Raw genomic sequence first — 116205 nt, 5'->3', positions numbered from 1 at the left:
AAATTGCTTTCAAGCAAGGACGGGCAACGCTTCGGCCCTCCAGCTGTTGCAAAACTACAATTCCCATCATGCCTGGACAGCCAAAGCTTCGCTTTGGCTGTCCAGGCATGATGGGAATTGTAGTTTTGCAATAGCTGGAAGCTTTGGCTGATGGGAATTGTAGTTTTGCAACAGCTGGAGGGCCAAAGTGTTGCCCGTCCTTGAGTAAAATGGTCATCGATACCCACATAATGGAGTTCCAACGTTCAGCATGCCAGAATATATTTCATTTATGTAACAGGAGATGCTTTATGTAGGGGAGCGCGTTGTCCGAGCATTCACCTTTCAACGCTATGGGCGGTGTAACAGAAAATGGAACAAACCGAAGACTAAAAAGGATTGCATACATAATGAAGATTCCCTCCGCACCTCCTACTGACCAGCGACATACTGGCTCGGTTACAAAGTGGGATGTATATAAACCTGTATGGCTAAAACCCTTTCCACGTCCGTCCGCAGCCTCTCGGAGCTCAGACGCCGGAGGCCGATCTCTGGTGCGATCGCACGTTCTTGCGTTGAGGATCCGTGTGCAGCTTAATAAAATAAATCTACAAGAGGCGGTCGGGTGACAATCATTCCATCTTGGATACCATTCCACGGATATCCCTCATGCCATGGACCCTCTTTGCGCACACATTCAGTGCATCAGCTCTTGTTTTATATTTTTTTTTTGGTTTCCAGACCCTGCCAGAGTGGCCCTTTTAACATAGTCATTGGCCCCTAGGCCCCACAGAGTGGGCGAATTTTGGTTTATGGAGTGCAGCTCTTTAGGCCAACTTCATGGAAGAGAGAGGTGTAGAACTCGGGCTCGAGCTGTCTGTTCCTGTACTTGTTGACTATGTCTGTGATTTTCTGCTTTCGCCGCACGTACGGCGTGTTGTAGGAGTCGCTTTCCAACCTTTTTCTTCTGCAGATGTTGATGACTGTTTGTCTTACTAAAAACCCTAAGAGTTAAAATAAATAAATTATTAATTATAATTATAATAAAAATTTGGGCTGTAGGTAAAAGGCTTGGAGCGAACTTGACAATAGTTTGGCAACATTCATCCAAACCTGAACACTCCGCATTTCACTCCAGGGGGCGGGAAAAGTTGAGTGCCGCCCTAGGGAGTGCTGGAAAAATTGCATACCGCAAAAAACCATATCCATGTTTTCCTGGCATCCAACTTCTCCAGTCAAATGCTGAATGTCTGGGTTTGGATGAACATTGTCGAACCCAAACTTTCAGCAAGTTCGCTCAGCTCTATCGCAGACAAGTTTTTATTACTGCTCTTAAGGCCTTACAAGACATACTGTATTCACCAACCCACTCCTACAAACCGCTGGTATCTTCCCATTGATGAGAGTAAGTCCTTCCTGGTGGCGTCTTAAAATGCACTCAGTGCTTTGGTTAGGGGGAGGGGGAAAAAGAAAAAAAAAAATCTTTGAATCTGCCGCAACCGAGTCAATGTGGCGTGGCCTAGAGTGTCTCTGCCCTAGGCCTGCAATGCCTCTCCTTTCTTCCTCCTCGCCCTCCTCATTATAAGAAACACCCCTGGGCAGGATTTCTCCTATTCATCACATGGTCTAAACATGTGCCTTAAAGATCCGAAGCGGCACATGTACACTATTTAGACAGACACCCTTGGCCTTGCCACATTGACTCGGCTGCTGCAGATTAAAAGATTATTTATTACCCTAACCAAGGCACTGGATGCATTTTAAAAGACATGACCAGGAAGGACTTACTCTCATCAAACGGAAAGTATCAGCAGTGGGGGTGGGTGCTTTTGGATACAGTATCGCTTTAAAGTTACAGCCATAAGCCATAGGCTGTACCGTTAATGAAGTGTTGAATGCTCAGGTTCGGACGAAGTTCGCTCAACTCTATTCTTTATACTTACCAAGTGCTCTTCTGCTAACCACCATTCCATCCACCAATGGGATAACCATATTGAATTTTCCAGAAGTTCCATGTACTTTTACACGGAACAATCCTGTGTACAGGGGGTGTATGAATATTACAGGAACCTCCTTCTCAGGCATGCTGTTCCTACAGGATAGAAGGCTATGTAAGATGTCTGCCATGATTTAGGTAGAAGACCGAACGCTCACAACCAGTCTGTGTATTACCTGATGGAGGTGCTGCTGTTTGTTGTAGTCTCCATCCCAGTACTGGTCTCTGCTGTTAGTTCTGATAGTGGGAAGTTTTCTTGGGGGGGACACATAGAGGATACAGTTATTACTTAACGATGGACAGGATCAAGAACATTTCCACTTATTGTTGCTATGACAGAAGCATGGAGAATATAAAAGTGGAGTAATATCTACTACAACTGAAGGGTGGCAAAAATATCAATCATGCCCTTTGAAGGGGCACACCAGAGGAATAAAATGTGCTTTTAAATGAACTGGTGTCAAAGTTATACAGATTTGTAAATTACTTCTATTTAAAAATCTCCAGTCTTCCAGTACTTATCAGCTGCTGTATGTCCTGTAGGAAGTGGTGTATTCTTTCCAGTCTGACACAGTGCTCTCTGCTGCCACCTCTGTCCATGTCAGGAACTGCCCAGAGCAGGAGGTTTTCTATGGGGATTTGCTCCTGCTCTGGGCAGTTCCTGACATGGACAGAGGTGGCAGCAGAGAGCACTGTGTCAGCCTGGAAAAGAATACCACCACTTCCTGCAGGACATACAGCAGCTGATGTGTGAAGTTCCAGTGCCGTGAACAGAGATGAAATGTAATACCACACACAACCTGAGGACAGGGGTGGCGCTGTTATTGCAAGAAAGAAGCTGTGTTTTTTCTAATCTAATCCAAAATCTTTTTGGACATTTTAACACTACAATTTCTTTTTCCTATGGTCAATTTCCCCTGTAATGGTGCACGACATATTAGCTCATGTAACAGGGGAAATACAACCTACTGACACTCACTGCAAAGCTGGTCTGGTTCTATGAAGAGTCATCAGCTGATTGCAGATACTATGATCACTAGGACAGGAATCTTTATGGCTCCTGCTGAGCTGTGTGACCGCTATCTATATGCAGTGGGGACAGTAATAAACCATCCCAGCCTCCTCTCTGGAGGGCCTGGTGGTTGCGGACAGCCGTCTCTCCCCTCCTGCAGCAGCACAATATCTGTGACACTGCAAACTCTGCAAGGGCATTCAGCAACGTCTTTGTGGACTGACGGGAGGGCTAAACGCAATGGAAGGAGGACAAGTAGTAAAAGTATAAAACAACAAAAAAAAAATTAATAGGCAAAAATTATTTTAAGCAGCGATGGTCAAAAAAATAAATAAAAAAAAAATGACAGACAAAATAAAGGCTATAAAGTATACCCAAGTCATCATACTGCTCCAGCCAGACAACGGCCACCTTGGTTTCTGGTCCCAGAGGGGGAACCGTTCGCCCATGTGGAGTTTTCCTCGTCCTGGACGTGGGACTGAGCTGAGGAAGCAAAACAATAAAGCCACAGGTTATAAAGCAGATTTCTATATGTACCTGCCTAAAATTGTCCTAAAAATGCTCAATCCAGAAACACCCTGGTAGGTTTTTCCTCCTGTTAATTAGTTCTCCTTACTTCAGCAACCAACTTGCCTACACCCTGGTGCTAAAGCCAAAGTGCAGGTCACATGGATCGACTGCGCCAACACAACTGGTAAAGGGAACCAATCAGGGAACATTGCACAGACGGGTCTCCTATCAGGTCTGCTGGGGTTGCTGGCTCTGTAGCTTCATGTCCCAGCAAAACGCTAATACCATGGGTGAAACGGGCCATGACTAGTCGCACTCCCTGCCTCTCAGCGAGCTCTGCGGGGGGGGGGGGGGGGGGGACTGACAGGCAAAAAGACAAGGTACAGAAAACTTTGCTGGTATATCAATTCCATAGAGTGTTTTACCTGGACAAAAAGCTATGGAGCCAGCAGCCCCTGGGTGTATGAGGACCTTTGTCCCCTTTCCACAAGTAAGCTTGGCCAAGCCCAGAGAACTTGTATGTGGGGAAGGGAAGCTAACACCAGTCGCCCAGAGTAGTGCAGCGTACGGACAGCTTTACAGTGTGATGGGTTAGCTCATTCATTCTCAGATATGAAAGTGAATAAAGATCTTACCCTTTGTGTAGAATTCAGGCCCTCTGTATGGTTAGGGAACAGTTCCAGTGTCAGCGGCTGCTTCAGTATTCCCGGCAGAAGATCCATGTTGGAATCACTTTCCTGCTCGGATACATTACTTTCTGAAGTGTCCGCTGTACGGAAGAAACAGAATGGTAACAGGGTCAATGATACGTCATTGAGGATCGATCAGCGTCAGCAAACACCATGCACCAGGACTTACTCTGAGTCTCCACTGCTGATGGTACAACAAAAGCGATTTCCGTCAAGGCATCAGCGTAATACAGCACTTTCTTCTCTCCGTTGAATATACTTCCTCCAGTATCCTCCGCAGTCACCGCTTCTTCTAGAAAAAAGAGATAAAAATGGAAAACAACTATAAGAGGATTTTTTACTCACCGTAAAATCTCTTTCTCGTAGTCTTCATTGGGGGACACAGATACCATGGGTATAGGCTGCTGCCACTAGGAGGCGCTGACACTAAGAGAAACAAAGGAAGTGACTCCTCCTGAGCAGGATATACCCGCCCACAGGCACTGAGCTAAACCAGTTTGTACAAGAGCAGTAGGAGAAGTCAAGAACAGGTAAAGTAGGAATAACACCAAAAACGGAGAAAACTACCATACCGAGGAAAAACCCCAAAAGAAAATGGGTGGGTGCTGTGTCCCCCAATGAAGACTACGAGAAAGAGATTTTACGGTGAGTAAAAAATCCTCTTTTCTCGTGCGTCTTATTGGGGGACACAGATACCATGGGACGTCCAAAAGCAGTCCATGGGGTGGGAAAGATAACCGCTAGACAAGAGCGCTTGGTGAGAAGGCACAGAATAGCACCAACACAACCATCAACTAGGAATAGAGCAAGGGATGATGCTGAATGCATCAGAGAAAACCCCTACAGGTCCGCAGCAAAGGAAAAAATGTCTAGTCCCTGGAGCAACGTGCTGCACGGCAGACAGAGTGGGTTGTGTCCGTCCTGGAAGCCAGCAACATGATGTAACATCGAGTCCAACAGAACTAGTAGGCTAGATGTGGGGAAAAAAAGCAGACGCCCAGCCAAGTGGGCGATCACAGGCGGCAGGGACTTACTCTGAGGTAGAACAGAATAAAAGGCAAATACAACCATGACGGGAGAGACTGGAAAATGTTTCATGGCACATAGAGGTCTAAGGCGTCAAATAAAGGAGAGAGAGAGGACTGAGCGTCTCTCATAGAAGGTGCCACATGAGATGCAGGAGAAGCTGCGTCCTTGACTATGGAGCTGGGAAGAATGGCCAGGCTGAAAGCTCCATAGGCCTAGGAGTACAGTCTTCACTGAGAAGACAAAACTTGAGCACAAGAGAAGCCATGGCCTATGACATGAGTTATCCCATCTGAGAAACACATGTTAATAAGAAGAATCAAGCTGTCCAAGCATAATGCAGTCCAGGGAAGGAAGGAGCTGGAGGAAGGAAAAACAACATCAGAATCTTGAGTAAGTTGTCCTGGAAGGAGTACAGTAGTACCTGGTACCCCGCAGTGCCCGGCAGAAAAGAGGAGCAGAGGAAAGCCGGTAAGCCGGGGAAAAAACAACTCCATGGGCTGTTAAAGCCTTAGAAAGGAGGTCGATCATATAAAACACTCCGCTCCAAGGAAGGCCTAGAGGTACTCGAGAGCAAGGAGTCCCAGAAGAAAACTGTCGAGGGAGGTCAAGGTAAGGCTGATGGGCATGGGAGTTGTCACAGGACAATGGGCACAACAGGTAATACATAGACTAGAGTCCATATGTAAACTAGATCCAGAAACCAACGCCTCAAAGGGTGAGCAGAGACGTTGCTTTGTAAGAGCAGAACAGCAAATGTAAGTCCTGCCAGAATGGGCCAGTGAACAACCCTGTTTCCAAGGAGAGGAAACCCTTAAAGAGTCACTGTCGTATTTTTTTTTTTTGCAGAAATCAATAGTCCAGGCGATTTTAAGAAACTTTGTAATTGGGTTTATTAGCCAAATCTGCCATTATCTGCATGTAAAAAGCCTTTTCCCTGGTCCCCCCCTCCTTCCTCTTTTTCATCCACTCTGAAAAATCTGAAAATTGTGACTTGTTGCAGGAGACGTCCCCTGTCTGTTCTAGGGAGAGGGGAGGGGGGAGGAGGAAGGAGGGAGTTAGTCGGCAGCAGAAAGCAGATAACAGAGGATTACAGGCACGGAGCTGGGTGACAGCTGTAATCCGAGCTCAGACAGGTCACTGGTGATGGTCAGAACAGATAACGGGTGAGGGATTTGTAGATTAACTCTTTGTTGTCCTGTTTTGGTCTTTTCTTTAGCTCTCTCCATAGGAGAACAATAAAGACAGGGGGGAGAGCTTCAAACTGCTTTTTCATGATAAAAATGCATTTTTCGGATAATAAACCCAATTACAAAGTTTCTTAAAATCGCCTGGACTATTGATTTCTGCAAAAAAAAAATTCACGACAGTGACACTTTAAGGGATTAAGTTCTCAAGGAATCCACATGGGAGACAACATAAGGGAGGGGGATGGCCAGTCAACAACAAGACCAAGGACAAGGAATTCAAGCAGGAGTGCTCATAGAGGCCAGTGAGGGTCAGAAACCCACACCTGCCTGTCGGAAGCTATTACGGAATAGCAGTCCTCAGGAGGATACTTATACTAAATATTCCATCCTCCTGGAGGAGGGAAGGGCTGCTTGAAGATTTTCTGACTGAGTGGTAAAAACCAAACCCAGGATGGGGGGGTCATGCACAACAGTGCATTAAGCCAGGGAGAAGGAGTAATGGTGTAAGCGGGAGCACTGCAAAACCCTGAACTGAGAGCAATGCTTCATAGTCCATATGGCCAAGCAAGGACACCTGGAGAAGCTAGACCACGAAGAGACCATACACCTATGCTTAGGACGGTAGAGAAACAGTGCAGGCAGTAAACAGGAAATCCTCACCCTGTGAGACTGCAGCTGCCTAAGAGAGAAGACTAAATACTTGCCATGTTGGCCATAGGCAGATGCAGAAGGAGAAGTCCTAAAGTAGCACTGTGATAGACATGTAGGCAATTGATGTCCTACATACACCAGGGGTAGAAGAAACCCTTTACTGTTTTACCTGAGGAGCAGAGAGGCCTCACTTCATCCAGATCAAAGAGGGGACGGCCTAAGCAATTCAAGCCATACTACTGGGGAACAGCCAGCGAGACAAATGCCAGAACATGGTAGTTATGCCCAGACAAAGGACAGAAGAACTACCCTGACAGTACCAGGATGAAAGTGACCGGATCTGTATGCTGCCGGCCACTCAGAGGACCAGAGTATGAGAGTCCAACAGTCCAGGGGCAGGTAAAGCGAGGGGTTCTGTACCTCGTGTAGTGGGACACGTAGCAGGATGCTTGGGCTTTAGAAAGGATACAGCCCAAGAGGAATACAACAAGGTTACGCTGCCTGAGAGCAGGTAATGAGACTTGTTAGTGGAAACATATAGAAGACAACATGGTGTAGTAACAAGTTACCCTATGATGATCCCCTGAAGTGACAGGCACAGATCATGGAAGTCCTACGAGGATGAAAGGTAACATACAGGGTAACACGAGCAGAGTAGCTGCAAGCAGTAAGTAACAGAGGACCAGCATTCAAGAGATACAAATACCTGGACTGGAAACAGGTAATGTGCCTGGTCAGACCTGTAAACAGAAGCCTACAGTGTGTGCCCTGGGAGCAGGGAAGAGATCAGGACTGTGTCCCTATGTAAATGAGGACTGGATACGAGAACTGCCCAGCATCACCAGGATAGTGAGCAAACCTGAAGGTGGTGTATTACATCGTGTAACAGAATACCACAATCTGCGCACACCGAACTACAGGTAATGTAGTTGGAGCCATATCATGCAGCAGAGGGCAGAGGTCTGAATAACCTTGTACCACCACCTGGGAGGGGGTAACATGTCCAGTTCTATGTCTGTGACATCATGTAGTAAAGGAATCTATGTCATGAAGATGAGAGGCAGGTCTGAAGCACCGCCCGCTAATGGGTGATGTGAGTGACAGGACTGGAAGCTCTGAGTAACACCGGAACAACGACTGGCAATGGGTGATGAGTCTGGTCCCATAACCTGTCTAACAAACCATGTAGCAGACGGTTCTGTTGTGAGAGCACAGGAACACAGCATAGTAATAGGTAATGTGTCTGGTTCCATGTCCTGCTTGCGACATCATTTAGCAAAGGATTCTGCCTCAAGAACACAGTAGTCCCCTTAGGAACGGTAATGTGTCTGGTCTCATGTCCTGCTTGTGAAACCATGTAGCAGAGGGTTCTGCTCAGAGATAGTTTGTCAACGAGTAACGTGTCTGGTTCCATGTACATACCGTGACACTGTGTAGCAGAGGGTTCTGCTCAGAGCACAGATACACTGTCTGGAAACAGGTAACGTGTCTGGTTCCGTGTACTTACCATGATACTGTGTAGCAGAGAGTTCTGCTCAGAGCACAGATACACTGTCTGGAAACAGGTAACGTGTCTGGTTCTGTGTACTTACCATGACACTGTGTAGCAGAGGGTTCTGCTCAGAGCACAGATACACTGTCTGGAAACAGGTAACGTGTCTGGTTCTGTGTACTTACCATGACACTGTGTAGCAGAGGGTTCTGCTCAGAGCACAGATACACTGTCTGGAAACAGGTAACGTGTCTGGTTCCGTGTACTTACCGTGACACTGTGTAGCAGAGGGTTCTGCTCAGAACACAGATACACTGTTTGGAAACAGGTAACATGTCTGGTTCCGTGTCCTGCTCGTGACACCGTGTAGCAGAGGGTTCTGCTCAGAGCACAGATACACCACCTGGATAGCGGGTAACGTGTCTGATTCCATGTACTTCTCGTGACACCATGTAGCAGAGGGTTCTCAGAGCACAGATACGCCACCTGATAGCGGGTAATGTGTCTGGTTCCATGAACATCTCGTGACACCATGTAGCAGAGGGTTCTGCTCAGAGCACAGATACACCGCCTGGATAGCGGGTAACGTGTCTGGTTCCATGAACTTCTCGTGACACCATGTAGCAGAGGGTTCTGCTCAGAGCACAGATACACCACCTGGATAGCGGGTAACGTGTCTGGTTCCATGAACTTCTCGTGACACCATGTAGCAGAGGGTTCTGCTCAGAGCACAGATACACCACCTGGATAGCGGGTAACGTGTCTGGTTCCATGTACTTCTCGTGACACCATGTAGCAGAGGGTTCTCAGAGCACAGATACGCCACCTGATAGCGGGTAATGTGTCTGGTTCCATGAACATCTCGTGACACCATGTAGCAGAGGGTTCTCAGAGCACAGATACGCCACCTGATAGCGGGTAATGTGTCTGGTTCCATGAACATCTCGTGACACCATGTAGCAGAGGGTTCTGCTCAGAGCACAGATACACCGCCTGGATAGCGGGTAACGTGTCTGGTTCCATGAACTTCTCGTGACACCGTGTAGCAGAGGATCTCACTGAGGGCACAGAAACACTGTATGGTGATGGGGAATATGTCTGTGCGTATGTGGTTGGAGGGGAACCAGAGTGTCTGTATATAAGTATTAATGTAATCTTATATATATAAAATCTGACACAGAGGGGTCAACCAGCACCAAAAATGCTGGATCTGCAGACCAAGGGTTGCTGGAACATTATATGGAACATTGGCCATAATAAAACATGATGCAAGCCATTCTCATATATGTAATGGTGTAATGACCACTTCCACCAGTAGGTGGCAGGAGAGATGCATCAAGTGTCCCAAGCTGCTGGAATAGAAGGGTAGTGTGTGTGGTAGCTCCATCAGGAGACCTCACACACACACACACATGGCAGGGGGAGGGGGAAGCAGCATCCCTCAGTGCAGGCTCTGGAGAGAGCCAAAAGGGGGAATGCCACGGTCCGCGCTGCACCCGAAAGGGGGCGGGGCCTACCGGGAGGGGGCGGAGCATCTTACTGTGAAGGCTCCACCGAGAGCCACAGGTAAGATTAAGGTGGGATGCTGAGGCCCACCCGACTCCCGAAGGGGGCGGGGCCTGCCGGGAGGGGGCGGAGCATTCCAGTGCAGGCTCCACAGTTAAGAAAAAAGGCGCAATTCTCCGGGCCGCGCGGCACCCGGAAGGGGCAGGGCTTACCTGAGAAGGCGGGGCATCCTCAGAGCAGGCTCCAGTGAGAGCCAAACATAATGAGAAGTAATGAAGAGGGCCGCGCAGCGCCCGAAAAGGGGCGGGGCATATCAGGAGGGGGCGGAGGTAGCCCTGTGTGTACTCTGGAGAGCCACAATATAGGGAAAAAAGGGCAGGATGCCGCGGCACCCGGTAAGGGGCGGGGCTTAGGAAAAAGGGGCGGAGCATCCTTTAGTATGGTCTCTAGAGCCACATGAAAAGGAAAAGTGCGGGAAGCTGCGGCCTGCGCAGCACTCAGTCAGGGGAGGAACATCCCTCACAGTGGCACCCAGAGAGAGAGACACTAATAAAAATAAAATGGTGGAGAGGGCTGGCCTGCTACCGACTGAGGGGAGAGGAGTATCTGCCTGGGGAGGGCTGCAAGTGACTGGAGAGGGAGAGCTGCCTATGTGGAGTAAAATGGCGGCCTGGGAGGGAGGGCAGGGGGAATATACTCACCTATATAGGAGCACATACTCACCATTGTCGTCTTCAGCCGGTGGGTGCCTCACCTTAACGCGCCAAGCTTTGGGGGGCGAGGCGGGAAGGGGCTGTGCGGATACAGAGTCCGCAGAAAGGCGACCAGACTGATCTGGGGCCCTGGTGTCACGTTGCCGGCCGGTGGCGACCGAGGGGTGACAGCCCATTTACATTTATGGTCTGTTCCCTGGTCGCATAGTGGGGGGATCAGGGTGAGTTTTAGATAACCCACCGTGCCCAACAATCCATAGGACCTAGAAGGAAAAAGAAGAACCAACTAACTAAACATAAAGGAAGAAACTGGTCTGGAGAACCCAGACCTGTGTCTGCCTCCTACTGACACTAAGCTAAACTGGTTTAGCTCAGTGCCTGTGGGCGGGTATATCCTGCTCAGGAGGAGTCACTTCCTTTGTTTCTCTTAGTGTCAGCGCCTCCTAGTGGCAGCAGCCTATACCCATGGTATCTGTGTCCCCCAATAAGACGCACGAGAAATATTATTTACTTGTATTGAAAAATCTCTAGCCATCCAGTACTTATCAGCTGCTGTAGGTCCTGCAGGAAGTGGTGTATTCTTTCCAGTCGGACACAGCGCTCTCTGCTGCCACCTCTGTCCATGTCAGGAACTGTTCAGAGCAAGAGAGGTTTCCTATGGGGATTTGCTGCTCCTCTGGACAGTTTCTTATACGGACAGAGGTGGCAGCAGAGAGCACTGTGTTAGCCCATAAAGAAAATTCTACTTCCTGCAGGACATAGAGCAGCTGATAAGTCCTGGAAGACTTAAGATTATTCTCCCCTATACCGTATAGACCCATCTCCTTGATACCACCCACTGCATATTTGAGGAGAACCTAAGGGGGGTTCATACACATTATCCAAACAGAAAGGGACAAACACAATACATAGGCTAGGGTTATTGAATTTAGTAGCTTTTTTTTTATGCAGAAATCAATAGTCCAGGCGATTTTAAGAAACTTTGTAATTGGGTTTATTAGGCAAATATGCCATTATCTGCATTCAAAAAGACTTTCCCCAGGTCCCCCCAGCAGTCGCAAGCAGAGAGCAGAGAACATAGGATTACACAGGGGGGGAGCTGTGTGAAAGCCGGTATTCAGAGGTCAGAGAGATCAGTGCTGATAGCCCGGTGATGTAGCTATAGATTAACTCTTTGTTGTCCTGTTGTGGTGCCTCATCTCCCTCCACCCCTCCCCTCTCCATAGAGAACCATGAAGACAGGGGGGAGAGCTTCAAACTGCTTTTTCATGATAAAAATGCATTTTTCAGCTAATAAACCCAATTATAAAGTTTCTTAAAATCACCTGTACTATTGATTCCTGCAAGCAAAAAAAAAAAATAATCAAACAGTGACACTATAACATATTAAAATAAGCAAGTGATCCCACACATACCATGACCTTGTTCATTGTCTCCAATGCAATTAATCGACCAACTCGTGGACACGTGTCCCGTCCAACCTGGATGCGTCCCGACATCGACCGGCCAGCCCAGAGAAAGCAAGAACTCCAAGAAGTGTGGCTGAACATTACTAGAAGACTCTACATTCTTCAGGATCTGAAAAGTATAGGCACTGATCAATAACACACGGACTACTGGGGTATGTCCTGCACCATATGTCCTGCACCATAGAGCGGCTCTCGTAATGCTTCTCTTACCTCCTGACTTGTTTTTTGGCCAGCCTTCACGTAGAAAATAAAAACTGTATCAAAGGGGCGACAGGGCAGCAGATCCAGGTATCCAATATCATCAAAGAATCCAGGGATGTGAGAGTCAAGTGCAATAAGGTGCGGAGGTAGACGGCTATTGGCTGGCTCCTGCAGAGAAGACATTACAATCGCCATAATGTTAATGTGGGGGCTGGTCACACTTTATTAGCATCGGAACTAGACAAATAGTCCTGTAGCTGTATATCCTGAATGGTTCTCACTTACTTTCAGTGCTTCAAGAGAGAGGAATCCAAAATGGGACAAGAGCAGGCGTGCAGTCTGGAACTCCTGCGCCGGAGGGGGAGGCTTACATTCCGTTACCGGATCGGGGTAACTTTTCTTCTTAGACTCCTCCTCCTTCATGTGATCCAGTCCAACTTCATAGGCAATCTGCTTGGCCATTCCAAGCTTTAACTTTTCATGCCTCATCTCCAACTAAAAAAAAGAAAAGAGTTTCCCCATCAAATGTGTGTGTGTGTGTGTATATATATATATATAATATATATATACACACATACATACATATACACACACGTTTCCCTATGGCTATAGTCCTAGTCCCAGTACTAGAGAGTTGAGATGTGCCGCCATATGGTGCCACTGCAGAGTAGCCATCCCCTATAGTCAATGTTCATGGTGGGAAATCCTCTGTAAATACGCCATCTTACTATATATAGCATAGGGTATTCTGGGCAAAACTTACTGGTGAGCGATCCACAGCTGTTCGGTGCCAGAAGACACAGAGTTTGTCTCTTATAGTGTAGAAGTGGTGACCTGTAACTGCAGCTCGGCTCCTATTTACTTGAATGGGACCTGAGTCGCAGTCATACATCACAACCGCTACACAATGAATGGACAAAAACTCTGTGCAGAGTGGTGCCAAACAGCTGTGGATAGCTCACCAGTAAGTTTTGGCTGGAATACCCCTTTAAATGGCTTATCCATTCTTACAAAATAAATTCATAAAAAAAATAAAATAAAAATTAATTATAATATATATATATTTATTATTATTATTATTATTATTATTAATAATAATATAATAGATTAAAAGGGGTACTCCAGAGAAAAAAAAAGTAAGAAAAGTAAATTTCAAGTCTTCCAGCACTTAGCAGCTGGTGTATGTCCTGCAGGAAGTGGTGTATTCTCTCCAATCTGACACAGTGCTCTCTACTGCCACCTCTGTCCATGTCAGGAACTGTCCAGAGCAGCAGCAAATCCCCATAGAAAACCTCTCCTGCTCTGGACAGTTCCTGACATGGACAGAGGTGGCAGCAGAGAGCACTGTGTCAGATTGGAGAGAATACACTACTTCCTGCAGGACATACAGTAGTTGAAAAGTACTGGAAGAATGGAGATTTTTAAATAGAAGCAAATTAGAAATCTATATAACTTTGTGACACTGGTTGATTTAGAACAATTTTTCTTACAGCAGACTACCCCTTTAATATGAGAGAGAGAGAGAGAGAGAGAGAGAGAGAGAGAGAGAGAGAGAGAGAGAGAGAGATGAGACTCCTGAGATCAGTTGATTGATGGCCCCCACAGAATTCTATAAACTCCCAACCACTGACCTTGGTACAAGCCCTGAAAGAGAGGAGTCTCTGCACTTTAGCTGTCGCACATTACAGATCTTCAGAGAAACGGCCTTACCTCTTCTGTAACAATTTCATGCAGGTCAGGAATACTAAGATCGGCCTTGACAAAAGGAATCTTATCCACCTCTTCGGGAAATGGACGATGCTTTACATTGTATTTAATTCCCACATCGTTCTTAGGCTCGGGCCTGGCTTCAGGAATGAACATCTGTAAACAGAAGGCAAAGCTGAACAACCTGGTGGCTACATCATAATTTATAGTGCAGATTACCATCCCTTTTTATTTAAAGGGGTTATCCAGGGGAAAAAAAAAAAAGTTTCTTTCAAATTAACTGATGTCAAAGTTATACAGATTTTTAAATTACTTCTATTTAAAAATCTTCAGTCTTTCAGTACTTATCAGCTGCTGTATGTCCTGCAGGAAGTGGTGTATTCTTTCCAGTCTGACACAGTGCTCTCTGCTGCCATCTCTGTCCATGCCAGGAACTGCCCAGAGCAGGAGAGGTTTTCTATGGAAATCTACTCCTTCTCTGGACAGTTCCTGACATGGACAGAGGTGGCAGCAGAGAGCACTGTGACAGACCGGAAAGAATACACCACTTCCTGCAGGACATAAAGCAGCTGATAAGTACTGGAAGACTGGAGATTTTTAAATAGAAGTAATTTACAAATCTGTATAACTTTCTGAAAGCAATTGATTTGAAAGAAAAAAAAAAATGTTGGCGTACCCCTTTAAGCCAAGGGTAGAATAGGTAATCACAACATATGATTGTCAACTAACTTTTACCCCTAAGCTAGCCTTGCACATTATATAAGGTTAGGCTGCAGTTACAGATTTCAGCAGGACTGCTCGGCCATCTAATCTGCATGGTGGACTCTTCCCTCAATAACAGATGTGTAGGTAGAGACAGATTGGGTATGTTATATTTCCACTGCCCTATCCTTTCATTCTTGGGTGAGTGTCTAGAAGCTTTGTAACCTTTTTCCACTGAGGACACATACGCGCCTGGCTGACTATTATACAGCATTGTGGACTAAGATTGCAATTTCTATACATGGTTTACAAATACTCACTCTCTGATTGGCTCTTGCTGCTCGTGGTAGGTGGCAGAGCTGCATGGCCCAAGCATGGCGGCCTGACATGCCTCTGATCAGTACAGTGATGGACGGACTCGGATTGCCTAGAGAGTAGAAGAAGTTTCATGTCAATATCAGTTGCCGACCTGTCAGCTCAACTCTCGCTCCCCCCCCCCTCCCGCTGCCTAAGTGGGAGGGGCTTAAATTGTTCAGGCTGCCCATTAAAGTCCACGGCAGACTGCTGACACCGCTCATATTACATGGCACAATACTGAGAGGGAGGTGAGTGCCGACCTGTCAGCTCAACTCTCGCTCCCCCCTCCCGCTGCCTAAGTGGGAGGGGCTTAAATTGTTCAGGCTGCCCATTAAAGTCCACGGCAGACTGCTGACACCGCTCATATTACATGGAGTGACATGCAGCAGACCCCTGCTGACATGACTAGGCTCTTTCACTATATAAAAGACCACGATCAGCCAACACTGTGCATGTCGGCCTTTTAACATGTCCTATTACACCAAATGATTATCGTCAAGAACGGGCAAGTAAGGCTGATAATCATTTTGTGTAATAGGGCCTTTAACCATACCAATAACACAATAAAACCCTTACTCTGCTCATTCCCCAGCGGCTGCTCCAGCATGGCCAGTATAACGCTGTTATCGAGCACAAAGTATCGGAAGCTGTGCTTGCCGACGGTAGGCAATCGGGAGTAAGTGATCAGTGTTGTCTCATTCACTAGACTGCATGGTGAAGCAGGGCCGCTCGGCGGTGGGAATGCCCCAACGAGCTGCATAATACTGGAATAAAAAACAAACAAAAAAGCCATTGTGAATATCTGGTACTTATCTTACAGATCAATCCAAAAGCGGTAAGCCACATCCATATGAAAGAAGAAGTTAAAAAAAAAAAAAAAAAAAAAGTTGCATGCATGATAAGACTACACAGGTGTTTGTAGTCTGTTACCATGGAAACTGCCGTAGTTTTATTTTTTTGCAGAAATCAATAGTACAGACGATTTTAAGAAACTTTGTAATTGGGTTTATTAGGCAAATATAACATTATCTGCATTAAAAAACCTTTCCCCAGGTCCCCCCCACCTCCTCTCTCTCATCCACTGCTCATTATAAGGAAATCTCAGCTTTTTTTTACATCAGTCGAGCCCTGTGTAACCTATGGAGAAGGGAGGGGGGGAGGAGAGAGATTACTGGCAGCAGAGAGCAGAGAACAAAGGATTACACAGTGGGACCTGTGTGAAAGCCGGTATTCAGAGGTCGGTGTTGACTGTCAAAGGAGATAGCCCGGAGATGTAGCTGTAAATTAACTCTTTGTTGTCCTATTTTGGTGCCTGATCTCCCTCCACCCCTCCCCTCTCCATAAGAGAACCATGAAGACAGGGGGGAGAGCTTCAAACTGCTTTTTCATGATAAAAATGCATTTTTCGGCTAATAAACCCAATTTTCTTAAAAATGCCTGTACTGTTGATTTGTTGAAAAAAAAATTTTTTATGACAGTGACACTTTAACATAAAAGATATACAAAGTTTTACACTTTTCCCTTTAGGGGCACTAGAACACCAATAATACATGGCGATGGCAGGATGAGCTGTGCCGAATAAAAAAAATCTTCCATCTGGAATAGTATTTAGCTGTTGTGATATCATTAATTTTAGCCGTGCGCTGTCAGGTGGAATATCACATTATTCTGGCTGGTACGAGATTATCATTATCTAGTCTATGATGGGAATTTGATTTAGGTGTAATGATAGAAGACATCGGCTTTGGGCCTGTGCTCAGCAGTGGATTATGAGCAGGATTCATTACCAGGTTAATGTGGCTTCTGCGGCATCCTTCACCCTCATAGAGGCCGGGTTGTGCTCTTTGTCCGCTTTAAAACGCACTTCTTGCTGCTCTGGGTTTTTGGATTTGCTGCCAGATATTCCCAGCTCCACAATCTCAAGCACCTCTTTTAGGCAGTCCTGGAAAGAATATACACATGGTTACAGACAGAAGTTGGTGATTATGCATGTGATCAAACCACAGTGCAGGACAGGTGATGCCAATCAGCGCTGCACTGTATTGGGTGTTAAAGGGGTACATCAGCAATTGTTTTCTTTCAAATCAACTGTTGTAAAGTTATATAGAATTGTAGATTTCTTCTATTTAAAAGTCTCCAGTCTTCCAGTACTTATCAGCTGCTGTATGTCCTGCAGGAAGTGGTGAATTCTTTCCAGGCTGGAGAGCAAGAGAGGTTTTCTTTTCAATCTTTATTTATTGAAGTTTTTTTTAGTTTTTACAACAATACTTTAGGGAATACAGAGAGAAAAGAGGGGAGGGGAAAGGGATTGGGACCCCATTATAAATTCAGTTCAAAACTGTACATGCTATAATACATAATGTACATGTAAGTTACAGAGTCATAACAGTCTTTTTAGATATAAAATATAGAGAGGGTCTTAGGCGAGAGGGAGGGAGGGAGAGTTGTATAGGAAACAGAGGAGAAGAGAGGGAAGTGGGGGGGGGGGGGGGGGAGGGAGAGAGGGAAGTGAGGGGGGGTGGGGGGAGGGAGAGGGGGAAGGGAGAGGGAGTCCTGCGTCCCACCATATCAAAGACTCAAGAACAAATGTAAATGTAAAAGTAAAATATCCATATACAGATATGTATTGTATATTATAAAACATACTACCTAGGATTGGTTATGTTTCAATAGAGCTATCCAAGGACCCCACACCCCACAGGCATCATGTGAGAAGTTCTGCCAACTAATAATTTCCTCCAGCCTCCGGGCATCCTCCACCCTTTCAATCCAATGAGATATTGATGGGGGGGGGGGTCGGTAGACCTCCAATGGAGTGGGATAAGCATTTTGGCTACAGCCACCAAGTGGGTAATAAGAGAACGTTTATTCGGACAGAGAGAAGGGGTTGGCGCCCATAAGAGTACATATGGGATAGTGAACCTAGCAGGAGAGGTTTTCTATGAGGATTTGCTGCTGCTCTGAACAGTTCCTGACATGGACAGAGGTGGCAGCAGAGAGCACTGTGTCAGACTGGAAAGAATACACCACTTCCTGCAGGACATACAGTAGCTGATAAGTATTGGAAGACTTCTGACTACACAACCTGTTTTTTAGGAAACACACAGACCCATTTTTTCATCTTCACACCTTTATAGTAAAGGTCCCCCATACACTTTACTGTTGGCTGAATCCACCTCATGCAGCTGGCTCGGTCATAATTACAAAGTGTATGGATCTCTCCTGTCAGTGGAAATAGGGGTCAAGTGTGATGGACAAACCACCATTAGACCCCTTTGTTCTGGGAGAGATAAATTGCAGCCAGAGCTAAACCCTCCCCTCCCTATAGAGCAGGGATGAGGAACCTTCGGCCCTCCAGCTGTTACAAAACTACAACTCTCATCATGCCTGGACATTGTAGTTTTGCAGCCGCTGGGGGGCCGAAGGTTTCTCATCCCTGCTATAAAGAATGGAGGATTGCTTGGCCTTGCTGAACGTTCCTGTGTATGGGGAAGGACATTATGGATAACTGAGATGATCTATAGGAGAAAGTGTTATATGTCACCTTTTCGTTTAGCATATCTGGATGCTCAGTGAGCCAGACGCACAGGCACTGGAAGGCAGCGACAATCATGGAGTGCAGGTCTCTGGAGTGGTGCGGAGCCGGGCGGGAGCACTGGTACACAATATATGTACACACAGAACTCACAGCCCTCTTCCTGTCTGAGGAGTCAATGCCGACCTTTACCTGGCAGAAAGAAGAAGGCATATGTTAGGGCCCTATTCCACGGGACGATTATTGTGTCACAGCTATTGAAGCTGGTCAGGAGTTAGGGCCCTATTCCACCGGACCATTATCGTTCGCATAATTGTTAACAATTAACGATCTCAAATGACCGCTATAGCAAAAGACCTGAAAACGTTCACTCATTTCCATGGAACGATAATCGTTACTTATGATCGTATTTGCGATCGTTTTTTCTTGGCTATTGCGTTCGTATCTACTGCGAACGACGTCTTATTCCATGCGAACGAGCAACGATTAAAATAGGTCCAGGTCTTATAAAGCGATCACAGATTTATCGTTCGGTCGTTAATCGTTAACTGCATTTCAAGCGAACGATTATCGTTTAGATTCAAACGATTTAACGATAATCTGAACGATAATCGTCCGGTGGAATAGGGCCCTAAGGCTGAGTCTGATCAGCTTTGCCTATTACAGGCATATTGTATAGCAGTGCAGATCAGCACTGCAATGCGATATGCCTGTAAACAGGCAATTGTACAGTAAAGTCCCCATGGTGGGAAAATGAAATTGTTAAAAAAAAAAACACATAAAAAATATCAATAAATAAAAAATAAAAAATCACCTATAATCCCCATAGCCCCCAATACAATAATAAATGTTGAAAAAAAAATTTAAAATAAAAAATACACACATTTAGTATCACCGCGTGCGTAATGACGCTGGCAATAAATTTATTACATAATTAAACCTATATGGTGACCACAGAAAATTAAATGAGAAAAATGCTAATTGTGATTTCTTTCATGAAAAAGTTGCATTTTTCACAAAAATTTTTTTGCATATCGGCCAAAATTTACCACTAACCTAAAGTACAATATGTCACAAAAAAAACTCTCTCAGAATCAGAAAGAAAAGTTATAGAATCACGTAGCTATAACCGCATAGAGTGAGACAGGTTTGGTCCTGAAGGCCAAAATCAGTCCAGTCCTGAAGGGGTTAAAGGAGCTGTGCCATCTTGTACTGTTAATTCCTTTAACCCACAGGGGTCAGTTAGTCATTCTTGAAGCTGCTCTGTCCTGTCACCGACGCCAGGACAAGGGGAGTGCGGCCACAAGAGGGGAAGAGAAGATGAGACGCTGGACCCAGGTGAGTATAAGTTTTTATTTTTTATGGTATATGCTATATGGGAGGGGGAGCACGGGGGGGGGGGTTATATAACTGGGGTAGCACACAGCAGGGGTGCTACATACTACTGGGGGAGCGCACAGGGGGGCTATATATTACTGGGGGGGCTATATACTACTGGGGGAGCCCACAGGGGACCTATATACTACTGGGGGAGAGCACAGGGGGGGGGGGGCTATATACTACTGGGGGAGCACATGGGGGGCTTATATGCTTCTGGGGGAGCACACAGGGGTCTATACACTACTGGGGGAGCGCAACACGTTTACTAATGATGTTCAGCTTGGACCTTCACCCGACAATAGACCCCGGTAAGTGGACCTTCACTAAAAGTTGTTGAGTACCCCTGCTATAGCCTATCCCAGAGGTATACAACCTTCAAAAACAATAGAACTAGACTATATAGGAAGCATATCCCACATAAGTACTTCTGGTAGATGGATTATATTCTCATATAATCAAACTAACATCTAAGATAATGTCCAATACACTGAAAAACTGAATGTTCTTACATGCACCCAGATTACTCCTTACATTAGAAGATAGAAGACGTAGATGTACTGACCTTGGCGAGCCCAGACAGTAGCTCCAGGGCAGCCAGCGAGATGCTCATGTCTGGCCTCCACTGCGAGTTGAGTCTCTGAGTCACCAAGTGGATGCTGCGCATGAGCAGACCGGCCGCTGTATCTGTATGAAGAGCTAGGATGTAACCGCAGAACCAATGCAAAGCGGGGGAGGGAAAACAACCGCTCATTAGTAACGGGAAGCGGACAGCCCAGGAGCAGGGCGCAGCCACAGGACACAAAGACAAGTAACACTGGGCGCCAATAGTAGCTCCACTCCCTTATATGATCATTACGTGGCACGCACACACATACAAGTGTTAATATAATCAGTCCACAGTCAGGTCAGAGGTCATGTTAATTCACAGCGCAAAGAACTAAACAGGTGAGAACGTAATGTTAATCCTACAAAGCGTCAATGTAACGCCTTACAGTTTATCACCTGGCTAAAGGGCCACTCTGGAGGAAAATTAAATAAAATCACCCGGCGTCAGAAAGTTTTATAGATGCCCAATTTACTTTTATTTAAAAACTTACAGTACTTATCAGCAGCTGTATGTCCTAAAGGAAGTGGTGTATTCCTTCCAGTCTGACACAGTGCTCTCTGCTGCCATCTTTGTCCATGTCAGGAACTGTGCAGTTTGATGGGGATTTGCTACTGCTCTGGACAGTTCCTGACATGGACAGAGGTGGCAGCAAAGAGCATTGTGTCAGACTGGAAAGAATACATCACTTCCTGCAGGACATACAGCAGATGATAAGTACTGGTAGACATGAGATTTTTTAAATAGAAGTAAGTTACAAATCAATATAACTTTCAGAAACCAGTTAATTTTTTTTAACCAGTTCCCTCCCTACACTCTCTGCAGGGTTGCCAGACATACACCGATAAGTAGGAAGCCTTATGGTTGTGCACACAGCACTCGATGAACACTGCGTATATAGTCATCAGGATGGCAGGGACTGTAATAACCCATTCTGGCTTCCATTTGGGGTGGTTCTATAAGGATATTCGGGAACGCCCCTGCAGAGCCATGTGTGGACCGCCCAGGTCTATGGCTGTCACTGCATCATCTTACATCGTTCTTTGCTTTGCTGTCAATTAACATTAGCATGTTCAATGATGGAGATCCATGCAACATCCATTCCCATAACATACAGGAAGAACCAATGGATTACACAGTGTTGTACATCGTTGACCTGTCATTGTTAGTTGTGAATTTTTATCTGAGAGGTATAGTGCGGATTGGGTGTAATGAGAAGTAAATGGTTTACAATAGAGAGAGCTGGCTGGAGGGGTACCTGGATATCCTAGGGGAAAAACAGTAAAGAGAACCAGGGTTATTTAATCCTTTCAGGGTTTCCCTAATGTCAGCAATAACCAATAAGAACCCTTTAAATCCCTTGGTCATGTATTAAAGAGAACTTGTAATAATACCTCGGGATAGGCCATCGATAGCCGACCATAGGGACAGAGCCATACTGTTTGCAGCTCTATCCCATTCAAGAGACTGAGCTGCTGCTCTTGCTGGAGTGTGACGGTCCAATCAATCGTCAGGGTGTCAGCAGTCTGACGGCCTATCCCAATGAGCAGTCATTTATAGTGTCTCAGAATCCCTCTAAATAGAGGCACCTAGAAGATGCAAATAGGCACTAAAACAATTATACTTAAAGTGTAACTTGCTGCAGGGGTGTGCATATATCAGTACTGTCAGTTTCCAATAGCCTGATTCACAAGCTGTATGCAGGTACCATTAGGCCGCATTCTGCACGGAACACGGACGTGGAATGCATGTAACAGACTTCTCCCCTGTGATAAGATGCTGGGAGCGGGGGAACTGTACAGATATGAGCCGTGTGACTGATTCATTACAGCGCCGCGCATATGCATACAGTTCCCCCGCTCCCAGCATCTTATCACAGATGCTGCCCGGGCGGGGGGAGAAGTCCGGTACATGCATTTCACATACGTGTGTGAATGCAGGCTTACACTATAGATCCCAAAAAATAAATAAAAAATTATATATATATATATATATATATATATATATATATATATATATATATATATATATATATATATATGTGTTTATCTGCAGGGAACAGTATCACAGAGGCAGGTGAGACACTGCCCTGCCCTACTCTGAGACCTGCCGCTTCCGCCTTCTCCGAGTAGGTGATGGAGGGATGATGGAGGGCTGGTCTCAGGTGATGGAGGGATAATGGAGGGCTGGTCTCAGGTAATGGAGGGCTGGTCTCAGGTGATGGAGGGATAATGGAGGGCTGGTCTCAGGTGATGGAGGGCTGGTCTCAGACAGATCCCCACAATTCAAGATTTTTTTTTTTTTGCGCTAACATGCTGCATTAGATCCACAAAGTAAAGGTAACTATGTAAAGCTTGTGAAATAGGTTACTGGAAAGTGACAGCACTGATATATGCACATCACTGGTGTCCATTCCCCTTAAAAGTGCCAAGGTCTGTTAAATGGGTACTTTTTTTTCCAGATCAACTGGTGTCAGAGAGTTATATAGATATGTAATGTACTTCTATTTAAAAAGCTCCAGTCTTCCAGTACTTGTCAGCTGCTGTATGTCCTGCAGGAAGTGGTGTATTATTTTCAGTCTGACAGTGCTCTCTGCTGCCACCTCTGTCCGTGTCAGGAACTGTCCAAAACAGTAGCAAATCCCTATAGAAAACCTCTACTGCTCTGGACAGAGGTGGCAGATGAGAGCGCTGTGTCAGACAGGAAAGAATACACCACTTCCTGCAGGACATACAGCAGCTGACAAGTACTGGAAGACTGGAGATTTTTTTTACATAGAAGTAAATTACAAATCTCTGTCATTTTCTGGCACCAGTTGATTTGAAAGAAAACAAAGGTGCTGAGGTCGGTTAATGGTTTTCATCCACGCAATTCTGATAGTGGGGCTGTCCAGCAACTCAAAGACTAACTAATGGGGCTGTATGCACTCATTTAACCCTTTGCGACCAGCTAATAAATGCCTGGTTTGAACGTGAACCTGCCTTATTGCAGGTGTGACTACACGTAGGGGATGGCTAGTGACAGGCAGGGAAAATAAAGCAACTCTACATAGGCATTATGCTATAGATGCCACACAAAAGGCTAAAGTCAGTAACTCATGACAGGTGCTAGCTGTGGTCACAGTACATGACAAGTACTCCTAAGCATATGCTTACCATGGAGCAAAGAACCAATTTACAGACGGGACATCAAACAAAGCGTATACACAGCACTGGAAGCAACACATGACAATGCACACATGCCACATTACTGCCAATGGAGGCCTAAGATCATGCAAACCCCAGGCTTCCCTCAGTTCTGTGCTGACAGGTATAAAGGTAACTAGGGTCGGGAGTTAAAGGTAAAACTAAAAGGTTAATGATCTTCTCTCATTTAATCAGAATGTAAAAGAAAACACAATTGCTTTCTTCCACAAACAGCGCCACATCCTTCCACTGGTTGTGACTAGAATTACAGGTCAGCATCTTTAAAGGGGTACTCTGGATTTTTTTTTTCTTTCAAATCAACTGGTGTCAGAAAGTTATAAAAGATTTGTTAATGACTTTTATTTAAAAATCTCAAGTCTTCCAGTACTTATTGGCTGCTGTACGTGCTGCAGGAAGTGGTGTATTATTTCAGTCTGACACAGTGCTCTCTGCTGCCACCTCTGTCCATGGGATTTGCTACTGCTCTGGACAGTTCCTGACATGGACAGAGGTGGCAGCAGAGAGCACCGTGTCAGATTGGAAAGAATACACCACTTCCTGTAGGACATACAGTAGCTAATAAGTACTGGAAGACTGGAGATTTTTTAATGGAAGTAAATTACAAATCTCTATAACTTTCCGACACCGGTTGATTTGAAAGAAATGTGGAGTGCCCCTTTAAAGTGAATAAAGCTGAGCTGCAATACCAGGGACAGATGTTGCTCTGCCTTTGTAGTTTCCCAGTTCAGTACAACCCCTTCATATACTAGGTAATTACTATTACTTAAAGTGGAAATGCAGATGCTGCAACTGCAAGTCATGCTATTTGCTGTCTGCAGAACATGTGCGGTCATGCTGTTACACTGGGGCTTGTCTCTTCTTACCGTAGTCCCGCAGCAGTGCCTGAGCCGGCCTCTCACTGTCCGGAGTAGTGGGCTCAGTGCTGCCTCCGCTGGCCGTGCTGATGCCACTGTTTGTTCGGCTGTGACTCTTCATCACGTTATTCTCAATCTACATTGTACACAGAGTTATAGACACAATTGTATAGAATTAAACAAACACTTTTCAATATATCTCAGTAAAAGTTAGATACAGGTCAAAGTGGTATCCAAGCTGGTGAATGTATCACCTATCCACCGGATAGATGACAAATAGTAGATATGTAGAGATTGGAGCCTGACTGATCACCAGAAAGGACACTGCCGCCCATTCACCCCATCTGCAAGACCCGGATGAGCTCAGGCGCTCCATTTAAAGGAGGGACGGCGAATCTTTGGCTCTCCAGCTGTTGGAAAACTACAACTCCCGTCATGCCTGGACAGCTAGAGACTGTCCATGCATGATGGGAATTGTAGTTTTGCAACAGCCGGAGAGCCAAAAGGTTCACAATATCCGATTAAAAGGGAATGTACCATCAGGTACATCGCCTTGAGGTTTTTACATGAATGGATCGGCGCTGACGCAGGGATGCCAGCAGCGTGGTCCTTTTTTCTGAAATCGCTGCCTGGTTCCTGCAAACGGTGCCGGTCTATTCCCAGGTGCTGGCCCGGCACGAAGCAGTGGGGGCAGGCCCACCGGCCAGCAGTGTGACAAAACCCCCTCCCCTCTGTGATGCGGCTCCATTGATTCTAACGGAGTTGCTTTACAGAGAGGAGGGGAGATTGTCACACTGCTGGGCGTTCGGGAATAGACTGGCACCATGCGCAGGAACCGGAAGGCGGTTCAAAAAGAGGACCATGGCACCGGAATCCCCGCTCCAGCGCCGATCCATTCATGTAACAACCCCAAAGCCATGTAAACTAATGGTACATTCACTTTAAATGTCAAAGCATCTGAATAAAGAGGATAGGCCCAAGGCTGTAGCTGCACTTTTTTCAGGCACTTTTAGCCATACTGGGGAAATAGGAGACTTGTTATGGTGGTCAGTGGGGAGTGGGCTGATCTAGCTTTCTGGTATTAAAGGAGAAGTCCGGCGAAAATTTTTTTTAAAGTATTGTATTGCCCCCCCCCCCCCCCCCCAAAGTTATACAAATCACCAATATACACTTATTACGGAAAATGCTTACAAAGTGCTTTTTTTCCCTGCACTTACTACTGCATCAAGGCTTCACTTCCTGGATAACATGGTGATGTCACGTCCTGGATAACATGGTGATGTCACGTCCTGGATAACATGGTGATGTCACGTCCTGGATAACATGGTGATGTCACGTCCTGGATAACATGGTGATGTCACGTCCTGGATAACATGGTGATGTCACGTCCTGGATAACATGGTGATGTCACGTCCTGGATAACATGGTGATGTCACGTCCTGGATAACATGGTGATGTCACGTCCTGGATAACATGGTGATGTCACAACCCGACTCCTAGAACTTTGTGGGCTATGGTTGCTGGAAAGGGTGATGATGGCAGTGCCCTGTGTCCCTCAGTGTCCACCTGCCATCATCCTCTCCAGCAGCCACAGCCCGCACAGCTCTGGGAGTCGGGTCGTGACATCACCATGTTATCCAGGAAGTGACATCACCATGTTATCCAGGAAGTGAAATCACCATTTTATTCAGGAAGTGAAGCCTTGATGCAGTAGTAAGTGCAGGGAAAAAGCACTTTATAAGCATTTCCTGTTACAAGTGTATATTGGTGATTTGTATAACTTTTAGGGGGCAATATAATACTAAAATAAAAAATTATGCTGGACATCTCCTTTAATAATAGTAAAAGAGCATTGCATTGACGATTGGGACAAAAACCAAATCCTGTAAGCATGTTTAGTCTGCTTTATACACTCCACGTTACAATCTAAAAAGGATGTAACTAAAGCAATCTTACCGTCTCCACCTGGTTTCCCGTAGCTTCTAAAAACGCAGAGTCTTGGACAATGTTAAGCATTGCACCTGAAACACAAACGTCACCTATTTGTAGATCTGTGCCTATGTGCAGTATGGAAACTTAACTGTATGCTCTGAATTAACTAGAGCAGGGGTAGGAAACCTTGGCTCCTCAGCTGGTGCAAAACTACAACTCCCATTATGCTAAAGCTTTGGCATGATGGGAGTTGTAGTTTTGCAACAGCTGGAGAGCCCTACCCTGTTCCCTACCCTGGAATTCGAGGACTGTCCAGAATTTCTTCCAAAAGCAATGATGTGAATGGGGCTGGGCTGCTATACCATACAACCTGGGGACAGGTGTTAAACTACTTCTTCTAATCCCTTACCTAGATGGTAAAGTCAGTATCTGACAGCTGCAGATCCCTGTGGTCACTAAATGGTAGATTATATGGCTAGCAGCTAATATCCAGAGTAACCACCGTGCGCAGTACAGACCAGCAGATAGGCTGGGAGCGGCTCAATAAGGTCCTGGTAAGTGTCACAGGTATCTGGAGCCATGGTGACTGCAGGGCATCCCACACCTGGAGGGTGACAGTCCACCCTCATGCACTTTTGTAGCAGATGTTCACTTCACATCTATGGCATGTGGCAATGTTCCCCTGAACCAGAGCGCTCTGCATTTGACTTCCAGTGGCTGAAGAAGTTGGATGCAGCTCTAGGGAGTCCTGGAAAACATGGATACAGCCATAGGCCGGCAACTAACTTCTCCAGTCGCTGGGGTCAAATGCTGACTGTTCGGATGAAAGTTGCTGAACCAGAATTTTCGGCAACTTTGCTCATTAATAGTTAGGATTCAGTTTCTTATATCTAGTAAACAAAGAACCACTATATACCTACAGTCATGAAGAATGGTTTTCCGCTCAAATGTTTTACCCAAAATAAGAATGTACAAAATTTTCTACGTTGAGAAAAAACAAACAAAAAAAACCACCTACCTAGAATCATCTGTGTGTTGTTGGGATCGGTCTCCGTCTGTAACGCTCTAATGAGGATATTAACAAGTCTCAGTTTCAGCGACAGGAAGGTAACCGGCTTGTCGCTGCCAGTGTCGTCATTGCTAAACTTTCCTTCCAATAAGACCTGGAGACGGGAGGGGAAACGTTAATCATGCAGAATCATGCAGTGGATAGACGTGAGCAAAGACCGAAATACTCCACCTCTGACTTTACAAGTCCAAAGTGGTGCGGCAAAGGCAGCAGTGAGAGCAGGATATGGATGCTGGACCTTCTCAGCTCGGTGGGGTTTACATAGCTCTTGAACTTGGACAGCTCCCTGCAATACAAAACATGCAACAATCCAATGCAGAGAGTGTAAAAAAGTTAGATTTATCAAATAAGGCAATGTGAGAGCTCTACAGCAGGGATGGCAACCACTCCCGGGACCTTCTACGCTCTATGGCTGGTCATGGGCAAGTTATAAGCATAATATAGATGCATTTGTGTCCATGTTAGGGCCATAAGTCCCGGCCTATAAACAGGTCTGATGACCTGGAAACGAGTATGAAACCAGCCAAGGATTTCCCCCTATCATGACATATTGAGGGATTATCCTTTACACTGTGTACCATAGAGAGGAGCTTCTCTGCCTGGGTAAATAATGAAGACAACCTCAGACTCAGAATTGCAATAGCTAATCTGCTGATCAATGAGAACCCTAGAGGGTTCAAGGGCTTTACTAACCTTGAAGGCCTACCCTAACCCTAGACCTTAAATATTAAGATGGATTTTTACCCCTTAAAGAGGTCTCCCGGGAAAATGAGGAGGTGTAGTATAACAATGAAGGATGGCATACTTACCTCCACTCAGCCCTGCAGCTGTCAGATCTTCCAATCTGCGCATTTGGGTTGTTCCTCCTCCTGATGTCCCGCTCCCCGCTCAGCCAGTCACAAAGCTGAACAGAGGAGGGGGACCTTACGCCGGTAAGAATAGGGCAGCAAAGCAGACCAGAAGATCTGAGAGCTGGGAGAGGTAAGTATGCAGTCATTGACTGTTTTAAAGGGATACCTCGGGCGGGAGGCCTTTTTTCAGTATCGCCGAGCAAGGGGTTGATGGAAGCAATGACGTCCCCTTACCTCCCTAGCTGCAGCGATGAGGCCCGCTTCACGCTGCTCCGGTCCTCAGCCGCTTCCTGCTCTGAGATGGAGCTTGAGATGTGACGTCTCAGGCCTGCTCAGCCATTCAGCAGCAGAGGCAGCACCCTGCTACAGCTGCTGAATGGCTGACCTCACATCTCAGGGCTTGTCTGAGACCAAGAAGTGGTGGGAGACCAGGGGAGCGGAGGAGCACAATGCGGGCCCCAGCGCTGTAGGCAGGGAGGGAAGTGCTTTCAACCACACCCTCCCGCTGAAAAAAAAAAAAAAGACGACCTGCCCGGAATACCCCTTTAAGTTAGATTATTAATATCAGATTTTTGACGTCTGAATCCCAGTCGGCTGACTAAAGGGGCCACAGATCTTCATTGTTTATCAATCACAGAGCCATACATTCTCTAGGAGCATTGCCAGGTACCAGGTTCGCTCACTAGGAGTAGTAGGGGGGTGTCTGGTAAACAATGAAAAGGCTGCAGTGCCCTTCATCCAGGTGATAGGCGGGGGTCTCATAAGTTATCCGATAATGACGGTCCAGCTCTGATCAGCTCTACACATTATATACATATAGAATTTGAGCATTTGAAAAAAAAATAAAAAAATTTAAAAGGTCCTAAAAAAACAAACCTGTCTGGTAAAATAATTTCCAGCGCGGAAATGAAATACGGAACCACCACATTAATCCCTTTCAGATCACAGCAGAAGAGCGGAGGAGAGTTCAGGATGATGCTGGCAAGAACTGGATGGCAGATGAAGTCGCCTATCTGTAAACCTTGGACAAGAACCATATAAAACCTAAAAAAAAAAAAAAGAACAAAAACTTGATAAACCATCAGGCTGATGAATCAAAGTCTCATCATTTCTAAAGTGTCCACAGAAAACCAGACCGGTTTATTTTCCTTAAAGGGGTACTCCGGAGGGGGGGGGGGGGGGGGGGTCGCACTTTTTTGATGGACCGGGGAGATGGTGGCTGAGGAAAAAGACGTCCACTCACCTCCCCGTTTCCAGAGGTGGGTCCCGCGGCGCTCTGGTCCCCGGCCGCTTCCTGGTGTCTGACGCCGCCCGAGACGCTACGTCTCAGGTCCGCTCAGCCACTCAGTGAAGCAGGCGGGATCTGTGTCAAGTCCGCTCAGATCCCGCCTCCTTCACTGAAAGGCTGAGCGGACCTGAGACGTAGCGTCTCGGGCGGCGTCAGACACCAGGAAGCGGCCGGGAACAGGAACGCCGCGGGAATCAACCGGGGAGGTGAGTGGACGTCTTTTTCCTCAGCCACCCCCTCCCCGATCCCATCAAAAAAGTGCCCCCCCCCCCAAGTACCCCTTTAAAAACAAAACAAGACAAAAAACTACTGTCTTACAAAAATAGCGGCACCAGCGCCAATTCGACTCCATTCGCTTCAATGGAGCTGAGCCGCAAGCCCCACACCCAAACTGACAGGAATGTGCTTGTTCTGGAACACTTCGCAGCTTTTTTAGGCTGTTTTATGTGTTAAAAAAAGACTACTACAGCATATTACCTGGAGAGATAGGCCGATAATATTTCCTCCCCAGTCTTCTTGCTGCAGAAAATCCTACACAGGGTCCCACAAGCTTCGGCCCGTCCTGCCTCATAGTTTTCCGGGAATTCATTTGCATCAAAGACGGTGCTTGACCCCATAGTGTCTGTGGATAACTGGGAACCTTTGCGCCGTAACTCCACAGTGGCCTGGGTGGCTATCGCTGTAGAGAACGAGGAGAGAGTGTCTGATGAACTGCTGCTACATACAGTATACGCTCAGGCTCATGGGAAATAAGGACACAAAGATTCAACAAAATGACGAAATAAGGTTACTACCCCCCAAATAGAAACCACGTATATAGCCATGTACGTATTGTATCTGCCCAAACATACATATAGTCTCAGCTCTATGACTAAACAAAAGGTAAGACAACAAAGAAGCAGTTGTACAGTATCCGACCGAGGCTGCTCACTATGGAGACACTGGGTATATAGACTGGGCTCTAATATGGGAGGCAATGCGCCTGTGCTCTGTCAGGGTTGCTTTCATATAAGGCAGTCAGGTAGGGAGGCTGTCACGGGCTGCCTCTATAATGCGCCGCAGCAATTGCGTGCTGAGATGATGGATCAATGCATTACATAGGAATTGCATTGATCTCTATGAGCAATCAAGGTATGGCTCATGGAATTCCCCAAGGGGGACTACAAACGTGTGTACATTTAAAAAATAAAAATAAAAAAATTAAGCATTAAATAAATCCATCCCATAATAAAAGTGTAAATCCCTCCGCCTTCTACTATTTTTCAAATAAAACGTAAAATGAAAAAATAATAAACATATTTGGTAGCCACTCTCCATTCCAGAGGGGTGGGACTTGAGGAGGGCTGAAGTACTCACAAAGGTACTTCCTTATCTGGACAATTAAAGGACAGCACTTACGCCCCTCTGCTATGCCATGACATGGTGCTGATTTAAGTGCGCTGGGCTAAACAGGCTGGCACAGTGCTGTGGTATAAGTTACACAGTTAAATTCTACAGATAGGAGGAGAGAGGGGTTTCTGATGCACTGGTTCTGCGTAAGGAGAGATGAGAGGGAAGCCTTGATCTACCTTTAAGGGACAGTGTAAATCTTCTGTGGCAGGCAGACCAGCTCACAGACTGCGGGTACACAGCCCAGGCATTCCCTGCAGGAAACCAACAGTGACCACTTAGGTTACGTGCACACTACGGAATGGCCAAGGAAAACCCGTAGTGCATTCTGTAGCTCGCACCCGCTTACAGACTGTGGCGGGCGTGCGCGTCTCTGCCCGTGTCACAGACTCTATTCTATGCACTGCCGGATTCCTTTGTCCGTCCAAAGAATAAACGTGTTCATTCTTTGGACGGACGACGGAATCCACCCATTCATAGAATGGAGGTTGACACGTCATCATTTTAAATATTTTTGCACATACAATCATTTATCAAACGTATCTCCTACTCCTGATATGCTGCTCTTTCCCTCCCATTGTTGACAGCTTGTTCTCTAGGTTACCGACCACCACTATAACTATATATACACATACCAGCCAGACCACTGGTTGTAGAGCAGAGCAGTGATCTGTAGACTACACAACGACATGTCAGCAATGGGAGGGAAAGAGCCGCACCAGGAGGAGGAGACAAGTTTGATAAATGTTTGCATTAGCAAAAATATATAACTTGACGGGTCCACGAACTATAACTATATTGGCTGAGATGGGATTAGCTCTTTAAAGTGACCTGGTCACCAGTGCAGCTTACACATGGGAAAATACCCAATCACAAATAGTAGGGGTTCCCACTGCTGCAGGTACCATGAAGGCAGACCACGCCACTGCTACGGGGCCCGTAGGCAAACACTGGCATCTGGCCCTTCTGAGCACTCACAGATAAATGCTGCGGCGCTTTGACTGAAAGAGCAAGAATCCATTGGCTTTCCGCCTTGCCAGTCTCTCGTGTGGCCGGAGGCAGCACTGCATCGCCAGCCACAAGAGGCTGCTCTCTGTCGCAGCTCCCTGGTACACGAGTGATGTTACATGTGTGCTTCAGAGCTGGGAGTAAGGAGGAGCGCTGGGCCAGGTGAGTACGTGTATGAGGGGGGCGTACAGTTTTACGTTATGGGGCCCCATGAATCCTAGCTAAGTCTCTGCTGTTATCATCTGTTATTGCAGGGAGACAAGAGGGTGACCAATGGGTGTCTGATTCTATTGACACTAGATATCCTCCAACCCAGATATACGGATATAGAATAGGACAGCAAGTAATGCAGACTGTACAGACAAATAGTCAGCATGCAGCACTTATTGCATTAAAAACACCATCCTATAGATTCACCAGACAGAGGAGATGGCATCACTATGATGGGTGGGATGTGACCTCTGGGGTCACCCACAGATTGCTAAAATGAAGAGTACCCAGCACTGTCCCTCTGTCTTAGCTCTCAGTACAGGGGACAGTACTGTACTGTTCTCTCCCCTCAAAAATGCATGTAAGGGCCCTATTACACAGAACGATCAAAAGCCGAATCGGCCCTATCCGGCCGATTATCGCTTCGTGTAATAAACACAACGATCAGCTGATGACAACGATCATCGGCTGATTGTTGATATAGGTTTGAAACTAATTGTCGGGCGCCGATTGCGCATCGCTACGTGTAATAGACGATTTCAAAACTGTATATATTACCTATCCAGGCTGCAGGGCTTCACTTGCACTCTGCTTCTGGCCGGGTCCCGCACGCTGCAGCTTCAGAGCGGCCTGTCTGAGCTGACAGGCCGCTCAGCCAATCACAGGTCGGACCGCCGTGGCCAGTGATCGGCTGAGCGGCCTGTAAGCTGAGACAGGCCGCTCTATAGCTGCAGCGCGCGGGACCTGGGAGAAGCAGAGTGCAAGAGGAGCCCTGCAGCATGGATAGGTAATGTATAGAGTTTAGGCAAGGGCTGCAAGGACATTGGTAACGATGTCCATGCAGCCCTTGTTAAACGATTATCGGGCCGTGTAATAGGCCCAGTAAACGAGCGCCGATCTAGCAGATCGGCACTCGTTTACAGTTAATATCGGGCCCCCATCGGCCCGTGTAATAGGACCCGCATTGTTGGTGGACCGTGCTGTAGGGACGGGGCTTCACAGCCGTGGTTTCCCATATCTCTGTTTACATTTGTGTCTTAGGCCCTACCCCCTCTGCAGCGTCATCAGAAGAAGCATAGCCCTCACCAACCTAGAGGCATAGCCCCCACCCTCTTAGTGACAGCCGGAGCAAAGGGGGCAGGGCCTATGCCTCTAGGTCCGCACATTCTGATGAAGCTGTGGAGGGGGTGGGGTCTACAACGTTTATGTGGGTGGAGATATGGGGCACCACAGCCGTTAAGCCCCACCCCTATGGCACTGTCCACCAACAATAACATGTAATTTTGAGGGCAGAGACCACAAAGAAAGCCTTTACACGCTGAGATATGAAATGTCCAGAATATAAGCTTAAGAAGGGTGCTGAGAACTCCTTCTATAGAAAGGGGGTGACAACATTGCTTTAATATTGCACCCCAAAAAGTGTGGACCCCCCCCCCATTCATCATAATATCAATATTCCACGGCTTTATGAAATGGGAATACCCCTTTATATTTCACTTTCATGAACATACAAGAAGCTAGTAAGGATTTATATAGACAGCATTCCCCTAATACTTCTATGCAGGGAATGCGGTGGTGGGAGAGAACTGGTAGATACTAGAGGCTACATTCAGGATGAACAGCAGGAAGCTCCTGACCTTGGTGCGTGTATTTCTGGTGCCGAGTGTCAGGACAATGTCACATCGTACTTAACAGACGGAGATAAGCATTGGGCCGTGTTAGACAACAAGACCTCATCATGCCTGCCCCCTGTGAAAATAACCTCTCTAGAGGACATAGCCGATGTAATGACCATAACCAAGGATAATCCAAATATATTCTATTACATCAGAGGTCTAAAACCTGTGCCTCTCCAGCTGGAGAAAAAACTACAGCTCCCAGCATGCCCAGTGGCATAGTCTTGCCATAAAATGAACACCAAGGGTTTGACCGCTTGGATGTCTGCAGACACCAAGAACAAAGGGATAGGTGCCCCTCTGGCTTTTCCCTACCCCCCAGATGGTGGACGTTGTAATACACTCTGACACTTAGAAGAATGTAGCCTGCTGACATGACCTTATAGCGCACAGGGTGCTGAGGATGAAGAGAAGATTTTTACCTTCATCCTCAGGGCCTTTCCCATGATATTAGAAGTTTATTTCCTATGCTAATAAGGCATTTTGGTGCACCATGGGCGGGGTTGTCTCCCCCAGTACACCAACCAGCTCCAGCGGGGTGGGGCGGCCAGAGTGAATTAGTGCGCCGAGAGTGGTAGCTCCACCCCCAGTGCACACAACTGCCTAATTCGCATATGGAATAAACTGCTAATATCACGGGACAGCACTGAAGATGATGGTAAAAAAAACTTCCCTTCATCCTCAGCCCCTGTGCACTACAGGAGAAACAAATCGCTGATATCAGGGAGACCAGCCAAACGATAACACTGCCGGCTGCCGGCTACAGTGCTCAATGCAGTGAAATCCTAGGTGCATTGCCCCCTGGGAAACACGAATATGCAAAGGAAGAGCCCATGGAGCCTCATTAAAGAGGCAGGACTAGCCAGATATCCCTCCGGGAAGGACCCAGCCAAGGGGTGGCTCCTGTAAGGAAACCACCAAATTAAGTGGCCCCATAAGTCAATGCAATGAGAAGGGAAAAACCAAGACTAGGCATCCATCCACACACAGCTGTTTCGGGGTGTTGCCCCCTCATCAAAGTGGAGCAGGATTCTGGCTAAGTGGGAGCAATGCCTAGTAGAGCCATAAGAGAAACAGATCGCTGATCTCAGGGAGACCAACCAAACGATAAAACCGCCGGCTGCTAGTGAAAGCGCTTGATGCAGTGAAATCCTTGATTTGTTTCTCTTATGGCTCTACTAGGCATTGCTCCCACCTAGCCAGAATCCTGCTCCACACTGATGAGGGGCAACACAGCGAAACACCCCTTGGCTGTGTCCTTCCCGGAGGGATATCTGGCTAGTCCCGTGTTTCGAGACTCTATGATGAGGCTCCACGGGCTCTTCTTTTGCATGTGCACTATAGGGACATATAAGCAGGTTAGATTCTTCTAACCTACTGATATTTTTCCTTTAATGGGCGGCCAAGTACGCTAAAGAGTCTCTAGTCGCCACTGGCTGTTTCATCATTACAGCTTATGGTGTCTAACGGAGGGCGGTCTTAAGTAAGGAATGCCCATCTATGATGTCTATTTACTGTTACTTATTTCTTTAAGCAATTGGTGGGGGTCTGACATCTGTGACCTTGACCAATCACAAATATGGGGGGTTCTGAGTGCCCGTCAGAGAATGGAGTAGCAGTATCCACACTGAACTACAACTTCACTTACACACACACACACTATGGGACTGGTCAAGATAGCCAGGCGTCGTATTCCACTAAAGTTTTAGTCCCCACCCCACTTGATTGATAGATCTCCCTGGTATGATTATAGGCATAAATCTATCAGTCAAGCTGTTAGGGCAGGGGTGAAGCTGTGAGAGACCATCTAAAGTTGGCAGCAGTGAGCATTGTGTCAAACTGGAAAGAATACACCACTTCCCACAGGACATACAGCAGCTAATAAGTACTGGTAGACTGGAGATTTTTTAATGGAAGTAATTTACAAATTCTTTTTCCAAACTCTCCCCCCCCCCTCTGGAGCACCCCTTTAAGATGAATTTTAACTCCAACTAGATTTACATTACAATTCATTGTAGGGAAAGCCGCTTTTATAAAGGGGGGAGGGGAGAGAACAAAATGTACAATTAAAATCACGTAATATATTAAGAAACAAGAGCCTCCGAATATCCAGCCAGATCATGCAGATATTACCCAGAGCACACAGAAATCTTATTCTACTCCCCCCCCCCCATATCACACAAAGAACATGCTTCCCGGGATCATGAACAAATCTTTATGCCTTTTTTTCCCATGAGCCACTGCTGCAAGTTACACCAACAAACTACACTGAAATATCTAATAAAAGAAATAAAAAATATATCTATATAAAATACATGCACAAATATCAAAACAGTACATTCAGAAAGAATAAAACTAAACAAAGGCGAAATGGAAAAAAAAAAAAAAAAAAAAAAACCTTGGTTAGTGCAAAATCCTTGACTTATGGATATGAATGAAATAATGGGGAAGATTGAAACCAGGTTTGTTCCACTCTGTGCTAACAATCGTTCCCATTCAGGCTGATAATACGGAAGGAATGAAACATTTCTCCCCACAGTGCGACATAGAATGATGAGGAAAAAATCAAAAGAGAGAAACAAAAAAAAAAAAAAAAAAAAAAAAAAAGAAGAAAAGCGACAAGACCACAAAGTATGTTAGGAAGAAACGAAAGAATGCGAGCGGTTATGAGGAAGGAGAGAGAGAGAAACCGGATGATTGCAATTGAGGAGAAGCTACAGATTCCTACTTACAAGATTTATAAGAAAGGAGAATTTGGATAAAAGATGCTGCAAGATAACAGAAATAAAATGGAAAGAAATCAAAGGACAGAAGTAGTTACAAGAGAGTACTTTAAAATATGGCAAAAAGTTCAATTCAAAAGGAAAGGGTTTTTTCTTCTTTTTTTTTTAAAGTTTGTCTAAAAATAAAAAATAAAAAGGGGGAGGGGAGAGAAAATCAGATGAGGGGGGAGGGGGGGGGGGATCGTGTAACAGTGAGGTGTGAGTCTGGAAAACATTGTGTAACAACAATGGGGAAATAATTACAGGATGGATGATGGTGTCACTCAATAGTGTTTGACTGATCCAATGAAATGAATTGGACCCGGCCCAGCCATATCCACACACGTCAGGAGCCCCCGTACTACAACGCTGAAGGTCGCTGCCAGATGCATAAACATGGCCGCAGAGTGTCCTGTATGTGTACTGACTATATACTATACACAGGCTAAGGGTGTCTCGAGGGTGCTCATGAATATATTTTCAGGACTGGCAATATCTAAGGTGGATTTTAGGATGCACTATCCCAGCGACTGGCCGATAAACGAGCGATGTGGATTGTCCATTAGCGGACACTGGGGATGTGTTTTTTGTTTTACAGAAATCTGCTTACATGGTCATTCTGATTAAAGGGATGGCACTCAGTTTCTTCCCTTTTTTTTAGCTTGATGGGAATGTAACAGATGTGGATATTGTTTAGTGTGAATGCCCGACCCTGGACACCTTTTTTTTTAACCCCTTCCGGACCGGGCTAATTTTCATTTTTGCGCTTTCGTTTTTCCCTCCTTGAGCATAAAAGGCCACAGCACTTGCATTTTTACACCTACAGACCCACATGAGCCCTTATTTTTTGCGTCACTAATTGTACTTTGCAATGGCAGACTTAATTTTTGCATAAAATATGCTGCAAAACCAGAGAAAAATTATAAGCGCGGCGAAATTGCAAAATTGGGGGGGGTTGCGCTTCGTTTTTACGCCATGTGTCCAATGGGAAAACCGCGCGGCCCCGCTCTGAAAGAACCGCGCGGCTCCCTTGTGTGTGAACAAGTTAAAGGGAACCTGTCACCCCCCGTGCCGGGGTGACAGGCTCCCGACCCCCTGCTACAGCCCCCTATACTCACCTGATCCTGCCGGGTCCCGCTTCTGGATCCGGTCGGGTCACGGAGATATCAGCCGCTGCAGCCCGGCGTGCGCGCTGAGAGATGAGTCCAACGCTCATAGAGAATGACGGAGAGTCCAGCGCTCCGTCATTCTCTATGAGTGTTGGACTCATCTCTCAGCGCGCGTGCCGGGCTGCAGTGGCTATGATCTCCGTGACCCGACCGGATCCAGAAGCGGGACCCAGTGGGATCAGGTGAGTATAGGGGGCTGTACAGGTTCCCTTTAAAAGGGTACTCTGGCCTTTTAACATTTTTTTGTGCTTTGTGAGGACGTTCCCATGGCAACTTGAACTTCCAGCGTCAGCTTGATCTGCACATGAAGATCACCTAAGCAAGGTGACAGGTACACTTTACTCCGGCCCTTTAAAAAATTTTTATATGTTGCTGCCTTGGAAGAACAAACCAAACATGCTATTGTCACTCTTCTTGCTGCCCTGATGTTGTCCTGCAATGTCTCAAGGAACGTCCACCGGTAAACACTACTGCAGCTACTTCCGGGGCAGGCTTGTCTCAGCAGTGACAGCCCGCTCAGCCAATCACTGGATGTGGCGCTGTGCCACCTCAGCCAGCAATTGGATGAGCGGGTTGTCACTCCAGAGACAAGTTTCTTTTTAACTTTACACTAACATTTCAATGTTTTAATGGCAGTCTGTAAGCACCAGAAAGGAGGATTAAATAGATGTTTACAAGGTGGATGTATCGCTGCTGGGATCTGCCCTGATCAAGCACGCACACTACTCTGTTCCTGTTCTGCGAGATTGCTGAGAGTTCTATATGTATGATTTTGGCAGGATTACTGGCAACTAGAGTTAAAGCGATTAAGATTTTTACATCAACAGACCGGCACTGCCCCTAGTGTGACGTTCTGCCCTCCCCTACCCTCTGTGACGTGGCTCCATTAGAATCAATGAAGCCGCTTCACAGAGGGGAGGGGTTTCGTCCCACTGGGGGCGGGTGGCCTCCAGTGCTTTGGGATAGTGATCGGTACCGTATGCGGGAACCGAGCCGCGGTTAAAGAAAAAAAAAAAAAAAAGACGCAGCAATGGCACCCCACGCTGATCTACTGATGTAAAAATCTTAAAGCGATGTACCTGCTGGTACTATCACTTTAAGCAAATTTAGAGCATGCTTGGGTCCATTCAAGCCAGAGTGTGCAGCATTTGATTACCGGTGGCTGCAGAGGTTGGATGCATCACTAAGGCTGCCTGGAAAACATCCATATAGCTTTTGACTGTATCCATGGTTTCCAGGACTCCCGAGGATTGCATCCAACCTCTGCACCCTTCGGTAATCAAATGCTGCACGCTCTGATTCGCTCATCCCTACTGGCAAAACGGCCACCGCGTGCGGAAAGCTATCAGACCTTGTCAGCAGAACAATGTTATCAGGAAACGAAACTGACTGTGATATACAGGATACAGAAGATGAATCAGTACAGAACGATGGGACTGTCACTTAAAATATGTTGCTAAAATACATCTACAATAAAAAAAATCTATGTTTTTACTAGTTGATAACCTGAGCAATGGCGGCCTGGGCGTATGTGTGTATAGAGAGGTGGCGATCTGGGCAGAGGCAGGGGCAGCTGAGGAATATGTTGTGCAGGGATATAGCCGGGTAGAGTTACATAGGATTCATTTCATTTCTGCAAGTAAGATGAATAAGTTCATTGATGCCTCTCCAGCCCAGCCCTCACCTGCCCACCTAGTGTAATCTTGCAGGTAGGAATAATGGGAATTCTGAGATGAGAGAAGAACAGGCCTGCACCCTTACCTGTCATGCTGCTGTCCCGGTTGACTCCGTTCTGTAACTTGCAGTGAACGAGGGCGGCATCAAACAGCCACGAGCCAAACAGGTTCAAGATGCTGTTGACTTTGGGTCTTGTTGGTGCTGGCAACGGTCGAGGCTCAGAGTTTGTTTGGTTCGGGCTGGACAGCGGGGACGTGGAAGACGCTTGCTGCTGAACTTTTGTGCTGTGTGTTGTGTTCATCTGCAATGAAGACATGAGGATAATTGGGCGTACAATCTCTTGGCGAGCAATGCAGAAGTATTCAAGGTATATGGAAAAAAACTGACCCCTTATAAATCATGTAATGGCTGAGTGCCTTAAAGGGGCACTCCGGAGAAAGGAAATGGTTTTCAAATCAACTGGTGTGAGAAAGTAATACAGATTTGTAAATTATTTCTAATGAAAAATCTCCAGTCTTCCAGTACTTATCAGCTGCTCTATGTCCTGCAGGAAGTGGTGTATTCTTTCCAGCCTGACACAGTGTTCTCTGCTGCCACCTCTGTCCATGTCAGGAACTGTCCAGAGCAGGAGAGGTTTTCTATGGGGACAGAGGTGGCAGCAGAGAGCACTGTGTCAGACTGGAAAGAGTACACCACTTTCACAACAGCTGATAAGTACTGGAAGACTGGAGATTTTTAAATTGAAGTAAATCACAAATCAGTATAACTTTTTGAAAACAGTTGATTTGAAAAGAAAACTTTTTTTTGCTGGAGTATCCCTTTAATTGCTCCTTAACCAGTTTCCATAACCCCCCCTCCCATAATGCACTAACAACATGCACTATCCTGTATCCACTCCTAAAGTGTCATATTGGCTTGGATCTGCTATCTATATGAGATGAATCAATACAGTATAGGCGTATATAGGCAATAGCGTCACCACTTACTGAACTGGTTTTCATGGTGGTTTTGTTGACTGTAACAGTGCGGTGCCTCCGGCTGTGTGGGGGGGTAGTGTTGGTGGCTGTGGTCTGAGGCATGCTCAGCCTGTTCACTGGGGTTGGCGGTGCGCTGTCAGACCTGGGGCGAGAGATGCCTGCGAGAGAAATAAAAGTTACTATAGGAACAGCTCACAATTATATGTAATGTAATGATTGGTAAGGCGACATTGCAGTTCTGATGGGTGGAAATCCCAGAATGCCCCACCAATCAGGAGAACAGGGCTCCCTTAGAGTGACTAAAGTGGCAGCATGCATGTCCGGCTGCCGTTCCATTCACTTGCTATGGGGCTACTAAAGATAATCAGTGCTTGGATATCTGTGCAGGTCCGGCAGGTGTGTTGCCGCTTCCTATAGGAGATCCGCTTCCAGAATTTGTAGGGGTCCCAGTGATCAACCCTCCAAAAACATACATCCATTGAATAAGTTATATTTTTTTAAGGAAACCAATCAGTTTTGCAGCAGAGTATAGTTCTCCCGTCCCGCTGCCGCTTCCTGGTCTGAGCTGCGGCTTGAGACGTGACGTCGTAGCAGCGTCCCGCCTCGGCCATTCAATGGCTGAGCTGCCTTGAGACATCAAGTCTCAAGCCGTAGCTCAGACCAGGATTGGCTGAGGCGGGATGGAAGAATGGGGCGGCATGATCTGGGACCCAACGCTGAAACCTGGGAGGGTAAGTGACCGGCAGCGTCTATTCCACCTCCTCCCTGGCGATACACTAAAAATACACCAAGCCCAGAGTACCCCTTTAAGCAGAACCCTACATTTTTTAAACATATGTCAGTAACTTTACAGAGACTTAATTTTGCAGGTATACCGTGTCTAATGCACACAATCAATGTTGTGTATAGACGTGGCTTTCCGCAATGCATTCTGGTAGGTCAGAAGGAAGCTGCACGCCTAAGGTATGATGTCAGTTCCTGGCAGTAAGGATCTCCTTTCCTCCTCTATGTGATGGCTTTGTAATTTTCAATATGTCCCAGCAGTCAGACCGGAAGCAATCACATGTTGTCCAGCTTGGCCGCTTTCTTTCAGAACCAGCATCTCTTCTGTCCTCGGTGTGGGGTTTCGGAGCTCAGTCTACTGTAAACAGAGCTAAATTGTGATACCTCACACAACCCGAGGACAGGGGTGGCACTGTTTTTGCAAGAAAGTGGCTGTGCTTTTTCTTATACTGCAGCTAAAAAATGATATGCAAGTGAGCGACTACAGAGGACAACTACATAAGGGAGTCTTCTGGTAGACATGACTGCTGGAAGTTCCATAAACTCCATTATAATTCAGTCCACCGCTACTTTACCAATGAGAGTGGAGATGAAGGGGAAGAGCGATTGCTGCTGAGCCTTCCTGCCCCTTCATTCTAGCAGCGGGGGTCTCAGCACCCAGACCCCGACACATACATCTATGTGGCTATAACATATCAGAAGTTTGTTCAGATGACAGGTACGCTTTAAGTTGATGATTCCTCACTTTCTGTGAGCTGAATGTTAGTTTAACTTATAGTGAACTGATTCTGCACATCAGGGGGGACATTTATGAAGACCGTCTTACTCCTACGCCCCCAACTGCCCTGCCGGATTCACTAACTAACCTGGGGTACGGCGGGCGCATACATCTAAAGCTGCTCCTGAGCGCAGAGGTGCAGATTTCTGCCATGCCTCCTCCCCGTGCCCATCAGGTGAGCGGGGGTTATGACTGGCATATGCCAGAGAGAAGGGGCGAATCTGTCTACTTCCTTATGTACGCCAGAGGCCCAGCGTTCATAAATGTCCCCCCTAGGTGTATTGTCAGTCACTACAAGTGAACTGACGCTAGTTAGGAACAATCAGACAGGACATTGTCTATACATACATTACATTTATTGATTTCACCGTCACCACAGACACCAGATCATTCTGATAAATTTACGGCTTGGGCAATCCAGAAGGAAGACATGCTTTAAGATTAGGGCTCTGTATAGTAATAGGTTACACATAGCGCCCTCCAGCCTACAAATCATCATTGTTTGTGTCAAAATAAGAAGAAATAAAAACCTTCACAAATCCTGTCCACCTCCAGCTACTTGTTATGGGTAGAATTATATGCAAGGATTAAAGTGTCACTGTCATTTATTTATTTTTTTTGCAGAAATCAATAGTACAGGCGATTTTATCATGAAAAAGCAGTTTGAAGCTCCCCCCCTGTCTTCATGGTTCTCTATGGAGGGAGATGAGGCACTAAAACAGGACAACAGAGTTAATTTACAGCTACATCACCGGGCTATCTCCACTGAAGTCAGCACTGACCTCTGAATATCAGCTTTCACACAGCTCCCACTGTGTAATCCTTTGTCTTTTGCTGGCGACTAATCTCCCTCCTCCCCCCTCCATAGATTACACAGGGGCACTACTGATTTAAAAAAAAGAGTTGAGATTTCCTGATGATGAGCAGTGAATGAGAGAGAGGAGGAGGGGGGGGGGGGGGTCCTGGGAAAAGGCTATTTGTATGCAGATAATGGCATATTTGCCTAACAAACCCAATTGCACAGTTTCTTAAAATTGCCTGTACTATTGATTTCTTTAAAAAAAAACTGTGAAAGTTTAAGAAGGCTTATACCAGGTTGTATACAATATTGCAGCTTTGTTTCTTTCACATCAATGGAATAACCTTATAATATCTGATACAGTAAGCAGCTATGCACTTGTGATATTCTGACATCAAGTGAGGAGGATGCATTAATATGTGATTGTGGACTATCACTCGCTTTTATGCATACTTCAGCTGATAATCGGCCCATGTAAAAGTAGCAGCAATTAGTCGGGGAGCAGTAAAACTCCCGATCTTCAGCTTATCGCATCTTTTGGACTGCACCAAAATGTATCGCTACCGGCCGATGTGTGAACAGGAGATGTGCGGCTGATGGCAAAGGAAAACTGGCAGCACCGATATTTATATGGTGCTGTCAGCTTCCAAATCACGTAAGCAGTGTGTACATACCTACGGCCCGGCCATGTGATCTGGCATCCCGCTCTATGTTCAGGCCATCGCCTCTTCCAGCTATCAATCATTCTGGAGGAGGTGGTGGCCTGAACATAGAGGGGAGCTGACAGTGCCAGATCACACAGCAGCGCAGAAAGTAAGTATACACTGCTTGTGTGATCTAGAAACGGACGGCACAGATATATATCTCTGTTATGTCAGTTTCCGTGGCTGCATGAACAATAAAAGGATCGTTTGTGAGGCCCAGCTGCTCCATTAACTGTGTGGTGTAAAGGCATTACAAAACGAGCGCTGATCTTGCTGATCAGTGCTTATTTGCAGCTGAGAAATCTTTTAGTGTAAAAAGACCCTAGGGGCCCCATTACAAGAAGCGATTACCAGCTCTACTTGGCCCATAACCGTTCGTTTAATAGCTCACGCAGAAAGGCAACGATCAGCCGACATGCACAATGTCGGCTCATTGTTGCCTTTTAACTCCCCACTCTTACCCGTACGCTGTTGGTGTCTGTAATAGCGCCAGCAGGGAAGAAGGTGCAAGTTAGCGCTGATATATGTGGGGCAATAGGAAAGTCTGATACTAAGTTACACCTAGTGCAGAACCTGAAAGGGCGGTGCGGGACGTTCAATGCATATGACCCGCGACGCCATTCTTACATGTTTTGACACAAACAATGAGAGCTGCAGCTCAGGCTGGATCCTCTAACACAGTGATTAGTACTTCTAGCCCAAATCAATAGTTATTTCCAATACCAGATTATTGGACCCAACTATACACAAGTATGTAAGGTTTTGGATACCATATTTTGGTAATCTTTCCAACCCAATGTTCTTAAAGACGGCAACTCCTGAAGAAGAAACATACGAGTTTATAACTCCTGTTATTTGTTAAAAAAATAAATAAAATGCAGCGAGTGCATTTGTCTATTCACAATGTCTATGTACAATTGTCTATGTACAAATTCCATGTAAGGTGGACGCTGGTACCCTGTACAGGACACTGGACCTTACCTAAAAAAGCATCGACCAAACAGCTGACCCCACGCATGGCACGGAAGAAGATCTGAGGCAGCTGCTTGAGACAGGAGTACTGGTTGAGCTCCTGGTTGGGGACCCCGCTCACATTTAGAAACTGTTCCTGAAACTTTGGAGTTGTGCCGATAATACTTGGATTGCTTAGGTCCACTGGGTTACTAGACAGGGGAGAAGAAAGCGTCAACCATTAGGATTCAGAGCAGGGGTAGGGAACCTTGGCTCTGCAGCAGTTGCAAAACTACAACTCCCATCATGCCTGGACAGCCAAAGCTAAAGCTTTGGCTGTCCAGGCATGATGGGAGTTGTAGTTTTGAAATAGCTGGAGAGCCAAGGCACCCCTGATTTAGAGGACTGGCTTATGGGGTGATCCCAGGTGTAAGATCAGGCCTCCTTAACATACAATAATGGTGTTTACACGTATAGGTATGAATGGGAATGATTCACTAATGTTATACCACTGCACACCTCAGCATATGGAGAAATCGGAACCAGGTTTGTGCCACACATTCATTATCGATTTCATTGGGGATCAAGCTGGCATCTTCCTCTGGAACTTTGAAGGGGGGAAATGAAGGCCCATAGGTGAACCGTAACAACCTGGAAGAAGCAATGGAGAAAGGATGAATTAACAACCAGACATAAGGGAACGCTTTGCATTCATTTCTATTTCTGCTTTGATGGACGGCACAAATCCCTGTATGAGGATGGCTTCCTGCTCTGTCATACTACTGGGCGCTACAAAAACATGGCCACTTTCTTCCACAGACAGCACCACTCTTGTCTCTAGGTCAGGTGCGGTTTGCAATTAAACCTCATTCACTTCAATGGAACTGAGTTACAAAACCTGCACCCAGACTGGAGACAAGAGTGGTGTGGACGGAGATCAGTCGAAGAGCAGGAAAACACCAGATCCTTTTGGACTGCTATCCTTTTGATTGCTGTTTGCTGCACATCTCTCGCGTACACGAGATGTGAAGCCCATAGCAAAGAGAAACTTACAGTGAGGATAGGTATATATCCGTGCTCTCAGCTTCCAGATCACACAAGCAGTGCATATGTAACTAGTGTGCTGCTGTGTGATCCGGCATTCGGCTCTCCCGTCCTGCTCTCTGGGAGCTGGCAGTATCTTCAGGCTGCGAGAAAGGAGGATTCCAGATCACACAGCAGTGCAGAAGGTAAGTATGCACCACTGCTAGTATGATTTGGAAACTGACAGCACGGATAAACGCATATCTGTGCTGTCAGTTCCCATGGCTGCATGAACAATACAAGGATTGTTTGTGTGGCCCAGCCACGTAAAGGCACGGCAAAGGAGTGCGTTCTTGTCTGCGTCATTGCACAGCCCCAATTCATGCCGTGTAAAAGGACCCCTAGCTGGGAAACTTTACAGAACACATACTTTTGCCCAATCCAGTTCTAGTTCAGACATGTCTCTTGCACGGCCTCACCTGGATGTCAGGGCGCAGATCGCCTTACTCCACTGCTCTACCACAGCTGGGTGGTGTCTCCAATTGGCCACCATCTCTTTAGCCGTCTTCCAGTAGGGCGGCGTTGGGAAGCAGCGACTACAGGCCAAGAGCCAAACTTCAAACAGTACTCCAATGAGCTTGTCAGCCAAACTTTCTGCAATACCTCCTGGGAAAGAAGGGGGGGGGGTCGGAAAATAAAGTAAAACATTTTTGCTATTTGGCTGACACCATCTGTTGCACTGTTATGTTCATATAAGCACTGGTTTATATTAAGGACTATCCCCCTATGTATACCACTATACATGTATATGCGGTGTGAGAGCCTTACTACAGGTCTGCAGCCAGGGCCTTGACTAACCTGAAACAGTCGGAGCAGCGAGCAGGGTGTCGTTGATCTGCAGAAGAAACAGCAGGAGGACCTCCCAGGTTTCCCGGGCCATGTTGGTGGACTCTCGCGCCAACTTCTGGACAGAACGTAAGACGTGCAGGCACAGCCGGATCTGGCTGCCAACCTGTTCCTGCCTGCGAGTAAACCAATGGACATGGTCAGAAAAACACAAAACACAGCAAGAGATCTCTGTCCTAAATAGACAACCTATTACTGGTGTAAACTGAGTCACTGCCAATCTCTTAGATTACAGATCAGACGGACGTTACCTGGGCTGCTCACGTCCCCTGTAGCGGCCTCTACAGGGGAACTGTGGTATTACATGCACAATACTTTAAAGGGGTACCCCAAATACGCACTCAAAAAAAGAGTACAAGAGTCACTGGGAATTATAGCAATACCCGCTCACTGGGCAGAGGCTGCCAGACAGCAATCGTGTAGGAAAGCCTCCCCCAGGTACTGTATATAAGAATATACAGCAACTTGAGGGGGGGGGGGGGGAGAGATACCCTGATATGTCTGTTGCCAGACATTTGTAATTTACTTCTATAAAAATAAAAAAAAATCTCCAGTCTTCCAGTACTTATCAGCTGCTGTATGTCCTACAGGTAGTGATGTATTCTTTCCAGTCTGACACAATGCTCTGCTGCCACCTCTGTCCATGTCAGGAACTGTCCAGAGCAGGAGAGGTTTTCTATGGGGATTTGCTGCTGCTCTGGACAGTTCCTGACATGGACAGAGGTGGCAGCAAAGAGCACTGTGACTGGAAAGAATACATCACTTCCTGCAGGACATACAGCAGTTGATAAGTACTGGAGGACTAGAGATTTTTTAATTGAAGTACATTACAATTCAATATAAAACTTTCTGGCACCAGGTGATTTGAAAGCTAAATTTTTGGGGTGAACAACCCATTTAAAGCGATATATTAAAGAAAAAAAATGTTTTTCTTCAAGACTCTGAAGTACCCCTTTAAGGTTGCCCATAAAACACAAATCAACTGGAAAAAGAGGTGCTTATTTCTCTGTTAAATATCAGGAGTACTGCCTGACATATGTCCCTCTATAGCCACTAGCCATCAGGGAATAAAATTCCCCACCACGATAGACTATATAGCCCACCAGTGTATACACATAACATGAGAAAACCCTTCTACATAAGCGGATGCCACTGCATATACACAACAGTATAGGACTCAATATACTTTGTGATGGATATAGAAAACATACAGAAAGTATGGGACTTAAAGTGAGGCCAGAGGCGACAAGTCTGCCATGGAGTCCACTTACCCATAATCCCTCCAGGCATAAACTATTTGTTCTGCGGGATAATATACCAGGCGCCAGGAACTCTGCACAGTAATCCTATTCTAAACTCTTATTACTTTACCAGGCAGCTAATAAAATCCTCAGGCTTCCACTCATTTCTCAATATAAAACTTCAGGCCATTTCCACATTGCAAAGCTCCAAACATACTGACTGAGGAAATAACCCCATAGCCAGTCCCATTCCTGTGCAGGCGTCACAAGTCATTGTATATATTGTATATATATATATATACACACACACATACACACAATGGTGCCTTGGATTACGAGCATAATTCGTTCTGGGACTGCGCTTGTAACATCCCGCTGTGAGTTTGTCAGCAGCCCGTCCCATTAACCCCCCCGCCGCCAGAGTTTATACTTCACCTGGTCCCCGCTCCGGCTTCCTTCAGGGTTCTCAGTGTCTTCACGTCCCGCCCAGCCAATCATTGCGCTGCGGCGGAGCAGCGCACTGATTGGCCGGGCAGGACCTGCCGGGAACCCCCGAAGCAAGCTGTGGACATACTCGCAGCGGGATGGATATCCCGCTGCGAGTTTGTCTGACCATGAGTGTACTGGGCAGGGATCTGCTGCAGATTTTCCCAGTGTGTTTAAACCAGTGTGTTTCCCAGTGTACCTTAAAACCAAAGAAAGTTTTCCCATAAGAAATCATTGAAATGCAGACAAATTGTTCCACACCAGATGAAACAATGAAAAGCAGCTGAATCTGCTATATTATAAGTTACTGTACAGTATAACAATGTCCATCAGCATGTGGAGCATAATGTATAGTGACTGCATAAACCTGAAAAACAGCAGCAGTTTGTAGATACAGAATGGCTGTCACATTGTCACATGACACAAATGGGGGAGGGGTGTGTGTTCAGCATGGACCAATCAGGAAGTGAGAATCACAGAGCTGTGCAGGAGGACAGAGACAGAAACTTTATATATAGCAGTTTGAATGGCTGAGTGTAAGTGTGAGTGCAGGCACTTTGTTGGTGTAATAGGGCTCTAAGTGCAGGCATATTATAGCAGCAGTGTGTATTGCTGAGTGTGAGTGCAGGCACATTATAGCAGCAGAGTGTATAGCTGACTGTAAGTGCAGGCACATTATAGCAGCAGTGTGTATAGCTGAGTGTGAGTACAGGAACATTATAGCAGGAATGGAGAGGATGGGAAACACAAGGGCTGACATATCTGCCATGATTTGGAAGGTGAGGGAGACTTCCTGGGTCAGAGTACAGTGCTGTAGTAGACCACGATATACAGACCATGCCGCTCCTCCACTACCGCTCCCACCCAGTACAGGGAGCTCTTAAACCAAAGCAATACTCTTACACCAAGTTACAATTTTGAAAAACTGCGATCTCTTCTTGCAAAATGCTCTTAATTTAAGTTACACGGCTGTGGAAGAATGACACCGTAGAGCAGGGGTGTCAAACTCAAATACACAGTGGGCCAAAATTAAAAAATTGGACAAAGTCGCGGGCCAACCTTGATAATTATTGAAGCTCGAATGCAGCCGTGCTGGCACTGTCATAGCAGCGTGCGGCGGTCCTGGCACTGTCAGTGGTTTGCGTCTCCCAGCACTGTGCACTATGATAAATGACATGATAAATTGCTATCACATGATTAAACCCAAACCCATGTAATAGCCAACACCACCAATATTGCCCCATGTTGTAGCCAACGAACCAAAATTGCCCAACATAGTAGCCAGCTCTCCCAGTAGTGCCCAAATAGTAGCCAGCCCTCCCCAATAGTGCCTTAATAGTAGCCAGCACCCCAAGTAGTCAGCGCTCCACAATAGTATCATATAGTAGCCAGCCCCCTCCCATTGTCTCATAGTAACCAGCCCTCCCCTGTAGTCTGATAGTAGCCAGCCCTTCCCAGTAGTCTCATATAGTAGCCAGCCCTCTCCCATAGTCTCATATAGTAGCCAGCCTTCCCCAATAGTCTCATATAGTAGCCAGCGCTCCCAAATAGTGTCTTTTATAGTAGCCAGCCCTCCCTGTAATCTCATTTAGTAACCAGCCTTTCCAATAGTGCCCAAATAGTAGCCAGCCTTCCAAGTGTCCCATATAGTAGCCAGCCCTCCCCTGTAGTCTCACATATTAGCCAGCCCTCCCAGTAGTCCCCGTAGTCTCATAGTAGCCAGCCCTCCCCAATTGTCTCATATAGTAGCCAGCCCTCACCCCATAGTCTCATATAGTAGCCAGCCCTCACCCCATAGTCTCATAGTAGCCAGCCCTCACCCCATAGTCTCATATAGTAGCCAGCCCTCCCCAATTGTCTCATATAGTAGCCAGCCCTCCCCAATTGTCTCATATAGTAGCCAGCCCTCACCCCATAGTCTCATATAGTAGCCAGCCCTCACCCCATAGTCTCATATAGTAGCCAGCCCTCACCCCATAGTCTCATATAGTAGCCAGCCCTCCCTCAGTCTCTCATATAGTAGCCATGACAGGCCAGATATAATTCAAACTCTGAATTGCCTGGCGGGCCATAAATAATGCCACCACGGGCCAGATTTGGCCCGCGGGTCAGAGTTTGACATGACTGCCCTAGAGAGTCCTGGAAAACACGGATACAGCTATAGGCCATAGGCTGTACCCATGTATTGCTGAAGCCGAACAGTTTGACACATCCACTCAACACTAATCCCATCTCTCCCCATGTCTCCTCAGTGGATGCAATGCAATAGTTTTTTTTTTTTTTTTTTTTTAAATCCTTAAAAGGGGTTTTCATGGGGCAGAAAACTGCTAATGGGATGGGAGGGCATCACATACGGGTGAAACTACATCTGCATGAGATGACTAATAACTGCATGATGTCCAGCTAGTGCGCTTTTTTTTAAATTACATTTATGCTTTAAAGACGCCTTACCGCTCATGAACATAACATGAAGACAAAACCTTCTAAAAACAAGGCTAGCAGAGTGATCAGCTGATCAATGCAGACCTGGTGATCACCTGTTATTGCTAGAGGATGCAGACATGCATGTTCTCTATATAGGAGTTGCTGCGCTTATACTACTATAGAAATAAACCCACCACTGTCTGTAGCCTTATTATTACACTTATACAATGTATTGGATATAAGAAAGAAGGAACACGAGATGAAATATGTCATATTTCCCTCATCACCATCACTATATGGCTTGTTCTGATGGTAACACTATAAGACGTATACCCGGCTCCGCTTCATCATCGTGAGTCACCGCGGTGGTGAGCGCCTGACTGATCTCTCTCCGTAGATACTACACGCATCATCAGATTATTAGGATCAAAACATGGCGATCATCATCCTGAATGACTCAACATCTTCCATCAGTATTTACTGTCAGCCATGTGATGTGTGTGGGACAGACCGCTCCAAGCTGGGTTCTTACTGCTGTAATATAGACTCACTCCAGCATTGGTAATATGACCGCAAGTACAGGTACAATTCTGGGTCTGACAACCTGACAGCTGCCATTTTGGCCGTAACACGCCAGGAAGAAGACATCTATATTTTATGAATGGAAACCCACCACATTACTCTTCTGTCACTTACTGGTCTATGTCCATAGAGGAGATTAGTAACAAGCTCTGATCGGGTGTAATAGGGGCCCATAAGGCGGTATATAAGGGTCAGGAATTCTGTTGATGAACTAAAGAAAATTTAAAGGAGTACTTTAAATTCTGGATATTTAAGGCATACTCTGACCAGCAGCCATCCCATTTTGGCATAAATGTGTCACTGTGACTTTAAAGGGGACACTGTCCTCTCTGCTGCCACCTCTGTCCAAGGCAGAAAATGTCCAGAGCAGCAACAAATCTCCATAGAAAACCTCTCCTGCTCTGGACAGTTCCTGACATGGACAGAGGTGGCAGCAGAGAGCACTGTGCTAGACTGGAAAGAATACACCTTTCTGCAGGACATACAGCAGCTGATAAGTACTGGAAGACTGGAGACTCTTAAATAGAAGTAAATTATAAATCTACATAACTTTATGAAACCAGTTGATTTGAAAGAATTTGTTTTGCCAGAGTACCCCTTTAACCCCTAGACAACCTACGCTGTAAGGGTACGGCATGGGCGCCTGTGACCAGATGACCTATGCAGTACCAGTACGCGCAGCAGCCCGTCATTAACCTCTTAATGAAAGTGGTGTTTAAGCGTATGTGAGAGGGGCAACTCCTGTCACTTACAGATCAGGACCCACGCACTGTGATTGTGGAGGTCCTGATCATTTTCCCTGACTGCTGGAGGAGTTCTATTGTCAGGTAGCGCTGATTATACTGATCAATGCTATGCAATTGCACAGCATTTAGCGGTACATACGATCCAATGATTGCATGTAATCTCTAGGGCGACTCATTAAAGCGTAAAGAAATTAAAAAAAAATAAAAATTTAAAAATATCCAAAAGCTCCTCACCCAATAAAAGCTAAAATCCCCCCCAATTCCCATTATACAAGTAAAAGATGTAAAAAAATAATTAAATAAACACACAGACACGATCATGTTGAGAGGGTCATATATACAAATACACATAACCCTGAGATACTACAGTGTACAGACGCCAGCCTGTAACAGCCACAGACGGGGTCTCTTCCTTTGTATTCTTCAGTACATTAAGACAAAGCCCTGCACATATTTCCTCTCTCCAAGTGAAGTCCTGTGATCTCACAACTGGAAATGTACAGACAGGAATTCCTGCCGGCAGGAGCAGACAGTCTAGTGATGGGTGGTGGCGGTCGTCACAGAGTTATCACAAGCCCCTCTAACCTAAAGCCTCTCTTATCTGCATGTACTAGGAGCTCGCCTCCGCTCTATACATCTGAATATCATAGAACGTTCTGTATTTTTAAACACGTTTAAAGGGGTTCTCTGGAGGCAAAAAAAGAACATACGTTTGATACATCGCAAGAAATAATAATAAAAATAAAATAAATAATTTTTATATATGTTGCAGCGAAATGATAGAATCCAGGGATTTGATTAAACCTCGAGAAATTATGAAATGACTGCGCCGTTCCATCATTTCCCTAGAGAGTTGATCAAGCGCCTGACCCCTTTCAGGAAAATGATGGAACGAACGATCGAGGAGCCGCCCTGCTCTATGTTTGGCGGCGGATGGGGGGGCAGAGCGGCACGCCTCCCCGGCAGGCATACGGCATTGGGGCGGACGGGGAGCAGAGCAGACAGGCCGGGGGAGCAGGAGACGTGTCGCAGGACGAGGCAGACAGGACCGGAGGCGGAAAGGCCGAGGGAGCGGGAGGCACGTAGCAGGGGAAATGTGCGGAACGGGGAGCAGAGTGTCGGTGGCGGATGGGGAGCAAAGCGGACGGGCCGGGGGGGGGGGGGGGGGGTTTGTAATACAGTAAGCAAATTCTATGTGGCAGGGGAAATGATAGAATTCATACCATCATTTTTTGAAAGGGGTCAGGCATTTGATCAATTCCCTAGGGAAATAATGGAACGGCGCAGTCATTTCATCATTTTCCAGGATTTGATTTCACTGCAATATATACATACGTACTTCTAGTGACTTGCCCTTCTGCTGCCACCAACCCCTGTTCTGTTTTACAGAGCAGCTTCCTGTTCCTCCCATGTACTGTATATTCTTATATACAGCACCCGGGGTGGAAGAGGGGGGTGCTGCCCAACACATTGACCGTGTGCGGCACCCTCTGCATGGGTGAGCAAGGATTGCTATCATTGCTGACTGTGCTAAAAGCGAACAGTGACAGCAATGAATGCGTACAGTCCAGAGGTAGCGATCGTGTTGGGCAGCCGCCCCCCCGTTACTATGTATAAAAAGATACATGGGAGAGGAATAAGACCCTGATCAACATAGTGCTGTTCAAGAACAGAGCAGGGGAGTGAGAACTGCAGGGCTGCCGAAGCAGACAAATGCATTGGTGGCAGTAGAGTGGGAGCCCCCCCCCTTACTGCAGCCAGTCAAGGCAAGTAAATGCATATATAGAAAAAAAAAACAAAAAAACTATTTATTAACATGATATTGCAAAGTAACATAACTTTATTAAAGCAACGTATTACCAAAACAAATATATTCTTAATCTCCTGATTACCCCTTTAACAGCTTCACTTTCTAGACCGCTAAAACAAATATATAAAATCCATTGCCCGTAGGCCCCTGGTTGCATGACCAATTCTCACCTTGGTACAAAGACGTTCTGTAGGTGCTTGAGAATGATCTGAATGTACTTGTTGGGTTCCCTAACAACAGGCTGAGGTATGGAGTCTTTGGGGGACACCAGGGCCATCATCCAGTCGGTGTACACATCCACGCAGTATTTCACAGTGTCTCCCTCTAGTGGTAACGTAAGGCCGTAACAGATTACCTCCATGGTCCATTTCACCTGGAATGTAGAGACACAAGTTTTTAGTTGATTATTTACCGAGCATAGCGGAGACTTTATATCTGAAGGACTCGGATGTAATAACATTATCTGGCTGACATGGTGGCAGAAACTCAAATATCCTGGAATACGCTATACAAAAAAGAATCACTAAAGAACGGACCTGTCATTTTAAAGTATTTTTTTTTACAAATTTCCCTGGTTTAGAGAGGTGACAGGGTGATTTAAGGTCTTGTAGAGTCCCCTTGATGACCCATTTAAGGGGGTGGGTACAGAGCTGGGCTTTTGACAGTAGCACGCACACAGGACTTTCTTTCCCTTAGTTGTCTGGTCATTCACAGCACCTACATCTTACCACACTGGCATAGCGCTGGTGAAAAGATGTCAGCAACCAGCAGCGTTGCAAGAAGCATGTTACACCGAGCACTAAACTGATTTTTGAATAGAACTAAGTTACGATTCTATATAACTTTCTGGTAGCAATTAATTTGAAAATATATAAATAAATCCCTGGAGTACCCCTTTAATTCATTTACAAATAGTTAGAAATATCACTTAGACTATGAAATGGAGAAGGTGGTTGTTGGGAAAAAAAACAGTTACTGAAAACCCAAATCATTAAATTTTCCTGGACCTTCAATCCCAACACAGCCTGTATATATTCCAGCAATGACGATACATAAAGCTCCATGTAAACAGGACTGTAACAAGGAGAGGAGGCGAAGTTCTTACCTGTTTATCAGTCTTCAGGATGCTCTCGCTCCCAGCAGTGGAGGGGGCGTTGAGCGCCTGTCCGAGCGGACGGACCACAGCGTTGGCGACATCTCGGCCTACATTTTCAGGATAGCTGTGCAATACACTGGTGTGTCCCTGGTCGTTCTTTATGACGAGGTGCAACGTCCGCCACTCCGAGTACATGATGAAGGCGTCTCTAGTCCCACTCCCTGCCAGAGGCCGGAGATAACAATAGTCAGGGCAGATCAAAAGCACAATGAGCAAATATAACATAAAAAGACACAAAGGTAAGAAATACAACACTCACAAAGGAAAGCTGCGATATGAAAGCCTCCTTACAACGGAACAGAAAGGTACATGACTCTTAAAGGAGAACTCCAGCAAAATTTTTTATTAAAGTATTGTATTGCCCCCTAAAAGTTATACAAATTACCAATATACACTTATTACGGGAAAAGCTTATAAATCTCTTTTTTTCCCTGCACTTACTACTGCATCAAGGCTTCACTTCCTGGATAACACGGGGACGTCACTTCCTGGATAACACGGGGACGTCACTTCCTGGATAACACGGGGACGTCACTTCCTGGATAACACGGGGACGTCACTTCCTGGATAACACGGGGACGTCACAACCCGACTCCCTGAGCTGTGCAGGTTGTGGCTGCTGGAGAGGATGATGGCAGGGGGACATTGAGGGACACAGGGCACTGGAGGGACACTGAGCATCCCTCTGCCATCATCCTCTCCAGCAGCCACAGCTCTGGGAGTTGTCACATCACCATGGTATCCAGGAAGTGACATCACCATGGTATCCAGGAAGTGACATCACCATGGTATCCAGGAAGTGACATCACCATGGTATCCAGGAAGTGACATCACCATGGTATCCAGGAAGTGACATCACCATGGTATCCAGGAAGTGACATCACCATGGTATCCAGGAAGTGAAGCCTTGATGCAGTAGTAAGTGCAGGGAAATAAGCTCTTTATAAGCATTTCCTGTAATAAGTGTATATTGGTTATTTGTATAATTTTGGGGGCAATACAATACTTTAATAAAAATGAACAAATGAACACTTTAATACATGAACACCATCCTACTAACCCCATGGCATCATGCACCACACGGGTGGCAGAGTATGAATGAATCCTGGCACTCCCGTTAGGGTCTAATCAAATAAGGCTGACAGAAGTAATGGAGTGTACGATACAAACTATAACACGAAGAAAAAAAAACAACATATCTGCATTTTAGGAAGAACAAAAAAACAAAACCAAAAGTTTTGATCAGTCAGGGGTCCAGGCACTCAGCCCCCCTCCCCTATAACCAGCTCACGGCTGAGCGTTTCTCTTGCTGCAGAAGATGGGTTCTATAGTCTATGAAGTCTGACTCTAGCAGCAACATGGAGGCAGCAGTGATCTGGGAAAGAAGTGCTCAGCTGTGTGCTTCTCCCTGCTCGTTACAGAGATTGGTCAAGACCTAACATGTCTCTAGAAAAGAGAGTGTCAAATTGGCGATTAGAGCTTGACAAACCAAGAATTCTGTTAGAGTTATTCCCACTTGGGGTAGTTATCACCTAGTCAGAATGGGGAGAACGGATACATGAAAATCCTCATAGAATATTGCTGTTGGCTGCACGAGGACACCACGGGGAGCGTGTAAGAATACAGTGTATTATGTTGTATAAAAGGGAAGCAGTATATAAAAAGTTCTAAAGTGAAAGAGAGCCCATTTGAGGCGTAACTGTCTCTGTTCACTCTTTAAAGGGGTGCTCCAGGGGGGGCACTTTTTTGGGGGACCGGGGAGGAGGTGGCTGAAATAAAAGACGTCCACTTACCTCCCCGGTTCCAGCTGGAGCACCCCTTTAAGACTCGGTGTGTGCGAGTTCCATAAATGTGCTCTATTTAAGGGATTATCCAGTGGCCGCTTTCTTCCAGAGACAGCAACACTCTTGTCTCCAGTTTGGGTGCAGCTTTTGCAACTCTGTTCCATTGAAGTGAATGGAACTTAACTGGCAACCGCAGCTGACCTGGAGACGAGAAGAAAGCAGCCACGTTTCTCTAACGCTGGATAACCCCTGGTTAGCACTGTAGCCTTGCAGTGCTGGGGTCCTGGGTTCAAATCCCACCAAGGGCAACATCTGCAAAGAGTTTGTATGTTCTCTCCATGTTTGCGTGGGAAGTGGTGTATTCTTTCCAGTGTGACACAGTGCTCTCTCCATGTCAGGAAATGTCCAGAACAGGAGAGATTTCCTATGGGGATTTGCTGCTGCTCTGGACAGTTCCTGACATGGACAGAGGTGGCAGCAGAGAGCACTATGTCAGACACACAGCAGCTGATAAGTAATGGAAGACAGGAGATTTTTTTATAGGAGTAATTTACAAATCCTTATAACTTTGACAAAAAACTTTTTTTCTCCAGAGTAATAAATAACCTATTTTTATGATGAATGTTAGTGTGAGTGAATGGCCTCTGATGAACCATCCTGTGTATTCAGAAAGGTGACAGTTATATAGAGATACAGCTCTCTCATATAAAACCAGACACACATGCAGCAGGGGATGTTTTTAGATCCTGACTCCTGGAGAGGAGTTCTGGGATCCTGCAGGACACGGCACGTAAGGATACGGATACAATACATACACATACAGAAGAGCTGGGGCTAGCCTTTCCCCAATCACCGGATCAGTCAGATCCTCCAGGCCTTCTAGAGAGCAGGAATGGGGAAGCTGCAGCCCTCCAGCTGTTGCAAAACTACAATTCCCATCATGCTTTAGCTGTCCAGGCATGATGGGAACTGTAGTTTTGCAACAGTTGGAAGGCTGCAAGTTTGACACCAGAGCCATAGAGTGAACCTTTGTTTCTCTCTCTCCTGGCTTCATTTGCAAACAAAATCTCCAAAGATATAGTAACACCCCATGCACCCCTATCAGTATATAAAGGGGTTATCCAGCGCTACAAAAACATGGACACTTTCCCCCCTCTCTTGTCTCCAGGTCAGGTGCGGTTTGCAATTAAGCTCCATTTACTTCAATGGAACTGAGTTTCAAAACCCCACCCAAACTGGAGACAAGAGAGGGGGAAAGTGGCCAAGTTTTTGTAGCGCTGGATAACCCCTTTAATAGTACAAAACCACACGTATGAAGCTCTGCAGATGGATCCTCAGCCATGAAACAAAAGCGTGTCAGTGTCCGTCCTGCCCCCCTGCCCCCAATCCTTCCTTCAGGAGGGGCATTCCAGCACTGACAACTCACACAGGACTGTAAGAAGTCGTAGTAATATAGTGTAAGTTCACAGGTCTGTACGAACTGTCCACCAGCTACTGCGGATTACACATCTAAGGTCTAGTACTACATGTACTACAACCCCCACACTGCTTCTGATCCTAGAGATCAGATGGGAAGCTGTAAGCAATTCTAACGCTCTCTTATGTAAATATATATATAGCGCCCTATATTACAGAGCAGGGATGGGGAACCTTACGCTCTCCAGCTGTTGCAAAACTACAATTCCCACCATGCCTGGACAGCTAATGCTACAGTTTTGGGAGTCCAGGTATGATGGGAGTTGTAGTTTTGCAACAACTGGAGGACTAAAGCTTCCTCATCCCTGATATAGAGGGATAGTGTATACAGCACGGCTATATACAGGACTACTACCGGCGAAGTGATTGTGCAGATAGATTGGTAGCCACATCAGTCCGTTATATGCCAGCTATACTTAGCAGGTCCTAGGATGAAGTACATAGGGAACCTTGGCTCTCCAGCTGCTGCAAAACTACAACTCCCATCATGCTAAAGCTTTGGCTGTCCAGGCATGATGGGAGTTGTAGTTTTGCAACAGCTGGAGTCTCAAGGTTCCCTCCCCCTGGACTAGACTGTGGCTCTGTTCACACTCCCTGTGATATCCCCCGACCACACGGAGCGATAGGTAGGATTACATTTATAACTGCAGTGCTCTATGTTGTGCCCAGAGGACAGGGTGGAGGTGGCACCGGCTACGATGGCCGATCCGGTCTGCTCCAGCCTCGATCTGTTGTCTGTAATAACATCACGTCCCATCCGGATTGGCTGCTGCAGTCACATGGTGTTATTAAAAGGGATGAGCGACGGCTTTAACAGTGGAACGGGGGGGGGGGGATGATACATGGTGGAAAGTTCCTCTAATAAAGTAGTACAATAATGTCATAGAGGAGGCCCGCCAGGGCGCTGCCAGAGAATGGGGGCAGAGAGGGGGGTATAGGGTGCCCCAACGGGAACCTGACAGAGACTGGTGGGGCCCCAGTGGCGATCTGACAGACAACAGGAAGGGGGGGCTCCACCGGGGAAACAGGGTTACCTCAGGGATCGGGGGGGGGGCCCGCCTGGGATCTACCAGGAAACGGGGGGCATCTCCAGGGATCTACCAGGAAACAGGGGGTTACGCTAGGGATCTACCAGGAAACGGGGGGTTACGCTAGGGATCTACCAGGAAACAGGGGGTTACGCTAGGGATCTACCAGGAAACGGGGGGTTACGCTAGGGATCTACCAGGAAATGGGGGGCACCTGACCACCAGGGGGCACTCATGTGAGGAGGGTAGGTCTGGCTGGGGAGAGCCTGTGATGTCATCATACATCAGCAGTGACGTCACAGCTCCCAGCAGGCCCCTCCAGGACACAGCGGGATGAGGTGAGGTATGGGGGGGTTACACTACATACAGGGGGCTCAGCTCTCCCCTCTATATACGGACCAGGAGAGCCACAGGAAGGCCTCCACACCAGCAGCGGCAAATACCGCACACAAGCCGCACCAGTACGTGTCCTGTGACCCCACACGACCTGTACTCCCCCAGTATAACGACCACCGGATACAGTAATAGGGAGACCTTCCGTATCCGCCGGGGCTCAGCCTCTTACCGTATCCAGCGCCTCTCACGGCTCCAGTTTGGCATTAGTAACGCTTCTCCTCACAATAAAGCGGCAGTAGGCCCGGCCGGGTCACCGCTTCCGCAACCCGCAGGGCGGATCATCCACAGCCGCCGCAAGATGGCCGGCTTGGCGCTCCGGTCACGTGACCCGATCCGAACTCAAAGGCCATTGGCTCCGAGTAGACGCACGCTTCCCACCGGCCAATAGCATCCCTCGTCTCATTGACGTTAACCCCGGAAGAAGGTGGGTGCCTCTGTTCTCCAAAGCGAGGCCTGAAACGCAGTTTTGTTGACAGTGACAGGTCTGGGGAAGCGGCGCATGCGCAGTGTTTTGACAGTTCTCTAGGGTTGTGGAGTCCTTACCTCTGCAGGAATGCATTGGTGGGGGTGACAGATCATAGTTTTTTTTTCTGTGTGGTACTGTATGTAACCCACCCTGTACAGTATACAGATCATTGTCTAGGTTACCAACCACCACTCTGCTATGAAAGCAGTGGTAAGCTGATAAGTACTGGAAGACTGGAGATTTTTGAATAGAAGTAAATTACAAATTCTTTTTAACTTTCTGACACCAGTTGATTTGAAAGAAAAACATTTAGTTGGAGTTCCCCTTTAAATTCCCTCTAAATTGCTGTGTACACTGGGTCACAGTCATGCTGGAACAGAAAAGGACTAAACAGACGGTTCCCACAAAGTTGGAAGTATACAATTGTCCAAAGTATCTTGCTGAAGCATTAAGATTTCCCCTCACTGGAGCCAACCACAGCTTTATTCACACTGGGACAATGCAGTCAGACAGGTTATGTTCTTCCGGCATCACCAAACCATCAGACTGCCAGACAGAGAAGCGTGATCCATCACTCCACACAGGGCTGACGCCAGCGCCCGGCTTTCTTGGGCTAGTGCTGGGGCCTACAGCGCCTCTAGGAGACCAGCAAAGGCGGAGTATAGTGTGGGTGGTTTGGATGGTCAACCGGGGCTCCGGCCGTCAGAAGAACCGCGCACATCTGATCCCATTTCACCTGCAAATCACTTGGGGGCCCACGGATAATTGATGGCCCCCCAAGCAGTACCGGTGAGCACACAAATTGAAACTCAACTCCCACACATGCTCCTCTGTTTCTGCAGATCTCTGGGCGCTTCTTTCCCTTGCCTGTGTCGGAAGTCCTTCCGGCGCAGGCAGTGTCTGTAACACACAGTGCTTGTGCCGGACCAGAGAACAGGGGATGGAAGCGACAGGAGACCTGCAGCAACAGTGGAACGTGTAGGAGGAGAGTTGTTTTTTTCCTTTTTTGTTTATGTACACTGGGGGCCATCTATTAAAGGGAGACTTTACTGGGGGCCATCTACTAACTGGGGGCCATCTATTAAAGGGAGACTTTACTGGGGGCCATCTACTCACAGGGGGACTACACTGATGAGAAGACTACACTAAAGGTCATCTACTAAAGGGAGACTATACTGGGGTCCATCTACTGATAAGAAGACTACACTAAAGGTCATCTACTAAAGGGAGACTATACTGGGGGCCATCTACTGACTGAGAGCAATCTACTAAAGGTAGACTATATGGGGGGCATCTACTGACAGGGGGACAACACTGGGGGCCATCTACTGATAGGGACACTACACTGGGGGCCATATACTGACTGGGGGCCATCTACTAAAGAGAGACTATACTGGGGGCCATCTACTGACTGAGGGCCATCTACTAAAGGTAGACTTTACGGGGGCATCTACTGACAGGGGGACAACACTGGGGGGCATCTACTGACAGGGGGACAACACTGGGGGCCATCTACTAAAGGGAGACTATACTGGGGGCCATCTACTGATTGCGGGCCATCTACTAAAGGGGACTATACAGGGGGCATCTACTGACTGGGGGCCATCTACTAAAGAGGTCTATACTGGGGGGCCATCTACTAAAGAGGTCTATACTGGGGGGCCATCTGCTAAAGGGGGACTACACTGGGGGCCATATACTGATGGAGGGACTGCACTGGGGGCCATCTACTGACAGGGGGACTACAATGAGGGCCATATACTGACAGAGGGACTACACTGGGGGCCAGCTACTAAAGGGCATCTTTACAGCGGGACATGGACTAAAGGGGGCCATCTACTAAAGAGGTCTATAGTGGGGGCCATCTGCTAAAGGGGGACTACACTGGGGGCCATATACTGATGGGGGGACTAGACTGGGGCCATATACTGACAGAAGGACTACACTGGGGGCCATGTACTCAAAGGGATCTAGTAGATCCAATAGGCCATAGACTAAAGGGGGACTGCACAGGGGGCAACCAACAATAGGGTATTAGATGGCCCTCTAAGGGGAGGTTGCTATCTTCCTCTAAATGGATTACTGTATGGGAGGGATACTGATATCTGTACAGTGGATGTTGGTGGTACTGTCGCCACATGATTTGCTTCACAAAGGGGCCCCGCTGAGGCTCTGTCACCCAAGGGCCCACAGTACCCTGGAGTCGGCCCTTACTCCACAGAACTGGTGACTTTTATGCACCATGCACCTCAGTTTGGCGACCCCGCTTTACATGGTTTCCACTTCATGGCTGAGTTGCTGTGGCTTCAAATCTCCACTTCACAGATGTTTGTAAAGGCAGACTATGCTGGGAGGGGGCCCTTTGGCAATGGGACCCGAAACCACCACTCTGCTCTAAAAAGCAGTGGTCTCGCTGCTTTTAAAGCAGGGTGGTGGTCTGTAACCTAGGCAACAAGCTGTTAACAATAGGAGGTAAAGAATGGATATATCCGGAAAAGGAGGCAAGTTTGCTAAGTGAATGAATTTGTACAGTGTACAACTTGACGAGTATAACTGTGTTACTTGAGATGGGAATTTAAAGAGGACCTCCAACTATTTTTTTCCCTTTAAAGTGTCATTTAATTTTTTTTTCTTTTGCATAAATCAATAGTACAGGCGATTTTAAGAAACTTTGTAATTGGGTTTATTAGGCAAATATGCCATTATCTGCATTCAAAAAGCCTTTCCCCAGCCACCCCCCCCCCCTTCTCTCTCTCATTCACTGTCATTATCTGGAAATCTCTTTTACATCAGTCAAGCCCTGTGTAACCTATGGAGAGGGGAGGGGGGAGGAAGAAGATTAGTCGGCAGCAGAGAACAAAGGATTACACAGCAGAACCTGTGTGAGAGCCGCTATTCAGAGGTCAGAGAGGTCAGTGCTGACTTCAGAGGAGATATCCCAGTGATGTAGCTGTAAATTAACTCTTTGTTGTCCTGTTTTGTGCCTCATCTCCCTCAACCCCTCCCCTCTCCATAGAGAACAATGAAGACAGAGGGGTGAGCTTCAAACTACTTTTTTATGATAAAAATAAATTTTTCAGCTTATAAACCCAATTACAAAATTTCTTAAAATCGCCTATTGATTTCTGCAAAAGAAAAAAATGAAACAACAGTGACACTTTAAATTAAATTGTGTCAAAAAGTTATGTAGATGTGTATTTTACTTCCAGTACTTATCAGCAGCTATATGTCCTGCAGGAAGTGGTGTATTATTTCCAGTCTGACACAGTGCTCTCTGCTGCCACCTCTTGGAATATAGCTCAGCCAGATAGTAAATTGTTGAGAAACCAGTGGTCGTTGACCTGCCGGGCTGTGAGGGGTCCCTTGTGTACTTATCACGGTCGTCCGGAGTGGAGTTGTGACCCACACGGACTATCAGTACCGCCACCCACAGAAAGGGGAGATGACCCAAGGATGTGGTATCTACTGTATAAGTGCTTGAGCAATAATCACTGAGTCCCATTATCATAAATAGATCTTCTTCACTGTGGGAATACTTTGTACAATAGCTGATAGCAGACTGTAGAACCTTTATGGTAGTAGAGCTAAGAGCAGTAGAGAGGAGTTTGCACTGAGAGTCCAGAACAGTAGAGAGGAGTTTGTGCTTCAAGTTCAGAGTAGTGGAGAGGAGTTAGAGTTCCAACCCAGGGTAGAACCTGGTTACACCTACGCTGCGAGATAGAGTACATAGGCTTCTAGCAACTTTGCTCTATCCGGATCAATTCCTCTTGTTTCAGGATACTGTCCGGCACTTTTAGACATGTTCTCAGCGTGGGTTGGGGTGTGCTGCTTTCAAGAAACTGGTGTCTGCGTCTTCCATGTGCGACTGTTTACTACCACGCTTCAGACTACACTCCACTAGGTGGGGACCTGGCAAGGCCAGGGCCCAGCTGGACTACAGCAGGGACCAACGTGTCTTGCATCCTCTCTCCACCAAGACTTGGGTAAGACTCAGGTAGTTGTCAAAATCGCATACCATAAAGGGATCTCGATGGGTGGGCGCACACAGCTCTCCAGGCAAGTCCCGCACTGGCCGGATTTCATTGACTGCTCCAGTCCTGGCTTCCTAGCAGCCAAAATCAGACCCTGCCGGACCCCCGACCCTTATCTGAACGTTTAGTTTTAGGGTTAGGGTTGGATGAGGGTTACTTCCCAATGATTTCTCATGTTCTAACCCTCCCCGCAGCCCCAACCTTAACCCTAACCTTCCTGATTAACAACAACTCCGAGGGTTAGGGTTGTTGTGTGGGCAGGGGATAGTTAAGTAGTTTGGTAGCCAATGAAATCCGTCCAGAGCGGGCTTGCCTGGAGAGCTGTGTCAACACACCCAGAGAGGTCCCTTTACGGTATGGGATTTAGTCACTACCATAAGACTGACTAAGTGTAGGTGTATACTTCCTCTCCTCATGTGACAACTTTCTACAGGAGGTGTAATGTCCCCTGTGAGTGGTGGAGAAGAAAGGCATATAGAGAAAGGAGCATAGAGATGAGTAAATAAGAAAAGAGGGCTCTCATTGGTGCACAGATTACAACAAACAATAACCCTTTAGTTACCTACAGCTGTGCAATATACAAGTACAGTTACATAATAGCGACATCTTGTGGCAAAACTTAGGCACTACTTCATTACCACGGTTACATGAAGTACAGACTTTTGCGAGGAGTGTATAAATCAGTAACACCCGTGGTGGGACACCACACGTGGGCCCAACTATACCGTTGCTATGTGTCCCAGAGGTTTAGGGGGTCCACTCAGGAGGGGGAATATAGGATAACAAGTTAGTGGCTTTTTGCTATCTAGTATTACTATAGATAAATATTACTCTGTACATGCAGTTATTGCTGCTTATGTTGCTGTGTCATTTTCCTGGCTATGTGCCCACACTGTCTTTTCTGGCTTTTTTTATTTCATAATAATTTGTATACTCACATTCACACTATGTTTTTGCTCATTTTACTCAATGTGAACTCACCCTAAGGGGCTTTAAATGCATCACCTGGTGGCGTCCGCTATGGTCCCGTGCCTGATCCCTTTCTCATGTCCTGGCCGCAGGCCTCACTCATCTTTCTGTGGGCTTTGCTGTGTGATCAACTGATAGAGGCCATTATTGCAGTCTCTATTAGTCGATCACTGAGAACACTGATCATAGTTTTCTTATCAGCTATGATCGGTATAAGGAATCAAAGGATTCCTTATAATAGTCTCCTATGGGGGCTAAAAATGTGTGTAAAAAATGAACAATAAAGTTTTATTGAATGGAAAAAAAAATAAATAAATCAATATATGTGATATCACCGTGTGCATAATTGACCTAACTATAATTATATAACTTTATTGATCAGATATGGTGAACAGCCGTCCAGGCATGATGGGAATTGTAGTCTTTTAACGAGGGCCGGAGTTTGACACCTATGGCCTTGACGGAAAAAAATTCTAAACAGAAAAAATGTGAATTTTTGAAACAAACAAAAAAAATAGATTTTTTTTTAAGAAAAAAGCAATCAAAAAGTTTAGTCAAGACCAAAGAGGTAATGATGTAAAGTACAGACCATGGCGCAAAAAATGATCCCTCCTATAGCTCCATAGGTGGAAAATTTCTGGGTCTGAATTGGGCACTTTTAGGCCTATTTATTTTTGGGAAAGTGTTTTGAATTTTTTTTGGCTGGAAAATAAAATAAAACCTATATAAATATATATAGTTATAATCGTAACAACCCCGAGACTGAAGATAATGGGGGAGATTTATGTGATTGGTTGCTGTGGCCAGTTTACACAAGGTCTATATTTACACCCTTTCATAAATCTCCATTTAACCAAAAATGGCATCACGTGAAAATGAAAGCCCCCGAAATGACCAAAAATTCATATATTTTTTTTATATATAAGAATTTATTTTCCATCTCGCCATGCATTTTATGGTAGAATAAAAGGTGTCGTTACAAAGGACATTTAGTTTTGCAAAAAAATAAGTCCTCAAATGACTTTTTGAAAGGAAAAATGAAAGAGTTGTGAATTTTGGAACTGAAAATGAAAAAAAATAATGAAAAATCTCTGTGTCCCCTAAGAGTTAACCTGACGGATGTGCCGATATCATTAGGATTATGGTCATGATGCACGCTCCATTGTAATGATTACATAAAAGTTACCTAGACGTATAGTTATAAAGACTATTATAACCGTACACAAACTGCATCCCCATCAGAAGGCGTCAGTAGTGAGTGTTACCACTAGAGGGCGCACTTGGTAAACATTTCCAGTTTTAACTCCCTACATTATCTAAATGGCAGCAGAGGAAGAACATGTTATCCACAGTGATGAGAAAACACTTCAACTGCGAAAGGGAGCGGTCTGATGGATACTGAATCACCTCTGTCTTGCCTATATCCTACTTTATGTAGGTATGGTATGATCACTAGATTAGCTATTACACTGATTAATAGCCACATGTATTATTGTATGATTTTATTATTATTATTTTATTTTTTTTAGAGGGAAAATCAGTTTCTAAAAATCTTTTTTTTTTAAAAACCATTACTGACTTCTGCAGGTCAGGCTTCTGGTGAATAGCTCAATGTCCTTCCGTGCTAGTAAATGAATGGTTAAACACTAGAGATGCATAACGAGCATGCTGGAGTCGGATCGGTCGGCATTTGATTACCGATAGCTGAAGAAGTTGGATGCAGCGCTGGGGGTCTATATCCACCAGGCTATAGGCTATATCCACCAGGACTCCCTAGGGCTGCATCCAACTTCTTCAGCCACCGGTTATCAAATGCCGACCGATCCGACTCCAGCATGCTCGTTGTGCATCTCTAATAACCACATAATACAGGATAGACAGGGATAACCAGAGTGAATGCTCTGTGTTTGCATTATCTGTAAGAAGGCATGGAGAGGAAGTGCGGCACGAAGACTGAGGAAGTGGCTAAAGAGTAAGGGCCATATTACAGCCCGATATTTAGGAGCAAGTGAGTGCCGAGGTGTCAGGTCAGCAGTCGCTTGCTCCTCATTTCCCGCTCGGTATCTGTGCTATTACACATACATCCAGTGGCGGTCTTTGGCACCAAGCACCTCAAGCGATCGCTTGGGGCCCCCAACATCCAGGGAGGCCCCCACACCCCGCTCTTGTGCTCAAGACCACTGGACATGGCCGCTGCCCCGCTCGCTGCTGCCATCTAAACTGTAACTATGAGCACTCGTAATGAGCGCTCATAGTTACATGCAGCAGCACTGACAGGGCGGGAGACATTGGCTCCCTTCTTGTCAGTCACTCTTGTGGCCGCAGGAAGGGTTTTCCCTGCGGTCACAAGTGGCAGCTTTGTCCTTGTGGTGCCGGCGCTCCAGTGACATCACTGGAGCATCGGCGCCAGGACAAGGGGAGTGCGGCCTCTTGTGATCGCAGGAAAAACCCTTCCTGCGGCCACAAGAGGGAAGAGAAGAGGAGACGCCCAGACCCAGGTGAGCATAAGTGTTTGTTTTATTGTGTTATATACTATATGGGAGGGGGAGCACACAGGAGTCGGTTTAACTGGGGGAGCAGACAGCGGGGGTCTATATAAATGGGGGGAGCACACAGGGGGGCTATATAACAGGGGGAGCACACAGGTGGGCTATAGACTACTGGGGCTTCACAGAGGAGTCTATATACTACTGGGGGCAGCACACAGGGGGTCTATATACTGCTTGGGGCAGCAGAATGGGGTCTATATACAACTTGGAGAGCACACAGGAGGTCTATATTCAAGTGGGGGAGCACACAGGGGGGCTATATACTACTGGGGGAGCACACAGGGGTCTATATACTACTGGTGGGGCACACAGGGGGTCTATATACTACTGGGGGAACATACAGGGGGTCTATATACTACTTGTGAGGCACACAGGTGGTCTATATATAACTGGGGGAGCACACAGGGGTCTGTATACTACTGGGGCAGCACACAAGGGGTCTATATAATACTGGTGGGGCACACAAGGGGTCTATATACTACTGGGGGAACCACAAAGGGGGTTTATATACTACTGGAGGAGCACACAGGGGTCTAAATCCAAGTGGGGGAGCACACAGGAGGTCTATATCCAAGTGGGGGAGCACACAGGGGGGATAAATACCACTGAGGGAGCACACAGGGGGGCCTATATACTAGTGGGGGAGCACACAGGGGGTATATACAACTGGGGGGCAGCACACAGGGGGTCTATATACAACTGGGGCAGCACACAGGAGGTCTATATACTTCTGGGGGAGCACACGGGGGGGCTATATATAACTGGGGGAACACACAGGGGTCGATATACTACTGGGGGAGGCAAACAAGGGGTATATACTACTGGAGGCAGGACACAAGGGGTATAAACTACTGGGGGCAACACACAGCGGTCTATTGTTTTGGAACGCGTGTCGAGGGGGGGGGGCCCAGACATAACTTCGCTTGGGGCCCCAGAAATGCCAAGAGCGCCCCTGCATACATCCATAGAGCGGGAAGGAGCAGGGGGCCACGGGGAGCTGCGGGAGGGGCTGCCCGGATGATCTTTAGCTTGTTCGGTTAGCTCATAGAAGAGAGCAGTGGTCTGCTGCTGTTCCTATTACACATAGTGACAGCCATTAAACTGTCGCTATGGGGATCGTGACTTTGGTTCATGCTTTAAATCAACGATCAGCGAAACTATTAGCTGATTGTTGCCTTTAAACATATGAACTATTACACTAAACGATTATTGGTAATCGGCCAGGTAGGGACGATAATTGTCTGGTGTAACAGTACCCTAAGAATCAAAGAGAACTATGAAGAGAAGAGAGTAGAAGGAGGTCTCTCAAATGGATGACAGCCAACCTGGAGAATAAAGGTGACAGCAGAACAGAAACAGGGCACCCAGGGGTGCAGCTATAGGGGGTGCAGAGGCCACCGGAATAGTTTGACAAGTCAACTTAAAGTGACTGTACCACCAGGCCCAGGCTGAAGCACTGGAGGCGGGCCGACCTACCCTTAGTGGGAAAAAACTCCAGCCCCTCCATGACGTGACTCCATTAGAATAAATGGAACCCTATCATAGAGGGGCTATGGTTTCCTCCCACTAAGGGTGGGTCGGCCCGCCTCCAGTGCTTCAACCTGGGCCTGGTGGTACAGTCACTTTAAGTTGACTTGCCAAACGGTTCCGTTTGTTAACCTTCTCCAAACCCAAATGCTTGACATTTGGTTCCCCGCGTCTGGAGAAGTTGGATGCCACCCTAGGGCTGCCAGGAAAACATGGATACAGCCAAGTTTTCCAGGACTCCATAGGGTGGCATCAGGGCCGTATTAACTGCTGCTGCTGCCCTTGGCACTAAACCTGAAAATGCCCTATCACGGGGAGCGTGGTTTCGGCCACATGCATTTGTCTATATGTAGAAACTTTGTCTGAAACGCGTTTTTCATGATTTTTAACTGCTTAAAACATAAACATACTGGGGAGGATTTATCAAACATGGTGTAAAGTGAAACTGGCTCAGTCGCCCCTAGCAACCAATCAGATTCCACCTTTCATTCCTCACAGACTCTTTGGAAAATGAAAGGTGGAATCTGATTGGTTGCTAGGGGCAACTGGGCCAGTTTCACTTTACACCATGTTTGATAAATCTCCCCCCACTGTGACTAAATAACACCCCCACACCATACCCCCCCAGCCTTCGAAAAGACACCAGATTTACTGGCAAGTCTGAACAGGAGGTGGGAGACAAAAAAAAATAATACACACAGTCTATGTTCAGACCTCGTAAGAGACCGGCCGTTCTCATTAAAGATGATCTTAATGGCCACAGAGTTCTGATGCGGGCGCATCAGTGCGCGCCCCATCAGAATTCTCCACTGCACACTATGGAGCGTGCGGCCAGAGCCGCTCGCTCCACAGTGTGCACTGACAGGGTTTTCTGCGGCCAAGATGTGTATATGTGTATACGCCCCGGCTGGGATTCCATAGACGGCAAGGTAACGTATAATCTGCAACAATGGCCGTACTTTTACGAAAATATACGTAGTGTGAACATAGCCTTACTGAACACAGCACACAAGATACGTTAAGGGAGCAATATAGCAGCTCTTTGAGGAGCTGCTGTCAATGTTAAAGGAAAAGTCTAACTGGGGTGGGGTGAACATAATAAGGAAAGTATACTTACCAGACCCCGCGCCCGCACTGCACCTCCCCACCAGGCTCCCTTCCCGTCATTTTCTCCTGGTTGTGGGGTACCTCATGACCTGGCTGAAATGTCACTAAAGGGTGGGATTTAGCCCAATTTTTTTTAAATCTGGCTGTCGGTTATAGCTCCATGATCCGTTAACTTTTTTCAAGCCATTCTGAGATTGTTATTTCATGACATATTCTACTAAAGGTTATCAGTAAATTTTGGCCGATATCCTTATGATTTTTTTCCGTAAAACACCCACATTTCATGAAAAAAATGTAGTTAATTACAGATTTGCCTCCTGCTCATTGTTTCACATCTGTCTAAAGAACAAATTTAGGGCCTATTAAACGGCCTGCAGCAGCCTGTAAGAGAGCACTTGTCTTACTGACTGGCAGTCGTTTACAGAGCCTAAACTAGACTCGGTTGTGTAGCCGGCCACACGAATGTTCACTTGATTGTTTGTGGAGCCCTTTGCGGACACATAAGCTGGGAAAACCGCATACTTACCGATCCCATCCAAGTGGCCCCCACTCCTCAGCAGAGCCCAGGCAACAAGCTGTCAACTATAGGGAAAAAGAAAGGGCCCAAAAAGCAAAACTAAGCAAACTTGGTAATGCAAAACATTTGCAAAATTGCTTACTTTTGTGTTCTCTATCACCTAATAAAAGTTTAAGTGATCAGAATACCCCTTTAAGGATAAATGCACAATAGACTAATATACTTAGGGGAAAATCTGCAGGGATTTGGTGCAGATTTTACCTTTCCCGTTTATTTCAATGGGCAAACACCACTAAATAGTTTACATGCTGCAGATTTTAAAATCTCAACCACAGGTCAATCTTTGACTATGTTCACACACCATCAAAATGACGGCCATCATTTAATGGTAGATAATGGCCGTTATTTGTAGCTTAATGAAAACGTCCGTCATTTTGATGGTGTATGAACATAGCCTTAGGGTCCTATTAGACAAAACAATCTTTAACGGTTATAATAAAAATGATTATCAAGATCATTTATCGTTAATCTGAAACCGTTCACCATATTACACAGAACGATAGTCGTTAGTTGCTACAATCGTGGGATTACACTGAGCACCAAACGATGAACAGTTTCTCGTTGGTCGTTGCCTGCATTTACAAAAAACGATTATTGTTTAAATTCAAAGAATATAACGATAAGTCGCACAATAATCGTCCCGTGTAGATTTCTCCTCATTTTAAACGTAATTTTGGCTTTGTATCCATTTATTGCAGTTAGAAAATGGAAATTCACATGGCAAATCCGATACCAGCGTAAGGCTAAGTTCACACTACGGTATTTTGTATCCGTCATTGCAGACGGCCCGTCAAAAAGATGTCCGATATTTGCAGATGAAGGCCGTCTATAATGATCTTTGGCAATGATGGCCGCAAAATCCCATAGTGTCAACTTAGCTTAGATCTGATTTTTTTACATCTCATCCACACACAGCAGAAATTCCTCTGACTAAGGGCCCTAATACACAGGGAGATTATCGTGCAAATTAACGTTATATCGTTGAATTTAAACCATAATCGTTTTGTGTAAATGCAGCCAACGACCAAACATATAACACGGAATCGTTCATCATTCAATCGGTGCTGACACCAAAATCATTGTTAATCGGTCACTAACCGTTCAGTGTAATTGCACATTGTTCCTTCATTTGCCGGGATCAGATGGAGTAAACGATCGTAGGAACAATGGTAAGTAACGACTATTGTTCTGTGTAATATGGTGAACGATTTTAGGTTAACAATAAACAACCTTGTTTGCGACTGTTTATTGTTAAAGGAGAAGTTGGGGGGATTATAAAATCCTACAGCTGACAGGGGGGGAAATTGGTTACAAGTAGGAACTTACCTCTCCCCGTGCTCGCGGTGAGTGGCAGGACTGGCCTTGGGACCCCCAAGTTGCGATGACGTCCCAACTTAGCCAGCTGGGTCGTAACGTGTCAGCTTCGGAGAGCCTGTCGGGGATCCTGCAGCCACTCCCGCTGCTCACTGTGGGCATAGGGAGAGGTAAGTTAATACTTGTAATCAATTTCCCACCTGCCCCTGCCGGATTTTATAATCCACTGGACTTCTCCTTTAATTGTTAAAAATTACTTTGTCTAATAGGACCCTAAGGCCTCATTCACACGTCAGTATATTTTTGCTGACTGAAATTTGTGTCCGCGTTTTGGCATCCGCAATCTGCTAATAACCATCCATAGTGCACATCGTGCGGACACTGGGGGAGGTTTATCAAACCTATTGTGAAGTGAAACTGGCTCAGTTGCCCCTAACAACCAATCAGATTCCACCTTTCATTTTCCAAAGAGTCTGTGAGGAATGAAAGGTGGAATCTGATTGGTTGCTAGGGGCGACTGAGCCAGTTTCACTTTACACCATGTTTGATAAATTTCCCCCAGTTTGCGTATAGCTTGCGGACAGTTTGCGGATGGTGTGCAGATCGTGGAGGCTCTAATAGATATCTATGGGGAAATGTGCTCTAATTGCGGTCCGCACTACAACATGTCCTATTCGGCGGAACGCAAATGTGGAGGCAAACAATGGATATGTGTGAATAGCCCTATTAAAAGCAATGTGATCTGTCTTTGCCAAAGATTGCAAATCCGCAAATGCGGACACTTTTTGTGAATGAGGCCTAAGCCTATGTTCGTACATGGGTATACAAATAACGTTATTAGGCGATGCCCGTTTTTAACACCTGCCACTTTGCCAGTGTGTGAACATAGCCTGAGGACATGTTCACGTTTGCAATTATCAAAATCTAAGCCAGGAACAGATGATACATGGAGATGATGTATATAAGAAAGACTATGAGGGAGATTTATCAAACATGGTGTAAAGTAACACTGGCTCAGTTGCCCCTAGCAACCAATCAGATTCCACCTTTTATTTTCCAAAGAGTCTGTGAGGAATGAAAGGTGGAATCTGATTGGTTGCTAGGGGCGACTGAGCCAGTTTCACTTTACACCATGTTTGATAAATCTCCCCCTGAGACTTCTCTTGGCTTTGTATTCAATAACTGCAATTAAAAACCTGAACGTGTGAACACACCCAATATGGCATTCTATAAACAGAGAAGATACCCACCATCATGGTCTAATATGTCTCGGATCTGCTTCTTCTGGCTGTTCCTTCCTTATGGATGACTTTTTTTTTTTTTTTTTTCCCTGAAATGCTTCTTCCTAATTCTGTTTGTATTAGAGGAAGGTGATCGGCCTTGTTCTCTCTTTGCATGGAAATGAATGAGCCATCCGTCTTGGAGAGCTCCTATTCACTGAGGCTCTTGCATTGTTCCTCCGTTCCTCCTGCCATCACTTGATGGCACTGTTACCTTGCCTTCCGATGTCAACTCCGCGTCACATTGTCAAATCATTTCAGCAGCGTTTCCAAAAAGAAAGAAGAAAAAATGAAAACACAGAATCATTTCTACATATTGTTCATTTGCTGAAGTTGTAATTTCACTTTCCAAGGCCATTTATCATAAAACTGCCTGTTTTCCCCGTTCCATTGCTCAAGGCTGCATGTTATATTTCACTCTGCTCCGCTGAGAACCAAAGAACTAGAGTTGATTCTGTGGAAACAACTCTCAGTGTATTACCAGAGTACATTTTATTAAAGTTGCTTCTCTCGACTTGAAATTGAAGAGTGTGCCATTCCCGAGTAATTTATTACCAGACGCTGCAACAACAATCTCTCTCTCTTCTCAAGCAGAGCTATTGATATGGTGAAGTTAACCAAAGTATTTGGAAACTGATTTGTACATTCCTCAAAGTGCATTAAAGAAAGTAGCTGCTCCGGAGGAAGAGAGCCGAGCCAAGTGATGGTAAATACAGAGGGGAGGCTTTCCAGAGACAACGTTCTAGAGGTTCCCCATTATTTCAGGAGGAGTTACTAATATAACAATGCTTGACAACTGCTGAGAAGCGACATGTGGGAGATCCAAGAAAGAAGGCATTAAAAATCTTTTAACATTTGCCCCATATCTATCTATCTATCTATCTATCTATCTATCTATCTATCTATCTATCTATCTATCTATCTGTCTGTCTGTCTGTCTGTCTGTCTGTCTGTCTGTCTATCTGTCTGTCTGTCTGTCTGTCTGTCTGTCTATCTATCTCTCTATCTATCTATTATCTCTCTATCTATCATCTATCTATCTATCTATCTCCTATCTATCTCTCTATCTTCTATCTATCTATCTATCTATCTATCTATCTATCTATCTATCTATCTATCTATCTATCTATCTCCTATCTATCTATCTATCTCATATCTATCTCTCTATCTTCTATCTATCTATTATCTCTCTATCTATCTATCATCTATCTATCTATCTATCTATCTGTCTGGTTGTCTGTCTGTCTATCTATCTATCTATCTATCTATCTATCTATCTATCTCCTATCTATCTATCTATCTATCTATCTATCTATCTATCTATCTCCTATCTATCTATCTATCTATCTATCTATCTATCTATCTATCTCCTATCTATCTATCTATCTACTACCTCTATGTGCCCTCAGACTCATATAGGTAGTTCATATAAGCCCCTTTCCCACATACCTAAACAATTACAGACATAGGCAGGGTTCACACTGTGGAAAAATGACGTCCGTCTTTCATAACAATGTTATTGAAAAACTGGGACGTTATTTGCACAATGACCCTTGTTATTATGAAAGATGGATGACATTTTTACATAGTGTGAACCAAGCCGAGCTGTGTAGGTCCTTCCATTATAATTCTACCCTGTCAGTTCCACTCCAATACTATGTATGAACATAGCCATAGACATAGAAACATAGAAGATTGTCGGCAGAAAAAGCCCCCACTCCGTCTAGTCGGCCCTTTTAGTATTTCCCTTCTTATTATCTTAGAATAGATATATGTATATACCAGGCAGGATTACATTTTGTTATTGTAGATTTACCAACCACACCTGCTAGAAGTTTGTTGCAAGCATGTACTACTTTCAGTACAGTAATATTTTTTCTCACGTTGCTTCTGATCTTTCCCCCAATAACCTTTCACTGAGTCCTCTTGTTTTTTCCTGTAACAAATATAAAGGTTTCCATCATGTCCTCCCTTTCCCTTCTTCTCTCCTGTAACATACATAAAGGTTTCCATCATGTCCCTCCTTTCCTTTCTGTAAAATATATATATATAGTGTCCCACTACGGGTGTTGCTTGTTCTTACACCTCTCGCAAAAGCCTGTACTTTAAAGTGTCAGTGGGGCTGAGGTATTACTTAAGTTTGCCACTAGATGTCGCTAGTATATGTACTGTATACCTAAGTATTGCACAGCTGTAGTGTCTAAAGGGTTATTGTCTCTGTGATCTGTGCACCAATGAGAGCTTTTTTTGTTTTCTACCTATCTCTATCCTTCTCCTTGCACTCTCTTCTCACCCACTCACAGCACATGAGGAAGTGTAGCCACACCTTAGTGAGTCTTACTTTGGATTCTGTAAAGAACGGAGACACGCTAGAACACTCCCTACAGCAGTCCGGCTGGGCCCTGGCCAGGGGCGTAGCTAATGTCTCCTGGGCCCTGGTGCGAGAGGTCAACTTGGGCCCCCCCCCCCTTGCACGACCAAGTGATGCTACTGGTAGGTGTATGTGTGTGTGTATATATATATATATATATATATATATATATATATATATATACACTCCAAGACAGATATTACCAATAACACCAGCATATAGGAAGTGAAAATATTATCACCATATATATTACCGCCATACTGTTACTGTATACTGAGACCAATATTGCCAATAATACAAGTATACAAGGGGCAAATATTACCGCCACACCACAACCACTACCATCACCACCACCACCACATTGTTACTGACCAAAACCAGTATACCATAAAACACAGTACCAGATAACAAGTAACAAATATTACCACCACATACCGACTAACACTGCCACATACCGACTAACACCGCCACATACCGACTAACACCGCCACATACCGACTAACACCGCCACATACCGACTAACACCGCCACATACTGACTAACACCACCTCTGCTACTGAATAAGATCCACTGTACACAGATCACTATCACCTCATACAGTCATATAGAGGTGGAAGCAGCTCCACACAGGCTCTGTACACCATATAAATTACAGCGCAGATACAGTATATGAGGTGACTCACAGGGGACGTCTTCTCTGATCGGAGTTCTTTCCTTTTCATCTTCTTCTCCATCTGTCCTGGGCCGTTATGAGAACTTCTCCGAGCCACAAATCCACAGAATCTGCCAGACAGACATATTAGCCTCCTCACTCTGGCACCATCCTCATCTCTATACACACTGCACATCTGTACTGTCCCCTTTACACCCTCATTTGGTGGGTAGCCCTGACTCTATGTGACCCCCTTATAGTATATATAGATGGCCCCCACTGCATGTTGCACCCCCCTTCCCTTATAGATGGCCCCCTCTCCCCCTCCCCTTATAGATGACCCCCTCCCCATTATAGATGTCCCCTCTCTCCCCCCATTATAGATGCCCCCCTCCCCTTATAGATGGCCCCCACTCCCCCCCTTGAAGATGGCCCCCTCTTCTCCCCCCCTTATAGATACCCCCTCCCCTTATAGATGGCCCCCTCTCCCCCCCTTGAAGATGGCCCCTCTTCTCCCCCCTTATAGATGCCCCCTTCTCCCCCCATTATAGATGCCCCCTCTCCCCCCCATTATAGATGCCCCCTCCTATATATATATACAGCCGGACATACCATTATATATACAGCCCAACATACCATTATATATATACAGCCCAACATACCATTATATATACAGCTCAGCATACCATTATATATATATAGCCCAGCACACAATTATATAAATACAGCCCAGCATACCATTATATATATATATATATATATATACAGCCCAGCATACCATTATAGTTACAGCCCAGCATACCATTATATATATAGCCCAGCACACCATTATATATATACAGCCAAGCATACCATTATATATACACGTTACTAACCTTACCCACCAAACCTTCTCCTATGTCATTATCCTTACCTCCCAAACCTTCTCCTATGTCACTATCCTTACCTACCAACCCTTCTCCTATGTTACTATCCTTACCTACCAAACCTTCTCCTATGTCACTATCCTTACCTACCAACCCTTCCATGTCACTATCCTTACCTACCAAACCTTCTCCTATGTCACTATCCTTACCTACCAAACCTTCTATGTCACTATCCTTACCTACCAACCCTTCTCCAATATCACTATCCTTACCTACCAAACCATTTCCTATGTCACTATCCTTACCTACCAAACCTTCTCCTATGTCACTATCCTTACCTACCAAACCTTCTCCTATGTCACTATCCTTACCTACCAACCCTTCTCCTATGTCACTATCCTTACCCACCAAACCTTCTCCTATATCACTATCCTTACTTACCAAACCTTCTCTTATGTCACTATCCTTACTTACCAAACCTTTTCCTATATCACTATCCTTACCTACCAAACCTTCTCCTATGTCACTATCCTTACCTACCAACCCTTCTCCTATGTCACTATCCTTACCTATCAACCCTCCTCCTATGTCACTATCCTTACCTACCAACCCTCCTCCTATGTCACTATCCTTACCCACCAAACCTTCTCCTATGTCACTATCCTTACCTACCAAACCTTCTCCTATGTCACTATCCTTACCTACCAAACCTTCTCCTATGTCACTATCCTTACCTACCAAACCTTCTCCTATGTCACTATCCTTACCTACCAACCCTTCTCCTATGTCACTATCCTTACCTACCAACCCTCCTCCTATGTCACTATCCTTACCCACCAAACCTTCTCCTATGTCACTATCCTTACCTACCAAACCTTCTCCTATGTCACTATCCTTACCTACCAAACCTTCTCCTATGTCACTATCCTTACCCACCAAACCTTCTCCTATGTCACTATCCTTACCTACCAAACCTTCTCCTATGTCACTATCCTTACCTACCAAACCTTCTCCTATGTCACTTACAAACATATTAAAAAGAATAGGACCTAGAGCAGACCCTTGTGGCACACCACTTGTAACCAGTCTCTGCTCGGAATATCCACCATTAACAACCACCCTCTGATATCTCTCGTTCAGCCAACAACAAATCCACAGAACTATCCAGGGATTAAGTGCAATTTTCTCTAACTTCTCTATCAGCTCTTCATGGGGAACTGTATTCGAGGCTTTGCTGAAGTCCACCTGGGCGATATCCCTGGCACCCTCATCCAGCACTTTTGTGACATAATCAAAGAAAGCAATGAGATTAGTCTGACTTGATCGTCCCTCAGAGAAGAGCTCCAAAACAATTTCAACCCCCCCCTAACCAAATATGGAACCCTAGGTACCCCAAATACAGATTCCAAGCGAGACTCTCTAAATAAATACAGACCTTCTGAGTGAATACAGACTCCAGATTCCACTTCCCTCCCCAAAAAAAGGAATAAAAAGCTATCAAAAAGTTGTTATGGTATCACTATAAAGTACATCTCTTCCTACAAAAAACAAGCCCTCAAACACCTCAGTTGATGGAAAAATATAAATTTTATGGGTCTTTGAATGAGAAGACAGAAAAGTAAATTTTTGAGTGCAAAGCAGTAAAACTGTAAGAACTGTAAGAACTGTATAGTAGTGTCCAGGAGAATGGAACCAGCCTGTTGTTTATGTCGGCGAATGGTGAAAAAGTTTAAATAAAAAACAATACAAAACATGGGATTGTAGTTTTTTTTTATTATCCCACCTAAGGAGTTAATAAAATGTGAATTAAAGGACTAAACACGTTTTAAAGTGAGTCAGGGTGCTTTCAAAACAAGTTCCCTTAATTTTCATCTCTTTTTTTCTGGGTTTTCCTAAGTAAAATTAGACTGGGTTTACGTTTTTGCAGTCCGTGTGTATTTCTTTGGATCCGTGTTTCCATTGACTACCATTATAAAAAAAAAAGGGAAGCGGAACTGTGTTGTTGTTTTTTTTTGTATGCGTTTTTTGGAAAAAAGAGGAACGGATGCAAAAACTGATGCAATTGTATGTGATCGATTGACTTCCGTTTTTCCATTGACTTCCATTATACAAAAAATAGATCAAAACGGATGCGTTTTTTTTTTTTTAGCGTACACGATTTTGTGTATGTTAAAAGTAACCATTTAAAAACACATACATTAAACGGGCTGCAAAAGCACAGTGCAAACCCAGGCTTAGTCAGATGTGCGCCACTTACATAATTTAAAGGAGAACAAGTGCACCATTTTTTTAGGTAAAATAAGTGACGTGACTATACTGTGATCTGACCTCATCCTGGTTTCCTCTGAACAGCGGCTGTAGTGTGCATGCACTTTCCAACAATATCTCTGGTTTGCATGGCATTCTATACTTCTGGAACTGCTCTCAGGATATTGTAGTTGAAAAGAGCATGTGCGACCACACTAGTGGATTTCATAGGTGGACACAACCATGGAAAATGGGTTAGCAGATAACGCAGATTGTATTGAATAACCCACCCAATTCCTTCTTCCCTGTTTCCATCATTAATAATGACACCAGACGCTGCATAAGGCCAAGTTCACACAACGTATGAGACCGGCCGTTCTGTGACCCGGCCATGTCACAGAACAGCCGGTGTCCGTTAAGATCATCCCAGCTGATACTGCAGTACTGGCCGGATGATCTTCATTTCTGTTGAATGTGGTATTAGTAAGTATACATCTCTCAAACAGTAATTCTAGCAAATTTAGAATAACATAGACAATAAGTATTGCTCTCCATTATGTGCATAAGCCCAGTAGTCCTGGATATTCATGAGAAGCAGAAAACTCCGCCCACCAGCTGCTGATTGGCAGTTATCTATGTATGCTGTTTATAGGCAGTCAACTGTCACTCAGCAGCTGGAGGGAGGGGTGCTGCAAGAATCCTATTCTCCTACATATTAGGAGAACGGCTGAAAAGAATGATGTCAGTAATACACCGATCTGTTCAGCATTTCTCAGCATAAACCTAGTGACAGATTCCCTTTAAGTAATAACAATCCTGAGTTCTGAATTGAAAAAAATTGCTAAAAAACATTTTGCCTTTTTATACAGTATTAGGTTATCAACCATTTACATTATAATGGAATTAGGTCTGGATGAACACTGAATCTGTGTCTTTAGTATGAGCTTACCATACAATGCTATTGGTTTATAATATACAACCAGGTCTATGTCCAATGAGAAGTTTTTTTTGCTTCACTAGATGGAGCTCAGTACCTTGATCACGCAGGAGCTGAACAGTAGATGATAAACTGTAGAATAAATCTGTTTGTATGAAAGCATTGTGTATGCTGTAGCTGTTTGGAACTATGGGCAGGTAGGTTGATAAATGGGACAAATACATCTTATTTTTTTCAACTTTTTTATTTTTTTAATAAAGCTCATATAACAGGTGACTAAATGCGCTCCACACTGCAGTATAGCAACTCGGAAACCTGGGCTGAATGGATGAGGCTGCAGAAGGCAATGCTTTATTAAAGTACCTTGTCTATATAGAAGGTGTATGAAAAGAATTTTTCTTCTACTAGCCCCTAGATTGGCAATTGGACCGGGAGGGGGCTGAGTTTTTAAATACAGTAGTCACACAAATTGGACAGTGCATATAGACAGGGTTACCCTGATGAGACAGCACACTAGCTTCAAAGGGACACAGCAAATCTGTACATCAAAATCCAAATTGGCCATTAAAGGGGTTATCCGCAAGGGAAAAGTTTTTTTTATATATTGTTGAGAGCCTATAGAAAACAATAAAGAAGCTATGCTTACCTCTGAGCGTTCCCCAGGTGTCCTCCTACGGGTCTCCAGTGTCCCCTGCTGAACAATTCCAACTCCACTTCCGAAACGGACCCATCTCAGCACTGACAGCTCGCTCAGCCAATCACTGACTGAGACGGGACAGCGCCATGGCCAGTGATTGGCTGAGCAGGCTGTCACAGGTAGCGGAGGCAATAGCATTCAGCAGGGCAACACCGGAGACCCATACCGTAGGGGGAGCGCCCAGAGGTAAGTATAGTTTGCCATAATATATGAAAACATTTCCCTCACCACATAACCCCTTTAAATATGAATTAAAGGGGTTATCCTCACCACATCCCTCACCACATAACCCCTTTAAATATGAATTAAAGGGGTTATCCTTTAACGGCACTCCACCTCCCTTTTTGACCTTTTCTTAACTTCTCTAATAATAACTGTGGCAGATGACAGGGGGATGGGAGCATGTTGCTGGCATCGCTTGCAGGTGAAACCACACCCAATAATGGTAAAGGCCCTATTACATAGAACGATTATCGGCTGTATTCGGCCGATAACCGTTCCGTATAATAGAAGGCAACGATCAGCCGACATGAAAGATGTCAGCTGATCGTTGCAGTCATTTGTCTTACAACGTGTTGAAAGACAAGCGACTCATATAGCAGCGATCTGCTGCAGTTGCTCCGTGGAACAGGATCGGTGGCAGCAGACCGCCGCTATCCTCTATGGGCTGCCCGGATGACCTACCAATCACCAGGGCAGCCCTTCTTGCAGCTCCCTGTGGCCTCCCCTGCACTTACCTGCTTGCTGCCGCCTCTGACAGCGCTCGTTTGGGTAGTAGGGGCTTAACACCAGGCGGGTATTGATCATTTTCCGCATCTTGCTACCGCCCCCTCTTGTTTGCAGAAGTATCAGCAGAGAGGGAGGAAATGGAGTGCTGGAAAGAAGAAGAGGTAGGACCTTTCCTTCTCTCCCGATAAACCCCTCAAGTCTGACATTAATTAAAAAAAATCAACCTGAAAATTTTTTAAGATATTCAGACATCTCTATTCTTTTAATTTAGTTTTCTGCATAACCTTGCCCTTGTCTCCGGGTCCTAGTGTTTTTCAAGGGAAAGTTTGTATACCAGGGATATAATACAAATTTTGTTAAAGATATTGAGGCTAAGTGGTGTCTGGTGTTAAGTTTAATGCTTAGGGAAAGATGTAGAGAAACATTAGGGACAGCAAGGGCTAGTTTTTTATACTTGTTCTTGTTTATCACCTTCTTCTTTATCCCCAAATGTCGTCCTCATCACTGGGTTTTCCATCATTCATTACGTCATCTGGTTCTTAGTGTACGTGAGCTCTTTCTAGCATAGTGCATAGTTCACCTCATGGTGCTCGGGTTAGTGCAAGACTCACTAGAACTCCGGTGGTATGCCAGCAATTGCCAGATATCTAATGTGTCTTGCAGTAACCTATTGCATTTTCTTCATTTATACATGTCTCAAAGCACCCTCCACTCTGCTCATCTCTATGCACTCTCCCTAAGGCTTGTGGTTGTTTTTATTGCGTTTTTGCTGCGACTTGCGCATTTGCAATAGAATAGCCCCATTTTGCCAAAATATGCAGCAAAGTAGAAGGAAAATCGCAGTAAAAACACCTAAAAACACCATGTGTCTGTGTATATGACAGAAAGCTGGTGATGTAGGCTGGAGGGACTTGTCGGAGATCATAATGACATTCAGGGGAGGTGGGGTTGGAGCTCAGAGACAAGATCCAGACAATGATGTGTTGTCTACAGAAAGAGGGAGGAGCCGGGGAGCTGTAGACAATACATGTTTTATAGTTCTCCTATTTTCTATTTCCTGTCAGGCTGAAGCACACTGAATCCAGTACTACTAGTTATTACGCTATATTAGAAAGTTATATGCTGATCTCTAAGGTGTTATTACAACATGCTGCCCTGTGCTGAATGATGCAGCAGGTGCTGCAATAGTCTGCAGTGAAAGGAGACATTGTACAATAGCTTTGGCAGGAGTTCTGGGGAAGAGGAGTAGGAGTAGGCAGGGAGGAAGGATTGTGATGACCTACTGAAGGAAAGCAAAGCATCCTGGAACTTGTACAACCATGAAATGCAGAACTAAGACCCTCAAAACAAATTATTTTTTGGTAGTTTCACAAATGGTGCCTACACGTAAGCAATGATAACTGTTTCTGAAGCATATTTATTAGAGATGAGCGCAAGTGGAGCATGCTCGAGTCCGATCGTGGATAAAGAAGTTGGATGCAGCCCTAGGAAGTCCTGGAAAACATAAATACAACCATAGGCCATAGGCTGTATTCATGTTTTCCAGGAATCTCTATAAGGCTATGTTCACACACAGTATTTTTGCTCAGTATTGTGGTCCTCATATTGAAACCAAAACCAGGAGTAGATTGAAAACACAGAAAGGCTCTGTTCACACACTGTTGAAATTTAGTGAATGGCCGTCATTTAATGGCAAATAATTGGCGTTATTTTAAAACATTGGCTGTTGTTATGAAATAACGGCCATTACCTGTCATAAAATGATGGCCACCCACTAAATTTCAACATTGTGTGAACAGAGCCTTTCTGTGTTTTCAATCCACTCCTGGTTTTGGTTGCAATATGAGGACCACAATACTTAGCAAAAATACTGTGTGTGAACATAACCTAAGGCTGTATCCAACTTCTTCAGTCACCAGTAATTAAATGCTGAAAAATCGGACTCGAGCATGCTCCAGTTACGTTCATCTCTAATATTTTTTTTACCTGATGTCGGAGTACCTCTTTAACCTCTGTATCAGCCTAGTCCACCAGAGATGCCCTATACTGTATGACCACAATATACCCTCTAAACCAGTCCAGACCTACTGTAAAGGAGAAGTCTGATGGAAATTTTTATTAAAGTATTGTATTGCCTCCCAAAAGTTATACAAATCACCAATATACACTTATTACGGGAAATGCTTATAAAGTGCTTTTTTCCCTGCACTTACTACTGCATCAAGGCTTCACTTCCTGGATAACATGGTGATGTCACTTCCTGGATAACATGGTGATGTAATTTCCTGGATAACATGGTGATGTCACTTCCTGGATAACATGGTGATGTCACTTCCTGGATAACATGGTGATGTCACTTCCTGGATAACATGGTGATGTCACGACCCGACTCCCAGAGCTGTGCGGGCTGTGGCTGCTGGAGAGGATGATGGCAGGGGGACACTGAGGGACACAGGGCACTGGAGGGACACTGAGCATCCCCCTGCCATCATCCTCTCCAGCAGCCACAGACCGCACAGCTCTGGGAGTCAGGTCGTGACATCACCATGTTATTCAGGAAGTGACATCACCATGTTATCCAGGAAGTGACATCACCGTGTTATCCAGGAAGTGACCACCATGTTATCCAGGAAGTGACATCACCATGTTATCCAGGAAGTGACCACCATGTTATCCAGGAAGTGACATCACCATGTTATCCAGGAAGTGACATCACCATGTTATCCAGGAAGTGAAGCCTTGATGCAGTAGTAAGTGCAGGGAAAAAGCACTTTATAAGCATTTTCCGTAATAAGTGTATATTGGTGATTTGTATAACTTTTGGGGGGCAATACCATACTTTAATAAAAATTTTCGCCGGACTTCTCCTTTAACCAAGAACTAACTTAAAACCACCATGGAAAGTATAGGAACATAAAAAAAAAAGAAAAAAGGAAAAGCTTCTGCTGTTGTACATAATGTAAATTAGCATAATTGAGGGTAAAGGGAGCAGCGAGATATTTTTGCATTTCCATCCCCCTTTAAAAACTGCATTTATAATATTCTAACATCCATATACATAGTGTATATATGCATTTACCTCCGTAATCTCCTCTAAACACGTGGCGCGCATACAAAATGTCCAGAACACCTTCTTTACTTTTATCTCCGAGCAGCTTCCAGCAGCTGCTTTCTGAATTCATCTACTTCTGCAGCGGCGATATTGTAAATCATTTCATTTAGCACCTACAGGAAGGAATACAGGCTTAAAAAAAAAAAAAAAAATTGTTGTTGTTGGAAAAGAAGACTATTGTTTGCAGGCAGCCCCGGCAAAAAACGAGTTAACAGATGGTTGTCCTGTTATTCAGAAAATAATTGCTTTGGGTGCAAATTTTGTTCTGATGGTGTATGTTTAAATAGAGAAAGTATGTAAATCAGAACAGCTCCGCTCTATCTATAATTCACGAGATAATGCAAGAAAGCTTTTCACAAAAGCTTTTTCTGAGCAGCAGAAAAAAAAATAAAAAAAAAATCCAGCAAGTATTCTGAAAGAGAGGACAAAAAAATCCACTTACTGCCTACCATCAATTCTTAATTTTAGTACCAGGAAAAAAAAAAAATAGATGGAAAGTAAGATTGATTGGAGCGGACAAAAAAAAAAAAAAAAATAGAATGAGTTTTCTTCATTTCATATTTCACCGCAGAATTACATATTTCTAAATTGCCATTTATAAGCCAGGAATTGATTTTATTTTCTCACAGGACAAAAGTGAAAAGTGGGAGAAATTGGATGCATTTTCTTTTGCATCAATAGAAATATCTTACTTGCTTTTTTTTTTTTTTTTTCTTTTTCAAAAATCAACCACATAGATACCATAGGTACAATTAGATTGTACGCTCTTCAGAATCAAATTGTGTCATTACGGTAATGTACACTTCAGCTGCCACTTCAGGAGAGAGAGAGGTGACGACGCGTGCCGCGTCAAAATCCAAAGCATTGTAGCGTTTTTTTTTTTTTTGTATGTCAAATCTTTATTTAAGTCATTTCGTACCTTTTAACCTTGAGGAAAAGTGAATGTATAGGTAACAAAAATGGCATTGAATAATTTCCGTGATTATATGTTAAACTATCACTCTATGTCTAAATCAATTTGTTCCATTGTGGTGTGTTAGGCAGAAAAAAACAAAAAAAACCTATTGATACGTGTTAATGCCGTGTATAATAGTCCGCTTTGTCACAGAGAGTGGGAATGGAAGATTGAAATTCTGATCATGAACCGGAGGGTTTGTATTGTATATGAAGCATCACATAGCGGCACTAGAGAAGTCACCGTGAATGTCCACATCCTCTTGTTTCTTTGTTATTATAACTAGCTCCATAATTATTTTCCCCGATTCATTTCTTACCATATCTTTGTACCAGTCGGAGCTTGGTTTTTCTGATACAGAGCTTCAAATTCCCTACATTGACATTAGGATGAATGATAAACCCCCTTCACAATAGTAAAATAGCATGTATTAGACTCCTTAGCTCCCTCTAGTGGTGGCTGCAGACTATAAAAGTTTTAGTATTTCATTGAAAGGGGTTGTCCAGTGTAATTTTTTTTTTGTCGGGGGGGGGGGGGGGGGGGGGGGGGGCTTAGGCTGGCTTGATAATGTAACATAAGGTATACTCACTTCCCAGATGACTCCCTACACACATATACACACACCGCCATTCTGCCACATGCACATAAGATAAAAGCAGGGAGTGCTGATTCAGGAATTAGGCACCATTGGAAGTTTGAGCAGATAACTTTTTTCTGTCATTTTTATTTTTAAGCCAAAGCCCATTTTCTGCTGAATTTTCTGAGTCCCTTTTATTTTTAGGTCTTTGATCTGCTATCTATAAATAATAGAAAATAAGATGAACAAGGAGTTGGCCAAGCATCAACACTTATCTTCTATCCACAGGAGAGCAGATAAATGTATGACCATTCAGGGGCGTAACTAGAAATGGCTGGGCCCCATAGCAAACTTTTAATTGCCCCCTTCCCCCCCGACTGACCACTAAACGGTCAAGTGAAGTCATAACTACATAACTGCTAGCTCTGGTCAGGAGTGCTTGCAGTTAAAGGGACATTTGCAAAACCCAGGAGACCAGCAGGGCCACCTGGTGCTGCAAATGATGACGGCTCAGGGGGCCCAGTGTATTGCAGGAGCAGGCCATGGGGCCCCCTGATGCGGCGGGCCCCATAGCAGCCGCTATGGCTGCTATAGTGGTAGTTACGCCCCATGTGACCATTGCAATGTATGACCACTGCAGTGGCGTCAGAGCTCACAGGCCGTACTCCTGGCAGTCCCATTACTGAGTGATATGTAACTCCGCTAGGGCCAGGGCTGCAGTTCCTGTAACAGCAAGTAGTGGCAGCAGAGGGGCAGTTTTCCGCTACCACATTGGGATATGTGGGCGGGGCTTCGCGGCCTAAGCGCCACGTCGCCCAGCCCCTAGCGCCACTTAGCCCCGCGCCATCCGTGACGTAATCGCCACATAGGCCCGCCCTCTTAGCAGCCATTGGAAGGGCCAGCCTAAAGATCTAGGCCCCACTCCCTAGATTGACCCACACCAATGGCCGCTGAGGGGGTGGGGCCTATGCGGCGATGACGTCACGGATTGGGGCAGGGCTAAGTGGCACTAGGGGCGGGGTGATGTGGCGCTTAGGCTGAGAAGCCCCGCCCACATATCCCAATTCACAGATGATAAAAAACACTTTTTTATCAGGCACCATGACATATAATATAAAATACGTAATGAAAGCTGTAACATTTACCCTTTACACCTGTGGAGAGCAGTCAAAATGCAAAAAGGGTGACAGTGTCACTTTAAGAATTTTATGGTGAGTGCACACCACATTTTCAAAATTTCTACTGTGTGAAGATTGTTACCGTACCTGTTTGGAAGACAGACTCCAAGATTTTGTAAGCTGTTCATTGGACTATGAAAATGTAACAATAGAGCCGGGCGCGGTCTCTATCATTTGATTATGATACCTTATTAGTTTACCTTCTACCAGCTTGTTGCTTACCTAATTTTGGATCAAAGTGGACAACCATTGTTTCTTTAACATTTATCTGTCATGATGGCCCACTGCCGGATCAGCGGTGAGTTCCTCTGTTCATCCAGAAGGTCTCCATGGATACAAACACAATGAGGCCATAATGCATTTGACCCACATTGGAGTTAATGGTCTCATTGCTTGTTGGTATCCATGGAGACCTTCTGGATGAACAGAGGAACTCACCACTGATCAGTGGGCCATTATGACAGGTACGCTTTAAGACAATCACTATACAAGTATAACTCTATCTTGGCCTTATGGGTAAAATGTGTAATTTAAGGGAACCAGTCACTCCAAAAATGCCCAGGAAGCTATATGTATGTTGTAATGAGGTCCCCTGCAATTGCCTATGAGCTTTGCACATAACCCCCTAAAAACAAAGGGGGAGATTTATCCAACATGGTGTAAAGTGAAACTGGTTCAGTTGCCCCTAGCAACCAATCAGATTCCACCTTTCATTCCTCACAGACACTTTGGGAAATGAAAAGTGGAATCTGATTGGTTGCTAGGGGCAACTAAGCCAGTTTCACTTTACACTATGTTTGATAAATCTCCCCCAAAATTTGTAAATGTCCCATGTTGTATGCAAATAACACTCAACCAGTCCTGTGGGCGTGCCTCAGCGCCGAACATCATCGATGGTGCTCGAGTTGTCTGTAATCCCGCCTCTCTGGGGCCGTCGGGGCCTAAGGACAGCCCTTCTGGGCCTGATTCTCAATCCCTCTTGGTCGTCCCTGACCACTGACGTTCCCAGAGAGGCGGGATTACAGCCAACTCAAGCGCACCATCAATGACTAGTACGGTGCTGAGGACCGCCCACATGACTAGTACGGTGCTGAGGACCGCCCACATGACTAGTGGAGGGTAATTTGCATATGGCGCCGGACATTTACAAACTTTTTTTTCGGGGGGTATATGCAAATAGATGTCACTCACCCCTATGAGGGGGCTTCATTACCCTGTAGGTATAGCTTCCTGGGCATTTAGAGGGGGACTGGTCCCCTTTAAGTGCAAGCTCTTATAGACCTGATTATGGAGTTTAGGATTTTGCCGTGCTCTTAATATGAGCACCACCTCGGTTTCTATGAACTAGTTTTAATACATGAAGCCCATGATGTATTGTATACCAGAGACTCAATGAGAACCTCAAAAACAGACTAAATGCCCCCTTGCACTTTGCTTAACTGCACCTTGTCCTCGATCAGGACTTAAAACAATGGGGCAAATGTCAGACATGGAAAATGGATTGTTCTGCATATTACAGGGTGTTTGACAACGTTACAATGTGTGTTAATTATTGAAATAAGTTAAAAAGATCTACACGGGAGAAGCCGAGCTGCTCGGCGGGGAGGCCACTTGTTCACATTTCATGCAGCTGAAGACAACAGAGATATTGTTAAAAGACAAAACGCACATGTGAAACCCGAAGAAAAGACTTCATCATTTTCACTGAATTTATAACAATGGCAGCCAGAAGAATGGAAAGGTCATTTACTGACAGGGAAAATTGCAGAGTAGCAGCAGACAAATGTTGTGTTTTCTTGTGACACGCATACATTTTTGTGTAGTTTTTACCTCCTTTGCGTGCGTTTTTGTTGCCTTTATGAAGCAAGATGGTGGAGACTGTAGAAATTAACTGAAAATGGAATAGCAAGTGGATTTGTTTAAAAGAATCCCGCTTTTAGGTCTTGAAGACAGTGACCATTTAAAATGTGGCTATAGTCTTGGAAATATGGACTTAAAGGGGTACTCCAGTGCAAAAAAAATTAAAAATCTTGCAAATTAAATAGTATCAGAAAGTTGTACAGATTCATCATTTACTTCTATAAAAAAAATCTCCAATTTTCCTGTACTTATCAGCTGCTGTCCAGAGCAGTAGCAAATCCCCATAGAAAACCTCTCCTGCTGTAGACATTTCCGAAATGGACAGAGGTGGCAGCAGAGAGCACTGTGTCAGACTGGAAAGAATACACCACTTCCTGCAGGACATACAGCAGCTGATAAGAACTGGAAGACTGGAGATTTTGTAAATAGAAGTATATTATAAATCTATATAACTTACTAAGACTTGATGATGTGAATTAATTTATTTATGCCCATTTTAAATTGTTCAGTGTACAGCATAATAAGTGTACTCACTGCATTTACTGACAGCAGCTCCCTGTGTACCCCATAAACCTACTCTAGGCTGTGCTGTCCTGCTCTGTGGAGATTCTGGTTATAAGATGGCGGAAATGGAGGAGCATGTGATCAAACCCTACCCTCTGTGTCCTTTATAGGCATATAAAGGCTCAGTGAAGGACACTGGAGGCGGGGCATGGTCACATGCTCCCCCATCTTATGGACAGGATCGCCACAGAGCAGGGCAGCCAAGCCTGGAGGAGGGGAGTCTGGTTTTAGCTCTATGAGGTACACAGGGAGCTGCTGTCAGTAACTGCTGTGAATACACTATGTGAGCACAGTTGATTAAGTACTTTGCTGGAATCTGTGTTATCTCCATATGGTTCAGGGTAGGGTTCTGGGGCCTAGCTATGTAAGAGAAGAGACAGTCCTCTCCTCACTCCTTTACACACCATGAATAAGTAGATGGAATATATCTCAACAGTTCAGATGTCTTGGCAGTCGTGGTGGATCACTCATCACAGGCAGGCACAGGTGCAGGCACCCTCTAGCCCTATTCTACCCTAGCCAGGGTTATGTTATAGGCCATACTACCCCTGCCCTGGTCTACCCCTTTGTAACAGGCCCCAAGGGTGTCCTATAGGATGTGTGGGTCCCCCACCTTCTGACATGTTTCTGCCGGGTTGTCAGGGTTCTCAAGGAGGTGAGGCACACTACAGGACACAAAAATAGTAGGGGTACAAATAAGACAAATAGAGAGGGCACCGGTAAGGTATCCGTGCCCTATGGGGTAATGGTGACAATCCCTGCAGTGGCAGGAGATCATTTACCTGGCATCAGTGGATCACCAGTCCTCTATAGGGGCAGGTAGATGCCAGGTAGATAATCTCCTGCCACTGCAGGGACGGTCACCATTACCCCCTGCATCCAGTAGGAAAATCATAGGGTCTGTTACAAAGAGGTAGACCAGGGCAGGGGTCGCTCTTTTTAGGGTTCTCTGATGTTACCTGTGTGAGCAGGGGTAGTGGGGCCTACAACATAACCCTGGCTAAGGTACATTGGGGCAAGAGGGTCCCTGCTCATTGGACGTGGGACCACTCCTACCTCTGTGCTTCCATTGTGATGAATGATCCACCACGACTGCCAAGACATCTGAGCTGGTGAAATATACTTATTCATGATGGTTTTTGAAGCCCCTATGATTGTTAGCTGGCAATGACCGTATTAAGTAAACGGCAAATGGGGGCCAAATCTGGCCCATAGTGCCAATATTATTGGCCTGCCAAGGAAATCAATTGATGTTATAGAGCTGGCCCACAAACATTGCAGCCGATAATGATATGGACTGCCGTTTGGACCACCCAGGTCTCCCAGTAGGGACACTAATGGGATTGTAATTTACAAGTAAATGGGGAACTTTTGTGAGGGCTGGCTACTATAGGGGACAATATTGGGAGGGCTGGCTACTAGATGGGAAACTATTGTGCGAGCTGACTACTATGTGGAAGACTATTGAGAGGGCTGGCTACTATATGGGGCACCATTGGGAGGGCTGGATACTATATGGAGCACTATTGAGAGGGCTGGATACTATATGGAGCACTATTGAGAGGGCTGGCTACTATATGAGGCACCATTGGGAGGGCTGAATACTATATGGAACACTATTGGGAGGGCTGCCTACTATATGGAGCACTATTGGGAGGGCTTCCTACTATATGGAGCACTATTGGGAGGGCTGCCTACTATATGGAGCACTATTGGGTGGCTCACTACTATATGGAGCACTATTGTGGGAGCTCACTACTATGTGGGAGACTATTGGGGGGCTGGCTACTATATGTGGCACCATTGGGAAAGCTGATTACTACAGAAATGCTGCCTTGCCACTCTGACAGTACCAAGTATGCCGCACGCTTCGGTAAATGTCAAGGTTGACCCGCGACCTTGTCCAATTTAAAAATTTTGGCCCCCTATCTATTTGATTTTGATACCCCTCATTTAGACAAAGCTTGGAACACCTTAACCCGGATACGAAATCTCTACCAGGTTCCCCCTCCTACTATATGGTAATATGATACTGGGGACTTATATACCAGAGAGGCCTTTGAGACCCCACAGGAACCAGAAGTGGCTATGTCTACGCCCACCATAACTACGCCCCTGTTCTAAAACTTGCCTTCTTGTAGACAATGCGATACCATGATTCATTGGAAATAAAATAGAACGTTAAATCCGAGCCGTCGAAGAACAAACAGTCAATTATTTTTCTGGGAGAAAATATCAATACTTGTGATTTCTTCTTTGTGGATTATTTTGGACCCTTCCATTTATATTTTTAGCACATTTTTCTGCCTTCACAATTCTATATTTAGCTTCCATCCAAGCATAGAAATGTCAGCTGTCTGTTTCTACAAGAACAAGGGCGCTGGTGGTTTTTGTTTAATCAGTTTCATTTATCGGAGAGAGACCTAAGATTGTCATTCGAGTCTTGTCATTTAGACTGCGAAAGAGAGAAACACAAGTGACTGGGAGTCAGCTCTGGAGAACGAATTCTGCAAACACATATTAGTTTTACAATTCATGGTTCGAATTAGAGTCATAACAAATCTATTCAACTTAATGGGCTAATGACGGCTCGGACGTGTTTACGGAATGGAGCTTTTTCTGTTTAAATCTCTATTAAAAGAATTATTTGCTCTAATTTCTATCAGGCCGACATCTGTTTTGTCATTTCATTTTGTTTACAGTCTCCACAATAGAACTTTCTGAGCTGCTCGATCAATAACTCGAACTGTTTTTTTGGGGTTTCCCCTTTAGCAGTTACTTTAGGGGTTTTCCAACACTATATATTGATTCACTAGCCTTAAAGGGGATCTGTCAGCACCCGCACACAACCCAAGGTGCTGCCGGTGAACTGTAGTTGTCAGGCTCCTTCTGAGTGTGCAGGGCCGGCTCCAGGTTTTTGTGGGCCCTCGGGTGACAGAACCTCAGTGGGCCCCTCATCCATCCACTATGCACCCATCATCCACACACTATGCCAATCATTTGAGACACCACTAAAATACACAAACACACAATATTGATTCAGACACTAACTGAATGACTGACACTGACTGACTCTGACTGACTCACACAGACACTGACTGACGGACACTAACTGTCTGACACTTCTCCCTTTCCTTTCTGTCGGGCTGCACTCTACACTGTAAGATCGAGGACCTTCGGGTCATGTGATCAGGGCCTTTCTTTCTCTGTGCAGGTCCTTTCCTCTCTGTCGGGCTGCTCTCTACACTGTAAGATCGAGGACCTTCGGGTCATGTGATCAGGGCCTTTCTTTCTCTGTGCAGGTCCTTTCCTCTCTGTCGGGCGGCTCTCCACGCTGTAAGATCGAGGACCTTCGGGTCATGTGATCAGTGCCTTTCTTTCTCTGTGCAAGTCCTGCTCCCTCTTCTGATGTTCATCCCCTCAGCCTGCACTACCGTGAACATTAGAACACCAGTCTCCCTCCTTGGGCCCCTAGAGACGCTGTGGACCCTACCACTTGCCCAGGTAAGCCTTGTGCTGACTCCAGCCCCGAGAAGTAGATTCTGTGCAACTCTGTGAAGAGTCAAAGAGGAGTAATGGCTTGGCGTTTGTGTTTCACTCACCACTGCTTCCTTCTTCCTCTTCTCCATGAATATTTTCCGCTGGCCGGACTCCTGCTCGCTCTCGTCATCATTGCTGTGCACTCATATGCCACGTGCGCCATCTTGACAGTTCGCACATGCACCGATGACCTTCTAGGTCGCACCTTTTCCATCGGATGCGCCATAGACCAGAGGAGCGCTACACAGCGACACATGAACTGTCAAGGCAGCATGCTCAACCCTTGCCAGCAGCAGTGCATGCATGCACACAGATGATAGTGAGAGCAAGCAGGAGGCCGGGGCCAGCAGAAAATATTCAAGGAAAAGAGGGGGGTGCGGCACAAACGCCTAACCACCAGTCCCCTATGACACTTTTTTATATTACAAGAGCCAAGATTGCACAGAATCTACTCCTCGGATGCATTTACAAGGAGCCTGACACCTACAGTATACTGTCAGCACTCAGTTGGGGTTTGAATGCTGACAGATTCCCTTTGCGTTATTTTTATTTGTCCCCTGTCCACAGAATTGGGGACAAGTATAAGATTGTGAGGGGTCTGACCTCTGGGTTCCTGGGGGATCCTGAGAATGGCACCCTGACTCCTTTAGAGAGTGAATGGAGCTGGGGGTCATGTGTTCATAAGGGACACGGTAATTTTTCTTGGAATACCCCTTTAAAGTTCCATTGACTGAAAAACTGTGTGTATGCCTGAGCCACATACTGAATTTATGAAGGTAACTCTTGAGAGGAGACATGGTGTAGGCGTCATTGTCTTGCACAAAACTCAAAGCTGTGAGCTGGAAAAAAATAGCTTATATGAGTTATTACTCACAGATCCTGATACTGATATATACACGCAAAATAGCTGTGATAGAATAGTTAAAGGGAACCTGTCATCACTTTCATGCTGTCTGAATCCTGAGTCATCAGGGCGGTCAGCGGCAGCCTCTCCCCACCTCACCAACTTTAAGTGATAGATCCCCTCTGTTTGGATATGGGGAGGGATCTATCAGTTAAAACCAGTGGGGTGGGGTGTAGCCACCGGGGACTGTCCCCATTGGTTCCCTTTAAAGTAGATTCCAGGCAATACACATTTATGACTTATTCCTATCAGTATAACAAGTAATTCAGTAAGAGCCATGACCCTTTTATCTGCTGATTGTTTGAAACCTTAAAGTGACTGTACCACCAGGCCCAGGCTGAAGCACTGGAGGCGGCCGACCCACCCTTAGTGGGAGGAAACCCCAGCCCCTCTATGATAGGGTTCCATTGATTCTAATGGAGTCACGTCATGGAGGGGCTGGAGTTTCTTCCCACTAAGGGTGAATCGGCCGCCTCCAGTGCTTCAGCCTGGGCCTGGTGGTACAGTCACTTTAAACGGGTTATTCGATCAGGGAAAACTTTTCACGTATCATTTCAAGTATATAGAAAGTAATAAAGAAGCTCTGCTTACCTCACTTTGCTCCCCTGGTGTCCACCCACAAGTCTTTAGATCCCTCACTCTATGCTCCTGCCTCCTTTTTCGAAACTTACGAGTCTAGGCAGTGACAGCCCGCTCAGCCAATCAGTGGCCGCTGCACTGACCTGTCTAAGTCACTGATTGGTTGAGTGGGCTGTCACTGCTTAACAAGTCAAGACGGGAGCATTCAGAGGGGGACCCAGAGACACGTAGGAGGACATTGGGGGAGTGCAGTAAGGTAAGTATAGCTTCTTTATTATATTATATTATATTCTTTATTATAGCTTCTTATTTATTTACTATATACTTGAAAACTTCTAAAAAGTTTCCCCTAGCCAGATAACGCCTTTAAGGAAGTATGTTCTATAAGTAAAACTCATATATTATTCATAAAGGGATGACTTCACTAAGAAAAGTACCATCAAAGTTTCCAGTTTATCCCCTTCTGCCAGTCAGCACATCCATCCTATGCCCGTTGATGAGTCGGAACCACAAAAACAAGTAGGCGTAAGGGCAAAAAATGCTGTGAACACTGGACATGTGACTGGACCCTAAGGCCAAATTAGACATTGACTGGAGCTCGTTTAGGCTTGATTCACACTACGTTTTTGCAATCCATTTTTTTCATCAGTTTTTTTTTTTTCAAAAAAACAAATGCATGTGTGTGCACCCGTTTTGATCCGTTTTTCCGTTGACTTCCATTATAAAAAAAAATAAAAAAACAGATCAAAACTGATCCGTTTTTTTTTAAAGAACACAAAAACGTCTACCTCATTTTTGTGTCCATCAAAAAATGGATGCCATTTGATCAGTTTTTTTTAAACAATGGAAGTCAATGGAAAAACGGATTAAAATGGATGCACACAAATGCATCCATTTTTTTTAGCCATTTTTTGAAAAAAAAAAAAAAAAAAAAAACGGATTGCAGAAACATAGTGTGAACCGAGCCTCACTGGACCTATTCGGTGACTTGGTAATTTTGTGGCCAGACTGTACGGATGATAACTAGATCATTACTGTGGCCCTTTAGCACGCTGCCACCTCTGTCCATATCAGGAACTGTCCAGAGCAGCAGCAACTCCCCATAGAAAACCTTTCCTGCTCTGGACAGTTCCTGACATGGACAGAGGTGGCAGCAGAGAGCACTGTGTCAGACTGGAAAGCATACACCACTTCCTGCTCAATCTCATTCCAGGTTTTGCAGTGTTATTAGGCCATGTTATGGACGGTCTAATTTAAAGAATCAGCAATCTATGAAAATAGAAGGTATTTCTCTGTAACATGGGAGTGTTAAAGTCAAGTGTTTACTTATGAAGTACCTTTTTTTTTTTTTTTAAATCTAAAAGCATAAAGCCCATTAAATTTGCCGGGTACTCCAAACCTCCCAGATAGAAGTAAGCACAGAGGAGCATCACTCATTGTCCTCCTGGCTTCGTGGCTTGAAGGATGTGTTGTTCTCATACAAGGTACAATAATAAAAGCATCTCTCTATTATTAAAACCTTTTAAGGCAGCTTGGAGCATAAACAAAGTGTTTACCTACTTGTGCAAACAGATCTTATTGTGATTTTTTTCCTACTCCATCTTTTTTGTACTTTGTTAGATATATATATATATATATATATATATATATATATATATATCTACACACACAGGCACACACACGCACATATACATACACACACAAGCAAATAACAGGTTGGTTAAGGCTTCGTTTCAGAAGAGGATGCTGGGTAAAATTATAAAATTATAACCAGCTTATAATTATATACTGAATATATTCATTAGTCTTCCACTGCCTGGAGTATTAAAGAGTCACTGTCGTTTTTTTTTGTTTTTCTTCCCAGAAATCAATAGTCCAGGCGATTTTAAGAAACTTTGTAATTGGGTTTATTAGGCAAGTCTGCCATTATCTGCATTCAAAAAGACTTTCCCCAGGTCCCCCCCCTCCTCTCTTTCATCCACTGCTCATTATCAGGAAATCTCGACTCTTTTACATCAGTCGTGCCCTGTGTAACCTATGGAGAGGGGAGGGGGGAGGAGGGAGGAGGGAGATTAATCGCCAGCAGAGAGCAGAGAACAAAGGATTATGCATTTTTCGGCCAATAAACCCAATTACAAAGTTTCTTAAAATCGCCTGGACTATTGATTTCTGAAAAAAAAAATTTAAACGACAGTGACACTTTAAGCCCCTATTATACAGGGCGACTGGAGAGGAGCAAACGAGCACTGTCAGCACTCGCTGGCTCCTCTTACCCCGCTCTCTGCCACCGCTATTACACACGGCGGCAGCGTGTGGGTGAGTCGGCAGCCGAGGGGAGCTGCTGGGGGAGGGGGGCTGCCCAGGGGATAGTTAGATCATCCGGGGAGCCCATAGCAGATAGCAGTGGTCTGCTGCCGCTGCTCCTATTCCACGGAGCGACAGCAGTATATCGCTGCTATATTAGTCGTTTGTTGAAAGACAAACGACTGCAACGATCAGCTGACATCGTTCATGTCAGCTGATCTTGTTGTCTTCTATTGCACAAGACTATTATCGTCCGTAACGGCCGATATTCGTTTTGTGTGATGGGCCTTTACTTGATGTGACTATTGGCTGAACCATCTGGCCGCACCCATTCCAGTACATCATGGTAATCTTTACAGGAGAAGCATCTTGAACTGGTTGAAATTGTGTTGGCTGTAATGTTTGTATTGTCATTGCATATAGCATCTCATTGTGAAATGTATATTTATATGCCAAGTTTGAACAAGAAGTCTATAAAAGAAGTTTGCTCAAAGTATACAGTTAATAAAAATGACTTTAAAGGGGTACTCTCTAACTTTAAAGGGGTTTTCTCAAATCAACTAGTGTGGGAAAGTTATACAGATTTGTAATTTACTTCTATTTTAAAATCTCCAGTCTTCCAGTACTTATCAGCTGCTGTATGTCCCACAGGAAGTGGTGTATTCTTTCCAGTCTGACTCTCTGCTGCCATCTCTGTCCATGTCTGGAACTGTCCACAGCAGCAGCAAATCCTCATAGAAAACTTCTGCTTTGGACCATTCCAGAATACTGCTCCATACTGATGAGGGGCAAATACCCCGAAACAGCTGTCTGTGGATGAATGCCTGGCTTTGGTAAAAACTCATCATATCGAGTGGGCCCCAAGGGGCTACATATCAGGGTGGTTTGCTGATCTCCCCACTGGAGGGATATCTGGCTTTTCCCGTGTTTTGAGACTTGTAACTGAGGCTCCATGGACCCCATTTTTGCATATTTAAATTTATAGGGGGCAATGTATCAATGGAGACTCTTGAGTGAGTACTTCATTGGATTTTTTCACTGATCTCCCTGAGCTCAGTGATTGCTGTGTTTTAACAGTTCCTGACATGGACAGAGGTGGCAGCAGAGAGCGCTGTGTCACACTGGAGAATACACCACTTCCTGCAGGACATACAGCAGCTGATAAGTACTGGAAGACTTGAGATATTTTAATAGAAGTAATCTACTAATTTTCTACTAAATCTACTAATTTTCTTTTTGCCGGAGTACCCCTTTAAGAAACTTTCGGGCAACTTGTTGGTAAAGTCTGCTGATCCCTACATCATCTAGTTGTTATTGGCACTGTTCATCGGGTAGCTCAGGGGTCACTGTGATCTCCGTAGATGAAGGACTTTAGTGATATTAGTAATAAGTTGATCAAAACATGTTATGAAGAATTAGAAAACAGAATTCAAAAGATGAGTCACCTGAGAAGCCTGCATGTCACATGGCTCATACCGCCGCTTTATGTGCGGACCTATTACTGTGCTGTACATTAAGACTATCAGAGAGGCAGGGTATACACTCAACGGCCATTAGTATCTCCAGCTCAGCGTCTCCTAGTTAAGAGCTGGCCTCTATAATAATGGACTGGAGGGAAGAGCTGCACTCACGGCCTCTACTTTATTCCAGCTTAATGAAGAATGTCGTTCACTTTTGTCCATCACAATAGGCTTTTGTTCTGTGTTTTTATTTCTGAAACAAAATAAATAGTCAAAGATCGTAGATAATTTAATAGAATGCACCATGTAGTAAAAAACACGCACCCCATCCCCCGCACCCATCTTAAGAACCAATATTATTCACTTATATATACCTTTAGAAGGAAACGATACTGGAAGATTTGGGTTTGTTTCTCTTCTATTTGTTCTATTTAATTTTTTTTATTTGTTTAAAGGGACAGTGTCATCAGAAAATCACTTATTGTGTAAATTCTGTGTTTATGTTAAATATATTTTTTTAGACTTCTTGGTGACATTTTATCCATTTCTCTATATTATATTATAATCCTGATATATTGCAGTTTTTATTCTCACCACTGGGGCTAAAACTAAGCAGAGACTTCCTGTTGTGTCTGTGGTGATAAGGAGGAGGCTGCTGTAAAGTGATCTGTACAGCATTGCAGCATCATGTGACACCAGTAGATAGAGGAGACAATAGCAGCTCCCTGTGGAATCACCTCTTCACAGGTCACAGAGCGCGCTCAGTAATGTTTCACATTCATCTCATGGGGACAGTGTATGTCTGTTGTCTATGTCCATGAGTCTTGCTGTAAGGCATGTCACCAAATGATGTTAAGAACAGCCCAGGCAAGATGGCCGCCCCCTATACCAATGTACAAAAAGTGAAATGAAAAATATTTAAGTCAGAAAATAAAAACAGATTAGAATAAAGGAACACGTTTTAGTATCTGACTCTAATCAGTAAAAGAAAATCTAGGTGACACATTCCCTTTAAAAATTTTATAATTATGGGAGATGGCAATTAAAGGGGTTATCCAGCGCTACAAAAACATGGCCACTTTCCCCCTACTGTTGTCTCCAGATTGGGGGGGGGGGTGGAAACTCAGTTCCATTGAAGTAAATGGAGCTTAATTGCAAACAACACCTGAACTGGAGACAACAGTAGGGGGAAAAGTGGCCATGTTTTTGTAGTGCAGGATAACCCCTTTAAAATACACACTTACTTTCTTTATTCCCCACCCCTGCTAGTATGGGCCTCCTGTCCCTGCTGCTTCTTCCCACTACTTCTGGTTCCATGACTGTGGCATCATAGGCCTGGCTTCACGATCACTGTCCCACCTCCGCCATTGAAGGGCGTATGATATCAGGTCCCCAAACTGTGATGTGCAGCAGCACCCGAAGCCCCATGATACCAGCTTCTTTAATTAAAGTTTTTTGATCTATCGATATATTGGTTTTCCTGTAAAGTGAGATCCTGGTAAGATCTTCACCTAATATAGTGTTTATCAGTAGAGATTTCGAACTGAACGCTCTGCAGTGGCTAAAGAAATTGGATGGAGCCCTAGAAAGCCCTGGGAAAAAAACATGGATACAGCCTATGACGGCGACGCCAGCCCCCCCCCCCCCCCCAGACATGATAAAAACAAACCAATAATCTTATGCTGTATATATTTTAATACTTTATCAGCATTATTAGTATGCCGCCTTCCATAATGTCCCCCTCCCTCTTCCTTGGTAGGCCCCTTCCACATTGCTCCCCAAGTGCCCTTCCTCCTCAGTATGTAGAATGCCCCATTTCACACAGTATCCCTCAAAAGTTCCCCTCCTCCTTAGTATGCACTATGCCCCCTACCACAGTGCTCCCACAGCAGGTCCCCATCCACACTCCCTGCCGACCCCCTCTCCCCTCCACATACCTGGCTGTTGGCCGATGGGCCGGTGACAGGAGGCCGCCGAGCACACTAGCCCATACAGGACATGAGAAGGGATAGGACGAACCTCCCCCTGTACTTCCATGCTTGGCCTTCTTCCCCTCCCAGGATTCGTGCTCAGACACTCACACACTCCACCACATCCAGGACTGTCCATAAACTTCTTACAGAGACTTTGGCTTGAGGAAAGTCCGGGAAGACCGAGACATTGCCCAATACTATTATTGTCTCTCTTTTCTGGTTGGAATTAAAGAACTAAGCACATTTCCTTTGTAATAACCGTTTAGCTATATTGCATTACTACCAGAGTGCCGCGGTTTTTCCTCCACGCTGACCAGAGGTTGAGGAACCCATTTCCACCCATGTCCGCCTTGCTACCCCAAACCTCTTTACAACTATTTTTCACGCCTGCCGTGAATCAATTATTACAACTAAGGATGGTCCGAACCTGCCGAGGTTCGGGTTCGTATGAACCCGAACGCTCTGCATCAGATTCCCGCTGTCTGGCCACTCCGTGCAGCGGGTGTATACAGCGGGAGGACCGCCTGGAAAACTGGGATACAGCCTATGGCTATATCCCAGTTTTCCAGGCGGTCCTCCCGCTGTATCCACCCTCTCCACGGAGCGGCCAGACAGCGGGAATCATTGCAGAGAGTTCAGGTTCATACGAACCCGAACCTCGGCAGGTTCGGACCATCCCTAATTACAACCATAACAACCAGTTCACACAAAGCAAAACTGGCGGAATTCCGCAGCAGATCCCACCAGCCTCCGTGTTATAAAGACAGTATACTTTATGGAGGGATCGCATGCCTCCTCTCTCCGGGCGGAAGAATTAACATGTAAATTATTCATCGCGGAGAGAGGAGGTGCGCGATCCCTCCATAGATTGCCAGTATGACAAGGAGGCTGGGGGCATTCCTTGGCAGAACTCTCCAGTTCTGCCAGTTTTACTCCATGTGAACTGGCAAACCGGCTAACCGCTCATGGACTGGAGACTCATGGACGGGAGAAGCAAACAGGAGGGGAAAAAAGTTTAGCCAACCTACATAGGTGGAGGGAAAATAAGTTAAAGAGGTTCTCCAGTACTAATGAACTTTCCCCGACCTCCGTACCCCCCACAATCTCCGTATCGGGCCCCGGCTTTTGAATTATGAATAGAGGTATGGCACGTGAACCGCGGCTCTATTCATTCATAATGTGCCATACCCGCGGCCCTATTGATAATACAAAAGCCAGGGCCCGATACAGAGATAAGTGGGGGGTACAGAGGTCGGACCCCCTGCTGTCTCCTACTTTACACCTATCTTGTGGATATGGGAAAAGTTAATGTTTCCTGGAATACCCCTTTAACCCCATTCTGGGTTTACACACACTGCCCTTGTTAACCATGGAGGTGCCACATACAGTCAATGTGCATAGCCAGTTCGGTACACTCCAGGCATTACCCTATAAGGGTATGTTCACACTGAGCAAATCAAATGGAATCCCACCGTGCTCATAGTATCATTGCCCGGCTATGGGAGAGCGTGCCCTCCTCCGCTGCCGTGGCTCTCCGCTCAATGAAGTGACATGTCACTTCTCTCAGCGGAGAGCCGCGGCAGCGGAGGGGCGCACTCCCTCTCATTCATTTACTGTAGGACACTGAGAACGACGGGATTCCGCCGTATTTGCTCAGTGTGAACATACCCTAATATGTGGAACCCTCTGAACAACTGATTGGACCCCCATCTCTCTAATATTGATGGATAGGCCATCGATTGTGTAAGCCTTGATAATCACTTTAAAGAGTAAAAGAAGAGCTACACCCAAAATACGTGGATTCTACATCCCGTCCATCAAGGAGGAAATCTTTCCAACATAACCTTTAAGTGATTTATCTCCAGGAAGAATACTCTACTGGCGATATGTGCTCTTCATCCAGAATAGGATTTTCATTTTTAGGTGAAATTATTCCTCAAATACTCTTTTATGAAAGATCAATATTCCGCAATCTGTTCTTTGTTTCTAGATAGGCTTTGCCAATTTTGAAAATGTGTGCTCAAGGAAAGAATATATGACTAAATCGATCGAGAAAAAAACACCACAGCTATAAGACAAACATCTCGTCTGACTAATTTGTTTTCTGTAATTACCAAGCATATGCTCCACATACATTCTCCTAGTGTGTTATGCTGTTTTTTTTTTTTTTTTTTTTAAATCTTTATGTATGCAAAAGTTTTTGGCTTGCACAGCTCTTTTTAGTTGTTTACCTGACGTTCAAACAATTTTATATTTTATTCCTTTGATATTACTCTGGAAGGTTTTTATTTTACTTTGTAGAGGAAAGTTCTAAGCACAAATTACCATATGGCAATGCAAAACGCAAATGGTAGAAAGCTATTGTCGAGATTCTGGATTCCTGCAGCTGCCACTAGAGGGAGCTCTAAAAGGGGTATTCCACTCAAACATCATTTTTTTTATATGTTGCTGCCCATGGTGAGACTAAAAATTCCTTCCTTACTTGTTATTATCTATTCAGTCTCCTTCCCCCAGTTCTGAGCTGCTGCTTTCTGCTGAAGATACAAAAATCTGTGTGTGAACCTGTCTCTCTGTCTCCCCCTCCTCCCCCCTCCCTTCTGAGATAGCTGGTGTAAACAAGTCCCTGCAACATCGTAGATTCTTTGTAATGCTGGGAGGCATAATCACAGTTAGGTTATTAGCAACGTCATCTCAGATTAACCCTTCCAGCATTATAAAGAAGCTATAATGTTGCAGATAAAGCCTGCCAGGAAATTGTTTATATCAGCTGTTTCAGAAGTGAGGGGGGAGAAGGGGAGACAGAAAAGCTCACACAGATTTTTGTATCTTCAGTAGAATGCAGCAGCTCAGAACTGGGAGAAGGAGACTAAATAGATAATAAGTATGGAAGGAATTGTTAGTCTCACCATAGGCATTCTGACACAGCGCTCTCTGCTGCCACCTCTGTCCATGTCAGGAACTGTCAAGAGCAATAGCAAATCCCCATAGAAAACCTCTCCTGCTCTGGACAGTTACTGACATGGACAGAGGCGGCAGCAGAGAGCACTGTGTCAGACTGGAAAGAATACACCACTTCCTGCAGGACATACAGCAGCTCATAAGTACTGGAAGACTGGACATTTTTTAAATAGAAGAAAATTACAAATCTATACAACTTTCTGACTCCAGTTGACTTCAAAGATATTTTTGGGTGAAGTTCCCCTTTAAATCATAGCATCATTTGAACTATTATGGTCTCATTATTGTCTCTACTAACAGATATTTTATTGACAACATGGATCTAGAAAAACTATATTCAGTATTCTCTCCCGAAAACAGCTATCCTTCACCTTCACCCATTTAGTGGTCTGTATCACCCAAGAGCGATTTCCTTCTCAAATATGGGAGGAAAACGAATGATCTGCGGGGTTTCATCTGCATTTGGATAAATTAGAAAATTCTTTTATTGTCTGTAGATGTTGGGAACAGCTGCTACAATTTATGCAATCTAATTCCTGTCCTTTCATTTAGCAGATTGATGGCTTTCCAAAACACGTGCAAAAAATAACTATAAGTATAAAGAGCACGTAAACAATGTATAACCCATTCAGTTCTGGACGGAAACAGGCCCTGCCACATGGATAACATTATAACAGGGCTGGAGTAGATCCCGCGGACAAATTCTTGAGTTTTTTGAATCACTGGGGAAGCTGACAGGCCGCTCAGCCAATCACTGGACGGGACCGGCGCGGCCAGTGATTGGCTGAGCGGCCTGTCAGCAGAGACAGGCCGCTCTGAAGATGCGGCATGCAGGATTGGGGAAAAGCGGACCGCAAGGGGGACAGGTAATGTATGCAGTTTTAGAAAGGGCTGCAAGGACATTGGAAACGATGTCCATGCAGCCCTTGTTAAACGATTATCGGGTCGTGTAATAGGCCCAGTAAACGAGCGACGATCTAGCAGATCGGCGCTCGTTTACAGTTATCGGGCCGTGTAATAGTATAATAAGAATAGAAGGGATATGAATACACCTCCTAGAAGACTTCCCTATAACCTCATCCACTCTTTCCCATTCTACCTCACAGACTGGATCCCATGGATTCCTTGCTGCCATTGATCCCCTTCCCTTATCCCATAGATATTCCTATGCCTTAGGGCCCTATTCCACCGGACGATTATCGTTCAGATTATTTGTTAAATCGTTCGAATCTAAACGATAATCGTTCGGTTGAAATGCAGTTAACGATTAACGACCGAACGAGAGATCGTTGATCGCTTTATAAGACCTGGACCTATTTTTATCGTTGCTCGTTCGCAAAACGTTTGCATTGAATAAGACGTCGTTCGGTCGATTTCAATAGATACGAAGGCAATAGCGGAAAAAAAAACGATCGCAATTACGATCATAAGTAACAATTATTGTTCCATGGAAATGAGTAAACGTTTTCAGGTCTTTCGCAATAGTGGTCGTTTGAGATCAGAAATCGTATGCAAACGATAATCGTCCGGTGGAATAGGGCCCTTACTCTTTCTCACAGAGACCCCCATGTAACAAATAGAGGTTTTAAAGGGGAACTATCTGCAGGTTGGACGAATCTAACCTGCTGATATGTCTCTATTGCACAAGAGACTCCAAGGAGGAGGACATGTCCCTTACCTTCCTCCTCGGCGCTGTTCCTATGCTGTTACCAGTGCTCGGTCTGAAACACCATTAGGAGCGCTGCCCCGCCCCCAGAGCCCTGAGCCGGCCCGCCCCTTCTAATGATAATTAATAGAGTGGGCTGCCCGAATCGGCACTCTGGGGGCGGGGCACTCTGGGGGCGGGGCAGGGCTCCTAATGGTGTTCCAGACCGAGCACTGGTAACAGCACGGGAACGGAGCACGGAGAAGGGTTGATAAGAGACATACGGCGCCCCGTGCAATAGGAGGAAGGTATGTCTATATCAGCTATCTATCTATATATACAAATGGGCCGAGAAGAAGCGTTTTACACGTGAAATGGCCGTTGCTCTGTCTATTTGTGGATAGTACCTGCTGTTGATGCCTTCTATGTCCAAATAAAGCATCTTTTAACCGATTTTGGTGAGCTGCCGCACTTCATCTTATCCTTTTGTGCAAAGAATATATACAAAAGGATTGTGAGTAGCACTGCCATGAATGAGCTTGTAATGGGTGCCAGCCAGAGGGTCCAGACCACGGAGCCAATATATAAAGCAAAGATTCCAGCAGCTCTCCCAGAGGGAACTTCAAATGTGTAAAGTTTTATTCCATGAGTGAAGTACAAAGTGCAGCACAGCAATCTGAAACGTCGCTTATTGATTGCTGTGCTGCACTTTGTACTTCACTTATGGAATAAATCCTTACACGTTTGAAGTTACCTCTGGGAGAGCTGCTGGAATCTTTGATCTATCTATCTATCTATCTATCTATCTATCTATCTATCTATCTATCTTTCTTTTTCTCTTTCTTTCTTTCTTTCTTTCTTTCTTTCTTTCTTTCTTTCTTTCTTTCTTTCTTTCTTTCTTTCTATCTATCTCCTATCTATCTATATATCTTCTATCTATCTATCTCCTATCTATCTATCTATCTATCTATCTATCTATCTATCTATCTATCTCCAATCTATCTATCTATCTATCTCCTATCTATCTCCTATCTATCTATTATATATCTATCTATCTATCTATCTATCTATCTCCTATCTATCTATCTATCTATCTATTATCTATCTCCTATCTATCTATCTATCTATCTATCTATCTATCTATCTATCTATCTCCTATCTATCTATCTATCTATCTATCTATCTCCTATCTATCTATCTATCTATCTATCTATCTATCTATCTATCTATCTATTATCTATCTCCTATCTATCTATCTATCTATCTATCTATCTATCTATCTATCTATCTATTATCTATCTCCTATCTATCTATCTATCTATCTCCTATCTATCTATCTATCTATCTATCTATCTATCTATCTCCTATCTATCTATCTATCTATCTCCTATCTATCTATCAATCTATCTATCTATCTATCTATCTATCTATCTATCTATCTATTATATATCTATCTATCTATCTATCTATTATCTATCTCCTATCTATCTATCTATCTATCTATCTATCTATCTATCTATCTATTATCTATCTATCTATCTATCTATCTATCTATCTCTCTATCCAGGGGCGTAGCTAATGTCTCTTGGGCCCTGGTGCAAGAGGTCAACTTGGGCCCCCCCCCCCCCTTTCTCGATGCTATTGGTAGATATATATCTCAAGACTGATATTACCAATAATACCAGTATACAGGAAATATTATCACCGTACATATTACCGCCATACTGTTACTAAACAAATCCTGTTTACTGAGACCCATATTACCAGTACACAAGGGGAAATATTACTGCCACACCACAACCATCACCACCATATTGTTACTGACCAAATCCAGTATACTAAATCCAATAAAACACAGTACCAGATAACAACAAATAATACCACCACATACTGACTAACACCACTGCTGCTACTGACTAATACCACCACATACTGACTAACACCACTGCTGCTACTGACTAATACCACCACATACTGACTAACACCACCACTGCTACTGAATATAATCCTCTGTACATAGACCAATATCACCTCATCCAGTCATAGAGGTGGATGCAGCTCCACACAGGCTCTATACACCATATACATTACAGTGCAGTTATATCAAGTGACTCACAGGGGACGTCTTCTCTGATCGGAGTTCTTCCCTTTTCATCTTCTTCTCCATCTGCCCTGGGCCATTATGAGAACGTCTGAGCCACGAATCCACAGAATCTGCCAGACAGACATATTAGTCTCCTCACACTGACACCATCCTCATCTCTATACACACTGCACATCTGTATTGGCCCCTTTACACCCTCATTTAGTAGCTAGCCCTGACACTATGTGATCCCCTTATAGTACATATCCCCCTCTGTGCATGCCCTATTGTATACACCCCCCATGTAGTTCACCTTATAGATGGCCCCCCAATGTTTCCCCCTTATAGATGCCCCCCCATGTTATCCCCCATATAGATGCCCCCCATGTTATCCCCCATATAGATGGCCCCCCATTTTATCCCCCTTACAGATGCCCCCCATGTTGTCCCCTCCTCCTGCCCCTTCATCACCATACTACTACCCCTTTCATCCTCCGGCCCTCCATCATCATACCACTACACCCTTCATCATCCTCTTGTTTCATCATCATACCACTACACCCCTCATCATCCTCTTGTTCCATCATAATCATACCACTACACCCCCATCATCTTTTGTTTCATCATCATACCACTACACCCCCATCATCCTCTTGTTCCATCATCATCCTCATACCACTACACCCCCATCATCCTCTTGTCCCATCATCATACCACTACACCCCCATCATCCTCTTGTTCCATCCTCATACCACTACACCCCTCATCATCCTCTTGTTCCATCCTCATACCACTACACCCCCATCATCCTCTTGTTCCACCATCATACCACTACACCCCTCATCATCCTCTTGTTCCATCCTCATACCACTACACCCCTCATCATCCTCTTGTTCCATCCTCATACCACTACACCCCCATCATCCTCTTGTTCCATCCTCATACCACTACACCCCTCATCATGTCCTTTAAAACAAAAAAATCTTTACTCACCTGAATGGTTCCTCTAGTCTTCTAGTCACGCGCGCTGGCGGGCTTCTCGCGGCGGGGGCGGGGCTTCCCGCGGAGGGGGCGGAGCTTCGCGGGACCTGTCTTTTTGCCTACCTGATGCTCCCAGCCCCGCACGTCAGCCGGCCCCGTCCCAGCCGCCTCTTGTGATCGCAGGCAAAACATTGCTTGCGGTCACAAGAGGGAGTGGGAGGGGAGCAGTGCAGTGGCAAGGGGGGGCCTCGCGGGCCCCCCCCTGGTAGCGGCCCGGTCGCGGCGGCGACCGCCGCGACCGTGGTAGCTACGCCACTGCAAGCAGCTTCGGGGACACAGCAAGGTGGCATGGGGGGCCCAGCCGGGCCCCCCTGGCTGGCGGGCCGGGTCGCAACTGCGACCGTTGCGACCCCTGTAGCTACGCCACTGTCTCTATCTATCTATCTATCTATCTATCTATCTATCTCCTATCTATCTATCTATCTATCTATTATCTATCTATCTCCTATCTATCTATCTATCTATCTATCGAACAAAGTTCCGCAGCACACCAGCGTATAGTGAAAAAAGAGTGGTATTTATTGCATGTGGCAAAAAACACAAAAAGGGATGCTTTTGTGTTTTTTGCCACATGCAATAAATACTACTCTTTTTTCACTATACGCTGGTGTGCTGCGGAACTTTGTTCGATACTTGTTGGGATCCCGAGCCTAGGGACTTACTCCGTACAGCACCCGCTACCTGGAATCGGAGGTGCGGCTTCTCCCCTTTTTTCTATCTATCTATCTATTGTAGAAAATGGCGTTGGCACCTGTAGTTTATGGCTCGCCGCAATAGGATGACATCAGAGGGGTTTCTTTATAAAATGGAGATTTATTGCTTCTTCTTTAAAAGTAGTGAAAGTTACAGAAATGAATATAAAAGAATATCAGAGAAACGTCTTACAGTCTTTAGTGTCTAGTGTCCATAGTTCATATATCCTTTGAAGTGAAGGGTTTGTCTTACAAATCGTCACGAGCTTCAGGCAGCTGTTGCTTCACTCAAGCATCCTGGGAGACATTCCTTCCTTCACGCTTCCATCATGGATTCCTCACGCTTACATCACAACCTTCTCCTTGAAGGCCCTGGATCCTTCTTGTGACATAGGGCTCATACCTTCTGTACAGCCCTGATCCAACCAACCTCCATCTTGGTAACTCCCATCTTATATAGGTTCATGACTCACTGTCAATGTCATGTGTGGGCGTGTTCATTATACTTGAGTGTTTGTGTCTGCACATATATGACCATAACAAATATAGAACTCTTTCTCTATACATCAGCATAACCTGTTTCCACTCATGGATGTATAGTTATCGTGCTGTGTACAGCCTTAACACCCTACATAGTCATGGATCCGTGAATAGTGCTGTGTACACTTATGTATCTATTTCCAACTTATACACGTCTCCTTAGTATAGAATATGATATTATAATGTCAGTATTACAATCACTTTATACAGTGAATAGTGTTGTGCTATTATGGTGAGGTCAGCAGTATATATATGACTTACATTATATTATACCAAGATATTGTTCATTGTAAAACACATCATATTTAACACTATCTATCTATCTATCTATCTATCTATCTCCTATCTATCTATCTATCTATCTATCTATCTATCTATCTATCATCTATCTATCTATCTATCTATCTATCTCCTATCTATCCATCTCCTATCTATCTGTCTATCTATCTATCTATCTATCTATCTATCTATCTATCTATCTATCTTCTATCTATCTATCTATCTATCTATCTATCTATCTATCTATCTATCTATCTCCTATCTATCTATCTATCTATCTATCTATCTATCTATCTATCTCCTATCTATCTATCTCCTATCTATCTATCTATCTATCTATCTATCTATCTATCTCCTATCTATCTATCTATCTATCTATCTATCTATCTATCTATCTATCTATCTCCTATCTATCTATCTCCTATCTATCTATCTCCTATCTATCTATCTCCTATCTATCTATCTCCCTATCTATCTATCTATCTATCTATCTATCTATCTCCTATCTATCTATCTATCTATCTATCAATCTATCTATCTATCTTTCTATCTTCATTTATTTATCTACAGTATTTAAAATGATAAATTAGCCTTAGAGCCCAGATGTGTCTATAGCTTTAAAAATGGATCCAACCACGAATATCAAGCTCATTTCTATTCCAGGCGAGATGCAGGAAATGTCTTTCTGGGCCACTTCATTTTAATTTACAACTTATTTGTCTGTAAATGTAAATTTTCTGTTGCCATGCCTGTTGTGTGATTATAACACACATTTACCATTTCAATTTATCACAGGTTTGCAACCACTTTTGGTGACATGTCCCATCAGTTTTAAGCAGAAGAATCATAAATCATATTGATATAGTTATGTTGCGCACATTTCCAGTATGCACCAGCTTTTTTTTATTGTAATGTCTTGTCATCTTGGTGACTGCTCTCTGGGACTGTCCGTTCTTAATGTTACACAATGTTATTTTGTAGCTGTGGTTTCAGGGGTTGTTTTTTTTCTCTCTCCTATGAAATAATGAAAGTCAATCTATTTTCATTCTATACAAATGAAAGGTGAAGCCATAGGAGTAAAGGGGAAGGGAGCCCCAAGTCCCATTTGCTACATGGAAAGGTAACTATATTCTAAGGCTAAACTGTAGGCGGGGGTAACAGTACTGGTTGGACAGGATACGGGCATTTCATCTCTCTGCCCCTACTAACCAGCTGGTTTCTACCTCTTGACTCTCGACGCTTAATCTAAGGATCAGTAGATACTAAATGGTAGAGATGAGAGAATTTTAAAGATTGGTTTGGCAGGTTTGCCGAATTTTAAAAAAAGTTCGGGTTCCTCCAAACTGAACCTTAAATAAACTGCACTAAAACAGCTGAACTGGTTCAGTGCAGTTTATTTAAGGTTCATTTTGGATGAACCAGAACTTTTCTTCAAAATTCGGCAAACCTGCAAAACCAATCTTTTAAAAGTTTGCTCATCTCTAGTGCGGTTCAGCCAATTCTTTCATTAAAGGAGAAGTCCGGCAAAAATTTTTATTAAAGTATTGTTTTGCCCCCCAAAAGTTATACAGATCGCCAATATACACTTATTACAGGAAATGCTTATAAAGTGCTTTTTTCCCTGCACTTACTACTGCATCAAGGCTTCACTTCCTGGATAACACGGTGATGCCACTTCCTGGATAACATGGTGATGTCACTTCCTGGATAACATGGTGATGTCACTTCCTGGATAAAAATGGTGATGTCACTTCCTGGATAACATGGTGATGTCACTTCCTGGATAAAATGGTGGTGTCACTTCCTGGATAACACGGTGATGTCACTTCCTGGATAACATGGTGATGTCACTTCCTGGATAAAATGGTGATGTCACTTCCTGGATAAAATGGTGGTGTCACTTCCTGGATAACACGGTGATGTCACTTCCTGGATAACATGGTGATGTCACTTCCTGGATAACATGGTGATGTCACTTCCTGGATAAAATGGTGGTGTCACGCCCCGGTTCCCAGAGCTGTGCGGGCTGTGGCTGCTGGAGACGATGATGGCAGGGGGACACTGAGGGACACAGGGCACTGGAAGACACTGAGCATCACTCTGCCATCATCCTCTCCAGCAGCCACAGCCCGCACAGCTCTGGGAGTCGGGTCGTGACATCACCATGTTATCCAGGAAGTGACATCACCATGTTATCCAGGAAGTGACATCACCATTTTATCCAGGAAGTGACATCACCATTTTTATTCAGGAAGTAACATCACCATGTTATCCAGGAAGCGACATCACCATGTTATCCAGGAAGTGACATCACCATGTTATGCAGGAAGTGACATCACCATGTTATCTAGGAAGTGACATCACCATTTTTATCCAGGAAGTGACATCACCATGTTTATCCAGGAAGTGACATCATTATGTTATGCAGGAAGTGCAGCCTTGATGCAGTCGTAAGTGCAGGGAAAAAAGCCTTTTATGTGCATTTCCTGCAATAAGTGTATATTGGTGGTTTGTATAACTTTTGGGTGGCAATACAATACTTAAATAAATTTTTTTGTCACACTTCTCATTTAATACTTACCTGCCCATGCTCCTGCAGGTAAGTGATAACCCGCTCAGCCAATCACTGGCTGTCCCGGGAGAGCTCAGTGATTGGCTAAATTTAGAAAGAACAAACGTACTAAGTTTCTGTAACACAGAACTCTGGAAAGATGCTGGAAATTGCACACATACCGCCGGAGTTCTAATGTGTCTTACAGAAACCTATTACATTTTTTTCATTCTGAATTTTCTATATTTCTGTATAAAATCATGATAACAATCATTTCAATACATTTCAGTCCAAAGTTGCGCAACAAATTACACATTTGAATGAATGATTCTGTGCAAATGAGGATGGTTACAGATACACATGTGTAATCCTGTCCATAGTTGCATTACAAAGAGCATTACAAATGTGTGAATTGGGTCTTACTCACTCACCTCTGGCATCTCCTGGTAGGATACAGAGCTGACTGAGCGGCTCTAATGAGCTAGGGCTTCATATGTATCTACAGGCAATCTACAGCTATACTATACTTGAGCAATAGACTCTTTGCCTACTGTGTGACAGGAGAGCCGACCAAACAATGCAAGCACCCCCAGAATTCTCTGCTACTGAATGTGGATGTGCAGCAGCTGTACACATGTGCAGTGAAGACTTGTCCACGCTCAGAAATAGCTGTCAATAAATACCAAACCATATCTGTGAGCACAAAGGACGGGGACTTCCTGTGTTTGGTCTCTTTTTTTGAACAGAGAAAAGACCAAATATCAGCATACCGGGAGCATAGCGCACAGGAAGGGAGACACCTAGTGGCCATGTGTATAACATTGATTTAAACATAGAATACATACAAAAAAATAAAGAAAATATATGGCAAAACTGCTTGCGATGTTAATTTCTGGAAAAAAAAAAGTAAATAAAATTGACAGAGCTTCTTTAACCTTTTTCCTGGCTATTATTCCAGGCTTGAGATCTGATTGATCACAGGCGTAAAAGGAATCTGTCATCAGGTTTAGTATTCTTGCCACACTTCGCCCTCCAGCTGCTGATTGACAGTTAACTGCCTATACACAAACTGCCAATCAGCAGATGGTGGGCGGAGTTTTCCGCTTCTCATGAATATCCAGGACTACTGAGCACATGCACGTAATGGAGAGGACTACTAATTGTCCATGTTATTCAGGAGGAGATCTCCGGATCAGCTGCCCAGAATAATGTAAGTGATACATCATTCTGCTCAGCTTCTCTACCACTAGTTTATGCTACCCTGAGATAGGACAGCCTAAACCTGCTGACAGATTCTCTTCAAGCCAGAGATGGGAAACCTTCAGCCCTCCAGCTGTTGCAAAACCACAATTCCCATCATGCCTGGACAGCCAAAGCGAAGCTTTGGCTGTCCAGGCATGATGAGAATTGTAGTTTTGCAACAGCTGGTGGGCCGAAGGTTCCCCATCCCTACTTTAAGCACTGCAAAAAAATTTAGCTACATGTAACAATGACATCATTACTCACTAGGGCTGTGTTCACACAACGTCAAAAATAAAGAAAAGGCTGCCGATTTTGATATTTAATATAACGTCTGTTTTTGCCGCGATTTAACTGACTGCAATGGCAATGCATTGAAGTCAATGAGAAGACGGACGTCCAATGCACAAAATGCATTGAATAATGGACGTTTTTGCCGCGGACATCAAAATAATGAACATGATCTTTATTTTCGGACGTCTTTTGCAAACAGCGGACGTTTTTTATTAGTTGTTCACACACAGTTTTTCTTTCTCCGTTTTTACTATTAAATTCAATGGACTTTTCAATTAAGCCGCATCCAAAGGCCAATTAGTAATCCCAAACTAATGCTACGTTTACACGGAACGATTATCGGGCGAATTTTCGCGATAACAATCGCATTGAGCGATAATTGTTCCGCGTAAGCGAACGATCAAGCGATTAGCTAAAAATTTTGATCTTTGAACATGTTAAAGGACAACTCCCGCGGGACCCCAAAAAAAAAAAAACACAGACACACACAGACACCATACTCACCATCTCTCCGGTGACGATCGTCGCTCGATTCGCCCGCCGTCCGCCTCTCCGTCGCCGCCTTCCGCCATCCAGCGATGTCTCCAACTTCCGGGTCCAGGGGATGGAAAAGGCTGCCAGTGCGCTTGCGCACCGGCAGCCTTTTCATTGGCTGGAGCGCATCACATGGCTTCCAGCAAGCTCAGCCAATCAGGGCTGAGCAAGCTGGAAGCCATGTGATGCGCTCCAGCCAATGAAAAGGCTGCTGGTGCGCATGTGCACCAGCAGCCTTTTCATCCCCATTCACTTTGCATGAAGACGCCGAGGAGGAAGAAGACCCGGACCGCCCCTCGGCTCTGACGTCGTCGTCACCAGATGCCGCCCCGGAGAAGAGGACCGTGACGATCGTAATAGGTAATGTATAAATTCCTTAACTTCCGGGGTGGGGGGTCGGGGGTCCGAAAGTGGGGGAAGGGGGCCAGGCCGGGTATTTAACCACATTACAAAGTTATATAACTTTGTAATGTGTGTTAAATGAGCAAAAAAAAATTTTTGTGGGAGTTGTCCTTTAATAAATCATCATTGATCGTTCGCCAAAAATTCGCAGATCGTTCCGTGTAAACAGTCGTTAAGGGTTCATTTACACAGAAAGATTATCTGACAGATTATCTGCCAAAGATTTGAAGCCAAAGCCAGAAACAGACTATAAACAGAGATCAGGTCATAAAGAAAAGCCTGAGATTCCTCCTCTTTTCTTTGGCTTTAAATCTTTGGCAGATAATCTTTCTGTGTAAACGGACCCTAAAATAATGTGCAAACACCAGTCATTGGCCAGACAGCTAAATGACGTCCGTTATTTTAGATTCAAAATGACAGACGGCGTCATTTTAAACGGAGATGAAAAAAAAACCTTGCGTGAACATAGCCTAGTGGTGAATATTTATGCTTATGAGTATAAAATTAGATGTTAATAATAATATAAATAAAATAAATCATAAAAAATAAATAATAAAAATAATATAAATAAACAAAAAATTTAATAAATAATAAGAATAAAAATAATATAATTAATAAAAAAATAAAAAATAAAAAATAAATAAAATCCAAAATATTTGACCCTGTCTACAGGGTTAGCTCGTGGTATATAAAAAAGGCACACGGCACAGCCAACAAATGACTCCATTCCTATTTTCCGCAGAGAATAGAGCATCGAAACAC

The 116205-nt window shown here is 45.0% G+C and overlaps 1 protein-coding gene across 4 annotated transcripts; it reads right to left on the bottom strand.

The window, feature by feature from the left end:
- Positions 1-247: 247 nt before the first annotated feature.
- RALGAPB (Ral GTPase activating protein non-catalytic subunit beta) lies at positions 248-60214 on the bottom strand. 4 transcript variants are annotated; one of them, XM_069953926.1, is made up of 31 exons: positions 60030-60214; positions 55126-55337; positions 54191-54393; positions 46684-46847; positions 46305-46491; positions 45322-45453; positions 44833-45014; positions 44622-44669; positions 40797-40945; positions 39895-40111; positions 30397-30598; positions 29508-29675; positions 27952-28066; positions 27730-27874; positions 26736-26800; positions 24789-24915; positions 20678-20811; positions 18745-18927; positions 16988-17142; positions 15777-15964; positions 15164-15270; positions 14145-14297; positions 12720-12929; positions 12444-12602; positions 12180-12342; positions 4356-4478; positions 4133-4266; positions 3362-3470; positions 2152-2230; positions 1923-2071; positions 248-983 (listed from the first exon to the last, which is right to left on the bottom strand). In XM_069953926.1, exons 2-31 carry the CDS (start codon positions 55309-55311, stop codon positions 790-792), a joined length of 4530 nt encoding a protein of 1509 aa, XP_069810027.1. In that variant the 5' UTR covers positions 55312-55337; positions 60030-60214; the 3' UTR covers positions 248-789. The 4 variants fall into 4 exon arrangements, with proteins under 4 accessions (XP_069810027.1, XP_069810028.1, XP_069810029.1 ...); XM_069953927.1 differs by having other exon boundaries at positions 20678-20799; XM_069953928.1 differs by lacking the exon at positions 44622-44669.
- Between the last annotated feature and the right edge of the window lie 55991 nt (positions 60215-116205).

Source organism: Dendropsophus ebraccatus, chromosome 14, assembly GCF_027789765.1.
Source record: "Dendropsophus ebraccatus isolate aDenEbr1 chromosome 14, aDenEbr1.pat, whole genome shotgun sequence".
Classification (NCBI taxonomy): Eukaryota; Metazoa; Chordata; class Amphibia; order Anura; family Hylidae; genus Dendropsophus; species Dendropsophus ebraccatus.
Note: the sequence above shows the minus strand (reverse complement) of the source record. Positions and strands in the feature narration are given on the sequence as shown.

Coding starts and splice junctions, on each gene's coding strand:
- RALGAPB (XM_069953926.1), bottom strand. CDS start 55,311: ATGTACTCGGAGTGGCGGACGTTGCACCTCGTCATAAAGAACGACCAG. Junction 27,875..27,951: donor TTGGACTTGTAAAGTCAGAG/GTGGAGTATTTC, acceptor TCCCGTCTCCAG/GTCTTATTGGAAGGAAAGTT. Junction 15,271..15,776: donor GCCGCTGGGGAATGAGCAGA/GTAAGGGTTTTA, acceptor TCTACTCTCTAG/GCAATCCGAGTCCGTCCATC.